Below are 126,990 nucleotides of genomic sequence, written 5' to 3'. Positions count from 1 at the left end.
ATGCAGCATCCCAGATTCTCCAAAGGGGGGTGCCTGGGGTCCCCTGCAGGGGGGGATGGGAACGGGGCCCAGACCCTGAGGAGCAGCACAGAGAAAAGGCGCCAGGTGAGCCCCGGTTCATGATGTAGAGTCCCAGCTATGGGACTGAAGCAGCAGTAGCTGCGTGAGGTCCCTGCTTTGGCCATCATGGGTTCCAGTTACAGAGCCATCCCAAAGGCAAGGACAGCCCCAAGTGTGGGCTCCTGGCACAGGCCAGCTGGCAGAGGTAGTGTAAACACATCTGAAGGTGGGAAGTGCCTGATGACCAAGCCAGGCGCTCTCCAGGAACAACAGGGGTGAGTGGGTAGAGAGGAACCGGTCAGAGGGGAGCAGGGCTCTAGGATACTGGCTGGGCCCAGGAAAAAGGTTCCACAGAAATGGAGGAACTGTAGAGAAAGGCAGGGAGAAACTGCTGGGCAGAGAGAAAGAGGCCACTGGGGACAGAGAGGAGACTAGAGGAGACTGAGAGAGAGGGAGAGACAGGGAGAGAAAGGGGAAGCTGAAGGGCAGAGAGGAGACAGAGGCTTAGTTTTTCCCCTTCTCTTCTCCTACCAGCTCTGTGAACTCTGGGGCAAGTTCTCCTAGCTGGGGAGGAGGACGGGACTCTCCTTTACCAGGCTCCTCCCCCCTTTGAAATTGGGGCCTGGGAACAAGACCGAGTTGAGGGTATGAAAGGACCTGCTCAGCCCTGTTCACACCATTTACCCCACCTATTCCCCAGACTGGGTTTGGGCCCCATCCATCTTGCTTCTCCACCCACTCTGGTGGGTGTCTTCCCTCAGCCTGCCCACACCCTCTCAGGTCCCAACATGACAGCAGGTGGACATCATCTTGCACTCAGGTTGACTCTTCCCTGAGATTGACCTGAATCACAGGCCATTAACTACCCCGGCGCCGCCCGCATGGGCAGAAAGGGAAGGAGAGGGAAGGCGTGGGGTGGGGAGGGAGAGAAGAGGCAGGGGAGTAAGAGCTACACCCACACAGTCAGCTCCAGCCCCAGCAATTCAGAGTCTGCCCTCAATCTCTGGGCCCTAACCACAGAGCAAATCTGAAGAGAGATATTTAAGAATCTATGTAATTTAAGAAATATTTTTATGTGTGTGCATCGGGGTTTAAAAAAAATCTTTAATTCATCATCTCCAAACTCAGTTAAAAACGTTTTTTAAATTGCACTAAATTACTCACGATAGCAGCACCACCTTAGGTAACCAGAACCTACAAATGCTGGATTTTCGATTTCTAATACGTTCTCTCTCTACCTTTAGGGAGGGGAAGATCACTAAACTGGTGGTTTTCATGAGTCAGGCAACACAACCTGCAGGAGCATCTGTCATCCTAACATCAGCTACTCCAGGAGACCTGAGCTCAAATGCCTACAGGCACCAGAGAGGTACACAAAGGAAGTTCAGAAAATCTTGGTGTCTAGGACTCTGGGAGGTGGAGACAGCGAGAACTGAAGAGCGAGGCCCTGGAGAAAGGGGACAGTCACTCTTTAGTGCCAGTGGAAACTCAGCAGTTGCCCCTGTGCGGGGTTTTTGATTTCAAGAGAAGAGGGAAATTTGGTATACATTTTTAAGACGTGGTATCTCTTGATTTTTAAATGTTACCTCAAAACAAAAAACAAAACACCCCATAGGCCAAACAAAACAAGTCTTATGGCTGGTTTCTCATCTGGCTTTTATGAAATCTTAGAGATTCTAAGATTTTAGGGATCCTAGGATTATTTAGTTCCATGATTCAGAAACTTTAATGTGCATGTAAATACTTGAGGGAACTTGTTAAAATGCAGATTGTGATTCAGTAGGTCTGGGCCTGGATTCTGCATTTCCAACAAGCTCCCCGGTGATGTCACTGCTGCTGGTCCACCAACTACATCTTGTGTAGTGAGGATTTAGTTCATCCTTCTACCTAAGAATTCCCTCTGATTGTACATGCCTGGTCAATGATGTCTCCAGTTCTGCTTGCACACCTCCAGGGACTGGATGCTCACTACCTATGGTCGCAGCCTGAGTGGCTGCAGCTTCTGCTAACTTCGGCCAGGCTCTGCAGCAATGGTGAAGGACACCCAGAGTCAAACATGCCCAGGCCTGGGATCTGGAACATCAGAGTTCCACAGAAGAAACTTCAGTTGGGGACCTATCAGGAAGGGAGTGGACACTGTTGCCAAGAAGAGTCTCTGTCCAGTTGCTTCCTCAGCAGCGCTCAGTTACACAGGAGATACTACTAGTCCCGGGTGTTCTGGTTAATAAAGGTTTGGTGCAATCTGTTTACCTTCCTTTCCCCAAAGTCTTGAAACAACTTTTCTCTGCGCTTGGGCAAGCTATCTGGTTATGCCCACAGGAGAAGGAGCCAGGTTCTGACTTGTGAGGGATGGAGAAGGGAAGGAGGCTTGAGGCTAAACAGAAGCACCTGCCTCCTCAGGCCACAAGACAACCCACGCTCTCCTGGATCAGGTCTCTACCTCCTCTGGAGTTGGGGCATCCAATCCCAGATCCTCCTTCCAGGGTCCTTGAGAGGCCCTGGAGAGGGGACAATCCCCCATCCCAGCATCCCCCGATGGGCTCGGGATCACTGGGGCTGGAGGTCACATGCCCAGTGCTCCATATCCCAAGGCCAATCATCCTGAAGTCCAGCTGTCAGAGCTGGGGGGTGTGGAAACCACCTAGGCCACTCCTCATTTCGCCTTGGAGGGGAACCCAAGCCCAGAGAGTGCATGAGACTTTCCCACGGTCACACAGCTGGTTTGCAACCAGCTCCTGTAAAGGCCCAGAATCCTTTGAGGCAGAGCTGGACAGAAGCCACTGGTATTAGCCAGACTTTCAGTCACCTGTAGCAGCAACTTTCAGGAAAAGGACCTTCTGGAATCATCCTGAGGAAAAGAGGAGTGTCTCAGAGGGAAATCATGGGGAGGGGTCATGGGATTCACCTAGGAAGGGGAGGGTCATGGATCCGAGTTTCTTGAAAGAGGGTAGCAGGCAGGGCTTCTGCTCTAACAGACCTCCAGGGGCAGCAGTTACCTTGTCCTTTAGTGAATGTTGCCCCCTAGGGTTCTGTCTCTTGTGCAGTGCACAGCCTGTGAGGCCTGGGGGGAGCCCTGGTTAATGCCGTGGGGGTCAGAGGAGAGGTCACAGAAGGTCATGATTACAGAGGTTCCCATGTCTGCATTCCTGGACCACTCCAGAAATACTAAACCAGAATCCCTGCGGCTGGCGCTGCCCTCCCAGGGGAGATCCCTGGGTTTAGGATCCAGCCTGGGCTCACTGAATCAGAGAGGAATAGGGACACTGGGCTGGGATGGGAAGTTTGCAGGCAGCACTAGGCCTCAGGCTGCGGAAGAGGCTCCTGTCTGCCAGGGAGCATCTCCCGGGCCGTGTATGCAGCCCCCCAGTCTGAGGGGATATTGGCAGCTGGGCGGGAGCTGAGAGGGCAGCACCTGTAGGGACCGGGCTTCACTTTCCGGAGAACTGGCCCGGCCTCGCCTTCTCCAGCTTTTGGCGCCGCTCCGGGGGAATCTCCTGCAGGCTGATGCCGTGGTTGCTGGCCCTGAGGGGAAGGAGGCGGCAGCCTCAGAAAGGGGGAATTGCGGCCGGGAGGGCAGGGCCCAGGTCATCTCTACTTTACGCCGGCGACGTCGAATACAGGGTGGGAGGCAGGGAGAAGGGGTCCACCCGGGCTGTGCCCCGTAACACGCCCTGCCCGCCCATGCCGGCTCCTCACCCCGGTTGCAGGTCAGGCGGTTTGGGGATAGGCTTGTTGAAGCCGCGTCTACCCACTAGCCAGTACGTGTCCTCGACGCCCTTGCCCTGGGGAGGCAGGGGGACGGAGGACTTAGCGGGACTGGGGTGAAGAAGGTGGATCTGCAGGTCGCAGCGAAACCTGGAGATTTGGCGTGCCCCTCGCCAGAGCTGTCGCCCAGCAGGGGGCGGGGCCCGGCCTCACCTTCAGCTCCGTGCGGCCTCGCACCTCCACCTGGAAGCCCTCATCCAGAGCGCGAAGAATCCGCACAGTGCTCATGTTCACGTGGATGCGGTAAGCTGGGACAACGGGGAACGCCGTGAGCTCGGGACTCCCCTCCCGCAGACCCCCTCCCAGGCCGTTACCCCATCGGGCTGCGCGACGTCGCCCTACCCCTCCCGCCTCGGTCACACTCACGCAGACCGGTGGACTCCATGCGCGAGGCAGTGTTCACCGTGTCCCCAAACAGGCAGTACCGCGGCATGGTGAGGCCCACCACGCCCGCCACGCACGGGCCTGCGGAGATGCGCGGGGTCGGCGGGCGGGGCTGGGCTGAAGCTGGCCGTGCCTGGCGTCTGGGCGGCACCTAGGGCCTTGGGGGACTTCAGCACCCCATACTCTCCACCAGCTCCCCAAAGAAACACTCTCAAGTGTACCCTCTTATATTACGATGGGGTGTCTGCTACGCAAAGGAGGCTTCAAGACAAGTCCCCTCTCCCACCCACCCCACGAGTTTGCCTCCTGTGTAGGAAATATGGAGCCGGCCCCAAAGAGGGAGATGGGGTGGTGCCCCGAAGGGCCGGGGCTTACCCGAGTGCAGGCCGATACGGATGCGCACGGGCACCTCGGGCATGTGGCGCATGCGAAAGGACCCCACAGCACTGAGGATGTCCAACGCCATATTTGCGATCTCTGCCGCGTGCCGCTGCCCATTGCGCTGGGGCAGCCCCGAGGCCACCATATAGGCGTCCCCAATTGTCTCCACCTGGGGGAAGGGTTGTGTAAATTCACTACTAAACACCTCTGTCGCCCAAAGTGATTGTCCCTTGTCAGGAGGCCTAAACTGGGGTTAATACAGAGATTCTGGGGAGCCCTCCAGCTGTGGAACTGAGCTGGGGACTGGCAGAAGAGATAAGGTATAAGAGGACTGGAAAAGGGGCTTGGGCTGGCGGCCTGGGGCAGGTGGCTGAGCAGAAAGGGCTGAGCTGGAGGCTGGTGAAGCTGAAGGAGGGCTTGCCTCCCACACACCCCACCTTGTAGACATCGTGGGAGCCAATGATGGCATCAAACAGCGTGTAGAGGTCATTGAGCAGGTCTACCACTTCGATGGGCTCACTCATGGCTGAGATGGTGGTGAAACCCACGATGTCACTAAAGTACAGTGTCACCTCCTCAAAGTACTCGGGCTCCACAGGTGTCCCCATCTTCAGGGCTTCAGCCACAGACCTAGGGATGGCGGGCCATGAGATCACCTGGAGTCTGGCTGGATTCCAGCTGCCCTCCTCACCCGCTTCCCCCTGGCACCCACGGAGGCAGCATCTGCGTCAGCAGGCGGTCTGTCTTCTGCTTTTCCAGCTCCAGTTCCTCTGTGCGCTCCCGGATCAGGTCCTCCAGGTTACTAGAGTACTGTTCCAGCATCCGCAGCATTGAGTCGATGATGTTCGTCTTCCGGCCCTTGTTGATGCTCTTGAACTGGGAGGAGGAGGAAGCTGGTGGGACTGCTGAGGACCTGGGCTGTCATGCCCCTCTCATGGGGTGTACTATGCCTGATCCTTTCCCCTCCATCCATCTTCTACTCATTAAGCCCTGCTGGGGTGCTGGGCACTGTGTTTGCAGACATTATCAGGAGGCATATGGGAAATGGGGGTTCCAAGAGGTTAGCTGTTTTCAGCTGGTAATTGATAGGACACTGGAACCAGTCCAGCTTTGGGCCCCCAGAGCAAGGGTCTTTCTGCCACAATAGGCTGAGCATATACTTGATTCTCAATAAATGTTGTTTGAATTGAATAGAATATTTCTCTTACCCAGAGCTCTGTCTCTTGCTCCAAAGGCCTTCACAGCTCCCATTCTAACTCCACCCCCACCAAACCCCCAGTCCTCAGGCTACCCCTTGGGAAGTAGACGGGAAGATCAGAGGTCCTGCCAGCCTGCCTTCCTGCAGCCTCCGCAGGTTGCTGACAAGTGGCCAGCGGAGCCTTTGCCCAATCCCAGCCCCTGACCAGGTCAAAGGTGCGGTCCATGGAAGGCCGAAGGTCCGGCTGCTCTGCCCAGCACTGTTTCATCAGCTGGATGCACTCCATGGGTGCCTGGTCCATGGACACCGAGGGCCGACACAGCGGTGGGGGGGTCTGCAACCTCTGCACCACTTCTGGAGGCATGAGGAGACCATCAGAGGGGGTGCTCCAGAGCAGAAGCCACCTCTGACTCTGGCCTGATTGTTGAAGCCCAAGATGAGGGGACCGGAAGGGGGCCCTTTGATCAGAGCTTCAATAAGTAGGGGAGTGTAGTGTGGAGGGGGGTTGCTGCGAGTAACAAGAGGATCCTGTACCGTGTGGGACGGGGGACAGTAAGACATGACAGGCAAAGAGATGAATATTTATTGAATATAAGAAAAGTGAGAGGGTGATCAAGTAGCTTGCCGAGTCCTATAGATGATAAGTATATATGGATTTGCACCAGATGCGACTGCTGTCTTTCCCCTCCCCACCTTACCCTGCTGCTTCCCTGGAGCCCCTAAGAACCAGAGATGAGCCTGCTCTGTCAGCTGGGGGGGGGCAGGTTTGGTCCAGGATCAGGACAGAGGAAACCTCTGAGGTCTGGGCACAGAAGCCCACCCCCTCCCATCCTGATGCTTGGCTCTCCACTGCCCTGCTGCTTCAGACCCCAGCTTTAAGGGAGGCCCACATAATTAAACTCATCATCCCGCGTTAGGGAAAAGAGGGAGGCTGGCTCTGGCATGGCTCTGCCTAACATCTGGGTGCCTTTCTGGTCCTAACGTTATGCGAGGGGCGTCCCTACCCTCGGGAGTCAGCTCCAGCATGGCGTAGGGGGTGCTGCGGCACACGACCTCCTGAATGATGATGCCCAGGCTGAAGACATCGCCGGCCAGCGTTCCCTGGCGCTCCAGGGCTGGGTCCCGAAGCAGCTCTGGGGCTGTCCATAGCTGGTCTGGGGATGGGAAAGGGGGCGTGCGCACTTCTGCCTTGGGGGAGCTGGGGACAGACCCCCACTCTCCCCAGAAAACCCAGGCTCGCACCCGCTCACCAAGCCCCCAGTCTGAGTCTGGCCCTGCATCCTGCAGCTATCACCAAGAGAAACTACCAGAAACCCAAAGCCTGTCTCCGAGAAAGCCAGGCCCTCACAAATAGGCCCTGCCCTTCAGACAAAGCGGCACCCAGGGAAGACTCCGTCCCTCGGGCACAAGCCCCGCCCTTAGGCAAAGCCCCACTTAGAGCCGACTCGAGAGCAAGGACGGGGCTCCGCCCCTCAGGCGCAATTCCTGCCCCCTAAGAAGACCCCGCTACCCACCCCGCCCTCCCCCCTCCCACACACACACAGAGGTCACAAGACCTTTTCCATAGCAGGAGTGGCGTCCTGTGGATGTGGGATGGCAAGAGTGTGAGGGCGGAGGGAGGGAGGGGCTCTTGAACTGATGGGGATCCCGGGGGTATGCTCGTCCGCGCGGGAGGCAACCGGGAAATCCTACCCTCCGCGCTGGGAGGCTCCGGTAACACCTTCTGCGCTTCCAGCAGTCGCCCGTGGCCGTGGTCGGTGACTTTAAGCACGAACCTCCCGTCCACCACGCAGTTCCGTGACTTCAGCCGCCCGTGAGCCACGCCTCGATGGTGCAAATACCTCATTCCCTGGCAGGGGTCGGGTAAGAGGCAGCCTGACCCCGCGCCGTTCCCTTGCCCTCTCCTCCCTCCCACCCCTCCCACCCCTCCTTCCACCCCACACACCTTGATGAGGTCCAGTAGGAGGGAGGACTTGAACATCCAGTCCAGCTTTATGTCTCTCTGGGCGAGGAGGTCGTGGAGGGAGCCCCGGGCACAGTGCTCTGAGACCACAGCCAGCATGCCTTCCCTGGGAGCCGCGGCGCCGCTGCTTCCCCCCGCCAGGAAAAGCCCCAGGTAGAGAGCCACGTTCTCGTGCCGGAGCTCCCGGAGCTGAGAGGGGCAAAGTTAACAGGCGTGTTCTGTCCTGGGGGCCACGTGGGGAGGGCGCTGTTATTCAGGTCTGGTTTCAAGTATCCAAATTCGGAAGATGGGATAAAAAAGGTAAATGGAAATGACTTCTCTCTCTGGGAAAGACAACATGATCAAAGGCCACTGTTCTCATGCTGAGTATGGTTTAGCTGCATGTTAGGGATGAAGAGACAACCTTGCACTGGTAGTCAGGACCCAGGCAGGTTCTGATTTAGTAACCGTAAGACTTGGAACTGCCCAGGGTCTTCAGGGAAAACACGTTGTGAAGGAGAAGCACCACCCCTCTTCCCTTCTGATGTAACAGCCTTTGCGGGGAGAGCCAAGGAGAAGCTGCATTGCTTTCAAGAAACACCAGAAACGGCTTGTGTCAGTGTCTCAGCAGGCCCTCTGGCGGCTTCGCTTGGTTACAGCATTGAGTCAGACATGTCTGAGGCTCCCATCCTTCCCAGCTTCTGAAGGAGGGACTGAGCAGCCAAGCTGTGGTCCCAGAGGAGCCATCAACAAAGTCACACCCACTCCACAGGACTGAGCACCCTCACAATCCGGGCATGCTGGGAAAAAGGGAGCTAGCAGGTGACCGGCCGCCTTTTCTAGCTTTTCTTTTGTCCACATGCCCGGTAAGGGGCTCCTTTCCATTTTAAACACTTGCTGTTAAATGGTGATTTAGTCCATTGACCCATACAGGTAGTCTATTTAAGTCATTCTGCAGCTGTGGTCAAGAGCTCCTGTGGAGATGTCAGGGAAGGAAGGAGCCCTTCCTTCCTGTTGGGGGGAATAAGGCATTAAGGTTGGAAGGACCAAAGTAAGCCAGTTTATGGCCTCCTTGCCAACTTTCCACTTCACTCAGTATGTATCAACTAGGCCATTCTGTGCACAGAACTGGAAACCCACTTTTTATCTTCTATCATTCACTCAACAAACATTCATTGAGTCTCTCTAGTGTTCCAGACACTGTGCTGGGTGCCGGAAATACAATGGAGGGGGCAAGGGGAAGCCCTAACTCAGCTTACAGACAAGCGAGGAAGGCAGATAAGAAATAAGCACAGAGATGAACATACAATTACAAAAATTATGATAAGAACATCAAAGGATAGAACTAGCGTTATGAGCAAGCATAATGGGAAACCTACTTTAGAGAGGAGGGGACACTTTACTGAGACCTTCTTGTTCTCTCCCACATTGGAGCCTAGCTCTGTGCCCAGTTGCAAAGAGAAGGCAAGGAGGGAGGAGATGATGGCCACCCCACACCACACATCACAAGCCCAGCTCTCACCTTGGAGAAGGCTGTCTTGGTTGCTGGGCGGATAGCGATGTGCTGATCCCCTGGGAATTTCTTCAGCCAAACCCAGTCTCCCTGGAGCAGAGAGATGGGAGTAGGGAATTCAATTCCTTCGAACCCCATGATGCAAGGAGCCCAAGAGCCCCCACATTTTCATTGGCCCACTGCCCCAGGACACATCTTCCTATGAAAGAGAGCATCAAGAGCAAGGGCTTTGGTGTCTTCCAGTGCACTGCCAGCTGAGTGAGAGCCAGCCCTAGGTGAGAGAGATGCAGAAGGCCTGTATGGCTGTCCTCACCACCCCAGATGTGCTCACCAACGGTTCTATTAAGCAAGCTGTTACCACCACAAATGTCATTGAAATCACAACTCATCACCATCTGTTGCCATGCGAGAGCACTGTGCTAGGAGTCAGGAGTCTGGGTAGATCAGTCTTTATTATAGACTAACTGTGAAGTGTAGGCAGCTCCCCTCCGGGCTGTGGGTCTCGCTGTCCTCAGCTGTTGGCAAGGCCAGTTCATGGGCATGCCACCTGTGCGGTCAAACAGGGCCCCATGCTCACAAGAGCCTGAGCTTGGCTCAATGATCCACTGTTGTCATCTTGAAAGAACAAGGGGCTCTTCATTTTTATTTTGTCCGAGACCTTGAAATTATGTGGCTGCCCTTGTCATTTGATAAAGTATCTGGACTAGAAGGCAATTTAGGGGGTTTGGTACTGACTCCTAAAGAGCATTTGGAAATAAACGTGGAGGCATTTTTAATTGTCAAAAGAACTGAGGGCTGTGTTTAGTGCACAGAGGCAGAGACAAAAGACACTAAACATCCTTCAAGTCACAGGGTAGTCCCATACAATGAAGAACAACCTGCCCAAAATGACAACAGTGCCCCTCTGAGAAATGGCCGTGATGGCCTCTAGCGGACGTCCCAGGAGCCTCTGCATTCTCGCAGTGACCTAACATTCAGGAGCTCTAAACCTCCACTCCTGAGCTCACTCTCAGTGCTGCCTGACTCTGTTCTCACTGTCTCCACCCATCCCACCACATTCAGATTTGCTGACCCCATAGTTAGTGTCCTAATGCCCTTTTGTGACTTTCTTCTTCCCCTCTAAGGTTTGTTCCTGAGTCTGATCTGAGTTGGGTGGAAATGCTGGGTGGGGCCAAGACTTGGGCCTGGCTGGAGTTGGGGAGAGCCCCGTCTGGAAACTCCCCTTCCTGAACAATCCATGTTCTGGAAATGTCCTTTTTGTGACCATGAGACCACATCCCAGATGCCCCTCTGCCCCGGTGTTTCCAGGGAGGCCTGTGCCCTTCAGTAACCTGAAGGCTTGGATCATTGAGGGGGCAGGGCTAGGGATTCCCAACAGGGCCAGAGATGGCCTCAGTGGCCAACATGCTCCCTACTAGCTCAAGCCTTCGGCCTCTGAGCCACTGTGATTGGCCTTAGAGGAGCCCTCACCTGGATGACAGCTAAGGGAAAATCCTGGGGCTGGGTGGATTCCCAGATGCTCCCCTAAGGAATCCATCACCTCTCCCTAGATTCTGTTCTGGGCTCCCATCCCCATTTCCTGGAGCCTGCAGGATATGACATTACTGCTACCTCCCTAGAGAGGTTGCCTCCTCTGTGCCCCCAACCTGAGCGTCCCTTCTCTCCCTGCCCCTCCAGGAAGAGAGCTCAGCCTGGGTGGGGTCAGGCTCACCTCATAGAGGCCAATGTTGGAGCTATCCATGGGCTGGCTGGGGACGCTGCGAATGTCTGACACGCTGCGGGCAGCCAGACTCGATCGACTCCCCTGGATCACCTAGGAGGGTAGAGGTCAGTGCAAGGGCTCAAAATATACTGTGGGCTCAGAGTCCTGGGTTGAGGTCAGGCTGGGTTCTGGGGATTAAAGAGGGGAGGGGAAGGAATCTTAATTAGGGAAGGTGATAATGACATCACTTCCCAAGTGCACAGCACTTTACAGCTTATAAGACAAACATAGTCATTTTCTTGTTGGAGTTTCAACTGCCCCAGGAAAGCAGTCAGCACAGGGCTCTTATCCTCATTGTGCACACGAGGGTGCTGATCCCCAGAGCTCAGACCTAGGACAGAACCAGGACAGAGACCAGGCCTTCCCAGGTAGGGGCTGGAGTGAGGCTGGCCCAGGAAGGGGACCAGATATACAGGGGAGGATCTACAGGGGAGCTATACAGCTGAATCCTCATTCCCTGCCTCCCCCACCTTTCGAGAGCTGCCCCCCTGAGGGTGGAGGAAGGTGATGTCGTCCAGAGTCAGGATGATCTTGTTGGGGCCGGAGGCCATTTGGATGTGAAGGAGCCGGTGCCTGGTAGGGGAAGGAGGTCATCTCCCCAAAGGAGACCAAGTCCATGAGAAGAAGCCAGCAGGGGATGATTTTGGCTCAGGGGAGGGCTGCTATCCCCAAACCGGACATCCCCTGGGACTCTGCCAGCCCTCCAGGATCCATCCCCTTTTCCCCCTCCAAAAAATCCTGCCTTCTTCTACTCTTGAGTGAGCCCAGCCTGCTGTCTTTGCTGCACAGTTGCATTTCTGGCAGGTAAAGAACCAAGCTCACCTCCTACCTACCTCACTCCCCTACTCACCTCACATAATGGGCCAGGAAGACCCCTGCCAGCCCCATCCCAACGGCCAGGAGGAAGCCGATAAAGACGAGGCGGGGCTCCACTCCTAGAGAGGCAGTGAGAGGAGGGACGCTGAGGACTGTAGCCGAGGGGAGGCGCCCTCTCTCGAGAGGCAAGCAATCTCGTCAAAGTGGGATGGGAGCCCGGAACAGGATCTAGGGAAAGGCCACGCGTTCAGCAAAGGGAGTGTCTGGGAATGCTGGAAAGGTTCCCAGAGAGCTTTTGGGGTTCCACAAGAGAGGAGTCCTGCACAAGCCAGAGATCTGAGGAGGACCTGGAAGGGCCTCTAAGAGGAGTTACAGGTCGAGAGTTCACTCTCAGCACTATGGGAGGGTCCACGGCGACTGTCCCAGTCGGGGCTGGGGTGCTCGCCCTCACCTCCGTTGCAGATGTCGTCTGGGTCAAACCAGCACCAGGGGTCCGGCCCAGGCCCCCGTCCCCCTCTAGGAAAATGCACCGGGGTCCCAGCCGACCAGAGGGAGCCTCGGGTGGGGTCCAGCATGTATGTGGCGAACAGCCGGTCCCCCGCCGCATCCGTGTCCAGCAGCACAAACTGGGGCTCCTCGGCTCCTCCCAGGGCCCCGCAGAAGCCGGGGACCTGAGCATCCCGGACGTGGTGGGCCACGGCTGCTCCGGACACCCAGCTGCCACCTGCAGCTGCCCGCGCCCGCGCCACGCCCCCCGCCAACAAGTAGACCGCGTCGTAGATGGTGCCGAAGAGTGGGGATACCTGGGGAAGGAGAGTAGGGGGCTCAGGGTTTGGGGTCACTACCCATAAACAGACCGGGACTCCCTGGCCCCGCCTATCCGTTCACTGAGCGCTTTGGGCCCTTCAAGCCCTTCAAGGCCGGCGTGTGTTCACTGTGCCCACCTCCTAGTTAGAGGTTCCCCAAGCCCCTCCCCCGTAGCTATCTCTTCCTGTCTCTCCATTGGCTGTCCCACTCCTTTTCCCCACTGACTTCTCTTCTTTTTAGGATCATTAAGCTTCTCTCGGCTTTGGCTAATTCTAACTCTCCATCACCTACAGCCCCTCTCTTCCCTTTCCTGCTGGTTTCTCTGCATATATTTTTTAAAAACTTTTTAAAAATTGAGCAATAATTGACATATAACATTATATTAGTTTCAGGTGTACAATATAATGACTTGATATTTGTATATATCGCAAAATGATCAATATGATCCTTACATATATTTTTACTACTCTCATTATCTACTATTCACCTAAAAGTCTCTTTCCCATCTTTTCGTTGGCTTCTATTTTCTATTTCCCCTTCTTTTCATTTCCCACCTGATCTAACGGAGCCTCTCTGTCATTCCCAGTTCCCATCTCTCACAGCGAAGCACTAGGGAGATATCAGTGTACAAGATGGAGTCCCTGTCCCGGGGCCTCTTTCGTCTAGTGGAGGAGATAGGCAGGGATGCTAAAGCAGTGCACTGAATGGGGGTGGGGAGCGGTAACTGGAGGAGCTTCAGAGACAGGAAACAGGACTCCAACCCAGGCTAGCAGAAGAGGAGAGGCTTCCGGAAGTGACCATCCCTCGGGGGATGAGTCAGAATTATCTGGGGGAGGGTAGGGACAGTACACCCAGCAACACAGATATAAAAGAGGAGGACATATTTAGGAAACCCAAAGTAGCTCACTCTGGCTGAAGTTCAAAGAAGAAGGAAGAGAGGAAGACAGGAGACCTGGTGAAGCCATGTGAAGAGACCTGCATCTATGCAGGGTGAGGAGGTGGCTTTGAACAGGGGTGTGACATTGTCAGATTTGTCAGATTTCTGAAGTTCTGATTGTTGATCTGATTGTTGGGTGGAGAAAGGCCTGGGGCAGCTGAGAGTTGAAGCAGAGACCACCTGAGAGATTTTGTTTGGAGATGTGGGCCAGAGGTGCTATGGCCTGAACTAGGGCAGTGACAAGGAGAATGGAGGAAGTGGATGGATGCTAATGACCTTTAGGAAGTAAAAGTGACAGGACTTGATGTCTGGATGTAGGGGCAAAAGGTTAGAGGAATCAAGGGTGACTCCCAGGGGTCTCACTTGGGCAGCTGAGTGGAAGGCTGTGCTACTTACTGAGAACTGAAAAGTTTCTTTCTCCACTTTCTCCATCTTCCCTCATCCCATCTCACCATGGTTCCTAACTCTTGTTCTTCTATTTTCCCATCCGTTCTCCCCATTGGCTACCCCAAATCCTCTTGAGGGAGACTAGGGGCACTTATGGGGAATATTTCAACCCCCCTTGGTTCACAGTCCTCTCTCATGTGCTCCCCTTTGAGAAGGGCCTTTGTGGTGGTTAGTTTACTGCCCACTGGCATCTAAATTCCCTTCTATCTTAGTGGTTCCTATCTTCCCTTTTGTGAATGAGGTGGAGCTAGATGGTCTGAACTGAGACTCTGGGTTCTCAGGGAATCCTGGGGACTAACTGGATGCTGGGAATAAGCTGTGGATCTAAATGATTACAGAAGCCCCTGGCTCCACCTAGGGACTTCTCACACCTAGGGACTTCTACTTCTCACAAGCTGGCAAGGCCCTCCAAAAGAGAAGACCCCTAGATGAAACCCCAGAGCAAACACCTCTGAACTGAATGAAGCTTGGGTCTGCATCCTCCCTCCTTCCTGCTCTCTTAGGAATACCAGCTGTGTACTACAGACTGTATGTTTTGGTGGTGCTGGAAGCAGGTGTACTTTTAAGTTGGCTGCAAAAGATGTTTCAGTGTAAAGTTCATTTGAGTTTACTCCTTGGTGTTGGGCTCGAGGGGTCTCATGCCTACTCTCTAGAAGCAATCCTAACACACTAAGATTCCCCAAGCAAGACCACAGCCTCTACATTACCCAGGAAACTCCGGAACAGCTAGAGCTAGTTATTCTGTCCCTGTTGGCATCCTCCTCCTCTCTCCCGTCTCTCCATTCTCCTCTCGTTCCATTGGCTCTATCCACTTCTCCTCTCATTGCCTCCTCCCTCCTCTCCCCTTTGGCTATCCCAGCTCTCCTCCTCTTTTCCCTCCTCCCTGGTCCCTCTACCTGCTGCAGATTGAGGTCAGAGGGCAGCTCCTGGTGCTCTTGGGCCCTGCGCAGGCTGTCCAGCACGCTGCCTCCCGGGGGACAGTGGCGCGTGAGGGTGAGCACCGCATCATGGGCCCTGCGAAGCTGGGAGTTGTTGGCAAGTACCGCCAAGGCCTCCGGGCCTGGGGACAAGGCGTAGTGGAGCGTGTCAAAGGGCAGGAAGACCAGGGAGCCATCAGCCAGGCCCAGCTCCTCTGCAGCCTCCAGTAGGCAGCGCTGCTCCTCGCCGCCCAGCAGCACGGAGTGCATCACCATGATCACTGCTGCGGACGCAGAGACTCGGCTCACCGCCCGGTCCCACTACCCTCGGCACCGCTGACCTCCCCGCACCCTACAGGGGAGCCTACCTCTGACTCTGGGCCCGTCCCGGACCCTCCTCAGGGCCTCCCGGGCCCCAGATAGGTCCGAGGGCTCCATGGAAGTCACTAGGGCAACGGGCAGCCCCCGGGCCCTGAGTGCGGTGGACAGTGCGCGTCCCGCCTCCACCCACAGGTCCTGGGGGGCGGTGACCAAGGCCACATGCGCCCAGCGGAACTCGCGAAGGAGGGCGTAGAGGGCGTCCGCCGCAGGTGTCACGGCCGGAGCCGTGGTGCCCGCCGCTCGCGTCCCAGGGCAGCCCCAGGGCACCAGCGTGACCCCCGCCTCTTGGGCTAGTAGCTCGGCCGGCCGGCAGGCTGCAGGGTTCACGGGACCCACGAGGCCGGAGACGCGGGCCAGCGCGGAGGACACCGCCCCCAGCGAGCCTGGCGTCCGGCACGGCTCGGGCAGCAGCGCCACCTCGAAGCGGGGCCCGCCTTCCAGGGCAGGGTCGTGGTTCAGGCGGGCGGCGGCCAGGCGGGCGGCCAGCTCCGGGCGGGCGCGGGCAAAGATGGGGTCGCAGGCCCAGGGCCCCAGCACCCCGACTCTGAATACGGCGGAGAGGACGGAGGGCGGCAGGAGAAGCAGCAGCAGCAGGAGCCGGAGCCGAGGCCAGGGCCGGGGCAGGGTCCGGAGAAGGCCGGGCGGAGACCGAGGCCACCGCGCGGGGGCGCAGAGCCGGGGGTCGGGAAGTCCACCGGCAAGGAGAGCGCAGGCGGTCATTGCCGGCTTCTGGGAGCATAAACAGAACAGGATGAGCGGAGGAGACCCCCTAGAACTCTCTCTGCAACCCCTAGTTTCTCAGAGCCCGTTAACCCGTGGTGTGTCTCCACTTCCACATCCCCCTCTCCAGGCTTGGACAACTATATGGAGTCAGGGGTATAGCCTGGAAGAACCCCCTGCTTTGCTATGCTTCCAGCTTCCCCCTTATCTGCCCTTCCCCCCCGCATCAGAGCCGTCGGGGGTCAGTGAGGACACGCCCCACGCCCTTCCGTGGTCTCTCCCGGGCAAAAGGCACCTGGAATCCGCGAGGAGGGACCTTTGTCACTCACCGGAAAGTCCGGAGCTCGGGCCCAGGGCTGGGGTGAGGGGTCACAGGGCCGCTCCTGCTTCTGACGCCCTCCCACAGGTCTCCTTTGCCAGGGCCCAGGGCGAGGGGTGTGGGAACAGCAGGCCAGAGGGCTTAATCTCTCCAAGCTGATTAGGGTCTCTTAATCAGGCAGGGAGGGGCTGGTGGAGGATGGGGCTCCCTGGGGTGGGATCCATCCTGGCTTCCAGGCAGCCAGCCAGCCAGATTCTTTCCCCTCCATGCAGCACCCCCGCCCACACTCCCGGCCCCCAACTCCCAGCATAAAAGCAGCTGCAGGTCCCCCTTTCAGGCTGCTGCCACACTACCCTGCTCAGCCTAGAAAGCAAAAAGATGTGCCCATGGACGCTTCTGGGTGATCAGTCTTAGGGTAAGAGTTCTCTTGGTCCCATTCCCTCCAATCTTGTTTCTAGTTCTTTCAGCCAAGTCCAAACCCTATCCCTTGGCTGGCAAAGTCTACACCCCAGAGATGACACCCAAACCTGTCTGACACCTGCCTTTCTTTTCTCACCTGTCCACACTTGATTCTCTAACCTCCACTTTTCCATGCCCAGAAAACCATGCCTTTGGCCTTGGGAAAGGCAGAAGCCCAGGAAATAATGGAAAGAGCTCTGACCTTGGGCAGACCTGGGTTCAAATTTCTCCTTACTAGCTTCGTGACCTTGGGAAAGTTGCTTAATCTTTCTGAAGGTTGTTGTGAAAATTACCTGCGACGACGAATATAATGGCCTGGATGACAAAAATGAATAAGACAATTTTAAAGAAGAATATGATGGGATACTTATCCTACCACATATCAAAATTTATTGCAAAGCTATAATAATTAAGACAGTGTAGTATTGGTGCAGGGATAAACAGACCAATGGGGCAGAATAGAGAGCACTGAAACAAACCCAGCAAAAACGGAAATTGGACCTCTGAAGAAGTGGACATTTCTTATCAGCCGGGTAAGAATGAGCTATTCCACAAATGGAGCTGACTAGCTAATCATATGGGAGTGGGAGGGAGGACATAGCATGAGAACCCTCTCTCACGCTATACAAAACCAACTCCAGGTTAAAGACATACATACGAACAAAACAAAAACTTTTAAATGAATCCTTTTTCAAGCATCATGGCGAAGACTGGACCAGGCAAGAATCATCAGCGGATGCTAAAGCTAGGGAGAAGTTTTGATGAGGAGCAGGATATTTGCATGTCTTAAGGTGTCTCCCTACAGATTGCTTAGGAGTTGGAAAGGAGCAAAAAAATAAAAAGCAGTGATTATTCAGTGGAGAAATCGGGTGACATTTTGACCAGGTGATCAAAATAAACCAGTGAGGGGCAGATAGACATCTGTGCTTCCTGATGTGGTACCCTGAGAAAAACACAATACTACACGTATGTAATACTGCATAGATGCAATACCACACAATATTCTTCTATGTAGGCTTCCAGCCCAGAGTGCATTTCATCAATCTAATCTTGAGGAAACAGTAGGTTAACACAAAATAAGGAGCGTTCTACTAAAAAACGAGGAGGGGCTTATATTCTTCAAAAATGTCAATATCATAAAAGACAAATAAAGGTTGAAGAACTGTTCCAGATTAAAGGAAGCTAAAAAGTCGTAACAATTAAATGCAATACCTGTCCCTAGTTTGGAGCCTGTACCAAAGAGCTTTAAAAACTGCTACAAGCTTAAAGGACTGATATATAAATGCTATAAAGAAAATCAACATCAAATTTGTCAGCTGACAAAATATGAATATGAATATTTTCATATGGGATATGAATGGGAGATTTTTTTTTTAAGATTTTATTTTTCCTTTTTCTCCCAAAGCCCCCGGGTACACAGTTATGTATTTTTAGTTGTGGGTCCTTCCAGCTGTGGCATGTGGGACGCTGCCTCAGCATGGCTTGATGAGTGGTGCCATGTCCGTGCCCAGGATCCGAACCAGCAAAACTCTGGGCCGCCGATGCAGAGCACGCGAACTTAACTACTCGGCCACGGGGCCGGCCCCTGAATGGGAGATTTCATAAAAGTGTTTTATCAATGTAACTTTTTAACAGTACTGTAGTTATGGTAGCGACTATCCCTATTTGTAGGAAATACACATTGAAGTATTTAGCTATAAAGCACCATAATGTATGTAACTTACCCTCAAACAGTTCAGAAAAGAAATATGTATATATTATATATCATATATATTACATATGGTATGTTATATATTGTACAAATCAAATGATAAACAAATAGGGTAAAATGTTAACACTTGGTGAATCTGGGTAAAGGTTATGTGAGTGTTCTTCGTACTATTTTTATTTTTGCAACATTTTGTAAGTTTGAAATTATTTCCAAATAAGATCTAGTAAAAAACTTTTGTATAAAAAAGAGAATGTCTTTATCAATTCAGGGTAGGGAAGGATTTCTTGAATAAAACGTACAAAGTATAAACCATAAAGGAAAAGACTGATAAATCTGAAAACATTAAAATTAAAATTTCTGGTCAGAAAAGCGTATCACAGATAGAACACATAAGTTACCAACAACAAGAAGATATTTGTAAAACAGTAACAAAGTATCAAAAATATATATGATACGAAAAAGATAACATAGTAGAAAAGTGGGCAGAGGATACGAAGAGGCAAGCCATAAGAAAAGCCTAAGGAAAAATGCTCAACCTCACCAATAATCAAGGAAATGCAAAATAAAACAATGAAATACCACTAAACAGCCATCAGATTGGCAAAAAATAAAAAGTGTAACAATACCAACTACTGATGTAGATATGAGGAAAAACACAAACCCTGTGTATCAGGGACGACAGTGTAAATTGGTGGGCTGTTTAGCAATTAACTTAGAGTTGAAGCAATTCCACTTGCAGGAACTACCCTAGAGAAACTAACATTTATTTGTGTATGGAGAGACTTTGTATAAGGAGTCATTTCTTCATTCAAAAAGCACTCATTGAATTTCTACGATGTGCTAGGTCCTGTTCTAAGCGGCTCTGGGGATACACCAGTGAATAAAGAGTAAAGATCTCATGGCAGTTGACACTTAATCACTATATTTAGGGATTTTCTGTACGTTTGAAATATTTTATAACTTAAATTTTTTAAAAATTTGAAAAACTTTTAAATAAAAAATGTTAATGTCTGACCTATCGTAGAGTCTCAAAATCTAGTAGGTGTCAATGTCCATTCATAGTCTTGCACTTCTTACTTTCCATAGGCTTATTTTCCTCAGACCTCTCCTCTTCTGACACAGTGTCTACTTGGAATCACGGACTCTCCACCCAGCTCCTGATTTCACAGATGATGAGACTCAGGCCCAGAGACTGATTTGGCTTAGTCCGTAAACTCCTGATACTCTTCTAGGGCCCGTGCAATGACAGGTAAAGTAGATATGGATGAGGAGCAGAATTTTTCTGACTTTTTTTATTGTGGTAAAATGTGCATAACATAAAATTTATCATTTTAGCCATTTTTAAGTATACAACTCAATGGCATTAAATGTATTCACGTTGTTGTGCACCATCACCACTATCCATCTCTGAAACTTTTCCATCATACCAAACTGAAACCCCGTACCCAATAAATAAGAATTCCCCATTTCCCCCTCCCCCTAGTCCCTGATAACCACCATCTACATTCTGTCCAGGAACTTGACTACTCTAGGGGCCTAATATAAGTGGACTCATGCAGTATTTGTCCTTTTGGCTTATTTCAGTTGGCATAATATCCTCAAAGTTCATCCACGTTGTAGCATGTGTCAAAATTTCCTTCCTCTTTAAGGATAATATTCCATTATATGTATATATCACATTTTGTTTATCCATTCATATGTCCGTGGACACTTGGCTGACTTCCACCTTTTGGCTATTGTGAATAATGCTGCCACGAACATGGCGTATAAACATTTGTTCGAGTCTCTCCTTTCAATTCTTTTGGGTATATACCCAGCAGTGGAGTTGCTGGATCATATGATAATTCTGTGTTTAATGTTTGAGGAATTGCCACACTGTTTTCCACAGAGCCTGCACCATTTTGTACTGGAGGCGCAGAATATTTTAAATCTGTCCTGGTCCTCACACCAAGGTTACATAGCCAGACTCCAGCCACCACCCTGTGCCTTCCTTCCGGTGACCCAGATCAGAGCTTGTTTATGTTTCTTGTCTATTGCCTGCTAATTTGTCTTCAATCTGTGAGGTACTAGAGAGAAACAGCCCTCTTACATCAAGGGTGGGGCAGCTCTTAAAGCAGCAGTTCTGCTGGAGTTACCAGAGGGCAGAATTATATTTAAATCCAACTCCTATAAATAACCTCAGCCGCAGGTGGAGCTCCTCTGGAAGACCTTGCTTCCTCTCCTCCTTAAGAGGGAAAGGGAAAATGTCTTTCTTCTGGGATTTTTTTAGTCCCTCCTCCACCTAAAGTCATGAAATTTGGAGTTGACAGAAGGAATGAGAAGTTTCTGTTTGTGGAATCGCTGCAGCAGTAGACAAAGAAAAAAAATGATTCCTTCAGTTTAAATGAGGCAGAGGATTTTTGAAACCAATCTGGCCTGAATCTCAGAATAGCAAGCAAGTTCTGGGGGCGTCTGATTCTTAAAAAATAATTTAAGTTGAGTTAGAAGAGAACACTGAATCTAAAACATAGAAGGCGAAAGCCAGGATTCCATTAAACTGCAGTTTGTAACAGTTAAAGAATATTAACTAGGTATTGGCATCTATTTCTGGGCTTTTTCTTCTCTTCCTTCCGTTGGTCAGTCTATCTAATATGAACCAGCGCCATACTGTTTTCATTACTGAAGTATTATACTATTTTAAAATAGATTTAAAATCCCATCTCATTTCTCTTCTTTTCTAGAGTATTCCTGGCTATTCTTAGGCATTAATTTTTTATATGGGCTTTCTAATCAATTTGTCTAGGAGGAGAGAACATAGAAATATGTCATTTTTCCCTATTAAATTAGAAAATACATTTAAAATCACCACTTTTGTTCTTTCTGATTGCAGAAACAATGGTCATTTTTTTTTCTTTTGGAGGAAGATTCATCCTGAGCTAACATCTGCTGCCAATCCTCCTCTTTTTGCTGAGGAAGACTGGCCCTGAGCTAACATCCATGCCCATCTTCCTCAACTTTATATGTGGAACCCCTACCACAGCATGGCGTGCCAAGCTGTGCCATGTCTGCACCCGGGATCCGAACCAGTGAAACCTGGGCTGCCTAGAAGGGGAATGTGCGCACTTAACCGCTGTGCCACCGGGCAGCCCAGTGCTCATTTCTTAAACAAATTAAAGCATAAAAGCCCAGCAGTGATAACCAGTGTAAATGGCTTTTTAAAATGCATATATGAGAAAATAAATCATTTTTTGTACTGCTTTGCAGTTTGCTTCCATCCTTAAAAATATTTTATTTTATAAAAAGGTAATAAGTTTAGGGGCTGACCCCGTGGCCGAGTGGTTAAGTTCGTGCTCTCCACTGCAGGCGGCCCAGTGTTTCGTCGGTTCAAATCCTGGGCGCGGACATGGCACTGCTCGTCAAACCACGGTGAGGCAGCGTCCCACATGCCACAACTAGAAGGACCCGCAACGAAGAATATACAACTATGTACTGGGGGGCTTTGGGGAGAAAAAAGGAAAAAAATAAAATCTTAAAAAAAAAAGGTAATAAGTTTACATGGTTGAAAAATAACATAAGTAAAAAAAGATTACAGTGAAAAGTCTCCCTCGCACCTGTGTCCCCTGCCATCTCAGTTCCCCCAAAAAAGCAACCCCTGTTAGACTGTCATCTACCCTGTGGGGAGCCTTCTGCTTACAAGAGCAAATAAAAACATATTTTTTTGCAGCTCTCTTTTTTTACGTAAGAAGTAACACTGTATCTTGCTATTTTATTTTAACTTGGAAGTCTTTCCATTTCTTGTTTCATAGAGAACAGATTAAAGCTGTATAGTATTCCATTGAATGGAGGCACCCTAACCTGGTTAATCGGTTAATCTTCTGCTGTTACTAGTACCTCTCCAATAAATAACCTTGTACAGATCTCATTTTGCGTGTGTGCAGGCACACCTGTAGGGTGAATTGCCAAGTCAAAGGGCATGTGCGCTGTAAATTGGACAGGTGTTGCCAAATTGTCCCCGATAGGGATTAGACCAATTTATACACCCGCTAGCAATAACTAGAGTGTCTCTTTGCCCATAGCCTGGATACAGAGTGTGTTTTTAAATTTTCCAATCTGATATTTGAAAAAAAAAAATGGCATAAAAAAATCTCAGTGCAGTTTAAATTTGTATTTCTCTTCTAAGTGAGGCTGAATATATTTTCACATTTATAAGCCATTTGTATATCATCTGTGAATTGATAGTTTATATCCTTTGCTCACTTTTCTATTGGATTATTGGTCTTTTTCTTATAATTTTTTAGAGCTATTTAAATGTTAAGAGAGGGACTGGCTCTGTGGCCCAGGGGTCAAGTTTGCGAGCTCTGCTTCAGCGGCCCAGGGTTTCACTTTCACCGGTTGGGATCCTGGGCGCGGACATGGCACGGCTCATCAGGCCACGCTGAGGCGGCATCCCTCATAGCACAACCAGGGGCGCACAAAACTAGAATATACAACTATGCCCTGGGGGGCTTTGGGGAGAAGAAGGAAAAAAAAGATTGGCAACAGATGTTAGCGAAGGTGCCAATCTTTAAAAAATAAATAAATAAATAAATAAATGTTGAGAGAATTATACGTTTGTGATATGATTTGCAAAAAAAATATTTTTCCCAGTTTATATATTTATCAGTTGCTTATAATGTGAGTGTGTTTTTACCAAGCATATTTTTAAATGTGTCTTTAAAAAATTTTTAAGTGCTTTTCCAACTTTAAGTCATTATTAGAAAGACCTTTGCCACGCCAAGGTTTTAAACAAATTCTCCAATGTTTTCTTCAGGGACTTATAGTTTCACTATTGATATTTAAATCTTTGACCAATTTGGAATTTATCCTGATGCAAAGCATTGGTTATGGATCCGACTTTCTTTTCTTCTGGCTGGCTCCCACTGTCCTATTACTATTCATCCAATAATTCATCTCTCCCCATATTCTGCATAAAGGACATTCCTGAATGTGTCTGCATCTACCTCTGAGCTTTCTCTTCTCTTCCATTGGTCAGTCTAATACGAACCAGTCCCATACTGTTTTCGTTACTGAAATATTATCATATTTTTAAATACTAAGAGAGCTACTCCCATCCCCTGTCTCATTGCTCTTCTTTTCCAGAATTCTCCTAGCTATTCTTATGCAGTAATTTTTTATATGGCATTTATAAACAATTTGTCTAGGTTTAAAAAAAAAGTATTAGTACTTTCATTGTTATTGTGCTAAATTTATAAATTCATTTATGGAAAATTCATATTTTATGATGTTGAATCTCTCTACGCAAGAATATGGCACATATGTTGATTTGTTCCAGTGTATTTTTATGTCCGTCTGTAGTATTTTAAGGTTTTCTTTAAATAGCTTTGATCTCTTTCTCGTCCAGTTTATCAGAAGGTATTCTGTCTTTTAATTGCTCTTGCAGGGGCTTCTATTTTATCTTCTAACTGGTTTTTGCTTGTTATTTTCTGTTTTTCTCTTTACAGCATACCTTGGGCATTTTCCCATGTTCTTAGATATACATTTACCTCATTTCACCATGTTCTTGGGTATAAATCTACCTCATTTCCTTAAATAATGTTCCTCTGTTTGAATGTATATAAAGGTAAGGATCTTGAGATGGGGAGATTATCCTGGATTGTCTGGGTAGGCCCTAAATGCCATCGTAAATGTCCTTATTAAAGGGAGGCCGAGGGAGATTTGAGAAGGAAGAAGGCAATGTGAGGACTGGAGAAAGATGCTACGCTGCTGACTCTGAAGACGGAGGAAGGAGCCGTGAGCCAAGGAACACAAGGAATTCAGTTCCAGAAGCTGGGAAAGGCCAGGAAATGGATTCTCCAGAGGCTCCAGGAAGAGTGTGGCTCTGCCAACACCTTGATTTGGCCCAGTGAAACTGCTTTTGGACTTCTGACTTCCAGAACTGTAAGAGAATAAGTGTGTGTTACTTTAAGCCACCAATTCCTTGGTGATTTGCTATAGTAGCTATAGGAAACTAATATATAGGCCTTTCTCTACTTGTGTATATGCTGTGTGGCATACCTGAAAATGTAGGCTCAGGTCTACTGTGGCACAGTTGGACCTACGGGCTATAAGGAAGGTTCTCTTCCCAAACAGCATAAGTATATTATCAAATATATTTGATAGCAAGTCCCCAATAATACATTGCATTTTAGACTCAATCTCCAATAACGAATTTCTAGAATTTTGTGTATTTTGTTCCTTTTTTCAACAAGCGAATGCACAGTCCACCAGTTCCCCCAAGCTTAAATCCAGTGAACTGCCTCTTATGGGTAAAGATTTTCATCTTTGCCTCAACTGTATGACATTTATGAAAGTTATGCTCTCAGTGTTCCCATTTCCCATAAGATAAATATTCAAAAACTGGTAAAAATGAGGATGTAGCCAAAATGGAAAATAAGATTGAATGGTAGGGCCACCTTGTGATCCCTTCAAATATTTATGAACTGGTATTTAAAAATCTAAATTCAGGGGGCCAGCCCTGTGGCCAGGTGGTTAAGTTCGCGTACTCCGCTTCAGCGGCCCAGGGTTTCACCAGTTTGAATCCTGGGCACGGACATGGCACCACTCATCAGGTCACACTGAGGTGGCATCCCGCATGCCACAACTGGAAGGACCCACAACTAAAAATACACAACTATGTACTGGGAGGCTTTGGGAGAAAAAGGAAAAATAAAATCTTTAAAAAAAAAATCTAAATTCAGTATGGAATACAGCTATGAGGCCTGAAAGTTGAATGTACTTAAAGCTAAGGAACCTGAAGGAGTTTACCACCATTGGGAATGACATCTAAATAGTGGTACCAACTCATTTAGTGGCAGCCACGGAGGAAAAGGCTAGACACAAGCTAGTGTTGGCAGATTCTGGGTCTTTTTCATTCACTCAGGTTTTCCATAGCTTAACACAGTTCCTGGCATGTAGAAGGTGTTCAGGAAGGGCTGGCAGAACGTTACGATGCCAGACTCCCACCCTACAGAACTGGCGTGATCTCGTTTCTAATTCAGGTCAGGCACCCTGAGAGCTGTAGAAAATGGGTGAACCGTACCTATGGAGCCTCATCTGCATGTGGACCTGGTTTGGATGATGAAATCTTAAGAGTCTGAGTTGATGACACAGTGGAATGAGATTTGAGGGACTTGTGGGAGGGAGGGAGTGTATTTTCAGGTGGGAGGAATGTGAATTGCTGTGGCATTTTCTAAAGCTGGCCACGACAATATCCCACATGTCACACATTTGACACTCCTCCCATTGAGAAGTAACATCTATGTCCCTCCCTTTGAATCTAGGTGGGCTTGTAATTATGGCAGAAGTGATGCCATGTGCCTTCTCAGGCTAGATCATAAAAGCCACCACACCAGCAGTCTGATTGCCGTGAGGTCGCCATGCCATGAGGAAGCTCAAATTAGCCAGCGCATGAGGAGAGACCACAGAGAGAGACCTGAGTCTACATTAACAGAGAGGGAGGGGAGGACTTTGTGTTTTTCCTTTTTAGATCAAAATTATTGAGGTACAATTCAGAAACAAGAAATGTATACTAAATGTAAAGTTTGATGGGGTTATGACAAATATATACAGCCCTGTAACCACTACGCCAATCAAGATAAAGAATGTTCCCATCACTTCAAAACATTCTCTTGTGGCCATTTGCAGTCAGCCTTCTCCCACCCCCAGCCCTGGGCAAACACTCGTTTCTCTCCCCATAGGTTAGTTTGGTTTGGCTTACTTTAAAAAAACAAATTGTGGGGCCAGCCCCGTGGCGCAGCGGTTAAGTGTGCACGTTCCACTTCTGTCGGCCCAGGGTTGCTGGTTCGGATCCCAGGTGTGGACATGGCACTGCTTGGCAGACCATGCTGTGGCAGGCGTCCCACATGAAAAGTAGAGGAAGATGGGCACGGATGTTAGCTCAGGGCCCGCCTTCCTCTGCAAAAAGAGGAGGATTGGCAGCAGTTAGCTCAGGGCTGATCTTCCTCAAAAAAAAAATTGAGATGTAACTGACATATAACACTGTATTAGTTTTAGCTGTACAACATAATGATTTGATATATGTATATAGTGAAATGATTACCACAATAAGGTTTTTTTTTTTTTTTGAGGAAGATTAGCCCTGAGCTAACTACTGCCAATCCTCCTCTTTTTCTGAGGAAGACTGGCCCTGAGCTAACATCCGTGCCCATCTTCCTCTACTTTATATGTGGGACGCCTACCACAGCATGGCTTTTTGCCAAGCAGTGCCATGTCCATACCCGGGATCCGAACCAGCAAACCCCGGGCCGCCGAGAAGCACAACGTGCGAACTTAACTGCTGCCACCAGGCCAGCCCCAACTACAATAAGTTTAGTCAACATCCATCACCTCACATAGCTGCAAATTTTTTTTTCTTATGATGAGAACTTTTAAGAGCTATTCTCTTAGCAACTTTCAAATATACAATACAGCATTGTTAACTCTGGTCATCATGCTGGACATTACGTCCTGGATTTATTTATCTTATAACTGGAAGTTCGTACCTTTTGACCACCTTCACCTCTTTCACCCACCCCCCACCCCCTACCCCCCGACTCTGGCAACCATCAATCTGTTCTCTGTTCTGTAAATTTGAGTTTTTTTAGATTCCACATATAAGTGAGATCATACAGTATTTATCTTTCTCTGTCTGACATATTTCACTTAGCATAATGCCCTCAAGGTCCATTCATGTCGTCGCAAATGGCAGGATTTTCTTCTTTTTTATTGCTGAATAATATTCTATTGTGTACATATATCACATTTTCTTCATCCATTCATCCATCGATGGACACTTAGGTTATTTCCATGTCCGGCTATTGTAAATAACGCTGAAGTGAACATGGGGTGCAGATATCATTTTCAGATAGTGATTTTATTTCCTTCAGATAAATGCCCAGAAGTGGAATGGCTAGATCATATGGTAGTTCTATTTTTAATTTCTTGAGGAACCTCCATACCGTTTTCCATAGTGGCTGCACTAATTTACATTTCCCCCCAACAGTGTGTGAGTGCTCCTTTTTCTCGGTATCCTCATCGACACTTGTTATCTCTTGTCTTTTTGATAATCGCCATCCTAACAGGGGTGGGGTGAGACCTCACCGTGGTTTTTGGCTTGACTTGCTTTTGAAACTTCTCTTCTTCCTCTCCACTCACCTTACCCCCAGTCGGAAAGGTGAAAAGAATATAGATTCTAGAATTTTAGTTCCAGATTTCAACAAATTTTGTTTTATTTTTTAATATTATGAATTTTCTATTTTTATGATTCTTTCTAATTAGTTGCATTAAGTTTCTCACATATTTAGGAACAGCAATTAAGACTTAACCACATGTTTTGCTGGTTTCCTTTCTCACCATTGTTTCTTGTTTATTGTGTTTTACCATTTGTTGTGTTCTTAATTCTACTTCATGTTTATGTGGCAGGGCTGTAAATTTACACACACGCTCAGATGTGCATATGATAGAGATGCTTTATGTCTGCGACTGATCTTTTCTTCCCTCCTTTCTCATCCTGGCAGCAGGAGAAAATACATTAACTTGATGGTTAATGGAATCTCTGTCTCCTCCAGATTAGTTGCTCTCTTTGGAGGAAATATACAGTCATTTCCAGGTCTCAACAGGGCTGACCTTCCCTTCTCGTTCCTTTCCCACAGTGACAATCTGGGCGTGGTTGGAGAGGGGTGGCTGTCCCTGTACTGTCCTCGGCTGGCTCCTGACCTAGGGTGGCTGGTCTTTTCTGGTCTCTGGATTGGTGTTTGCTGGGAGCAACAGGTCCTACCTGGCCTTGGGCATGTCATGACATCCACTGCTGCCTGCTGACTCTCCATGCCCATGGCCATCAGTGACTCCTCTCTTCAACCCCCTCTCAGCAGACTGGCGTCCCCTCACTGTGTCCAGCTGGGAGCCCTGGATCCCCTGCATCGCATTGTATCATGAGGCTCTCCTCTCTCCCTTCCTCTCTCTGCCTCTTCTGGGCTCTTGTCCAAATTCCTGCTCGATGCAGCTACCTAAGGGGCTTCTCCTGGTTTGAAGCATCCCCCATTCTATGTCCACAAGCTCCCCCATGCCCATCTGGATGATTCCACCGTGCCAGAGCTCCCCAACTCCAAGCCAAGAAGGCGAAACAAGAACAGTGTGCTTGACTCCTTCGACACACCTCTTTCTTTTCCCCCTTTCCGTATCCTCCAGGGCCTGAAGAGTCAGGATTTACTTCCTTAAGAGGAAAAGTTAAGCTCTCTCTCTTATTTGGGGTTGCCCGTATGCCTCCCATTTCTCCTCTTAGGGACCCTAAACCTTGCCACTCAGTCTCGAGGTGAGGTGCAAGTGATGTTTTCTTTACACTGTGGAATAAACTCTATGCTTTTGCATTGATAGGCCTGATTTTTTATATTAAAACTATACACATTTGGAAGTAAGACTTACTAAGGATGGAAATCATTATAAATCCAAAGAGAATCCCGAAATTTTTTTTAAGACCGTTCCTTGGCTGACCTTTTAAATCACAATGTTTTAAAGCGATGTCCATTCCATTGTTCTCTGCTTCTATGCTTTCATTGAGTTTTTCATTTTGGCCATTATATTCTGAATTTCTAAGAACTCTCTCTTTTTCTCTGTTCCTCTTCCCGTAACAGATTGGTTTGGGGCAGGTATTTTTTATTGTAGTGAAATATACATAACACAACATTTACTATTTTAACCCTGTAAGGGTACCGTTCAGTGGCGTGAAGTACATTCACAATTTTGTGTAACCGTCACCGCTATTGATACCCGAAACTTTTTTTATCATCCGCAATAAAAACTCTGTGCTCATTAAACACGAACTTCCCCTTCTCCCTTCCCTCTACTGAACCTCCATTCTACCTTCTGTCTCTATAAACTTGCCTATTTCTAGGTACCTCATATAGGTAGAATCATACAATATTTGTCCTTCTCTGTCTGGCTTATTTCAGTTAGCATAATGTTTTCAGGGCCCATCCATGTGACAGCATATATCAAAATTTGTTTCCTTCCTATGGCTGAATAATATCCCATTATACGTACATACCACGTTTTGTATACCAAGTTGTTTTTTATGAATGCTATATTCTGTCATAAATATTATTGAGGATGCTAATTTGAGTATTTTAAGTACATTTGTATTTCTTCCATTCCACAGAGGGGGCCATTCTTTTCCACATTGCCTTTCTTGATCCATCTTTTTCAGGATCCTGTTGGTCCTGACTTGTGAGGTGATTCTCCATTATCTGTTCACACTCAGGCGTGGTGGTGGAGGCCCCCCGGGTATTTGCACAGATCATCTTTTGCTTCTTCCAGGGGCCCACTCCCCTCCCCAGTACCACCTCAGCACAGAGGAGGGCTGGCACCTGGACTGTCAGCCCTCTGGATGCTATGTGAGTGGAGACAAGGCAATAGGCACATTTTCTTGCAGGCACTGGACCAGCTACCATGCCCCAAGAACAAGGCGAGGGGCTACTGAGGCTGGAGCAACACACACTCAAGGGCACCTGGGGCTACTCTGCCCACGGCTCTGTGGAGCCAAGTTGGGGCAGGGCCACTCTCTCCGTAGCCTCCCCTCCTCTGGCCTCAGCAGTGGACCTCAGAGGTGTCTGCATGCAGATGAGGCCCAGCAACTGGCCAGCAGCTGGACTAGGGTAGGGCTGGAATTTGCCAAGGGGCTGTACCCCTTGCCTCTCTGGCTTCTCCACGCACTTCTGCACCAGCTTCAGCAAGTCCTCCTGGGCTTCCAGAGGGAAGAAGGATGGTGCAACGGGCCACAGGGCACAGCACAGCTCAAAAATCCTCCTGCCTGGGCAGGTAGACCCCACTCTGAGGCCCTGTGCTCAGAGCTGGGGGTTTGCTGTGCTCGGTGGGGAGATGTTTCCTCTTTCTTCCGGAGAGCCCTCCTTTGCGGGGAGCACTCAGGACCACTTGACCTCTCTCTCAACAGAAACAGCACATTTCCTCAAATCACTCAAGCACTCAGTTCTGCCGATGGCACTCTCTCCAGGTTTTTGGTTTGCTGGAACAGATTTTTTTTTCTTGTATTTCTCTTTGATCATTTCCATAAGATGTGGAGAGAAAAGAGAGGGGAGTGTGTGGGACAGTCCTTGAAACCAGAAGCCAACGAAGTTATATTTGACTGGGTATTAAAATGTTACCACGTTATAGTTTTCTGTTTCCCCTCTCCTGCCTTCCTTCTTATTCTTCTCTTTTTGATAGTTACAAAAATTTGTTCCTAATGGTCTAGCACATCCTAAATTCACTGCATGATTTGGGGACATGTTTCATTTGGCATTATAGCTCTAAGCTACAAAGTATTATGGGGAAGGGCTGTGATCAGGGTTATAAATAGTGGCAATTATATATTTTTTGAACTAAGAAAGATGTTCTAAACTAACCTAGATATATACAGACTATTGGGACGCATGATGGCTTGAAATTAAGACCTATTATCAAGACTCTGAAAAACAATATTTTCCACCAGGGGGCGCTGCAGGCTATGTCTGAAGTTTTGTGGGTTTTTTTTTTTTTTTTTTTTTTTGAGAAATGTTTCTTTGTGTCTTTCTTGAGCCACTTTTAAATATGATTCTCCTGATAGATTCACTGAAGGCCACTCCAAACAGGCTAAGACAGAAAGGCTTAATGGGTTCCTGTAACTAAAACTTGAGGGATAGGCTTACTTCAGGTACAGCTGCATTCAGGCGTTTCAGTTAGGCTTTGCTCTCCTCTGTGACTAGCTTTATTGCCCAAAAGGCCCTCTCACAGGGCAAGGTAACCTCAGCAGTTCAAGTCTCCCATTCTCCCAGGCTTAAATCTGACAAGTAAAGACCCCTCTTACCCAAAGACTACAACCAAAGTCCAAGAATTGGGTCTCCTGACTTTGGTGGAGTGTCCAGTCCACCTGGTGGAGTCTATCTCAGTCACCTGGCAGCTCGATGGATTAGCAAGGCCTGGGTCACACGGGGCTGAGGGCAGAGCGCGCCTAATCCAGATGACGTCGACAGACAATGAGGGCCGAGGGGTCTAGAGACAAAATCAAGCTCTGCTACTGGAAGCTGGGTGAATGGGTGCTGGCCAGTCCTCAGAAAACATGATCAGGACACAAGGGAGACAGAGTGAGATCATGCGGAGGAGGGGGGCAAGGAGCACAGAGCACAGCTTGCAGGATCAGCTTCAGACAGGAGGAGAGACCCCTCCATCGGCCGCTGTGATGAGCAGGCAATGCTGAACTAGTGACTTCAGAGGTTGGGCGGTCCAGAGAGATGACATAGTTGGGGTTTGGTCCTGTGAGGGCAGCTAAAGGAGGTGTCCTCCATGTGACACGGAGGTCAGGGAACTAAGAGGCCAGAGTGATGGACGGATTGATCATGGGGATGTTGAAAACACCAGAATGAGAAGCTAGAGAGCTGATGAAGAAGAAGGTGTGCTCTCTGGTCAGTAGATGGCAGCGTTCACCAGGGATGGGGTGGATGAACGGTGAACTCACAGAAGCACTGGGGAGTGAGGAGGACACTGACCCCAAACCTCCAACTCTGGGGTATATGGAGTCTGGGAGAAGCCCCTGAGTAGAGGGGCTCTTGAGTAAAAAAGGGGGTGGAGGGGAAATTCTGTGCATATGGGAAGAATGCAGGTGAAACTTGGAATTAAACAGGACAGGTAAACATCTATTTTATCTCCTCTCCCTCCCAAAACCCCACTAAAATTACAATAAAGCAATAAAAAAGGCATGAACCCAAAAGGACAAGAAGAACGTGGGAGGAAATGAGCAGACAAGGGGAGTCAGCATTCCGGAAACTGAGGAGAGGGCGGATGTGCTGTGATTGACTTGGCAGTGAAGAGAGCTCAAACCCAAGCGCTGGTGGGGACAGACATCAAAAGAGCAAAATCCTGGAAGCCTTGGGGATTGGAAATATCAGGTGTTGTATCTATTGATTGCTGGGTAATAAAATATCCCAATATTTAGTGGCTTGAAGCAACAACCATTTATAATTTCATGATACAGATACAGGACTAGTGGGCTGTCTCAACCACGAGGCAATATGGCTGTTTTCGTGGTTAACCCCAATTCTGCCAGGTAAGATGAAGACACAATCCACTCCGCCAGGCCCTTAGAATTCTGACATAAAGGTTTAAAGGTATATTTACAGTTTCTTGCTATAGAATCACCCCTGTTTCTGGTACGCACAGTTGCAGCTGTGGTCCTGGGACCACTGCATCAGGCAGGAAAAAAGAAAGTAAGGTGATGTGGGAAAGAACCATGTAATTGTGCCAGCGTCCCCTCTCCCCCTTTCCTCAGATCCTCCAGAAAGATGGAGGAATCTATCTAGTGGCGGCTCTCCCTTGGCCCCCCTCATGCTGAATGTGAGCACATGCTCATGAAAGTGTGTGACCCAGTTCTTCATGCCTTTATCTCCCCGTTTTAGACAATAAATGTTTCCATTGTCCATTCCAATTCCTATCAAACCATTACTCTGAGGTTGAAAATGTGTTCCTGGGTCTGAAGAAACGTGACTCAGCAGTCCAAATTGGTGCAGTGTTTGCTGTTTTTATCCTTTTATAGTATTTTGAGCATTTGTATCTACCAGCGGGTATGCAAAGCCCAGTCCAGGGTAAGCGTCTATTCCTTTCAGGGCCCATTTGTAGCCTCCCAGGGCGACTGGCATCAGTCCAGCTTGCCAGCTAAATGCTGGGCCTTCCCCATGGGGATCTTCCCCTTAGCTGTCTGCAGTCTCTGTCTCTCTGGTTGGCAGACAGAACAGTTCTTGTCGGCATTTTATGTCTCAGAGGGTGCAAGAGGAATACGTCTAGATTCAGAGCATCTCTGCTTTGCTGCAGCGCATCCGTGTCCACTCATTTTATGGATCCAAATGGCCATCTCAAGCAAGCACACCAGGATATGTACTTGCAGATTTTAATCACCTTCTAATCTTGGAAGAGACTTCTTCTAGCAGGCATTGACATGCCCTACTTTAATGCACTCCTTACATTTCCATAGTGATTTTCATGGAGCCATGCTTCCTGTGAGCATCCCTTTAATAGTCCAGTTTTCCATTGCTCTTCTGCATGACTTTACGGTCAGGCCATTAGCCACCACCCGTGAGTTGGCAAAAACTCAAACACAGGGTCAAACAGCATGGAGTTCAGCCTACTGAGATGATTTGGTTTTACCTTTTTCACTCAGAGTGGCAGTCTTCCAAATAGGATGCTGTATGTTCACCTTGGAACTGCCATCCATGAACCAAGAAGCTCTTTGTTGGTCAATAGAAAGCTGTTCACAGGGCACTGCCCAAGTGGCCTAAGTGGCCACAGGATCTAGCAGCTCTTTGGGTGGTTCCAAAGTTGGCACTAGGGAAAGACACTACCTGCTCCTAAGTACCTCCCTGCATTCGCCAGATAGCATATTCCTGTAAAAACCATTTCCATTTTGTCATGGAACTCTTCTGTGCATTGCCTCTCACCATTAGAGTGTTTCTCCAACATCACCCAAGACATTATTGGTATTTCAGGTTCAAGATTATTTTATATCCTTCAGTCAGAGGAGCAGTTTCAATTAATGTCCAATATCAAGCTAGTAGTTATCTCTAATATAGAAATTTTCTGGTCCAAAATCCCAATGGTCATTACTGTGGCACTTTTGCCATAGACAAATTGTGTAGTGCACACAGGGTCCTTGTACAGACAATCTGTGCACACCAGGACTCTATCTTCCTACAGGGCATTAATGAAAGTGGTGATCTCCTTTTGTTCACTAGATATTCTATACTGTTTGAAATTAATAATGTGTGTAAGCTCAGGCAATTTTATTGGTTCCCATTTAGCATGACCAATCAATATTGGCTGAAGAGCAGATTTACATGCTTTCTGGTTTACAATACTAGAAAAGAGAAGCATTCTCCAGTCAGACACGGTATCTATCCTCATAATACATTGAAGTGAAGGAGACGAAACTGCGTCACATATATTCTGTTCATACAAACAATTTTCCTGCAAACTTTCACTTTAATCCCATCAACTGTCGTCTTCCCCTATCCTCCCAATCTAACTGTAGCCCCCATAAGGACTCACCAACGGGTTTTGGAACCATGGTGCATGGGGCTTCAAAGTCAAGAAGTCCCAGAAATGTCTCTTTTCTATCCCCAATCATTTTAACCACACATGTGCATATGGCCTTGAGTCCTTTGCCAGGGTTAGAGCCAAGGGACTCAGGCTCTTTCTAAAGTCCTCATGTTGATTAGATTGTGGGACCATGGTCTCAGGCAATTGGAAGTCAGGTTTCTCATTGTCATCTTTGCCTTCTGGGTTTTTTTAATTCCTCAAACTAAGGTGAATAAAGCAGATTTGTTTAGGGTGCCTTGATGTTGGTGGCTCCCATTGGTCCACTCAAGCTCCAAGAGTACTGCACTAAGACCTTTGTTTTTATCTCACCAATGTCTGCTTTATTCATCCCATTTCTTAATTACCATTTAAAGATTTCCACCCTTCTGGGGTGAGTCCTTTAACTTTCCTCTTTCTCTTTCTCCATTCTCTTACAAATCAGTCTAACTCTCTTTCTTTCTTTCTTTTTTTAAAGATTAGCATCTGAGCTAACATCTGTTGCCAATCTTCTTTTTCTTCTTCTTCTTCTCCCCAAAGCCCCCCAGTACATAGTTGTATATTCTAGTTGTACGTCCTTCTGGTTGTGCTATGTGGGATACCACCTCAGCATGGCCTGATGAGTGGTGCCACATCCACACCCAGGATCCAAACCAGTGAAACCCTGGGCCACTTAACTGGAGCGCATGAACTTAACCACTCGGCCACAGGCCGGCCCGTCAGTCTAAGTTTCTTTACTATCTGTTGTTCCAACATAATTTTTACCATTGGTAGTGGTCCTGAGGCCAGCAGCTCTAACTCAGGCTGGCTGGAATCAAGCTTGGCCCAGTAAGATCAGCCTTGACATGCTCCTTTACTTTCATTTTAGGTATTATGAATAAAAATAACCAAGAGATTATATATTTAGCTTGTTTCTTGTTCCTTTGCTTTTCCTTATGCATCAGGTGAGCCAACTACTCAGGAGTTAGATCCATCATTTCTGAATTCCATTGATAACTTTTACCTCCAGTAACCGATCACAGTGCAGCTGCACTTTCATATTACGAGTGACTGGGTAGCCATCCAGGAATCAAAAGTTCATCAACTTTTCCTTTGTTTTTCCAAACTATATGTTTAAGTGACAGGGTCATTCTAGAGCATTCCACTTCTGATGCCAACTGCAGGAGTTTAGGCCAACTGTATAACAGAGGGAAGAGTCCACACACGGGACCGCCCTTACTACTGACATTAATTGCAAGCTTGGGGGAGTCCCAAAACCACCCTTAGATTCACTAGGACTCACAGAACTCACTGAAAGCAGCTATACTCGTGGCTATGGTTTACCACAGGGAAAGGATACAGATTAAAATCAGCCAAGGGAAGAGACGCATAGGGCAGAGTCCAAGAGAGGTTGAAATGTGGAGCTGCCATTGTTCTCTCCCTGTAGAGTCATGGATGATGTTAACTCCTCCCAGCCATGATACATGATGATACACATGGAGTATTGCCAACCAGAGAAGCTCACCTAAGCCTTGGTACCCAGAGTTTTTACTGGGACTCAATCACATATTACCCACATGGCAGACCTTTAGTCTCCAGCCCTTCTGGAGATCAGGCTGATACCTTTAGTCTCCAGCCCCTCCAGAGGCAGAACTGATACCACTACTTTTACCAAAAGGCCCCATCACAAATCACACTGTTAGACTGTCCTTTTGCTACACAGGTAAGGAAAATTTCCTCAAATAGAACAACAACAACAAAAACCATGACCCATAAACACAACCGGTAAAATGTACTTTATCAAAATAAAAAACTTCTGCTCTTCAAAAGACACCATTAAGAAAATGAAAAGACAAGCCAGAGACAGGGAGGAAATATTTTGAACAAATATCTGACAAAAGACTTGTATCTGGAATATGTAAAGAACTCTTACAACTCAATAATATGAAGACGAACAACCCAAATAAACAGTGGGCAAAAAATTTGAACAGACTTTTCACAAAAGAAGATATGAATGCCCAAGAAGCACACAGAAAACATGTTCAACATCACTAATTATTAGGGGAATGCAAATTAAAACCACCCTGAGATACAACGACACCCATTAGAATGGCTAAAATTTAAAAGTCTGACAAAACCAAGAGTTAGAGAGGATATGGAGCAATTGGAACTCTTATACGTTGCTTGCAGGAAAATAAAACAGTCCAATCACTTTGGAAAACAGTTTGCCAGTTTCTTTAAAAGTTAAAACATACACTTCACTTCATAGCCATTTCACTCCTAGATATTAACTCAAGAGAAGAGAAAAGATATGTCCATACAAAGACTTGAAAGGACATAGCAACTGTACTTGTATGAAAAATGTTCATAGCAGTTGTATTTGTAAGAGCCAAAATTAGAAACAATCCAATATTCATCAACACATGAATGGATAAACAAACTGTGATATATCCATGGAATTATACTTCAATATAGTTGATTTTTAAAAATGACCTCCAGGGGCCGGCCCAGTGGTGCAGCAGTTAAGTTCGCGCATTCTGCTTTGGCGGCCTGGGGCTCACCAGCTTGGATCTCGGGCGCAGACATACACACTGCATATCAACTCATGCTGTGGCAGGCGTCCCACGTATGAAACAGAGGAAGATGGGCATAGATGTTAGCTCAGGGCCAATCTTCCTCAGCAAAAAGAGGAGGATTGGTGGCCAATGTTACCTCAAGGCTAATCTTCCTCAACATATCATAAAATAAAATGATCTCCAACGATTCTTTCCCAGGTAGCTAGTGGAAGATGTGCTACCAAAACAAGGGATTAAACCCTTGTTTGAGCAAGAGCAAGATGTGGAATTTAAGAAGCAGGTGATTCAGTCCAGAGAGAGGCTAAGAGAAATTCTGCAATGATGGTGAAAGGAAGTCCTAAAATAATGCATGCACAGTAGACCTAAAAAATAAAAAAATTCAGACTGGTACAGATGACAGGCGACTCCAGGGAGCTTTTCAGAGAACAATATATTATCTGCTGTGTTTTATCATCTGGAAAAATTGAGAGGTTGTAGGCAGATGTGGGAAAGAATTAATGATAGGTACATAGAAAACTAAGCAAAAGAAAATACAAGGCAACTCTTAACTCTAACTCCTGGAAAATCAAAATGACAAAAAACAAAGGAAACAACCATAGAACACTTAAATACTAAATAATATATTAGATACTGAATATATATATACACACACACGTGCGCACAATCATACACACAATAATGGGAATAGTGAATATTGACTTATCCAAAAAATTAGATAAAAGTAAACTGAGAGGAAGAGGAGAGGGAAATCAATGTGTGTGTGTGTGTGTGTGAATGTGTAAGAGAAGTAACTTATCGTGTGCCATATTAGGAAGTCAGCAGATAATTTCTAAAATTGAAAAATCAAAAATCAGCACTACCTGCATATTTTTTAAAACTAAGAAAGCAAATGCAAAAAGCAGCAGCTAGAAGAGACCTCCCTCTGGGCAATGGGCCTGGGGAGTAGGAAGGGGTGTGACAGAGCACTGCCATTTTCACCAAGAACCTTTTAACACATTTAATCACTTTAATTATGTGTATGCATTACTTGGCACATATAGAATTAATTTTTAAAATCTTTGCAGAGAAGTTTGTTTACCTTGGGCAGGATTCCAGAGACCACAGCATAAAGGTTTAGGGGAGAGGGCAGCAGTGGAAGGCTGGGTCGGGAGCAAGGAGTAAAGAACAGTATGGGGAGGAGAGTAGGAGAGGCGAACGGTGACAGAGCAGAGCTTACATTTGCCCTGAGTAAGCCGTGATGGCAGCTAAGCAGGGAGCCTGGAGTCCTGATCAAGGAGAATGGAGAGGATTTGTGGAGGCTGGGGCTCAGAAGGACCCTGAAAGAAGGACAGGTTTTGCACAGAGGAGGGTTTTTCTCACCCAAATTCTCGGTGATTATAAGGAAGGGGGCTGACAGGAGGGAGCAGGGGGCGGGGCCCCCTGTGACTCAGTCGTTGCCAGCCCAGGTGGATGGCAGCTGAAATGAAGGACAGATGGGCTATAAAAAGCAAGATATGAGAAGGAAGAGCAGCGTGTTAGCATAGGGTGAGAGAGCTCACCTTCATGCTGCAGGAGTCTCTGGGGATCGCCCTGTGTCACAATCCAGGGTAATTCATTTATAACGACAGCCCTGCCTCATTGGGAAAGTAAATTATGTTCAGTGGGCTCTGAGTTTTAAGGAAAGGATTTTAGAAATCTTTCCATACAAAGTGGTTTAAGTTATTTAAAATGTGTAACCCCCAGTTGCCTGGAAATTCCACTTCTTTCCCTCCTTCCCTGAGGAGTGGTCGCAGCCTGTGAGAACCCTGTGAGTGGGCAAACTGTCCCCTCCAGCTGAGCTAGGTAGGCCTCCTCAGTGCTTTCCAGGACTGGAAGGATCAGTCCCCTGCCTGTCACCTCGGGGGCATGGCCATTCAGTACTGGCCATCCTCTGGCCCTGTCCGTCCTAAGTGACAAGATGCTGGATCTAAAGCCCATGCAGAATCTGTAACCCGGGCGGCTATGAGGGGACCAGTTGTCTGGAGAGTAGGGGGCTTCTGGAGGCCAGAATCATTAAAGCGACCCATTTTCCTCCCCCGTATTTGTGCTGCCTCTTCTTCAGCGAGAGGACTTACTGCTGAAGAGTTACTTTCCTCAGAAATGGCGTGGTCTGAGCTCCAGAGCTTACTTTCGCACTATTCACTGTGAATCCTTAGGCAAGAGAATTCCCCAACTTCAGGCCTCAGGCTCCCTCACTGTGGGCTTCTAGAGAGAGACTCTTTCCTCAGGCGTTGTCTGCAGTCCCACATCATGACTTTTGCTCTCCCCACGGATCCCGCTTCTTGCAGACCCTGCCTCTGACCCTGGCCTGGCCACATGCGGCTCAGCTGGAGACACACGTGCTGGAGGCTCCTTACCAGGCCTGGCGGTCCCACCCACAAGCCCCTCTGCCCCATAAGTCTCCACAGTCAGGTCAGTGACTGGGTAGGCAAGATGGTGGAGGTGCCATTTCCAGTGCCCCGTTTGTCCTGTGTCCGCTTGGCTTGGGGCAAATCTTTCAGTGATTGCTTCTCCAATTCCACAAGCCTCTTCCTCTCTGCAGCTCTCCTACCTCCTCTCCTCACTACAGACTGAGGGGCCTCGAAGTCAAACTCATCCCCAGGCTCCTATCGATCACCTGTCATTTCTGCTGCTTAAACCGCAATTACTGGGCTTCCTACACTTGACCTGTAATTGAATTTCCTTGGGAACTCAATGACAAGATTGATTCAGTCTAATTGAGTCAAAGACCGACTCTTCATGCCATTCATCTAGTCCCTGTCTCTGCCTGGGGCTTTCTGAGCTGAAACTGTAAGACTTCCACAGTTTTTGTTTAAAAAGTCAAGAATCAGCTGACACCTTTCAAGCACCATTGCTTCAAATGATCCTATGGAACGTTGCTTTTCTTTCCTTCCTGTCTTGGCCAGCCAGAGGAAACTTCTGTTTTTAAACTTGCTTGTATTCTTTTCACATGAATGTTGAAATGCAATTCTAAGGGGAAAAAGTCTGGTCTTATTCAAAAGCAGGTTTGGAAATGAGTAAGAAGTCAGCACGCGGGCAGTTCAGGAAATTAGCAGTTTGCTCTTTGTAAATTTTCAGGATATGACTCAATAATAAAAAGACAAATAACCCAATTTTTAAATGGGCAAAAGATCTGAATAGACATTTCTCCAAAGAAGACATACAGGTGGTCAATAAGCACATGAAAAGATGCTCAACTTATTAGCCGTCAGGGAAATGCAAATCAAAACCACAACGAGATACCACTTCACATCCACTAGGTTGGCTATAATCAAACAGACAGGTTATAATCACTGTTGGTGAGGTTGTTGAGAAGTTGGAACCTTCATACACTGCTAGTGGGAATGTAAAATGGTACATTTGCTTTCGAAACAGTCTGGCAATTCCTCAAAAGGTTAAACATAGAGTTACTGTATGACCCAGCAATTTCAATTCTAGGTATGTGAAAACACATGTTCACACAAAAGTTATATGTAAATATCCATAGCAGTATTATTCATAATAGCCAAAAGGTGGAAACAAGCCAAATGTCCATTACTGATGAGTAGATAAATAAATTGTGGTATACCCATACAATGGAATATTATTCAGCCATAAAAAATTGAAGTACTTGTAAAAGCTCCAACAAGGATGAACCTTGAAAGCGTTATGTTAAGTAAAAGAAGCCAGCCACAAAAGACCACATACTGTACGATTCCATTTGTATGAAGTGTCCAGAACAGGCAAATATAGAGAGACAAAAAGTAGACTAGTGATTTTTTATAGTAGAGAGGGATGGAGAGGTTGTGGGGGATGATGGCTAAAGGGTGCAGCGTTGCTTTTTGGGGTGAAGAAAATGTCTTAAAATCGATTGCAGTTGTGCAACTCTGAGAAAAGACTAAAAACTATTAATTACACACTTTAAATGGGTAAATTATATGGCATAAGAATTATATCTCAATAAGGCTGTTAGAAGAAAAACTCCAGGAGGGAACCTTCCTGAGGCAGAGCCTAAAAAAAATGTGAATATGAATGTGGCTTTCTTATTTGGAAACAAAAAAATCTGGTTGGGGGGAAAAACACACAGGGAGGCTGGAAGGTTTTTTTTCTGTCTTTTTCTAACAAACTTTCATGAAAAATAAAGGGGAAGGGGAGGCAGAATGACTAGAAAGTTCTGAAAGAGAAATCTAGAAATGCTCAAGCATTTACCTAATGTCTTCTGACCAGTAAGATGCAACTAGGTAAAATGTTTCTGGAAAAGCAAAAGAAAACACTAATAATGACACATTACCAAACTGTTCTGAAATAGCTTCTTTTCTTTTCTCTTTTTTGTTTTTTGAGGAAGATTAGCCCTGTGCTAACATTTGCCACCAATCCTCCTCTTTTTGCTGAGTAAGACTGGCCCTGAGCTAACATCCGTGCCCATCTTCCTCTACTTTATACGTGGGACGCCTGCCACAGCGTGGCTTGCCAAGCGGTGCCACGTCCGCATCCAGGATTCGAACCGGCGAACCCTGGGCCATGGAAGCGGAACGTGCGAACTTAACTGCTCTGCCACCGGGCTGGCCCCTGAAATAGTTTCTTAACTTGATAAAAAGTATCCGTCAGAAATCAGAAGGTAACATCATAATTCAAAAATTAAGATCACACCATTAGAAGTAGTTCCATTAAACTCAGGAATCAAACAGGAATGCCAATTATCACCACTTTTATTTCATATTATCTGGAAGGTTCTAACCATCAAAGAAAGACAAGAAAAACATTAAAAAGCTATAATATTGATGAGAAAAAGCAATGATAAAACTCTCTACCTAGAAAATCCAAGAGAATCAACTGAAAAACTGGTCAGATACAAGAAAATATTTAAAAGGAGGTAAGAGCCAAGATAAATTTACAAAAAGCAATAGTTTTTCTGGGAACTTGGAACAACCAGTTAGAAAATGGGCTTTGCTGGGCACCAGTCTGTAAGGGACACTAAAATCTCACTAGACTAAACGGAAATCGTATGTAACCGTTCAGGGCAAATGGTCTTGTTGCTGCTCAAGTAGATGCTCATTACTCAAAGTGTGATCTGCAGACAGGCAGGGTGGGCACCACCTGGGAGTGTGTTAGAAATGCAGAATCTCAGGCCCCTCCCAGACCTACTGAATCAGAATCTGTATTTGAACAAGGTCCACAGGCAATCTGTATTCACATTGAAGTTTGAGAAGCACTGGACTAGACAACAGTCTAAAATGGAAATAAAAAACTACCCCTCACCAGCCTGGTTCTGTCTCAAGTATTTTTGCAACTTGTACGAGTGCAGGAGATCATCTCAAAAGAAGGCTGCCCTCAGTGCCTTCCCTCCCTATACCTATAAGCTGCCCTTCACATCAGGAGGTGGAACCAGTTCTCCTCCCCTTTGACCTGGGTTGGTCTTACCGACTTGCTGGACCAATACAGTTTGGCAGAAGCAATGCTCTGGGACTCCTAAGACTAGGTCATGAGACACCTTGCAGCTTTTGTATGAGCCTCTTGGACTTGCTCACTCTTGGCATGCTCCCTCTCAGAACCTAGCCACTGTGAGAAGTCCAAGCCCAGCTGAACTCCCAGCCAACAGCTAGCATCAGCTGCCAGCCACGTAAGTGTCCAGTCTAGTTGAGGAGTTAGATTTGCCACCATTTGCCTGCAAATCCTGGGCGAGAACCACTTAGGTAATTCTGGTCAACCCACAGCACTGTGAGCGAGCACCATAATACATTTTTGCTAAAACCGCTAAGTTTTGGGGTGTTTGTTATATAGTGATATATAACCAGAACAATGTACTACCCTTAGCCTGACCGGTCACCTGACAATTGCCTGAAATCAGAGGTCATGGTTAGCAAAAATTCTGTAACCAAATCATAATTGATCTAGTGCTGTATACCAGGGACCAGCGATTGGTTTTATTACCTAAATTTAATTCCTTAATACGCCTCCCAGGCAGTTAGCTGATTCAAAATATCACAAAAAGAAATGAGGAGAAGAAATGAACAACAGAAAAATGCAAACAGCTTAACAACCTGAAAGCCAGAAAAATAAACTTCCAAACTTTCTTAAACAAGACTATAACACTATATAGTGATGGGAATAATTGATGCTCAGTTTAAGTGACACAGAAACAGAAATGAAAGCCAATTCCAAATAAGTTAAAATGGTATGTTATAATCAGTGCATATAATAAATACCTTATTTAAAATATTTAAGAATAAGAAAGTAAATGTAATGACAAAAAAAGATCCCATTCATAATAGCAATAAAAACCTACATACCTGTGAAAAAACTGATTAGAAATGTGCAGGACCTATAGGAATAAAATTATAATTAAAAAAGAAATGGATAAATAGAAAGAAATAACGAAGATGAGAGATACACTATTGTAAAGACGAGAATTCTCCTAAATTGATTTGTGTTATATCTTCTTTCTTTGACGCCTTCACTTATTATCTCTAGTAATTTTGAGGTGCTCTTCACTTCATTTACAAAACATGGCAGCTTTATTTCTTCCCCCTCTTTATGTATATCTTTCTCTTCTCAAATAGCTTTGTCAGAATTTTTAGAGCTAAGTTAAATAGCGCTGATGATGTGTCCTTGTCTTGCTCCTGTTTCAGATAGGAATAATTCATGTTTCTCCATTAAGTGTAATTTTGACTTTTGGTTTTCAATAAAGCCTTTTTGTCATGTTAAAGAGGCAACCCTTTATTGCTTTTAGAAAGAGTTTCAATGAAGAATTCCCTTTCGGCATTTATGAACATAATTACATATGAAGTTTTACAATTTTTTCCAATAATATTGGTTATGCTTGATGACTTGAGCTTTAATAGAAAAAAACCAGAAATCGTTAAAGTATATTCTCCTTTTAAAGTTATAGTATATTTTGATTGCTAAAATCTTATCTAGAATTTTTGCACATCTGTTAATTCATGAGATTACCATATAAACTTCTTTTTTTAAAGATTTTATTTTTTTTCTTTTTCTCCCAAAGACCCCCGGTACACAGTTATGTATTTTTTAGTTGTGGGTCCTTCTAGTTGTGGCATGTGGGATGCCGCCTCAGCATGGCCTAATGAGCGGCGCCATGTCCGTACCCGGGATCCAAACCAGCGAAACCCAGGGCCGCCAAAGCAGAGCACGCAAACTTAACCATTCGGCCACGGGGCTGGCCCCTAAACTTCTTTTTTGATGTTATTCTTCTTAGACGTGATCAAAAATCTGTTTCATCAAAGGAATGAAACAATTTACAAAAAAGGTAACATAAATAGCAACCAAATTTTTTTTTAAAGTCTAACTTCACTAGGAAAAAAAGAAATCCTAAATAAAACCATAATGAGACAGTAAAGTAACAAATTGACAATTTAAAAAATAATCCCAGTTCAGAAAAAAGGAGTAGTGTTCATGCATTGTTGGTGGGAGTACAAATCAGTACAACCTTAAAATCATGTGTACATATCCCAAAGCTAATAAAATCGAAGGGAGAGGGAAGAGGAAGGTAGGATATCAATGATTTTTTGTTTCTTCCTTCTTGTAGTTTCCAAATTCTCTCGTATACACAAATATATTACTTTCATAATATAAATGTGCATATCCAAATTAAAACCACAATAAGTTACCACTACATGCTCACCAGAATGGCTAAAATTGTTGCTGAACAAAAGTGAAGTTCACTTGCCCGATGTGCATAAAGAAGCAGATTAATTACGGCATCAGCCTGCGTGCGGAAAAAGAGATCAGCTTTATTCTGCAAGATTGATCTGCAAGGAGACAGGGGGTGTGTGCCCTCAGATCTGTCTCCCCAATTCAGGATTTGGGGCAAAATTTAAGAGGTTAGGGAGAACAGGATGGCACGCAGAAACACTGGTGGGACAGATTTTGATTGGTGGGCTTCAAGCATTTATGATGAAGTTTTTACGACAGGATTCTAAACATTTACGATAAGGTTCTAAACTTTTATGACAGAGTTCTAAACATTTTTCTGTTAGATTTTTAAAAAACATTTTTCCTTTTTCTCCCAAAGCTCCCCGGTACATAGTTGCATGTTTTTAGTTGTGGGTCTTTCTAGTTGTGGCATGTGGGATGCCGCCTCAGCATGGCTTGATGAGCAGTGCCATGTGCATCCCCAGGATCGGAACCAGCAAAACCCTGGCTCGCCGAGCAGAGTGTGCGAGCTTAACCACTCAGCCACAGGACTGGCCCCTAAACATTTCTGATGAGGCAGGGAAGGAATTTTAACATTGGATCCTCCTGAATGAGGGACCCCTCACTTCTGATAAGACTCCGACTTTCAAGTTCCAGTTGTGTCCCAGTCCCTGGGTTCCACGGGATGGAGGAGCTTTGGTTCCGTGATCATTTAAGGTCAAGATTTCTTCTTTTGTGCATTCCCTGGCTAGATGACTTTGCAGATTTCTGAACGGTAATTCTTAGTCACTCTGTCAATAAGAGATGGGGTCAGCTGAACTGGTCCTGGAGGGCCTTGAGTTACAAAATGAAAAAGATTAACAGTATCAAATGTTGTAAGGATGGGGAGTAGCTGGGATTCTCATACATTACTAGTAGGTGTATAAACTGGTTCAACCACTTTGGAAAACCATTTGACAGTTAACTACGAGATCCAAACAGACCCACCAGCAATTCCATTCCTAGGTATACACTCAACAGAAATAGGTGCACACGTTTACCAAAAAACATACGAGAATGTTTGCCACAGCTTTATTTGTAACATCCTCAAACTGGAAATAACCCAAATGTCTGTTAAAGGAGAATGGATAGATTTGGTATATTCAAACAAAAGAGCACTATACTGTAGCGAAAAAAGAACAAATTACTGATGTGTGCAATATGGATGAATCTTGCAGACATTCTGATGAGACAAAGAAGTCAAACATTAAAAAGTGCATATTGATGATTCTATTTATATGAAGTTCAAGAACAGGCAACAATGTTCGTTGGTGATGGTGACTAGCGATCGCTGGGGAGCGGGTGAGCATTGACTAGGAGGGGGCACAGGGGGGCTTTCCAGCTGATGGAAATGGAAACGATCTATTCCGGTCTGGACAGCATCTGCTTTGGTGTTTACATATGTAAATTTTAATCAAGCTTGAGATTTATGCGTTTTAAGTTACACCTCAATAAAAAGGAAAGTAAAAGAGGTGCATACCCTTTAACCTACTTTAATTCTACTTCTAGAAAACTACCTTCAGGAAATAATCTTGCATCCCAGTGCAAAGATTTCTGTACAGAGATGTTCAGTGCAACAATAACGTATCATGGCAAAACCTATAGAGAGTTCTCACTTCAGCAGCATAGACACTAAAATGGGAACAACGCGGAGAAGATTAGCACGGCCCTTGAGCAACGAGGACACGCAAATTTGTGAAGCGTTCCATATTTTTAATTAGGCACATGTGTGTGGTGATGGATTGTAATTAGTCTTTGGGTGGTGAACATGATGTAATCTACACAGGAATTGAAATATAATGATGTACACCGGAAAAAAAATCTTTAGAGAAAACCTCACTGTCCAAAACTAGGGGACTGATTACAGACAATTATGGTACATCCATGTGATGTATTCTGCGGCCGTCAGAACTTAGGATGTATGAGAATGCTTAGTGGCCTGAAAAAATGTTCATATTCACAATAGAAACATATTTAACTAGTAAATAAGTTAAAGGTGCAGAACAGTGTGCACAAGTGGGAGTCCAATTATGTAGGAAACAAAAGTGGGTGAGCACAGGAAAAAACTGGAAAAAACTGACATAACACTGCATTGTCTTTGGCCCTGGAAATATGGGGCATGCATGCAAACGTTTCCCACTAGCATCCCCTTTTTCTAGGATTAGAATTGAGACCTGGGCTGAACTGGCCTCAGTGCTTCCTGATCCCCCGGGCCTCCTTTGTGACTTTTCTTCCTCAGCTTCTAGCAAACAAGCTCGCATTGTGAAATTATTAGGAGGATTGATAGAATCTGCTCTACTGCAGTGGGTTGTCTAAGACTAGAATCCCTCTGTGGGAGCTGGAGTCCCTAAATTCTACTTAAAACTTGAAGAACACTCTAAAATTATTGCTTGTGTTGAGGAGGTAAAACTTTTCCTCTATCCTCTTAGGTTCAGTGTCGGGGGGCTGTGAATTAAACTGACAAAAGACAGATTAGCAAGAAAAAAGACAAACTTTATTCATGTATGACTGTGGGAGCTCACAAAGAAAGTAGCTTGGCTCAATAATTAAAGACAGGGGTTTATATACCTAACCTGATAGGGGAAAGGAAGAGGTGGGAAAAAGGCTTCTACTAGAAGAACAAATGGGTTTCTTTAGGAAAGACAAATGGGCTTTTATGGGAAATAAGACGGTTCGTGATCATGTTTACGTATGTGCAGTTGTCTTCTTCGTCTTCTTCAAGGTCATGAAACTCCCCCAGAAGGGGATCTATGGTAGTTTCTCTCTTGGTCTCCTTCCTGGGAATGAAGTTGCCCAGAATGGATGTATGGCAGTCACTCCCAGAAGTTTCTGCTTTTAGTCAGATAAGGGAGGGTTCTGCATCCGTTGATTTCTCAAATGTCTTCAGCTCAAAATAATTTTTATGCCACTGTAGCATAATTTGGATCCCTTCACTTGCATAGAAAAATAATATTTTGAAATATTATCCACCTTTTCCCTGTTAAACCATAACCCTTTCCTCGTTCACTCTTCCAAGTATTCTGCATTCACTGCCTCAGAGAAAGAATGGCGCTATCTGAAGGCATAAGAAAAAGAAAGTCTTTTGCTGGCTTTTAAAGTCCCAAAGTTGAGGCCTTGTGGGAACAGGAAGGATTCTGGCAAATGGGATGTAGCTAGACTCTTCACTCCCAGGACGGGAGAAGACTGAGGGAAGAGAAGGGAGTGTATGCTGAATGTGCTCCACACTCACCCCAACACCAGGCTGAACCCCAAGGTGGGGGAAAGAATCAGGAATTTTGGAGAAGTTTGAGGATGCTTGGGCTGGAGCCCAAGGTTGGGAAAGACCCCAGAGCAGAAATGACGGAATGGTGTGCTCAGCCCCAGGAACCTGGGGCAGAGGCCTCTTGGGAGTCCCCGTGGTCCAGGTTGTGACAGAGTAACAGAGGTCTTGGGAGCCCCCCAGTTTCCCTCAGCCCAGAGGGCCAGGAGCAGCTGACTGAACTCCCTGGCCCAGAGAAGGACACGGAGATTCCAAGGAGAATCATCAGCTTCAAAGAGGCCTCTGGGATGTGCATAAAAAACTGGAAGAAAATGTGATTCTCTGGGTGATAGAATTTCAGATGACTTGTTTTCTTATTTATAATTTTGTTTGTTTTCCAAACCTTCTACAACGAGCAAGCTTGATAAGTGAAAATAAATTTTTTTAAACTCCAGTCAACAAATATCAATTGAGCAAATACTCTCTGCCAGGCTGTGTGCTAGAGTCTGAAACTGGTGGCCAGATAGCCACTGATGATTATTCCTAAAAGTCATGTAGATAAGCAATATATCATCAGACTCCCACAAGGTTCCTTACAGACAACATCTCCGATGTTTGGGTCACCAGGGTAGTGGTTGCTTAAGTTGTTTCAGGAGCTGAGAGTCAACTCCTTGTCCAGTTCAAGCTGGTTGAGACCACCAGCCCATCAACTGGGCCTGTGCAAGAGTCCAATAGGTGATCCTTTGACGTCAGGGGAGCCAAAAATTCCACCCTCAGATCATGCTAATGCCACCATTTTGTGAACATGCGTCCTGTGAAGAGCCATGAAGCTTGACCATGCTTGTGTAGATCGCTGATTACCTCACTTTTCCTCACCTGGATCATCTATGTTCACACTTCAGACCACCCTGCCCCTTTAGCCCATGAATCTCTCTGATCCCCATTTTCGGAGAGGCGGATTTCAGACTTGTTCTCTCGTCTCCTTGCTTGGCTGCCTTGTGAATAAACCCTTTTTCTGCTGTAAAATTTGTCACCACAGTGATCAGCATACTGTGTGGTGGGCAAAATGGGCCTGGTTCGGTAACAAGTCCTGTTCGGTAACAAGAAGATTAAGCTAAAGAACACAGGCCTTGTTCTCAAGCTGCTTAGGATCTATGGGAGCAGCAGATGTAAAAATGAGCATTAAATCCTGAGTGTAAGTGCCCAGAAACACACATCTTAAGCTTAAGTCCAAAGGAAGCCCATTTACAGCTGCAGGTTTTCTCATTGCACCCACAAATGTTCTCCATATTTGTCTCAATTGTTTTCTCGATAAAATTGGCAGTTGCACTTTTCTGTTTTCTACTCTTTTTTTAATAAACAGTGATAAATTATTCAAACATATACACAACCTAACACTTCTCTATGACTGCCATAAGACAACTGGAAATGTTGGTTAATTTGCTGATGTACAAAAGCCCAAATCCAGGCTAAAAAGGCAGTTTTGGGGTATTGGTGTATAAATTACAAATGGTGTTCTATAAGATACACATTAAAAAGTCAGGGATGACTTATAATGTGGACTGAACCTGAATCTGGCATGCTGCCACTCCCTAAGTCACTGGCTTATGGGTGATTTTCTATGATCAACTGATCAAGAATTAAAAGCATCTTTTGGTCCATAAATCTATATTTTGGTTAATTTTATGTATCAACATGTCTAGGCCATGGTACCTAGATATTTGGTCAAACATTATTCTAGATGTTGCTGTGAAGGTTTTTTTTTCGGGGGGGAAGCCCTGAGCTAACATCCGCTGCCAATCCTCCTCTTTTTTGCTAAGGAAGATTGGCCCTGAGCTAAGATCCATGCCCATCTTCCTCTACTTTATATGTGGGACGCCTACCACAGCATGGCATGCCAAGCAGTGCCATGTCCGCACCTGGGATCCGAACTGGTGAATCCTGGGCCGCCAAAGCAGAAACGTGCAAACTTAACTGCTGCACCACTGGGCGGCCCCCGCTGTGAGGGTATTTTTAAGATGAGATTAACATTTACAGTAAAGCAGATGGCTCCTCATAATGTAGGTGGGCTCATCCAATCAGTTGAAGGCCTGAATAGAAAGACTGCCCCAAGCAAGAAGGAATTCTGCCAGCAGGTAGCCTTTGGACTCAAATTGCAACTCTTCCCTGAGTCTCCAGCCTGCTGGCCTACCTTGCAGATTTTGGACTAACCAAGCCTCCACAACGGCATGAGCCAATTCCTTAAAATAAGTCTCTCTCTCTCTCTATATATATTTATATATACACACGCATCCTGTCGGTTCTGTTTCTCTGGAGAACCCTAATACAACCTGCAAATATTCATGTTCCATATTTTCCCTCACTAAAGACCCCCAGTGCAAAAGAAGCCTTACTCTCATGCCGCACACCAACACTCAATTTGTGGCTGTTGGTGGTTCTTCCACAGTCAACCAAGAAGGCAGAGGTGGTAAATTATCATCAACATCAGCAGCACTGACTTCCTGCTCTGATGAGGCACAACTCCAACCACCAGTGCCGAGGCCAAGCCATGTGGTTGGAAATCCTGGCTTGAGAGCCCAGAGCCAGCCTTAAATCATTTCAGCACAGATACAACGAGACGTTTTGCTCACCAATTTTTGACTATTAGGTATTATTTTTACATTAGAATTTTAAAAGAAAATCCATGTACATGGTAAAAATAAAATTCAAACAGTAAAAAGTGGCACCAAGTGAAAAATGAATTTTCCTAGTAAGAGCAGCTCAGAAGACAAGGGGGGCCCAGGCCACTTCCTTCTTCTTCTTTTTTTTTTTTTTTTTTTTGGTGACTTCTGATATAGCAAAGGAAAAAATGCCAAAGAGAATTACTGTGAGATAATAGAAAAATATATATTGGTCTCTGCCCCCAGTTCCTCACACAGGGCTCTTGAAACCCTTATAATTTCCTGGATGATAAGAGCACTAGGAGCATCTCTTGTTCTAATATTTGGTCTCTGCCCCTGGTTCCTGACACAGGACTTCTGAAACCCTTGTAATTTCCTGGGTGACAGGAGTGTCTTTGTTCTAAGGAAGTGACTCTGGTCACTCCTGGTCACTCCTGGAGGAGGGCTGGCCACGGGAAAGACCCAGCCATGATCAGGAGTTTGGAATTATCAGCCTCTCACCCCCATTCTCTTGAGAGGAGACAAGGGCTAAAAATGGAGTTAATGACCAATCATATCTACATAATGAAGCCCCCATAAACATCCCAATAGTATGGGGTTCAGAGAGCTTCCAGGTTGGTGAACGCGTCCACAGTGGGAGGGTGATGCACTCCAGCTCCACAGGGACGGAAGCTGCTGTGCTCAGGACCCTCCCAGATCTCGCTCTCTGTATCTCTTCATCTGACAGAAGACTGTCTCCTTTATCATATCGTTTCATAAACTGGTAGACGTAACTGTTTTCCCTGAGTTCTGCTCTAGCAAATTAATCAAACCTGAGGAGGAAGTCACGGGAACCCCTGATTTGTAGCCAAACAGGACAGAAGTGGTAGGTAACCTGGGGACCTGTAACTTGCGATTGGCATTTGAAGTGGGGTGGGGACAGTCTTATGGGACTGAGCCCTTAACCCATGGGATCTGACGCTATCTCCAGGTATATTGTGTCAGAATTTAGTTAAATTGGAGGACAGCCAGCTGGTGTTGCAGAAAATTACTTGATGCGGGGAACCCTCTCCCCGCCACACTGGTGATGAGAAATGTTTTTTTTGTGTGAGTAGTAAAGGAAACTCACAGGGAAGAAACACAGTAGGAAAGAACTGGGTTTTTCCCTACACAGGAAGGAAAAACCTGAGTTTTTCCTTTTTAATTACAAAAATTGCAGTACATTTCAAACATTTACATTTTAAATGTAATGCTTTTTTTGGTGTCCAAATAAAAAGAACCATGTACTTTAAGATGCTACTAGTGAGATAATTTGAAGATTTATAGAGCACATGAATTATAGAGCATTACAGGTATTTTCCAACTGTCCGACACCTTGATCTTTCTTTATTCCAAAGCCTGCCCTCTCTTATTTAGATGTCAAAATTTCTCTAGGCTCTATCGGAGCCTTTCCTGTCATTTCAAGGTACAAATTTCCGCTGAGCTGCATACTTTTTTCCTTACTGTTTTCCCTTGTCAGCAACTCAATAAACTTCGACGTGTGCTCAACATAAATTTGTCTAAGGCATTTTGTTTTTGTTAGTGGGTATCTTTCTGGTCCTTTCTCTATGCATTTTATAAACACATATATACACACATACATCTACATATAGTTATATATACACAGTTTATTTTTCTAATAGAAATGCAATAATAATGTGTATTTTTCTTCCTTACTATGAAATATTTGACATACAAGAAAAAATATATGAAATATATGTGTATAAACTATAAAGCACAATAACAAGCACCTTTGTGACCACCAGCCAGTTGAGGAAATGGAATATCGCCTACATCCGGAAGCTCTGGGGTCTCCTCCCCATCCCATCGCCTCCTCCTCCATCCCAGGAGTTACCTCTGTCTGAATTTGGCGTATCTTGTCTTCCTTGCTTTTCTTTTTAGCTTTACCACATCACATAGGTATTTCTAAATAGTATAAGGTTTATTTTTGCCTCAGTGTTTTCCTTTTTAGAAGTTTTGCTTATCTTTTATTATAGTTCTCCCTAGGTATTTGATGCTATATAAATGGCATTTAAAAAATTTATTTTGTTGGGTATAAACACAGGTTTTAAAAAAATAATTTCAAGCTTTACAGAAAAGTTGCAAGTACTGTACAAATAACTTTTTTTCCCCTGAACAATTTGAGAGCAAGTTGCCAACAGGAAGCCTCATTGCGTCCAAATGTTTTATTGTGTTGTTTCCTGCAAACAAGGAGATTCTTGTACATAACCACAATACAAACATCAAAGTCAGGAAATTCACTATGATCCATCGCTACCATCCAATACTCAAATTCTTTTCAAGTTTCACCAGTTGTTCCAATAAAGCTGTCTATAGCAAACGGTTCAGTTCAGAATCACATGCATTTAGTTTTCACGTCTTGGTAGTCAACTTTGGTCTGGAATATTTCCTGTCTTTTGACTTTCAAGATTTTGACAATTTTGAAAATTACAGGCCAATAATTTTGAAGCGTATCTTCCTCAGTTTGAGTTTGTCTGACGTCTCTTCATGGTTGAACGCAGGCCATGGATCTTTGGCAGGAATCTCGCAGACGCTGTATTCTCCTTGCATCCTTTCAGGTGGCACAGGATTTAGATTTGACCCATTACTGATGATGTCCACTTTGATCACTTGATAAGGTGGTTCAGCCAGAATTCACCACTGTAAAGTTAAATGTTTCCCTATTGTAATCAGTATTTTGTGGGAGATACTTTCACATTATGTAAATATCTTGTACCTCATCAAGCTTTCAATTTATTAGTTTATTTATATTCATATGGACTCATGATTTCTTGTTTTATTCAATGGGTTATAATCCCTTACTATCATTATTTATTTTGAGACTCAAATTGTAGGGCCAGTAGAGGCCTCAAGCCAGCTTCTGCATTCCTTTGCCATGTCCTCACTGTCTCTCAGCACATCCTTACTTTTTACCTCAAGATTTTTTGGGTTTACTTTGTACTTTCCCTGATCCAGACCTGGAATCAGCCATTTCTCCAAGGAGCCCTGGTTCCTTTTTAATAGAGAATGGTATTTAGAAGACAAGAGCTGGATGCCAGGTGTGTTCATTGGTAACGGGGTTATTATGGCTTGAACTGTGTCCCCCCAGAAAATATGTTGAAATCCTAACCCCCAGTACCTCTGAATATGACCTTATTTAGAAATAGGGTCTTTGCAGATGTAATCAGTTAAGATGAGGTCATACTGGATTAGGGTGGGCCCAAATCCAATGAAGACACAGGGGGGCAGAGAGATCACCCTATGTGACAATGGAGGCAGAGGTTGGAGTGATGTATCTATAAACCAAGGAATGTCAAGGATCACTGATAGCCACCAGTGGAAGCTAGGAGGAGGCAAAGAAGTATCCTCCCCTAGAGCCTTCAGAGAGCACGGTCCTGCCAACACCTCGATTTCAGACTTCTAGCCTCCAGAACTGCGAGAATAAATTTCTGCTGTGTAATGCCACCCAGTTTGTGGTAATTTGTTAGAGCAGTCCTAGGAAACTAATACAGGGGTGTTGTAGGATTCTGTGAATGTACATAATACCCCAATTTACACCTATATGTAATTCTATATCTTGACCTGCATATATGTATAAGGCCAGTAGTCTACACTGATACATTCAATTCTAATCCAACATCACAGAATTCATTCTAGTTTTCTCCCTTTCCAAATTTGTAAATCCTTTCTCCAATAGTGAGAAACCTAGCTCCCATTTCTCATAATAAATTTACATGTTTGATCAATCTCCGATATGTAACAATCTCCCACCTCTTCCTCCCTCACACAGAGGCCCTGTCTCACCCTGTCCATCCTGCTAAATGGACTCACTCCTCACCTCTAACACAGCCAGGCCACCCCCTGTGAGGGCCCATCCTCACCCTGCTCAGGTTCCAGCACCCCACACTGGACTGGACCGCCCTGTGCTTGTTTCCAAACTTTACATAAATAGTATACTGTATATTTTCTTCTGCAACCTGTTTTTTCCACTCAACATTATGTCTGTGAAATTCATCCACATTGATGCACGTAACTTTGGCTCATTCATTTGTACTGCTGTGTGGTATTTCACTACATGAATCTACTACTGTTGATGGACATTTGATTGTTTTCAGGGTTTTGCTATGACATTCCTGTACTTGCCTCCTGGTGCACGTAAGAGCAGTAATTTTTCTAGGGCACATCTTTGGGAATGGAGTCACTGTGTCAGAGTGTGGGCATCATCACACTTACTAGATAATGTCAAAACGTTTCCCAAAGCGGTCTTCTCACCCTGACCTGGTCTCCCACCAGCAGAGCATAAGTAGTTTCTATTGCTCCATGTCCTCAGCGTCACTTGATACACTTGGACTAATTTACATGTCTAGTGAGTTTTTTCATTATCTGCACAGTTAGTCAATACTGATTACTGGCATGGGTTGTCTCAGCAATTTATTAGTTTTCAATTTCTCTAATGGAGGTCCCACTCTCTGTAAGCAGACTGCTAGTTGTCCACCAAAATCCATTCTCTCCTTCGTCCTTAGTTCTTGTGTAGTAAGAGTTGCAGCTGCATACATGGCAGCCAGCTAGGCTACATTTCTGAGTCTCTCTTGCAGTCAGATGTGGCCATGTGATCAAGGTCTTGCCAATGAAACACAAGCAAAATCGATGTGTGGCATTTCAAAGTATGGGTCTTAAGATACTCGCTTAAGATACATGGCTCTTGCCCTTTCTTGCCAGCTAGGAGTCCCACATGACAATGATCTTGCTTCAACCACACAAATAACGACACTGATCTAAGGGGGAGCAGAGTAACAAGATGGAAGGAACCTGAGACTGTAGGTGACCATGTGGAGCGGGATGAGCCTACTGCTCTGGACTATTACCAGGGAAATAAACTTTGCCCCAAAGCCACTGTCCCACTGGGTTTCTCTGTTATAGCACTTAGCCTTCACTCTCATATATTCCATCAGCAGAACCTCCCCCACCCCTAACCCCAAGTGGCTGTGGGAGTTCTCAGGAGACAAAATCCCACCAAGCAAAATCTGAGCTTAACGGTTGCACCCGCCTCCTCTGCATGTGGGCTTTCATAGAGCTCCCAAAACCTTTCATTTTTTTCCCCCCTCACAATATTCCCAAGATGATTATGAGGGAAAAAGTGGGGGGCTGCTTGATTGTGGCTTTCCTCCTCCTTCCCAGCCTCCCTGGTGGTCTTCAGTGAAGAAACAGATTTTTAACATGAGTACAATATATTTTTTTAAAAACCAAAGTTGTCTTACTATAATTAGCTCACAAAATGGTTAAGTCAGCACTGTGCCCTTTTCTGATTTTATTCTAGAGAGTTGGGAAATATTCTCCAGAATGTCCTTCATGTCAAGAAAAATGTAGGGCATGTTGACTGATGGTGGCAGGTTGGAACCCAAGAGATAACAAGATAAGACTGGGTGTTCATTTTACTAGCTTTTAAAAATAGCATAAAATGATCTGCTATCAATGACGACAGTGTGACATAAATCATAGAGTTTGGTCAAATCAATTTTATTCACTTGAGGTAAAAGATAGAAAGGCAAACATTTCCATGGTGGGTAAAGAGACAGGGCTTGCAAAGCCCCCTGAGCCTGGTGACTTCTGCACGAGTCTGCCTTCTGTTTCCTGGCCAGAGACAGCAGTCCTGAGTGAGACTGATGACCAGCTGTCCTGGCCAGAGTTGGGACGGGAGAACACGCATGCCTCCTGGTCATGGGTGTTTGCTTTTATTCCTTTTTCCCTCCCCTGGGGGCTAGAAAGTTACTTTTAGGTGGAAGGAAATAAGACCTAAACATTTATTAATATGAAACACTGTGTGAGTCTATATCCTATTGCGTCTATTCTGGAGCTAATCAAATAATTCAGGGGCAAATAGAAGGGCCTAGCCCTCCTCAAAGAATCTAGTAAACTCCGTCCCCCTCAAACACCCACCTAGGACCAGGCCCTTCAGAACAACCCTGCACTGTGCTCCAGAGCTGGAGAGCTGTGTGTGGGTCTTAGAGCATTGTCCTTCTATTCAATCTAAATTGTACTGTTTTTCAGCGTTTGTACTATGAAGTTGGGGCCTTTCTTAGTTTCATGTAGATGTCACTTTTTTCTCGAATATTGTTTTTCTTTGCTCATTTTGGTAAGTATTAAGATGGAAGTTTTTATAGTCATGGCTGTTTTTCCTTGCCAGCACTCTAGTCTTTTTCTTTTTATAAAGATTGGCACCTGAGCTAACAATTGTTGCCAATCTTCTTTTTTTTTTCCCTGCTTTTTCTCCCCAAATCCCCTCAGTGCATAGTTGTATATCCTAGTTGTGAGTGCCTGTGCTATATGGGATGCCGCCTCAGCGTGGCCTGATGAGTGGTGCCATGTCTGTGCCCAGGATCCGAACCAGCAAAACCATGGGCCACCGAAGTGGAGCATGCAAACTTAACCACCCCGCCCTGGGGCCAGCCCCATCTAGTCTTTCATACATGGTTTAAAGCCATAAGAGTGGAGATTACAGCCAAGATGTGTCTGCTGGCTGGAGCAGAATCTGTCATTGGGAATCCTACTAATGCAACCTGAAAGAATTATTTGCTCTTAGGGGCCGGCCGGTGGTGCAGAGGTTAAGTGTGCATGTTCTGCTTCTCGGCTGCCCCGGGTTCGCTGGTTCAGATCCCAGGTGCAGACATGGCACCGCTTGGCACGCCATGTTGTGGTAGGCGTCCCACATATAAAGTAAAGGAAGATGGGCACGGATGTTAGCTCAGGGCCAGGCTTCCTCAGCAAAAAGAGGAGGATTGGCAGTAGTTAGCTCAGGGCTGATCTTCCTTTAAAAAAAAAGAATTATTTGCTCTTAAAAGAGAAAACGGTCTTCCCAATAACCAAATTTTTACTCCAGCTCTTTATATCACAGCTTACTCTTTTATTAAAAGTTTGTTTTCTGATTATTCATGGTTGTTTTAGAAAATTTGGGAAATATAGAAACATATGAGGAAGAAAATACGAAATCATCCATAATTCCACAACCAACCAGAACTAACCACTCTGTAGGTTTTACTCATGAACACTGCACCTTAGCTCACTAGAACCTCTCAAACCTAGCCAGAGTCTTCTTTCAGAGTATTTATGTCTTTTTATACAAAATATAAAATAGAAACATATATAAAAAACATACACAAACAGAAAAAAATGAGTTTTCTTTACAAAGTAGTTTCCTAGCAAACTTCCATTTGAGTCAGATACTCTAATATAGACTATTGAGCATTTATTAAAATACTAATAAGACGAGAACCAAGAAGAGGAGAAAGGGTAAGTTGCTTATCTCCAGATTCCCCCTCGACTCCTCATGCTACTAGGGGCAGGGTGCCCACTTTTCTTGCGTGCTGGAGGTCTTTCAGTCTTAGGGGCTGTAGCAAGGCGGCGAGGGAGAGCCTGGGAGGGAATCTGAGAGTTGTGGGACAAGAGAAGAGAAAGTCAGTGTCATATACTCTCAATCCCCTACCCTACTGAGGAAAGGCGTCGTGCACGGAGAGGGCCAGAATCATTCGGCAAAGGGGAACGACCATGCCACAGAAAATGGGAACAGGAATCGGACGGGTCAGGCAGGAGAGAATGGAGCCAGCCAGGGAGTGTGCAGGGATGGAGGAAAGAGTCAGTGAGAGCCCTTCCACCCTCATCATCCCTGGCCTCCTTTCCCTCACCTCTTTCCGGGGGATCTCACCCAAGCGGGAGTCTGTGTTCCTTCTGGGGACATTATCCCCTTGGCTGTCAGTCCTGCCATACAAATTGAGGGATGAGGATGGGGCACTGTTTGCCTCACTTCCCAACAGTGGGTGGAAGTACTCCCCCCTCAATTCTGTCTCTTAAGAATAAGAACAAACAAGATAGACCTGGGGCTCAAATAGGAGGAGACACTAGAGGAATCAAAAAGTGAGTTATACTAGGCAGTCACAATCCTAGGATTCTGAGTTCTGAACCGCATGGTAAAGAGGAAAAAACTAAGGTAAAAAGACATGAAGACGGGATTTCTTTTAGAAGCAAAGGAAAAAACCAGAAAGTAGAAAGGAAAAGACAGAAGAAAGGTGGGGAGCAGTGAGAGATGGAGGAAGAGAAGGAGACTTGTTGATCTACATCTCGCCCTCACACTCCTCCCCAGAAAAGGACAAAAGATGCGACTCAGTGGACAACACGCACACCCCTCTCTCCCCTGCCTGATCTATTTCCCTGCCCACAATCCAGATTCCATCCACTTAACCCTTCCTTCATTCCCTCCCAGGCTGGTACCTGCCGGGCTCCAGCCTCTTCAGGTAGAGCAGCAGGTCCTCAGGGGGCAGTGCCCCCCAGCCCCGAGCTTGGTATAGTCGTAACAGCTGAGACACCTCCATCAGCTGCCTTGAGGATGCGAGCCCATCTCCACCTGAGATATACCAGTGATGGTCGTCAGCCTAGGGTCCCTCTCCTCAGCCCTCAGCCCATCTCCCGGGGAATCCAGAAGGGCCTTCAGTTCCACGTACTGGCTCCACACCCAAAACTTTCCCTCCTTATCTTCCAGTAAACCATGACCTGCTTACCTCTCTCTGACGAACCACCACTGGGACCACTGCCCTGTGAATGAGTTGAGGGAAGCTCATGGACCCGGAAAAGACTAGATGCCATGGCTAAGGGCACTTTAGTTTTATGGACAGGGGGTGGCAGGCGTGGCACTTGAGGGGCTTCCTCCCAAGACGGTACAGTCAGAGGACCTAGCAAAAGGAACGAGATCCAAGAATCAGGAAATGGGGCAAAGAGCCAAGGAAGTCCTACCACCTAGCCTTCATTAGGCTCTATCACCTTTGCCAACTCCTAAAAATCCATCCCAGATAACCAACTCCCACCTTTTCCAGGCCCAGCCCCAAGCTTCTTCAGAGTTGGCACTCACCAGACTTAGGGGGCAACAGGTCAACAGACGGGTTTTCATTGTTCTGGGGTACTGTCTCTAGCAGCTGGGGGGAGACAGCAAGGTTCAAGGTAGCAAGACACTACAAGACGGTCAGGTTCCCTGGGGACTGTTAAAGAAGGGGACCTAGATATCTGAGGGAAGCAGAAGCTGGGGAAGTAAGAGTTAGGGTTGGTTACCTAAGTTCCAGAAGGGACTTATGAGATAGGAATGAGACAGACTGGGAGAGGAAGATGCTGGGACAAAGCATGAGTCTTAGAAGGGGGATGAAGCCAGAGTCCTGGACTCCTCGAGCAGGAAGAGAAAATGAGGAAGGGAAGAAGACAATAAGGTGGGATGGGTTGGTCCTCTCTTACTTGGTGCAAAAGATGCTTGAGGCCCTCCAGCTGAGAAACGGGTGGCAGCCCTTGCTTTAGGAAGCCATCCCCATCAGATCCAGGATCTTCCTCAGGGAATGGCCGTTCCGCCCTGTGATCGGGATGGAAGGCCCCAGCTGTAAAGTGAAACAGGGGTGTGCGTTGTGTGCTGTCGGGGGAGGAGGTTCCTTCACAAATCAACTTGCCACATGCCCAGAAGAAAGGGGCCTATTGAATATAAGAGGGACATCATAGCTAGAAGATAATGAAAGTTTAAAACAGCTGGAGAGGGAAGGGTTGAAGGCGACTGAGAGATGGCACAGCTGAATTCTAAGACAGAATTGTAGACAGAAGGGGAAAGCTGTGGTTCTCAGACTCTAAATAAATAAGTACCACCACAAACTCCTTAAAGACAGAAACCAATATCCAGAATGGTTTAGGATTAATAGACACATTCTAGACCCTTAACCAGAACATGCCCTCATTCTTTTTTTAAATTTAAAATTGTGACATAATTCACCCCTCATTCTTTTTTTAAAGATTGGCACCTGAGCTAACATCGGTTGCCAATCTCCTTTTTTCTAAATTTCTTCTCCCCAAAGCCCTCCAGTACATAGTTGTATATTCTACTTGTAGGTCCTTCTAGCTGTGCTATGTGGGACGCCGCCTGAGCATGGCTTGATGAGCAGTGTTAGGTCCCTGCCCAGGACCTGAACTGGCGAAACCCTGGATGGCTGAAGCAGAGTGTGCGAACTTAACCACTTGGCCAGGGGGCCAGCCCCATTTACCCTTCATTCTTAATTCAAACTGGATTGTCACGTTTGCACCACGCAGAGCACCCCATCCACCCAAGTCACAGCTGACTAAACCAAGCGTGGCCACCACACTCAAGGTCAGCCAATCCAAGGGATGGTTGCCAACCAATCAGATAACCTCTCTTTAAACTGGACCTAAGAAACAGAGATAGCATTGTCTCTGTAAGGTTGTCTAGAGTCTGGCTGGAGTCAGCGTCATGGCTGGTCAAACTCATGTACAAGCCAAAGTTATGAGAGCAAGAACCTGAGTCACAGAGAGTGCTGGTCAATCAAGAGAAAGCAGCAGATATTCGGGGAGAGGCAGAGTCAAGAGCCCAGGCAGGCCCAAACACAGGAGGAACAGCTGCCTCAGTTCCTGAGAGCACCCCTGGATCCCAACTCCAGGTCTCATTAAGTCCAACTGCAAGACATTTCCATGAGATCTCACTGCCTTTATTTGAACCAACTTGAGCAGATTTCTGCTCCTTGCAGCTTATGGTCACTAAGGAACCTAAGAAACTAAATACACACTCAAGTCCCAGATAGAAAGGAAGCTAGGTAAGAGGGAGCAACTTAGTACATGGGAACCCCAGTGATTTCTGTCCCCAGTTACCTGAGGAGGAAGTGAGATCTGGCTTTGGCTCTAGGGGCTGGAAGGAATGTTGGCTTTGGAAAGCGGGGCCCAGCAGGAGGCTAAGATCTGGGGAGGAGCTGCAGAGATCAGGCGGCACTCCAGGCAGCGTGTCCCTTGCTTCCCGGCTCTGCTGCAACACAGGCTTCAGGGCCACAGCCACGGGAGGCACAGTCCAGATCCTCCTCTCCCCCTTCTCTGGTTCCCGAGGCCCAGGGCTGGAGGGGCTGGCGGTAGGAACCTGGGCATAAGAGAGAAGCAGAAAGAAGGATCAAAGCTCAGTGCATTTAAAAAGACAAGATATGGCACAGACACTTTAATAAGATTACAAATTAGTACAGCTTCCTTAAAAGGAGATTTGATAATATCTATTAAATTTTAAAATGCTTGTTTTTGATCTTACAATTCCATTTCTAGAAATTTTATAGAGACACTTGCACAAAGACATATATTAATATTTATTGCAGCACTGTTTATAGAAGTAAAATATAGGAAAGAACTTTAATGTCCACCAATAAGCACTTGGTTAAACAAAAAGTTATCCAACAGCGTACAGAAGGCTACCGTTTGGGGTGGAGGGGAGGGACACTCAAGACACCAGTAACAGTGGCTGCTTCTGGGAAGAGGAGCCGGGAGAGCAAGGAGCAGGGAGAGGATGGAGATTACTTTTCACTGTCTACCTTTTCGAAGAGTTTGGATTTTTTTTTTTACCATGTGCATAGTATTTATTCCAAGATATAGTTTAGCTAATAATGAAGATTTCATAATTAAAAGAAGGAAGTAGGAGACACCAACATAAAAAGGGCTGGTGAGACTCCCAACTCTACTCTAGGGCAGGACTTGGCAACAATTTTTGGCACTTACCATCATAATTAATTCAGTTGCCATTTGAGAAAATTTGCACCATGGTGTATTCCCTACCAGCTCTTGGGCTGGGAGAAGTCAGGCGCAACGCAGTGGGGCCCGTCTGGGTGAACTATGGCCGTGGAGAAAAAGACTGCTTTCGATGAGACAGTTATTCTTTGGGAAAGTCCACAGATTTTTTTGTTCCTAACACAGGTCCTAGGACCTGAACTTAGGACTTCCCTTGGGAGGGAGCTAGATTTCCAAAGAAGGGACCTAAACACAACCACTCAGAGCAGCTTAGCTCAAGGGGCAACACCTACTGGGGGGTTAGGAGGTGGGGTGGTGGTGCTGAGCAGCTGGTTTGCCTCCTCCCAGTGGGCTTGCAGCATGGCTTGGAGTCGCTCGACCAGCTCCAGCCGCTGTTCCTCCAGCTGCTGGCTCCGGTTCTGCAGCTCCCGCCCTCGCGCCTGCTCCCGGGCCAGTCTGAAGAAGAGACAGGAGAGCTTATGTGGGGCCTTTGAGGGAGCAGAGACTTGGAGAATAAGAAGAGATAGAATGGCTTGTCAGACATCTGAAATTCTGAAAGGAGCTAGGGCCAATGTAAAAGAGGACAGATCTATGGAGCGAGCAACTCCTCACCGTTTCCAGTTTGGGCTCTAAGCACAGGAAAGGGGCTGTGGCCTAAAAGGGATGCTCCAGGGACCGATACCTGAGCTCATAGTCCTGAGCCACCTGCTGCTGCCTTTCCTCTCGTTCTGCCATTTCCACCTTGAACTGAGCCAACTGAGTGGACAATTCCTGCTGGTGCTGTTCATTTAGATCCTGAAGCTGCTTCCTAAGAGGACACAGGTGAGAAAAGAGGACTGAATCTCGAGACAGAAGGAGTCAAATGAGACAAAATCAAATGAGACATCACAGGATGTGTGTATGTGTGAGTGAGACAGACAGCCGCCAGCCTGGCCATGGCACAGGTGGGTTCAGGAAAGCAGCAAGGACAAAGCTGATGTCTTAGGATGGGTTCCCCAGAAGCAGAGATTGAGATGAGGATTTACGGGGAAGTAATTCATTTAAGAAGCATTTCCAGAAAAAACTAGTAGGTGAGTGGGGTGAGGAAATGTGAGACAGGGATGGGAAGGAGGCTCAATCCCATAGGGTGGCTCTGGAGATGGTATAGGGCACAGCTCAGCATTATCCCCATCAGCGGCAAGGGAGCTGGAAAATTTATACTCCTGCACCCCTCAGTTATTGGTTAATGGCTACTTCCTAGGGGACGAAAATTCCCAAGCACTCCCGGCTCTTCATGTGTACCTGCAGGCAGCTCTCCCGCAGAGAGACAGACCCGGGCAGGCCACTAACACTGCCTGCCTGGCTGGGGAGAGGCAGCATCCAGTAAGTCCCCTGTACCTGTGATGTTCCCTCAGAGAGGCAGCTTGCCGCAGGCTGCTCTCCTGAGCCTGTGCCAGACGCTCTGTCACCTGCTGCTCCAGCTGCACAGCCAGCTCAGATTCTATCTGGAGTCGCTGGCTTTCATAGCGGGCCTGGGAGTGAAGGAAAGTGGGGTAAAGTCAGCTAAATTCTGTTTGGGCTTAGAAGAGGATGGAGGATATAATGTAGACAAAAAAAAATCCATGTATCAACACTCCCCCTCGTGAGCCTAAGGGATAAAAAACAAGAATTTTGTCACAAGCAGTGAAAGACGTTCCCTTTCCTTATTAAACCATGAAGTACTCACATCTTATATGTACACAAAAGTGAAAATAACTTTAGATAAAAGAAATATATATATATATATATATATTTTTTTTTTTTGGTGAGGAAGATTTGCTCTGAGCTAACATCTGTTGCCAATCTTCCTCTTTTTTTTTTTTCTGCTTAAGGAATATTAGCCCCGAGCTAACATCTGTGACAATCTTCCTCTATTTTGTATGTGGCTCACTGTCACAGCATGGCTTGACAGCGGTGAAGGTCCACATCCAGGATCCAAACCTGTGAACCCGGGCCGCCGAAGCAGAGTGCACTGGACTTAACCACTACGACATGGGGCCAGCCCTGTGAAATATATATTTTTTAACCAAAAGAAATGTTAGGTAAAACAATCAAATCTGTTATATGTGCCTGAGATAATACACGTAGTATTCCTACTGCAGCATCTGAAACCCAGCAGGCATTCACTAAATGTCAGTGTCCCTCCCTCCTAAAGCAGAATCAGTCTGTATCACAGTCCCCACTTTCTTATCTCATATTCCTTCTTCAACTCACTGAAATCTGATTTCCATTTATAGTACTTCACATCAAAGAACTTAATGTCTAAATCCAATCGTGGTGATTTCCCAGCCTTTATCTTACGTGATCTCACTGTAACATCCGCCACTATGTCAATCCTTCCTTCTAAAACCATTTCCCCCTTGGCTCCCATGATACCACCAGCCCCGCATTCTCATTCCTCGTGACTGCTCCTCAGTCCCAGCTGATTGTTCTTCCTCCAAATGCCCGGAAAGGCTGAACATTTCCTTGAGCTGTCCTCAGGCCTCTTTTTGACCATTTACTAACATTCTGGTTGCTGATGCTTTTAAATGTGTATAATAAACGCTTGGCATTTAGACCATGTTTTTGGCTACTGTTTATACCTTCAAATACTTTCCAGATCTCCCTCTTTAGCCTAGACTTCTTCCAGGCTTTAAGCCCATAGACCCAGTAACCTACTGAATAGCTCAGTTTGGATACATCTGAAATAGAACACATCCAAAATGGAGCACATTTGTTTTTCTACCCTCAACCCTTCTGTTCCTATTTTATTTCTTGCCTTAGCTAATGACACCACTCTCCACCAAAACACCCAAGCTACTTAAAACCTGGAGTTATCCTTGACTCCTACTTCTTTACCCCTTCCAACTGGTCATTCCATCCTAATTCTTTAACATCTCCCTAATTTACCCCTGCACTCACTTCTACTTTCATTCAACATTACTTCAAGTCCAGTTGATCTCCCTGCTTCTATTCTGCCCTCCACCCTCTGTCATTTTGGCCCCAAAAGATCCGCCACTTCATGTCTGAGTAAATAGTCTAAAATACAAATATGTTCAATTTATTCCCTCGTTTGAAACCCTTCTTTTTTTTTTCAAGATTGGCACCTGAGATAACGGCTGTTGCCAATCTTCTTCTTCTTCTTCTTCTTTTCCCCTTTTTCTCCCCAAAGCCCTCCAGCACATAGTTGCATATTCTAGTTGTGAGTGCCTCTGGCTGTGCTTTGTGGGATGCCACCTCAGCATGGCCTGACGAGTGTTGCCATGTCCACGCCCAGGATTTGAACCAGTGAAACCCTGGGCCGCCGAAGTGGAGCGCATGAACTTAACCACCCGGCCATGGGGCTGGCCTGTTTGAAACCCTTCTAATGCCCCCATTGTCTAAAGTTTTTGCTGCTTAAAATGGCTTACAAGGCCCTTTATGATCTCCCACCACCAATCTACCTTCTCTCTCCCATCCTAAACTCCTTGCAGTTACATAAATTCTTTTTTTTAATTTTTAAAACTGTGGTAAAAAAGCACATAATATAAAATTTACCCTCTTAACCATTTTTAAGTGTAGTTGAATAGTATTAACTATATTCACATTGTTGTGGAGATCTCTAGAATGTCTTCATCTTGCAAAACTGAAACTCTATATACCCATTCAACAACTCCCCATTTCCCCCTCCCCTCAGCCCCTGACCAGGACTGTTCTACTTTCTGTTTCCATGATTTTGACCACTCTAGATATCTCATTACCTAAATTCTTTTAATGAAAAATTTTAATACATACTCCCTTTGAGCAAGCAATTCCACTTTAAGGAATTTATCCTACAGAAGGATGCCAAAAACTTATGTACAGTGATGTTCACTGCAGCACTATTTTTAATAGTGAAAAATTGGTATCGGTGTAAATTTCTCATCAAAAGGAAAATGCTTAAGTAAACTATGATTCATCCATTCATTGCAGTATTATATAATCCTAAAAAATAATGATGCACATCTATATGTATTGACATGGAAAGATGTCTCTGATATACTATGAGGCAAAACAAGTTGCAGTGAATGCACAGCGTGTTCCTTTTTTAAGCACCAACCCATAAACTCATATATGAAAAGGTTCTGACAGGACACACATAAAGTGGTGTGATTAGATAAGGCAACCTATATATATATTTTGCCCCTCTGAGGAAGATTAGCCCTGAGCTAACATCTGCCGCCAATCCTCCTCTTTTTGCTGAGGAAGACTGGCCCTGAGCGAACATCTGTGCCCATCTTCCTCTACTTTATATGTGGGACGCCTACCACAGCATGGCTTGCCACACGGTGCCATGTCCGTACCCAGGATCCAAACCGGTGAACCCTGGGCCACCGAAGGAGAATGTGTGCACTTAACTGCTGCACCACTGGGCTGGCCCCTAAAAATATTTTTAAGATATAAAAGTTCTCTCTAATATAAGTTCAGATAATACAGAAATAAAAAGTATTGATTGCAGGGCCGGCCCCATGGCCGAGTTGTTAAGTTCATGCACTCTGCTTCGGCGGCCCAGGGTTTCACCGGTTCAAATTCTGGGGAGCTCGGATGTGGCACCACTCATCGGGCCATGCTGAGGCGGCGTCCTACATAGGACAACCAGAGGCACTCACAACCAGAATACACAACTATGTACTGGGGGGCTTTGGGGAGAAAAAGCAGAAAAAAAAAAAAGATTGCCAACAGTTGTTAGCTCGGGTGCCAATCTCTAAAAAACAAAAAAACTTTTTTTTAAAGTTCTTTGGGAAGTCTACCTGATCCATCTGTGTAGAATTGATGGCTCCTTTCTTTGTCTTTGATATTTACGTCTGATAAGTTAACTTTGATAATTTAAGTATGCATGTTATAATTCTAAAGTAACCCAAAACCAAACAAACAGAAATTGAATTTATGACTTTAAAACTAGATGAAGAAAAAAATAAAAGAAAAGAAAGAATCTAAAAGATGGCAAGAAAGGAAAGGAAAATAAACACTGAATAGACAAGACAAAATAAGATATTTTAAAGTTAAGATGGAGATCCAACTATGAATAAATAAATGAAATGTAAATGAATTTAATGCTCCAGCTAAAAAGCAAATAAATATATAAAAGTTGAAAGTAAAATGGTTAGAAAAATATTTGTCAGGCAAATTCTATTTGACAAAATGAAAGGCTGGTACAGCTCTTTTAACATCAGGCAAAAATATACCCTAAGGCAAAAAGCCTTATAAGAGATAAAGAGAGTCAACTCAAAAGGACAAAACATTCAATTTACTAGGAAAGATATAGCAATTTCAAAATTTATATGCATCTAATAACATAGCCTCAAAAGGTATAAAACAAAAATTGACAGACTACAGGAGAAACAGACAAATCCACCCTCAGTGAGATTTTAACAGAAAAAACATCAGTAAGGATATAATTATTTAAACAGCACAATTAACAAATTAGACACATATACAAAATTGCACCCAACAACTATAAAATACATATTTTCAAGCACTACATGAAACATTTAGAGAAAGCGACCACATATTAAGACATAAAACAAGTCTCAAAAAATTTCAAGTGGGGCCAGCTTGGTGGTGCAGCGGTTAAGTTTGCACGGTCGGCTTCAGCAGCCTGGGGTTTGCCAGTTTGGATCCCAGGTGCAGACCTATGCACTGCTTATCAAGCCATGGTGTGGCAGGCGTCCCATGTATAAAATAGGGGAAGATGGGTACAAATGTTAGCTCAGGGTCAATCTTCCTCAGCAAAGAGAGGAGGATAGGCAGTAGATGTTAGCTCAGGGCAAATCTTTCTCAAAAAAAAAAAATTCAAGGAATTTAAGTAATAAAAATAGCATATTCTCTCACGATGTCCACAAGAAACTCTCACATGATGAGGGGTGGGGGAAGGGAGAGAGAGAGGAAGTGAGGGGAGATGGAGAGAAGAGTGAGAGGGAGGGAGGTGCAGACAAATGTAGCAAAATGTCAACTGGTGAATCTAAGTGTATTCATTATACTATTTATGCAATATTTCTCTAAGATTGAAATATTTCAAAACAAAGCCTAGGTGGAATATACATAAATAAGTAATTTTTTAAAAAACCATGCTATCTAATCACAAACAGTTAAGCTATAAATCAATAATAAAATGTAATTAGAAAAATCCTGTATGTTTGGAAATAACCCAGGAGATCAAAAAGTAATCAAATAAAAAACTGAATATTATTCAGAACCAAGCAATAAGGAAAATACCACATAGGATAAGTTGTAGGATGCACTTAACATGATACTTATGGAGAAATTCAGAAAAGAAGGCTGAAAATTAATAAGCAAGCATCCATCTTAAGATTTTAAAAGGAACAACAGAATAAAACCAAAGAAAATATAAAGAATGAAATAAAGTACAGACATTAATAAAATAGAAAAGAAATCAACATAGTTAAAAGCTAATTCTCTGAAAATATATTCAATTAAACTACAAGTAAGATGGTTTTAAAAAGAGAGGATGAGACAAATGAGATTAGGAGAGAATATGCTATTTACACATATAAAGAGAGAAAGAGTGAGTGCACCAAAAATAATTCAAGAAGAAATGGAAAGTCTAAATATTTCCATAAACATTAAAGAAGCAAAACCAGTAGTGAAATATCAAATATTCAAGAAACACATATTCATTCCAACCTTACAAACCATTTCATAGTATAAGAAGAGAGGGAGCAGATCGTCATGTTTCTAGCACTGGCAGATTAAGTTATTCAGATTAACACCACTACTGGTGGTCAATGCCATGTTCCGTTGCAAAGGCTTGCTTTGTCTGGCCCTAGAGCCCTTCTCACCTCTCCTTCTCTTGTAACCACCAGCACGAAACAGGCACTTTTGTGAAGCCAGGGACATCAGCTCTGCTAGGGACAGCCCATATGCCTGCCCATGCTCCAGGGATTAAAAAAACACAAAGAAACAATACAGAGAAAATTTTTAAAGCAAGAGTGGTCACCTGACAGCTGACTTCTCAGCAGCAACAACGGAAGCCAGCATAATATTTTTAATACGTTAAAATAGCTACCAACGTAGAATTCTACACCCAGGAGCTCCTTCAAAAATGAATGTGAAATAAAAAAATGAAATTTTCAAATGAAAATAAATAAACAAACAAAAGAGATTTTGCTGCCAAGAAAAAGATCCCAGATGGAAGATCTGAGTTCAAAGAAGGGAAGAAGAGCAAAGAAAGCAGTAAATTATGTGGATACTTCTAAGTGAATATTGACTTTATAAAAACAATATTAATAATGTTTTATGAAACTTTCGTACTTAAAAAAATAGAATTAAGAAAACATAGAGTGATGTTACAGAAAATGGCAGGATAAGAAACTCCAGGGGTTGGTTCTTCTGCCAAAATAACCATTAAGCTGGGGAAAAAATATCAAAATCAACTATTTGGGAACACTGGAACCTGATCAGCAACCAAGAGAGTGCATGATGAAAGGAGAGGCTGCTGAACTTTGATAAGAGAGCCTGAAGCGTGAAGCAGCTACCATCCCCCGCCCCTGAGCAATGGCAATGGCAGCCTGTGATGCTAGAATGGCTGGCTGAAGCAAAGGTGGGCAGTAAGTACCTTGTCCTCCAAAAACATTGGATTGTGTGTTTTGGTCAGTGTAGCAGTTCCCTGAGGAACCACAGCTGACAACTGCCTTTGGTTTTGGGCCCCTTAGGCAATAGCAGCTTCCTTGGCAACATCTATCAGAAGATTTAAAGAGATATATATATATATACTTTTTTTGGGCGAGATCCAGACATTTAAGAAAAGCTCTGTCAGATCACAGGTTAATCATGGAGATAGGATAGAAATGTCAGTTACTACACACAACAAAAAGGACAGACTTTGCAAAAATAGTTTAGAGTCACTATACAAACAGATGGCTGTAGTCACCAAAAGAAATCCCTAAGGAGGAAGAGAATATGATTTCCAGAGGTACCACACTGTAATACTCTAAACGTCCAGTTCTCAACAAAAAAATTACAAACATACAAAGAAATAAGAAAATAAGACTCATTCAAAGGAAAAAGAGAATTTGATAGGAACTCTTCCTCTGGAAGCCAAGACATTGGGATTACTAGTCAAAGAGATTAAATCAGAAGTCTTACATATGGCTCAATGAGCCAAAAGAAAATCATGAACAAACTAGATGAAATCAAAACAATGTATGGACAGGGAATGTCACTAAAGAGACAGAAATCATAAAAAGGAACCAAATAGGAATTCTAGAGCTAAAAAGTACAATTAGTGACATGGAAAATTCACTAGATACCACTACGCACCTATTAGAATGGCCAAAATCCAGAACACTGACCACATCAGATATTAGAGAGGATATGGAGCAAGAGGAACTCTCCTTCATTGCTTGTGGGAATGCAAAATGGTACAGCCACTTTGGAAGACACTGTGGTGGTTTCTTACAAAACTACACATACTCTTACCAGATGATCCAGCAATCACACTCCTTGGTATTTACCAAGAGGAGCTGAAAACTTACATCCACACAAAAACCTGTACACGGATGTTTATAGCAGCTTTAGTCATAACTGTCAAAACTTAGAAGTTTTCTAAGATGTCCTTCAGTGGACAGAACACATAAATACTGTGGTACATCCAGATGATGGAATATTACTTAGCGCTAAAAAGAAATGAGCTATCAAGCCATGAAAAGTCATGGAGGAAACTTAAACGTATGTTACTAAGTGAAAGAAGCCAATATGAAAAGGCTACATACTGCATGATTCCAACTATATGACATTCTGGAAAAGGCAGATTTAACCTGTGGTTAAAGGGAGGATGGGATGAATAGGTAGTGCACAGAGGAATTTTAGGGCAGTGAAACTAAGTATGATACTATAAAGGTGGATACATGTCATTAAAAATGTGTCCAAACCCATACAATGTACAACACCAAGAGTGAACTCGAATGTAAACTATAGACTCTGGGTGATAATGATGTACAAATGTAGGTTTTGTCAATTGTAACAAATAGACTAGTGGAGGATATTGATAAGGGGGGAAGCTATGTATATGTAGGAGTAGGGGGTATATGGGAAATCTCTATACCCTCTGCTCAATTTTGTTATAAACTTAAAACTGCTCTAAAAAATAGAGGACCTGAACAACACTATAAGCCAGGCACCATTCTGGGATTCAACAACAAACAGACAAAAATCTGTGCCCTCATGGACCTTAGAGAAATTAAACAAGATTTTTAAAGTTACCCTGTGTAGGATATTAGCAGAAAAATTAAACAGAGAAGGGGAACGGGGATTATCAGAGGGTTGCAGATTTTACTCAGTGTGGTTGGGACACTGAGTAAAGATGACATCTGAGTAAAGAGTAGTTCTTACCCTCAATTATCCTGTTTATCATAATACTTCAAAATGTGTGTACTAGACAAACTCCCATCTAGCTGGTGAAATCCTTGTTGGCCAGGACTATTCTCAACTCCTAGCGCAGAGCTTACATAGAGGGGCTGTTTAACACGCCTCCTGAATTGAAATGAGAGAATAATCACCTGTGTTCCAGCAGCCTGCAAAGTGCTACTGACTTGTTTACTAACATCTTTACCCTTGGCCTTCCGTAATAACTTAGCTTCCACGTGGTCAGTCCTTCAAGTCAATGGGCTAGGTGAAAAATAAAAGGCGTGTGTTTTCTCAAACACTGACTCACTATCCAGAAACTGGATATCTCCTTAAGTCAACTATTAATAAGGAAAAAAGTCTCTTAGATTGACTTGCTCTCAGGAACTCATTAACTTGCTCTTAACACACACTTTAGACATAAAAACAGAGGCCTATAAAGGTAAAAATTCTAGTTAGAAATGGGAGTGTTTGCTGGGGCTCCTGAAACATCACTCTGCCTTAGACCTACTTCTCCTAACCAGGAAAAATCTTCCAGAACCCTCTGCCTCCTGACCTGCACCAAGCTCATTTCCAGCTGCAGGGCATCTCTCTCTCTCCGAGCCGTATCCAGCTCTCCTTCCAACCGCCGCACCTCCGACTGCACCAATGCCAACTGCTGCTGGGCCTCCCGGGCTGCCTGGGCCTCCCTCTGGGTGTTCCCCTGAGAAAGGGAAATCAGACTTAAGTACATACCTCATTTCCTGAATTCCCCAATTCATTCTCCCATACCCTAAAACCCAAGCTTCCCCTCTCTCCACATTTGATCTATTTCCTCATCTCTGTTTAAAGCTACTCTTTGGCCTTCCATGTATTTGATGCCCCCAGCCCTTCCTGCTGGCCCTATACTCTCAGTCCTGTCTCTCACACATAGTTCTGCTCTCTCCATCTCAGTCCCCTATGCCCCATATTCCGACATCCCATCTCATTCAATTATTTTGCCCTTCATCTCTTCCCCATTCATTCCCTGATTGCCGCTTTTACCTTCTCCCTTTCCAACTGAGCCTGGCCCTCCTCCTGCAGTGCCTGGTAGCGTTCCTTAAGCTGGTGCTCTTGCTGGGCCCGGGTCTGCCGTTCTTCTTCTAGGGCAACCTGAAGTGTCTCCAACTGGCGATGCTCACTGAGTTGCCCAGCCCGAGCCTCATCTCGTTCTTCCTGCAGGGCCCGGCACCGCTGCTGTTCTAGCTCCAAGCTCAGGGTTAGAGCTTGCCTTTCCTCTTCCTATAGCCCCAGGAGAAAACCAAGATCCTTAGCATGCCCTCAAGAGACCAGCAATCTGCCCCTCACCCCCATGTAATATGCCCACTGAGAATTACGCCTATTAAACAGACAATAGTTGACAAGCCCACAGGATTACAATATAGTAGGTAAGAGCTTCTGTTTCAGAATTAGGTAGATTTGGGTTCAAATCTCAGCTCTGTCATTTAACCAAGCGTTCTTAGGCATACACCCTTATCTGTAAAACGGAAATAATATTAGGGTCTAACTTGTGAGGACTAAAGTAAAAAGTGTATGTAAAGCATTTAGCACAGTGTCTGGCACATAGTAAGTACTCAGTATACAATAGCTATCACCATCATCATCAAAAGACATTCCACAAAGGCTAGAAAATCCAGCCTACAGTCACCTAGCCAAGCAGCAACCATCATCAGCACTGTTGGATGTAGCCTGTTGAGACTACAAGCATGCGTCATGCATGCAACAAGTTCCAAACCTGGCTACTAATTCATATGGGTAATCATCTTATCATTTCAGTAATAAGAAACTTGAGTGAGTCTCGTGCCATACCTTTTTTAGCTATGCCCTGGACCATAGTTCCCAAATGTGGCTGAGCAAAATCACCTAGGAAATTTCTGAAAATACTTAGGTTCCCCAACTTCACCATATCTCTACTGAATCAAAATCTCTGGGGATGGGTCCCAGCAATCTATATTTTTAAATAATTCCTGAGGTGATTCTAATGAGGATACAATTTTCAGACTCTCACAAACTTACTTGGTGGCAGAGCCCCTTTGTTGTAGAGTATTTAGCAGAACTAGTGTTCTAAGGAACAAACTCCGGGAAACACTGCCCTGGTGCAAGTCAAAATATGAACTCCCACAATCCACCCATAGCTCTCTAGAAGTAATTAACAGCCTCTATTGGAATTAACTCAGCCCAGTAGTCTCACCAGTGTCTCTCTTTCGCGTTGCTGCAGTCTGGCACCTTCCTGTTCACGATTCAGGGCCTCCACGGCCTCAGAAAGGCTTTGTTCCAGGCGGGTTACTGTCTTTCAGGGAGAGGGGAACAGGGCAGAGGAACTGAGGGGAATCCTTGTATGTTATACTTCAAAAAGTATTAACAACAAAAACTTTAAATGTAAGATTTAACTAAATGACTTAGGGGCCAAAAAGAAGACTACACGGTGTGAGAAAAGCTGGGAATACATCAACAATGCAAGTGTGACAGCAGGAACGGTGAAGGGAAAGGAAATAGGGGAGGAGGACTATCAGGATAGCTAGCGCAAGACTGAGGTCAATCTGTTGGGAACCCTAAGTTCAGAGGGTTGATCCTGGTTGCCCACCTCTTGCTGTTTACTTCTAGTGAGTTCAGCTGCCTGGCGCTCCTCCTGGAGTCCCCGAAGTACCTCTGTCCGCTCAGCTTCATGCCGGTTCCAGCCCTCCACCACCCGGGCCAGGGTCTCAGGAGACGAAAGGCAGATGGAATTTCAAACTAACTTTTTTGTCCTCTTTCTGTCCACAGGGGCAGGGTCAATAGCCACCTTCTCCCAGTAGTCAGTAAACCCACCCCGTACCCCAGCTCCTAATGTGAACAAAGGAACACTGGTTGGCCACCCCCATTTACTATAGGCTTAGTGCCCTCCACGAAGAGACCCACCCACATTCTGCTACCCTGGTACCTTGTCCAGTTGTTCGATCATGATATCTTTCTTGCGGTCGGCAGTCACAGCCACAGCTAACTGTTGCTGTAGCTCTAGCACTCGGGTCTGCAGGCTCTGAATATGGCGCTCACAATGCTGGGAAGAAGGGTGAAGAGTCTGGGTATTGCCATGTTTAATCTGACCAAAGCACCAAACTTTCCAGCTCCTCTAGGGGAAATGGGCTGGAGAGATGGACCCAGGGTCCCAAGAACAGAATAGTTTTGGGGAGGGAAAATCAAGAATACTGGAAGAGGAATCTTGAGGCCTGAGACATACAACACCTTCCTCTACTTTATCAGGAAATAGGAGCTTAGTTTCCAGGCTCTTACCTTTCCTGGAACTCCTAAGAAAAATTTCCATGAGCCTTTTGGCAGGGTGCAGCAGCCCACACTGCAAAGAGCAGGAAGTTACTCCTGCCTTAAGAAGCTCACTGGACACAACAATTAAACATAGCATAAAGGGGATAGGATAAAGGGAATAGATCAAGCATAGGATAAAGGGGAAGCCTTTTCTTCATTTTAAAATAGAGAAAGAGAGCATTCCAAAAATGACAATACAACAAATGATCTTGACTTTTCCTCTGCCTGTCTCTCTCTCTGCCCCCTTCAGACAGGCTGAGGCTTGCAGAGATAAAGCTCATTATATCACCAATAGCTATAAAGCCCTTGCAGAAGCCAGCAAAGTTCACTGTTCATTCACCAAACGTTTACGGAGTGTTTCTACGTGCTAGGTATATTCCACACCTTAGGGAGACAGTGCTGAACAAGACATGGTATGACCCTCACAGATCCCAGATTTTAGAGGGGAGAAACAAACAAGATATATCAGACTGTGTAAACACGCAGGAAACAATAAGGTGATCTGAAGGAATACCTGGAGGAGAAGTGTGCCATCTCACATAGGATGGTCAAAGAAGGCTTCCCTGAAGAGCCATTTGAGCAAAATCCAGAGAGCAGACCCTTAACCCTCAGCCCTTTTCAGCACTCAGCCCCATTTCTAATCTTTGCTGCTTTCAAAGGGAAGCCTTTGTATCTCACCTTGCGACGAGTATGCTCTGAATCCAGTGCATCTCTCAGGCCCTGAAAATCCGGAGGATTGAGTGGGGGCCCCGGCCGAAGGCTGGCGTAGCGAGGAAACAACTCCTCCAGGGCTTGGGCTGAGCTAGACAGAGACAAGTCTTGCAGGGGCCGGGTGCTGAGTGAATTAAGTAAAGAATGTTAGAGTTGGGAAAGGTTCCGAGATTCACTAGTCCAACTGTGATATTTTACCAATGAGGAAACTGAAACTCAGAAATGGCAAGGGACTTGCCCAAAGTCATAACGCTAGGCAGGGACAGAGCCACAGACAGCACAGAGGTTCTGTGATTCACTCTGTAGTGCTCCTTGCTCTAAGCCACACTCCCTGTAGCAAAAGTCTCAGCAGAAACAAGCTACTTCTTCTGGGGGTAGAAGGACTCGAGGTTGGGAAAAAGCCAGGTACCAGGCAGCCGATGCTTATGCTCCTGAAGGAGTAAAGAGGTAGAAGATAGGAGAGAAAGGATGAAAGCTAAAAGCTAAGTGAGAATCATCTTAGGTCCTTAAGAACTACAAAAGCAGTAAAGGAAGTATCAAGGAATATAACACTTGGCTTTCCAAGAAAGCAAGCAAGCTAGGAGAACCAAAGGAGAACTCACTTAAGCAAGGTGGCTGTGCTGTCACTGTCAAAGGAGTCCTCTTCCCGCCTCTCTGAGCCAGCACCTGTAGTGAGGGGATCCCCTGCAGGCAGCCAGAGGGACCCCACAGCCAGGGTCAGGTAAGGATAGGAACAGGCACCACTTGTAGGAGAAGAGAGAAGAGGGCTTTCCTTTCTACCTCACTCACTCCTCCGAACCCTCTCCCAAAGAAGTGGAGCCTTTCCTCCTGAAATCTCTTGCCTCAGAGACTAGTTTCCCCCAACCTCTGCTCCCTCCCACCCCTTAAATACAGATTCTCCTTTACAGGTAAGAGGTTTACTCACGATAGGCTGTATCACGTGAGGTTTGGAGCATGCTCTGGAGCTGACCCCTAACACTTTCCATCTCAAAGATATGCTTGGAACCATCCTAGAAAAAAGCAACAGAGAAATCAGATGCAACCTGTATAATCTATATTCTACCTACTGTCAGGGCAGATGGCATCCAGCACCTCCTAAAATCCAAGAATTTTTACTCCAGCACCTGGTAAAGCAAGAAAAACAAAACTGACCCAATAAGGGTCAGAAACTCGAATGTCTACACAAGCCATATAGGTAATGTAAATGAATTAATTGGGCAGGCTAAGACAAGAGTGGTGAGGCTTCTTGCCAACTAGGCAGCAAATACCCATCTAAAGACTGTAGCCCATGGCTATCAGTTTTTCAAACTCTGCAAAACCTAACCAGTTTGCAAATTGGTTATGACACCTTTTATATCCAAAACTAACAGTTATCTTCTCTGCAACATGTGTAACTAAACCATGTTTTAATGATTTACATGCCAAATTTTGAACCAGACAATCAAAATAGTTTTGAGCTGAAAGGACCTTAGCATACTCTTGCTATCCTTAAGTCCCTAGTTCCCTCCTGGGATGAGGAAACCTCATCCTCACAGTGCCCAAGTCCCAGTCAAAGCACAGCACCTCATCCCACAGTGCAGCTGTCTCTGACCAAAAAACGCTAAGTTTCACAATTTTCCAAATTATGGTGTCCTGGGTCACTCTCTCCCTCATAAACATTTGTTCCCAGGAACAAGCATGACTGACTCTGTAGCTAAAAGGAATTTAAAACCCAACAGTAGGAGTTCCAATCTCAGTAAAGCCATTTCTTTTTGCCACCCCCAATCCCAAGATCCTAGAGGTCCCCAACACACACTTTCCTCACCTTTTTCTTCAAGTTGTTCTCCAAGCCAAGTGACAAGCTGTGACTCAGCTCTTGGGCCAAGCCATCTAGAGGTGGAGAGGTGGAGGGTAAATACAGCTGGGCTCGGGCTGTGGCCTCTGCCTGACGACTAAGGTGCAAAGAAGTATAGAGCTGGGAGGTCACTTCAGAGGACACCTGGTTCAGCCCAGGGGCTTCTGATGAATCACTCAGGAGATCCTCAGCCCCCAGAGGTGAACCAGGGTTGGTAGGTGATGTTGCCATGAGTACACTGAAGAGACAACTGGAAACAGCAGAGCTGGGAATTCCTGGTTCTGTTTTAGGAGAGCCCAGGAGGAAAAGTACACAGGGAAGGAAGATTTCAGAGGAGGGAGGAAGACTCCAAGCCAAGGATCCTTGGTGAATAACGGTATGGAGGCCTTCTGGTTAGAGAAAAGGTTTCCACTGGTTCCAGAGGCCATGGGAGAGGGCAAAAGCATTTCTTTCCACAGCTCCTGGGAACGGTGGGAAAGAGGGTGCGGCAAGGAGGGGCTGGGGACAGAAGACCAACTGCCCAGCAACAGCACCACTGCAGCTCCTCTGGAGTGCTGAAAGCTGCAGATCACCTTCTAGCACAGGCTGTCACTGGTCAGCTGAGCTCTTAAATTCTCACATTCAGAACGTGCTAACTGAAACGGACCCAAATCCAACAGGGGCCTAATCTCCATCCAGCTGCTTTATGTGCCCCTCTACTCGCTCCAGTCTCAGAGAGGCAGGAAGCTCACGTTCCCCACCTCCCCACACCCCTCCGCCGACTCTCCTCTCCTATCTAGGGTCAACTCTCTGGTATATCCCCCCCGACCCCTCCTGGAAGAACGCCATAGCAAAGCTCCCTAGAATTCGTCCCTTCCTACCACCCCCAAAGAAACCTCATGAACACTCAGTCACGCACTCAGACGTTCCTAAAAAGCTCGCCGCCCCCAAGCCCAGCCTGAGATCCTCTACCCCGACCACCCGTTCCGACTACTCTCCACATTTGCAGTCCTCAGTGCCCCAATCTGCCAAGGTGGGGACAAGGTATTGCCTCCCTCCTCTGAGACCCTGTCCCAGAAGACCAAGACCCCGGCTCTCGCGCCCTTCTCTACACTCAAAACCGTTGGTAACCTCCCGCCCACCGGCGTCAGCCCCGCCTCGCTCGCCCCGATGACGTCATCAGCCCAGGAGCTCTCAGTCGCTGCGGCTCATACAGCCTCTGGAACCTGGGAGCCTGACGCGCGTGCGCGCTTTGGCGACCATGGATTGGCTGAGAGAGGTTTGGGGGCGGAGTCACTGCTCCGCCGCAGCAGCGTGAGGACCCGGTGGGGTGGGGCTCCGCGGAAACCGGAAGTACCCGGTGACGGGCGCTCGGAGCAGTTCCGGTGAGTCCGGGGGAGGGGTCCCCGGCTGGTTGGAGGGATCCGGGATAGAGAACTGCAGCTCACTGAGTGTGGGCGGTCCCGGAGCGAGGCTCCCACTTTCTGCTCCGCAGATGACCGTCCACAACCTATACCTGTTTGATCGGAATGGAGTATGTCTGCATTACAGCGAGTGGCACCGCAAGAAACAAGCGGGGATCCCCAAGGAGGAGGTGACGAGAGGGCCCCGCGCAATCCGGTGACCCCGCAACTCCAAACGTATTTAGTCCCAATCCAGCCCCTCCTCTCCAGACCCCAGCTAGTTCCCACCCCTACCCTGTCTCCTTCAAAAACCATGACCTAACTCTGCCCCTCTCCCGCCAGGAGTACAAGCTGATGTACGGGATGCTCTTCTCTATCCGCTCGTTTGTCAGCAAGATGTCACCGCTAGACATGTACGCGGAGTCAGAGGGGATGTTGATGGAAGGAGGGCTAGCTTTGGGAATTCTGGAGTGGGAGAAACTTTCTGGATTGGGAGGGGCATGGCCCCCAGAGACAGGAAGGAGACAGAGAGAGAGGGAGTCCGGAGCTAGAGTGCTGGAACTGGCTGTGGCGGCGGTGGGGAAGATCTGAATGTGGAGAGGTTGAGTGCAGGGGATAAACTGAGGAGTGAATATGGGAGGTGTCTTTACTCAACCAGGCTCCTACAAATGATATGTTTAGAGAAGAGGGAGTCTACCTACAGGGGATCAGAAGTATCTCTTTGGGAGAGAGTCCGCTCCTATTCCTTAACATCTTCCTCATCTCTGCAGGAAGGACGGCTTCCTGGCCTTCCAAACCAGCCGCTACAAACTCCATTACTACGAGACGCCCACTGGAATCAAGGTTGTCATGAATACTGACTTGGGCGTGGGACCCATCCGAGATGTGCTGCACCACATCTACAGTGCGGTCAGTGCCAGCCCCTGGGACCCTTCCCCCGAAGCTCCTCAACAGCCATGGCCACTTAGAGCCCCAAGACTTCTTCAGATTCCCTGCCTTAATCCTACTCTATTGTAGCTCTATTGAAGTCAGAGTTTCCTCAGGACCCTTTAGGTCCTTAAACACTCCCACCACCAGTTTCTCCTGAGGGGGGACTTGCCTCTCGGCCCTTGATCCTTGTGCATTCACACACCCCTGAGGTTCTACTAGGTTTGGGGTTGAAAACAAGAGGTGTGCAAAGCCTGGCTTTAACACCCTCCCCCTCCATAGCTGTATGTGGAGCTGGTGGTGAAGAATCCCCTGTGCCCGCTGGGCCAAACTGTGCAGAGTGAGCTCTTCCGCTCCCGACTAGACTCCTACGTCCGCTCTCTGCCCTTCTTCTCCGCCCGGGCTGGCTGAAGGAAGCACCCTACCTCACCCCTCAGGAGAATCCGGTCTGCCTGGGGCCTTCCTAACCTGTTTCACCTGAGGGTCCCCACTGCCAGCCTCTCCACCCCCCTCAAGCCTCCCAGCAGCCCTCCTAGGGCAACAGCCAAAAGCTTGCCCTGGTGCCCTCCGAATCCCAGGAAGGAATCCTCCAGGAGTCCCTGCACCTCCAAACCAGGCACACTCTCCAGTTTTATCCCCTACCTGACACTGTGAGAAGTACAGAATAAACTTTTTTTTATCCTCTGCGGCCTGAGTGTGTCCGTTTGAGTGGTTGTCGGGAGCCTGCCCCACTCATGAAGGGGTGAACCAGGGTGGCCACATCCCCTGAGCCTGCAAAGAGGCTTTGTTAGTGGATTTCTCAACTGCGGCACTCCTGGCATTTGAGGATGGATAATTCCTTGTTGTGGAGGGGCTGTCCTGTTCTTTGTCCTGGTCGCCGCTCACTAGATTCCCGAAGCACATCTTCTCCCTTCCCCAGTCGTGACAGTCAAGAATGTCTCCAGACCTTGCCAAATGACGCCTAGGGGACAGAATCGTCCCCGATTGAAAAGCACTGAGCTGGAGGAAGGCCGACTTGCCTCGAGTCCCAGAGGGTAGGACAGCCCTCCCGGGTCCTGCTCTCTGGCTCCTCTGAGCACACACAGTACTCTAGCTGCCGAGCTTCGGAAGGCGGGGCTTATGCAGATGAGCGGCAGATTTGGCTGGGAGGTGGCCGGCTTTATGCAGATAATGGGGTGGTGCTTGCATGTTGATTAGCTGGGACGGCTGCGGACGCGGCTGGGCGCCTAGCGGGTCCCGCTGCGGTTCTGGCTGAGGTGGCATCTCTCCTCCGCCCTCATCGTCCCTAGGTCCCTACTCGCTGAGAGTCGCCCTCGACCTTTACCCTCATCCATTTCCACTTCTTCCTCCCGGCGCCAGTGCCCCCGTACCCGAATATCTCCACTGGTGGCGCCCCCCGCGTTTCTCCCCTCCCGCGGCAAACCCCGCGACCTCCAGCAGTCCGCCCCAGCGGCCCAGATCGGCCTGGAGGCTCCCGCCGCAGCCGCCTCAGCCTTCCAGCTTTCCCAGGGCTCGCGCCACTACACCCCCGGGGGTCCGCCCTCGGGCTTCCCTGTGCCCTCCTCCTGCCCCCTCGGAGCCCCCTCCCCCGCCCTGGCCAGCGGACATGCAGGTGTCTATCGCGTGTACCGAGCAGAACCTTCGCAGCCGGAGCAGTGAGGACCGTCTGTGTGGACCCCGGCCGGGCCCCGGGGGCGGTAATGGCGGGCCGGTCGGCGGGGGGCATGGGAATCCTCCCGGGGGCGGAGGATCAGGCCCCAAGGCCCGGGCGGCACTGGTACCCCGACCTCCAGCACCTGCTGGGGCCCTCCGAGAGAGCACCGGCAGAGGCACTGGCATGAAATACAGGTATGGGGGTGGCTGGGCAGCCCGCCCCATCTGCTCCCCTTTCCTGACCCCTGAAGCTTCCTGGGATCCGCCAGGACGCCCTCAAACTTCACTAAAAAGGTCCTGGCTCATTCCATCTCTTCTTCTCATAATGGCACTCCCATACTTGGTCCCTCTCTTGGTCTCCGTCGATATCCCCGAGAAGGAGAAAATCAAGTTTACCAAGCTTGACAGGGTCCTGTCAGACCCAGGGGATACTCATGAGCTTCCCTCCTTACCCCCAGGAAGGCCAGAGATGCATCTGTCTCCAGGCTGCGCACTCCCCCCCAACCCCCTCGGATAGAGTGTCCTTGGCTCCGTGTCCTAGGAAGAAGCAGGGAAGGAAACAGCTTCTCACTCTGGCCTGCTCAGGGTGCTGACCCAGATACCACCCCCACCTGCCCCAAGGGCCCCTGTCTCCTTCCACCTTTCTTGGTGGGGTCCTGGGAATGATGGACTACATCTCTCGACCCCGTGCTGAGAGACAGGGGCCGGATGGGGAAGGTGGACTGAAATGTAACCGACTTTGTCTCAGAGAACCACTGGGCTCTCAGAACTCACAGTAGGAGAGAGGGGAGGTGCTCCTGTTTGGGAGTGAGCAGAGGTCACTAATCTGACCTGGCTTTGTCACTTGAGGAATTTGATCCCCTCCATGTGGCAGCCCTGATTAGGAAGCTGAGCTCACTACCTGGGTGGGGGGCCTTGGGAGGAGGGGGCTCTCTAGTTCACAGACAGACTTCACAAGCCAACAGGAGCAGAGGGAGTGGAGAGGGGAAGAGGGAAAATAGTTTTACTCCCCACCCAGGTGTCCTACCTGCCTTTGTTGGTGGCCCATCTGCCTAGCCTATCTAAGGACCCTTGCCTGCCTGAGTGCCCGAACTTGACTTGGTTTACCCCTTCCACCCCAGTGTCTGCCCTTTAGCATAGCACTCTCTGTCTGAGGGTCTGTTTTCACAAACTCATCACAATGAGCCAGTCACGTTCCTCCCAGCCCCCAACTCCACATATCCCAGAGATGACTCAAACACAGACAAGACCCACCAGAAGAAACACAAACCAGGCAGCATATCTTCAATGTGACAGGAGGGAACAGAGGCATTGGACAGTGGCTCCAGAGGAACAGGCATTTATTTGTTCACTTATGCTATGGGCATAGTACTGCCCAATTTGGTAGGCCCACTGGGTCTAGTTTCTTTGGACGGAGACACCCTGAGGGCTTCTCAGTCTGGAGGGAGAGGAGCTGGGGGCTGATAATCTACGTCCCTAAAGGAGGCCACACCCCTTCCTGCTGCTTCTGTATCCTGCAGGAACCTAGGAAAGTCTGGGCTTCGGGTGTCCTGTCTTGGCCTAGGTGAGTTAGAAAGAAGAAGAATTAAGGGAAGAGCCATTCTTTCACGCTTGCCTCCCACAGTTCTCACAGGCCTGGCTTCTCTCTTGCAGGTACCTGGGTCACATTTGGTTCTCAGATCTCGGATGAGGTATAAGTGATGGGACCTAGAAGCAGGGTGAGGGGATGTCAGGGAACCAGAAAAGGGGGACATGGACTTGGATAGGGGTTTGGATAACAAGCTTGGAGCATGGTGGACCTGAGGCTGGAGGATGGGGAAAGGGGAGAGAATGTGGAAACCAGGGCTGAGGTGTGATGGGCTAGAGTGCAGTGAGGGAGGTAATTGAGGGGCCAGTGCTTGATCTTTAACTCTTTCTCTCACCTCCCTAGACAGCAGAGGATGTGCTGACAGTAGCCTATGAGCATGGTGTAAACCTGTTTGACACTGCCGAAGTGTACGCAGCGGGAAAGTAAGGACCGGGGTGAAAGAGCTAAGTTACACTTGGAAGGCTGAGAGAACATCAGGGCTTCTTGTTTTCCCTCTAAAGAACTTTGGGAATTCTGCGAACACTAAGTTTCCACCTTTCAGCCAATAGGCCCCTGAAGCATTATGGGAATTGTAGTCCTAACATCAGTCTCTCTCCAGCTTAAGGGCAATGGGCATACTGTGCAGTCAAAATAAAACAAATATATCCTGAGCATCAGTTATGTGCAACTACATGAGGATTACAAAGCTGAGTTTTCAAACACACCACACACCACACCACACACCCATGGCTTCACAGTAGGAGTAGCCAAAACAAAACAAAGAATGACCTACCCCTGCCTCTTTTCCATTTGGCAAACTCTTCTGCTTATCTTCAAGACTTGGCCCAAATGTCAGCTCCTCCAAGAAGCCTTTGCCCTACTCCCCGAAGTTGGTCACTACCCCCCTCAGCTCCAAAAGCACTTTATACTGCCCTCTGAGACACAGGTCATCAATTACTGGTTGACGGGGCCATATTCACTGCTCAGTTGGGAGGCTCCTTCCATGGAATTGGTATTACTCTCCCCCATGTCACCCAGGTACCTACACAGAGCCTGGCACAGAGCAGGCAATGCTAGTGGGATGACATCAACATGCCCTCAAAAAGCTCACAGTCTAAGTGGTTAAACAAACAAACCAAAAAGACAGGGAGTTATGAAAGATTAAATAACAGTAAAACACTTCAGCAACAGTTCACCATAACACCTTATGACTTGTCACACATTAGCTCATAATTAAGTGCCAAAGAATTGTGTAGCCAATAAGAGCTATGGAAGCTGACAAGAAGGACTGACCATAGACTATGGCCATCAGAGAACATTTTCCATAAGATGAGGCCGAATCTGAGCTAAGCTTTGGAGGATGGGTGGGACTTTGCAGAGATTCAAAGAAGGGGGAGGGCAATATAGATGGTTGGAACCAGACAAGACAGTGTCCTCCCCGGCTCCACTACAATCTCTCCCTCTCCCCTCATCCTATTCTATCCCTTCAGCATCCAGAACGGAGCCTGTACATAGTTGATGCACAAGTGATATTTGTTGAATGAATGAATGAAAAAGATATGACTACACCCCTGGTTCTGGGAGCCCCTCTTATTTAGATGGGAGTGACAGCTCAGTGGGCTTCTGGTTTATGCTCCACTTTACGAGAGAGGAAATTAGTTGAAGGCAAAGGTGGAGAGGAGGGGAAGGAACTGATCTACTTTGGAGGGGTGAGTGCTTCTGCACTGTCTTTCTTCCAGGGCTGAAAGAACCCTAGGCAACATCCTCAAGAGCAAAGGTTGGAGGTGAGACTGTGTTTTGGGGGGTTGCTGGGGATGTGATCATCCAAAAGTCCTTTTCTTGCTGGTTCTCCCATTTCTCTTTTTCCAGGAGATCAAGCTATGTCATCACCACCAAGATTTTTTTGGGGGGACAGTAAGTGGCTGCCTTGCTATAATTGGGGAGAAGATCTACAGAGAATGTGTGAAGGTGCATGGGATGGGGGTGGGGACAGCTGTCCCTGCACCTGCTACCCCAGGTCTGCACCTGCCTGTGAGGACTCATGCAATCCCAGTTCCTCATGGCACCAGGCCAGCCCTGGTCCCTTATCTTTGACACACTTCTTCTTTGACTTACCTTTTCGTACAGGGCAGAAACTGAGCGAGGCTTGAGCCGCAAACACATCATTGAGGGTGAGAGTTAGGGGCTGGGAACCTGAAGTGGCTGGGTATGGAAGCCAGAGGAGTTGGGAACATTCTTTGAAGCTTTGAATCAGAGGTTTTGAATAGGGAAGCTGGGATTTAGGTGGTCATGGCAAAGGGGTAAGGCCTTTTCAGGAAACAAGCTGAAGTGTTTCCTTCCTCTCCCTATCCCTACCCCAGGCTTGCGAGGATCCCTGGAACGCCTCCAGCTGGGATATGTAGACATCGTCTTTGCCAATCGTTCAGACCCCAACAGTCCCATGGAGGGTAAAAGCAGCACCCCAACCCTGACAGTCCTTCAAAACTGCTCCCTCCCTGCTCAGGAGGCCTCCTAAGTTCCACAGGGAGGCTCAGACCCCAGCACTTAGACAAGGAGGGAGGCAAAGAGCAGATACCAACCTCTCTGACTCCACAGAGATGCCTGGGGTCCTGGTGGGGCAGGCAGAGGTCTACAGATCTGGAGCCCTGGATGCCAGGGGTCTGACGGTGAGGCTCTCCCTCTCCCATGTGCCTAGAGATTGTGCGAGCCATGACCTACGTCATCAACCAGGGCCTGGCCCTTTACTGGGGGACATCCCGATGGGGGGCTGCAGAAATCATGGTGAGTGTGCCACCCCACTTCCCACTGTCCCACATCTGGTTCCCACTCCAAACCCGACTCTACTGGAGGAGGGGGAGTGGAAGAAAATGGAAGGAATGCTCTGACCCCCATCTCTTCCCCACCCCAACCCAGGAGGCCTACTCAATGGCCAGACAGTTCAATCTGATTCCTCCAGTGTGTGAACAAGCTGAGCACCATCTGTTTCAGAGAGAGAAGGTGGAGATGCAGCTGCCAGAGCTCTACCACAAGATTGGTTTGCAGCCCCTTCATCCCTACCTTTCTCTCAGCCTCACCATCACCTAGATCCCTTTCCTCACATTTAATCCTCTTCCTCTTAGGTGTTGGCTCAGTCACCTTGTCCCCTCTGGCCTGTGGCCTCATCACTAGCAAATATGATGGACGCATCCCAGATACCTGCAGGGCCACCATCAAAGTGAGATCTGGAGGCTCAGGAGGGCAGGGACTAGGCTATCTGGGGTGCTGGAGATAGGGGCGTGGCATGTGGTCTTTCGCTGATTCTCCTTGGCCTCCAGGGATATCAGTGGCTCAAAGACAAAGTGCAGAGTGAGGATGGCAAGAAGCAACAAGCCAAAGTCATGGACCTTCTCCCCATCGCTCACCAGCTCGGCTGCACTGTGGCACAGCTTGCTATTGGTGAGATACTGCCAGCCCCGGACCCTGCAGGGGTCATGTCTTCTCCTGAGATGCTACCAAACCCCAGACTGGCTTGTCCCTAAGGAGGACCCTCTTCCTCAGAGGCACTTCTTAAGTCTGTGTGCTCACTGTTCCGCATCAGTTCTCTTTTCTTCCTCCTCTGGCCCCAGCGTGGTGTCTCCGCAGTGAGGGTGTCAGCTCCGTCTTGCTTGGGGTGTCGAGCGCAGAGCAGCTGGTAGAACACCTGGGCGCCCTACAGGTGAGCTGGGGACTCAGAGCCAGAGCCCATCTCTATCATTTCCTTCCCCAGCAGTCAAGGCCTCGCTGTCCAACCCAGAATGGGCCCGTGAGGTCACCTACAAGGTCCTCGGTTTGCACATGAGAGGTTCCAGGGCGACAAGACGAGGCAGGGGCACAGCTGCGACTCTTTCCCTGCCACCTGGCCCCGCTGTGCAGCTCCCTAGGTCCTTCAACCTCGTGCCCTTCTTCAGTGACCCAGCATGTACTGCCCTCTCCACCACCCCGCTCTCCTCCAGGTGCTGAGCCAGCTGACCCCGCAGACAGTGATGGAGATAGACGGGCTCCTGGGCAACAAACTGCATTCCAAGAAGTAGCCCGTCGGGAGCGCAGCCGAAGGGAAGGGCGCAGCCTACTTCCCCACAGCCACCGCCGCCGCCCTCCCGGTCCGACCCCTCCTCGCAGCGGCCAGAGTCAGGGCGGCCCCGCCCGCTAACGAGTCCCGGCTTCGAGTAGCGATACGCATGAACAAAGCCATATTCTCCCGCAGTGGGGCTTGAGAGGAAAAGTAGTCCGCCGGCCCCTGCTGCGTTCTCCTCGGCCTTCTTGCTAATCCCGGGCATGAGCTACTGGGTCGTTCCTTCTCTGCCACTTGGTCTCGCTCCCTTCTCTCCTCTCCTAATCGCCGAGGCCCAGGAGGAAAAAAAACCAAAACAGGGCGGATATAAGAAACATGCAGAGTACCTCAAAAGCGGCCCTTGAAATGTCATCAAGGGGTAATAACCTAGTAAGAAGTGAGTTGTGATGTCATCTGTGACAAAGGAAATGGGGCTCTTATGTTATTCGACACAAGGGAAGCCAGGCTGGTCCTGGCAGGAAGTAAATGCGAATCTTTGGGAAACCAGGACTCTGCCTCACAGCCAGGTGGTGGAGGAGGGCTTAAAACTAAACTAGTGTTAATACTTTGTTCTTGCCAAGAGGGGCAGGGTGGGAGTGTAGCGACACAGCCTGATAAAGTAGAGAGAGATTTGATGGCAGATGTATAGTGTGGTCTGGGTGGCCCTTGGAAAACACAGTTGGGCTGTGCTTTGCAGGAAATAGTGACGGCCTTTAGGTCATGGCGGAGTCATTGGGCTGACCTAAAGAGCTCTGGAGATAGACTTCTGAGCCTTGAGCGGGACTTCCTACCTGGCAGGAGAGGACTGCAGTCTTCCTCCTGGCAATAATCTTAAAGCAATAATGATGGCCCCTCTTCTGTAAGACTTCCCAGGGACCTGTAAATAAAATCTCAGCTTGATCCTCACTCACCTTGTCTGAAATTGCAGGGTGGGGGGAGGTTGGGAGGTTAAGATAGTCTCCCGTATCTGACTCTCCTCTGCCATCGGAAAGCTCCAGTACTCGCTTTCTCTCCATTGCTCATTTATTCCAGTGACCAGCGCATCCTGCTGCTAGGCACTGCTCTCCTCAAGAACTCAGACACCAGACACCCCAGGCCCCAGTTTTCTTCCTTCTTTCGGTCACCACGTTCATTAGGACCCAGATGTCTGGCTTCATAGTTTTTTTGCTCCTCCCTCTGACACCCTTGCCCTTGTTTTGTTTTGCAAGTTATATTAGCCACACTTCTTGTCTGCACTTCTCATTTCCTTCTTGCCTGATACCCACACATATACCAAGGAACTATCTGGGTGGTTTTCTTCTGGCTGAGTGGGAAGGGCCATTCTGAGGTTGAGGCTTTGGGATTTGGTGAAGAAGAGGGAAAAGGAAAACCAGTCTATGACTGAGATGATACAGAGAGAGGGAAAGGAGTTATCCTTATAAAGAAAAAAAGAAAACAAGTGAAAGATCATGTGTAGGGGTAGCAGAAAAGCAGAATCAAATGGGATTATTTCAGATATTGCCCCTTATTCTTCCCCAAAGAACTCTGATTTCCCTGGGAGAGAAAGTGGGTGGAAAGTTACCACTTTAAAGATGATAAGGCAGGGGAGGATGAGCTCTGCTTTCCTTAAAATACAATCTCACCATCTCCCTTCTTGGTATCCTCAACCTTCTTTGATCCTGAAGCTGGCAGAGCACAGTAAACCAATTTCCAAAAGAGCAGCATGCCATTTACTGGATTAGCAACCAACCGGATCAACTAATGAATACTTACACCCACTCATATCATCTCCCACTCATTTGAGAAGACTGTAGAGGAAACATAGGGGTAAAATGTATGACTAAACTGTGATTAGTTATTCTGTAACAAACATACAAGAATTTATAAGTTCAAAATTGTGCTCTCCTTAAATAGTTACCTTGCAGGGCTATGTACTTATTTTAACGAAGCCTCCTCTATTGCTCAAAACATTTAAAAAACTCCTCTTAGAATTACCTTCACAGGCAGTTTAGAAACCCCTCATAGGAAACCTTCCTTTATTGTCACACCTCAATTGCCATATTTATCGCTCACCTCATTCATTAACACGTATTTATTTCTGGACTCCTACTATGGTGCGTCACAGGGATACAGTGGTGAACAAAATCAGGCTCAGAACAACCTTCGTGGAGTTTTCAGATGGGAGAGACAAACAAATAACCCCCAAACAAACACAAACTTTGGTTGTCCAAAGTCCAGAGGAAAGTATGTGGTGTGATCAGAGTCTTCAATGGGTACTTGACATGGTGAGGCTGCACTGCGAGCAGAAGGATGAGTAGGTGTTACTAAGGTGAAAGCAAGAGGCTTAGGGGAACAGCATACAAGAAAGCCTTGTAGCAGAAAGGAACATACAAGCCAAAGGTCTCCTAAACCAGAGTGTCTAAAGAGGGAATGGAAGCAGAATGTGAGACACGAGTGGGTTCAGAACATACTGGGCCTTAAAAGGCACGTTAGAGTAGTATTTTTATCATAAGGACAATAGGAAATCCTCTGTGTCAGTTATCTGTTAATAGAACAAAGCACTCCCAGAATTTAGTGGCTTGAAACAACTTTTAAAAACTTAATTTTTCTGCATGATTCTGTGGGGTGGCTGGGAGTTTCCTGTGCTGTTTTCACCTGGGCTCACTCATGTGGCTGCATTCCGCTGGCAGGGCAGCTGAGCAGGAAAATCTGATGGCCTCACTGGTACATCAGGCTGTTACTGCTGGCTATTGCCGGGGTTCCTCAGTTCTCGTCCATGTGCTCTAATCTGCCAGTAAACTTCCCTCATGGTGGTCTCAGGGCAGTGTTCCAAAGGGACAAAAGCATAAGCTGCAAGGCCTCTGATGTACTAGGTTCCAGAACTCACACAACGTCACTCCTGCCACATTCTATTAGTCCAGGCAAGTCACGAGGTGAGCCCTGATTCAAGGGATAGGGAAATAGACCTCAATTTTGATGGGAGAAGCAACATTGCAGAGGAATTTGGGGCTATTAAACTACCACTGCATTAAAAGGTTTTAAACAGGAATGGAAGGGATGTGTGGTAGGACACGATTGGGCTTGAGATTTGGAAAGATCACTGTAAGCAGTATGGAGAAGCCTGCAGAAGGCCAGAATGGCTGTGGACAGACTGGTTAAGAAGCTTCTACCAGAGCCGGCCTGGTGGTGCAGCGGTTAAGTGTGCACATTCTGCTTCGGTGGCCCGGGGTTTGCCAGTTCAGATCCTGGGTGTGGACATGGCACCACTTGGCAAGCCATGCTGTGGTAGGCGTCCCACATATAAAGTAGAGGAGGATGGGCATGGATGTTAGCTCAGGGCTGGTCTTCCTCAACAAAAAAAAAAAAAAAAAGAGGAGGATTGGCAGCAGATGTTAGCTCAGGGCTAATCTTCCTAAAAAAAATAAAGAAGAAGCTTCTACCAAGGTCTAAGCAAGAGATGATAGCAGCATGGACTAGGGTGGTGTACTGGAGGTGGAGAAAAGTAGGTGGATTAGAGAGAGATTTAGGAGGCAAAATGTACTGTGTTTAGTGATAGTAAAGGAAGGTGAAAGCAAGGAAAGGATCAAGGATGACATCTAGGTTTCTGGAGTTGGGTAAAGAAAGAGGTAGGAAACACTGGAAGAGATGCTGAATTGGACAGGAAGATCATCAGTTTGGGTTCTTGAAGATAAACAAGAAAGATAGTTGAGCAGGTGACTGGATATCCAGGTCTGGAGCTTAGAGGGACTTTGGCTGTCAAACACTTTGGGAGCACTTATGTAATCAAATCAACCCTAAAAGATTAAGATTTAATCACCAACTGGAGATATCAAAAGATGTGAAGAGATCTCCAAACACCATTTCAAAGGGGAGTTCCAAAAATGTTTTGAATTATGACAGCATCATTGGCATAAATAGATAGCTTCCCCCAAGTGACCATGAAGACAACTGGGAAGTTCTGAAATGATATAAAATAATTAAAAATAATGATATACCTCCTCACAAAAGATTAACCTCTGAAGTTTTAACAATCTAGTTAAAAAACAAAACTAGCTGTATATTGGCTGTTATAGCCAGTAAATGCCATTGGTGTGGAGAAGCCCATCCTGCACTGACCAAGAGAGATGGATATTGAAAATGTTGAGTACTGAGAAGTTAAAGTGAACACAATATGGACTGGAGGCACAGGATAATAATAGCTAATACATGGTGTTTACTGTGTGCCAGGCACCATTCTAAGCACTTTATATGTATATAAGCTCATTCAAACCTATTATCCATATTTTATAGCTAAGGAAACCCAGGCCCAGAGAAGTTAAGTAACTTGTTCAAAGTGTCACGACTAGTAAGCGGTAGAGGCTAGGATTTGAACTCAAGCCAGCTAGCTCTAGAGTCTGTGCTATGACCCTCCATAACAGAACCTGGAGAGGAGGGTGAGGAGGCAGCTGTGGGTGGGTGTGGCACCATGAGGGAATGTGAGCTGTGAGTACTATGTCCTGTTTACCTGTGGCGGAAGTCAGACCCCTGAGTCAGAACTCATGCTGGGCTGCTTTGCTGGAGCCATCATGGTGTGTGGGTGTCCAGGCATGGCTATTCTGGAAGGAAAGGATTCCCAGCATTCCTAAGGCCATGGTCCTGGAATCTAGGTCCCTCTGTAGGCTGAGATGTCAGCTGGGAGTTGAGTAGTTTGGGGAGAATAAAATTTGGGAAACCTGCCTTACAACAACACAGAGAGGTTGTAGATAATAAGGAAAATTGAGGGCACAAGGAGAGTTACTGCCAGGCAGCATCTGTTCAAACCTCCAGGAGCCCACTAAAGATTGGACAGGATGAGCAGTGTCACTGGCTTAGGAAGTTTGGGTGGGGTTGTGAAAGAGTGTGAGCAACTGAACGAACAGGCCCAGAGGGCTGTAGAGACGTGTGCAAGTGGCTGAGGGCTAGGGCACAGGAAGGGAACTGGGGATTGGCACAAAGCAGAATTAAGAAACGCTGGCTCTGTGTTGGAGGAGGAAGGCAGGCTTGGAGGGAATAGAGGGTGGTGCTCCTGTCACTGCCCCGGTCCTGGCAGCTCTTGGGTCACCTCTCCCGCTTCGCCATCGCTCACATTCCCGGCCTCGCACCTCCACCGCCCCTACGCGTGCCGCCGCAGGGAGCGGCCTGACCACAGCGTGACGCCTCGGGGGGCGGGGTCTCACTCTTAAAAGGGGCAAAGAGGCCGCGGCGCGGGCCCCAGGACCCGACCCGGATCGCGGGAAGAGCCATCTCGTTTTATCCACGGAGCCGGCCGCGTTCGCGACGCCCTCGAGTCCACGGCGAGCACCATGCAGCTCCTGGTGAGGGTGCCGTCTCTTCCTGAGCGAGGCGAGCTGGACTGCAACGTCTGCTACCGGCCCTTCAACCTAGGGGGCCGCGCGCCCCGCCGCCTGCCCGGCACGGCGCGCGCCCGCTGCGGCCACACGCTCTGCACCGCCTGCCTGCGGGAGCTGGCAGCGCGCGGCGACGGCAGCGGGGCGGCCGCGCGTGTGGCGCGCCTGCGCCGCGTCGTCACGTGCCCCTTCTGCCGCGCGTCCACCCCGCTCCCTCGCGGCGGCGTCACGGAAGTCGCTGTCGACCGGGACTTGTGGTTGCAGTTGGAGGAGAGAGCCCGGGCCAAGTGCGGGCCAGATAAGACAGGTGGCTCGGTCAGGGAAGGCGGCAACGCCGACAGAGAGGCCGACGACGAGGAAGAAGAAAGCGAGAAGGAGACGGGGCCGAGGAGCAGGGGATGGCGCGTGCTCCGGCGGCTCTGGGACACGGTGCTGGCGCCGGCGCGCCGCTGGCGGCGCCCGCTGCCTAGCAACGGTGAGGGGCCGCCCAGGGAGGCTGCGGGGGGAGAGCGTCCAGGAACGCCGGGGTTCGGCAGCATCTTCCCGCTGCCACTAACCCTTCTTCTTGCCCCCAGTGCTGTACTGTCCGGAGATCAAGGACTTCGCCCACATGACCCGCTGCACGCTGTAGCCACGGAACCCGGAAGCTCCGGCATTAGGAAGGTGGGAGCTGCATTCTCGGGCTGTGCTGTAGTAAAGCGGGTTGATGCCAAGGCTACCCCCTCTCCCATCCAGGGATTGGCACTGATGAAAGAGTTGGGCCGAGGGCAGGAGGGAGCGCCCTGGGAGGTGTAGATGCTGAGCTGGGGAGGCTCCTAGACGAATCGCCCGCAACTACTGACTGTGCCAGTCTTATGTATTCAGGATGGAGTGGCCCAGGGATGACAGAAACAAAGTCTACGTTCCTGTGGGAAGACAGACTGTTTCCTTAGCTGTGACTTTGGCTTTTGTCCAGGGCAGCTATGGTGTGTGGGAGCAACAGGTCCCATTTTAGCAATTCTGTGTCAGTGGTTTGAAATTTTCAAAGAGATGGAACGGGAGAGAAGAGGCTAATTTTCGTTTCATGTTAATCTCACTCCTCTAGCACGTGAGAGAGCTCAGAAAAATAAACCGGTTTGTTCCCCCTCAGTGCTGATATGCCTACTGTCTCCACACTGTCAGTAGTGTGTTCCTAAAATTACTGAGATGCCTCCTTGTCTCTGAGGAACCTTGCTTCATTTCAGAATCTCCCTTCAACCTGTTAGGGCAAGTATGAGGAGGTCCAAATGGCACCTAATTAGGGCATACCAAGGATAGACGGGAGAGCCATTTGGTAAAGGTATCCAATTTTCAACTTTTGATAGTATCTTTGTCATCTTTACAGTCAGAGGGAAACACTCACTACTGAAAAAGATGCTCATCATACAGTTTTAAACCTATGTCCCATAATTAGACATTACCTGTGTATGCCATGGATTCTATTTTAAAATGCTGTGAATATCTTATGATAGTACGGTGATAGTCAAGGACCAGCAGCATCAGCATCACTGGGAGCTTGTTGGAAGTGCAAAATCTCAGGATTCCACTTCAGACTAACTGAATCAGAATCTGCATTTTAACAAGAATCCCAGGTGATCTGTCACATAAAAATTTAAGCATTGGTCCAGGTCCTAGACTCTCAGATATCACCATCTATGGGTGGAATGTTTAAAACACAGTTGGTATAAATGGCAAACTTTTTTATTAAAGGTTTTAAAGTGACATTCTGTTGCTGAAGAAATCTAATTTCTTTGTGTGCATAGCTTATTGTGTTGCATTTTTGTCTGAGTTAAAAATGTGAACTTATTAAGTATAAACCTCAATTTTTATAACCATATTTTGACTTTTTCCTGTCGTTAAGTCTCGGCTTAAATGTTCCCTCTTTTGGGAAGCTTTTCTCAGCATTCAGCCTGGTGTGGCCCCTTCCCTCACCCTCTGGAGCATAATGCCTTGTTTTCTTTTCTGATAGTGTGTGTTTTGTTGGTTTCCCCTACTAGAGTGTACGCTCCATGACAGCAATGACTGACTTGTGACTGTTGTATCTCCGGGGCCAAGAGCAGCGTTACTGTATATAGTATGTACTCAATAAATGTTTGTTGGGTTTCTTTTATTTTTTAATCTAAGAGCCTCAAAAGTGTCTGGTCTCTCAACCTATGAGAAGCTCTGGTAGTGAACAGTACATGTCAAGGAAGTGTCTAGCAATTTAAACCTTTGGCAAGTTGCAGGGCTGAGCCCCCAACTCCTTAAGAAAAAAAAAGTATGTACTTCTGCACACTTGGAACTGAACCTGTGGAGCTGTAGTGACCTCTACTGACTCTTGGGAGAACTAAACAACTGGAAGGTGAAAAGAATGATCAAATGGAGGCATGGGAGGCAGTTCTGAATCTCTGCCGGCACCTCTCCCGGTGAGCCCGGCTAGCTCTCTGATCTCAGCCCGAGGCCTGTGCAGGTATCCTGCTGCTCACCCTCCATCTCTACACTGAACCCATCACACTGGCGTTGGGGCTTGAAAAAGAGCCTTGGAGTTTTCGCTGATGATCCAAGAAATAAAAATGAGAAAAAGGCAAAGTCACAAGATTTTAAAGAAGAGAAAGAAAAAGATGGATAATATGAAATGGCAGCAACACCCTTTCCTTGTCCCTCCCCCCAACCAAAGAAGTCCCCCACTCAAAAATAACAGCACACAGAAAGGAAAGTATAATTTATATGTACAACCAATAAACCTGATACAGAAGAGGGGATTGGGACAGACCAGGAGTGAGTGTGAAGAGACTGGGAAAGGGGCATCAAGAAAGTGAAGGGGCAGCGAAGAGGAAGTGGGGGGTTCGCCATGCAAACTGCCACTCTCCCCGGCCCCTCCTGGGGAAGAGGATGTGCCCGTGTCTCTCCAGCCTGCCCTCCACTATTTTGCTCTGGTCCCAAAGGCAAGGCAGTCCCCTGACTAGGCCCCCTGCCTGACCCACTCAAATTTAGTCTGTATCCAGGCCTTCAGGAGGGAAGGGAGAAGCCCTCCAAGAACCTGAGCCCCAGAGCTGGGGACTTCCCCCATGTCTGGCCTGTTGTGTTCACTCCCACCCTTTCTAGGTTATCTGGGTCACTAGGACAGATTGAGAAGCTCCTCTTTGGCTTGAGGGCGTACTGCCCAACCATTACTCTCTTTGTAGGAGTGGTCCTTGGTCCCTAGGGAGGGGAGAAGATTCCCAACACAAGATGCCGGTACACAGGAGGTAACTGAGCCAGTGAACGGCGCCTTTATTCTGAGGCTGAACAGCAATTGACTCCCTCCCTTGTAACTGCTCCACCCTCCATTTGGGGAGAGGAAGGGGAATGAAACATGCAGCCACCCCTCCTCTCCCGTTCCTCCCTCCCAGGGTTCACTGTCATCCCTCTCTAAAGTCCCCCTCTTCTCTTCAAAGCTCTTTTCCCCACCAAAGTTCCTAAAGGCCAGGCAAGGCTAATCCCCCACTTTTGCAGGAGATGGAGCTTATATTGCAGGAATAAAGACTGGGGAGGCTCCACCTCTTTCCTCCCCACAACCAGTAACTGGGAAGCTGTGTATGTTTGGCGATGGGACATAAAGGTATTTGGAAGACCCTGCTAACCACCTCCCACCCAGACCTCTTCTCACCAGTGTGGTCTTCAAAGCATGGTGGGAAAGGTGCATAGGAGCGGAGAAAACAAAGGGCCCTTGCTGAAGAGTGTTGTTGTAGAGAGGGGCAAAGGGGCTCCTAGCCCAGTGGTGGCCCCAGGGTTGGGGAAGGTGGAGGGTTGGCAGCAGGCCCCAGAGCCTGAGCTGTGGGTCGGCCTCGGGCACGGGGCCTAGGTGAAGGGCAGGCCTGGGATCCGGTCAGTCGTCTATACAGATCACCTCCCCGGCTCGGGGCTCCTTCCGATCCAGCCCGTCTGACACCAATGCCGCCACCATTTCCTTCTCCTTCTTCACCAGCACTGGAGGGCCGTTGGTGGCGGCTGTTTGGGAAGGGGGTGAGGAAGGGTCAATCCCTACTTCACTCCCAAACCACTTCCTGACAATTATATGTTCTTACTTCTAGGTCACCTCATGCCACTTCTAATTTTCCAGGGCAGGAGTGGAAAGACCAGGGTGGACCCCTCTCCCTGAGATCTTCCTCTGTGCTGCGTGATGGAACACATGTTCTGACCCTCACTATACCCCACTTCCAATTTCATATTCTCTTTCCCTGAAGTAACCCAGATGGAGGCGGCTCAGGCAAGGGATACTAAGCCACAGAACCACTGAAACCTGGATGAAGTTTTTGACAATTGGAATGGAAGAGAAGAAAGTGATGGGAAGAACAAAGCCCAGAACAGCTCCATTCTGTAAAACACTGGACTGAAATGAGATGGGCTGGAGCAGTAAAAGGGTAGCTGAGCAGGGATGAAGCTTGGAAAAGGAGGAATGGGAGAAGTAGGGAGCAGGAAGTCGCCAGCTGACCTGTGATGAAGGACCCTGCAGGCATCTGGCTGTAATTGGCGCCTGCGGCGGCCAGGGCCCCTACGGGTGCGGCGCTGAAGGCTGCCCCGTACCCCGGAGGTGTAGCGTAGGGACCCGGGGGGAAGGCCTGGAATAGAGAACAAGCTGAAGTTAGAAGGTCCATAACCTTGAGAGGAAAAAAGCTGTAGGGGAAACCTACATGGGCCAAGCTCCAGAACTACTGAGGGGTGTAACACAGTAGGGAGACTCAAGACTGATGACTGTGTTCAAGCAAATTGTTTTTCCATATTATAAAAGATTCTGATGGAAGTGTTTATACGTGTGCAGGAAGAGTACCAACAGGGAAAACTGGAGTTATGGGGAAAGAGGGTTACCGGTGTGGGGTGAGGCTCTGTGCCCTTGCTGGCCAGCCGGCTGAGGATGCTGCGCTCGGACATCTGAAGGCGGGCTGCGATGGGGGGTATTCGGGACAGCGTGGCTGGCAGGCGGGTCACGTCCGCCTTCATGTCGCTCAGCAACTCCTCCAGCTGGTTCAGAACTGGGGCCCGGGCCACGGAGAAAGAAGGGCAAGAAAAAGACAGGGAAAGGGAGAGATGGAGCCAGGAAAAAAGATGAGGAGTCAGATGGACAGATATAGTTAGAAAAAGAGAGAGAGGAGGATACAGATGTCAAAGAACCAGAGACCAAGAAAATGTAGTAGACAGAAAAGAAAGTGACTCAGGGAAAAGGAAAAAGTGTCAGGTAAAGAGGCAAAGAGACCAGATCACCACAGAGGACAGATGGAGAGAAAGAAGAGAGGAAAAGGGAATATGGAGGAAAGGGAGATGGGGAGGACATTGGAAGACATGGGGCGGGGAGTTGTCAGAACATCCCATACTGGAGGAGTGAGGTTTTAGGGTTGGGGATGATGGGGAGGAAGTAGTCAGGAGGCATGGGAGGTGGTAAGTGGTGTCAAAGATTTAGGAATCAAGGTTTTAATATGTAAGGGGGGAGGGAGGTTAGAGGGTCAGCATTACAGATTCAAGGAATTAGAACAGGAATCAAAGGGGCCAGGAGTCAGTCACTACATCAGATAGGATTAGATGGTTAGAGGGCTTTGGAATTTAAATCTATTAATATCAAGGTAAGAGGGTTTGGGAGGAAGGGTCGAAGGTCAAAGGGAAGTTTCATGGGGTAGGGTCAGAGGGTAAGGGGTGGTTTCTGCCTCGTGGGGTGAATGAGATATGAGGAATGTGATTTATGGGACTGGGGTAAGGATTTTTGTGGACTATACACAGGCCAAGGCCCCGGAGAGGGTGCTATTAGCAGTACGGCAGGAGTGTGGGTCAGCGAAGAAGTTCCACCCTGTGGAGGGGACGTGGCACAGTCTTACGGAGTTTGGGGGGGAAGGTCCCTCTGTTAGGCACTGATGTGAATGCTGTTAGGCATGGATGAGGGTTGGCTGTACAAATTCTAGAGGCTAAAAACCAAGGGAGTGCCAGGTGGGTTGGGGTGGGGTTAGAGGTCAGAGGGGGGTGGTTCACAGGGTAAAGGGGTCACAGGGGTGGGAAGATTTTGAGGGGTGCGGGGTGAAGACTTACGCAGCGTTGTGGGCCCTCCCCCGCGCGGGGCCGCCGCGGCCCTTACCCTTGTGCAGGACGGCGTTGGCCGGCTTGTTCCCCGCCAGCGACTCCTTGGAGAGGTGCTGGTGGCTCTCGGCCAGGCACTCGGCCTCGGCGAAGCGGGCGTGGAGGGCCATGGCGGGGTGCGCCGGCTCCTGCGACAGGTTCAGGTAGGCCGCCCGCCGAAGCTGCTCCTCGATCACCAGCGCCTGCTCCAGGAGCTGAGGGCATGGAGAAGGGGGCGGTGAGTGCAGGGATCTGCAAGCAGTGAGCAAATAGATGGGGGCACAGACACGGTGCTGGAGATCCACACTGCCCTCACCGCTGGTCTGGAGTGCCCCCAGATCCACACCAATACTGACTGTGAGCCCAGCATCGACCCCAATCCAGACCACAGTCCCAAACACAAGGTTCACTCTGGTCTTGGCCTCAAGTGTTGCCACCACTCAAGGTGTTACCCTCCCTGCATTCCAACCAGATCTGGTCCCACCTCTAACCCGAGACCCACTTCAACACTATTCCTTTCCTCCCTGAACCCCACCTTGAATCTCCGGGCCAGGAACTTATTTTTCATCTCCAGAAAGTTCCCCTTATTGGCTTCAGTTTTAAATGGCTCATTGATAATGGCAAACTGAGCATCATTCTGGATGTCCTGCCACCGTGCATAGCCATGGCTGCCGAGGAAGGAAGGGGACCATCAAGGAATTTAACAGGGATGAGCCGGGCTGTGAATCCTTCTTCCTTTTGGCCTTATCTCCCCAAAGTGTGGCATGATCCCCTCTTCCCTGGGTGTGGTCTTCTCTGTAGTTTCCCTCCCTCGAGGCTGAGACCTTTTTTTTCTTGCATTTGTATCAAAGGATACAGGACAATCCCAGCCAGAAGCCAATAGTCATGTCTTCGGTGCCAGATCTCATTGAGTTTCCCCGAGGAGATAGCTGCCCGTTCCTCATTCTGCCACAGTGTGTGAAGCTCTTAAAAGAGAATGGAAGATGAATGAGGCATCAGAAGTTTGGGAACCATATCCAGCCCAAAAGACAGGTACAGATGAGGGAACTGAAGAGGGGGCAAGGACTATGAGCCCTTTAAGAGGAACAGATAAAGATTAGTTTAGGGGTTAGGAGTAAAAGTAGCTGCCAACAAGGTTCAAGTTAGGATTCAGAATAAAGGTGGAATTAAAGACAGCTATGGAATTAGGAGTACACTTGAGGAGGACTGAGGGCAAGGATCAGAAACAGCATGCACCATTTCACTGGCAGTTACTTGGAATTAAAGTAGCAGGAGGCCTCAGGCAAAACAAGAAACCCCATGAGCATGAGCAAGTCCCAGTGAGGAGCAGGTGGAGGTGAGAATCCCCCCCACCTGTGAAGCCACCGTCTGCAATATTGAACATGAACCGCGGCTTCTCTGTCTTCTCCTCACGTCGACCGTTGGACCGTGGCTCGTCTCGAGGAGGCCCAGGTCGAAGCTCCCGGTCCCCTTTTACATCTTCTGCTATGGCAGATGGAGCAGAGCTCACACCTCAGGACAGTCTCCTCCCAGGTCCCAACACTACTCCCTGTACTGTACTGGTCTTTGAAACAGCTACCCACCCAAGACCCAGGCATTTGGTCCCCCAGACTCCACCTCCCCTGATTCCCTCAAGGACCCAGGTGTCCAGTCCTTCCACCCATTACCTCTCTTGCCCAAATCCCCTGTCTCCCCCTCCGGCCTCTCCCTGTGTTCCTGTCCGTCCAACGGCTTCTCCTCCCCCCTCTCTCCTGGCGTCGACTCGGTGGCTGTGGGAAGCGGGTAGGGGACAGGAAGGGAGGATGTCACCCTCATCCCCTGATGCCAAAAGAGGGAACCCCCAAGTTCTAAGCCCTCCATCACCCCGAAGGCCAAGCACCCACCTGACTTCTCTCTGTCCCCCCGGTACCCAGGTTCGGGCTCCATCTCTCCAGGTATCCCTGGGATCTCATCCTCTAAAGGAATCTTTCTTGGCTCCAGCCGGTCCCCGAGTGATGGGGCTGGGCTGGGGGCATCAGCCTGGAAGAGAACAATGGAGTCAGGATGAAGCAGAGGGCTCCCAGATACCTGACCTCCAAGACCCCTCTACTCCCTCCCCTCCAGGGGAGCCAGGTAGTCACACACCTCTGTCTCCATCTTCTCCCCAATTTTGCTACTCTTCTCTGGCTTCTCCTCCTGGTTTTCCACTTCATCCTTCTCAAGAGGTGTTCTTATGCCATCTCCTTTCTCACTCGGAGCCGGAGTAGCTGCAGGGAGAAAGCAGAGTGAAGAAGGCAGAAACCCCGACCCTGACACCAATGCTTCTGCATCTGCCAGACACCAGCCCTATGTCTATCTGTCCTGCCATCCCAAACCCCAATTACCAGGTTTAGAGGTGCAAGGACTGTTTGTAGCAGAAGCCTCAGGGGTGGTGGGAGTTGTTTTGGTAGGAGAGGAGGCTCTGGAAGAGCGCTTAGAATCAGCACTGGGGTCGGGCATCAGCTCAGGCATCGACCAGCGCCCATTGATATGCTCAAACTCCTGTACCTAAGGAGGGCAGGGGAGTTTTAGGGACATGGATCAGCTCCAGGCACTGGACACGTAGGGAGCTCCAGTGCCCTCTGTCTCATCTCGCACCAGCCTGAGTCCAGAACTCAGGGATGTAAGGCAGAGAAAGGACAGGGCCTAGGTGGCCAGCTTGACTCTGGGTGAGGGGAAGACTGATACCTTCTTCTTGACGAGAGACATAACTCCGATGCGGGTCAACACTTGCTGGCGACTCAGGCCCTCCCGAGGGACCCCATCAGCAAAAGTTTCAGAACCATCTGCCCCGGGCTCACAGAGATGGCGCATGAACAAAGACACATAAGCCCTAGGGAGCATGGGGGTGGTAGGCCAGTTAGGAGAGCCTTAGGAGGGACACAGGATAGTGAGGGGGGCATAGGGATTATTGACCCCCAAATCCACTCCCCGGGTGCCTCCAAAGGGTCCTCCTCTGGGCCTCTCAATCTCACCATTACCAGCCCTCCAAAGCCTAACTCCCCCATCTGGCCCTCCCTTGTATTTCCACTGTCTTCTTGGTCTTGGTACTTCGTTCCTAGGCCCCATCAGTCTGCTCTTCATCTTTTCCACCAGCTCCCCTGCCAGGTTATAATGGCCAAGTAAATGTGAGGCAAGGACAGCCCAGGCGAGGCTCCTGTCTTAACCGCCTCTCCTGTTGGGGAGGAAGCCCAGCCTCTCTGCTCTGGGCTCGTCTGAGGGGAGGTGGGGTAGGCTGAGCCCACCCCCCAGGAAATCGAGCCGGAAAATGTTGAATGGCAGGGAGCGTGATGATCAGTTGAGTAAGGTCACATCATGTGGTGGCCAAGAGAAAGAAACACCCAAGCTCTTACCCTTTCTTCCAACTCAGCCCCATTTCACCCACACTCACTTGAACTCTTTCTCAGTCTTGCCTCTGAGGTCCCGCACCAGCCACTGAGTGGTGAAGGCATCCTGTGGCGGCATTCCCCAGCGCATCACAGCATTGAGGAAAGCCTTCCGCTGACGGGTGTTGAATCCCAGCACCTGGGGATGGGCACAAGGAGGCAGTGGGTAATGAATGTCCAGGGATCTCATTTCTTGGTCCTTTCTACCCTCGGAGAGACAGCCTCAATTTCCAACGCCCCAGCCTTCATTCTCTCCTTAGGGAAGTCTTGGGGGCCTGGGCCCAGCTCTCACCTCAATGTTGCCCCCAACTCGAGCCAGCAGTGGAGGCAGTGGCTTATCCTTTTCATTCCGGAGCTGCCTCTTTGACTGTCGACGCCCTGGGGGTGCAGGTGACTCCACTTAGTAGGTCCACCACCTCCTCCACCCCTCAGCCTTTCTCGGCAACCCATTCCCACAAGATACAGAATACAGGGAAGGCCTATGTCATGCCCGAGGCGCTTCTAATTTCCTTCCAAGCACTTTCAGAACTACTAACACAGGAGGTCAAAAGAATCAAGTCATATTAAAAATGAGTAGCAAATATTTGATGCTAGCAAGATTACTGGTGGGAACGTAAAATGATGTAACCTTTCTTGATCTAGCATGAAGGCATCTAAGCCTGCTTGGTTATATACTCATAGTTGTGTGCTTTTAACAGTGGACAGATCATGAATATTTCTTACTTTTTCTTATCTGCAATCTTTAGTTTTTCTAGAAAAAAGCATTTATTTGTATTTTTTAAAAAGTGGGCTTAAAGAACACTGGGAAGTGAAATAGGAAGAGCTGCAGCAGTAGGTTAGGAAAACATGCCACCTTCAGGACGCTCATCAAAGTCTTCATCTTCCTCCTCTGATCCCACTGAGTATTCTGACTGGTTATCTGTGAGGGGAAAGGTCTCAGCGGTCAGTGATCGCTCCCTGGATAAGCCCGTTGGGGCCCTTTCTACCTAGATGCCTCCCCTCAGAGACTTCTGCACCTTCATTCTGGCCTTGGGCCTCCTGGGGATGCTGGATGACTGCCCACTCTGACTTTTAGGCCACATATCCTGAACCAGGTCCACTTACCACCCACCTTGTCTCCGGGTGCCTCCTGATTCCTGCATATCCCACTCTAAGCAAGGATGCCTGGGTGTCCACATCAGTCCTCTTCAACCACCAGATAGCTTAGATTGCCCGCAAACCCACCTGGCCTCTGGGTAGCTCCTACTGACCCTTCCTAATCTCTCTCCCCTGAGCAGGGAAGGCTCTGAACTCTAGGCCTCTGTCTTTCCATCTAAATGCCCCCAGCCTCCTAGCCCCTCCTCCGCACTCTTCCCTTCTTGGTTCCTGCACCTTGATCCTCCTGAGCAGCATCATTGTAGTTAACTTGCTTGCGAACCCTCTTGCCCTTGCCAAGATTCCGGGCTAGGTCTTCCTGCTGCTGTTCATAGTGATGCCTCAGCAGCTTCTCCCAGTAGTCGGGATCCACATTCTCCTCCTGCTTGATGATCTCTCGTTCGATCTCCTCAATCTGAAGAGCAGCAGAATGAATGCTGGCGTCCTTTCTCTTCACCCAGTGCTGCTACTGCAACAAAATCGCTATTCTCTTGCTTCCTAGATCTCCTCAACTCTGTGTAAGTTTTCCGGACATTGTACATTTTCCTATCTCTTACCTGCAATATGCTTCTCCTTGTTATTTCCCTCTTTCCTAAAGCTCTCCTCTAGTGTCCTCTGTGGTGTTCTCACTCTGACTCTGAAGGTACCCTTCCATGTTTATTGGTACTTTCTGTGCCTAACTTTTCTCCAAAGTCTGGTCTCACCCATTAGACCAAGAAATTGTTTGAGGTCCACTATTGCCTTTTCTTTACTGGGCACTATGGTAAGAGATCAGATAAACAAACAAGAGCAAAGGCGGGTCCTTCTACTTCAAGGTCCAGTAAAGGACACTGCCCTTCACAGATGGCCAGGGATAGACAGTATCTGACCCCAAGCCTCTCACCTTGTCTTCCTCCCGCACCACGTACTGTGCCACCTTGAAGGAGCTCAGATACTCGTTCATGTTCTGCACGTCAGTGTCCTCAGTTGCATCCTGGTTCCGGTCCAAAAGCCGAGCGATGGCCTCATTGTCATAGTGAATCACGCTGCTGTCCTCTTCTTTGTTCTCCCCTGGTGGAGATGGGGAACAAGAGGGACTCTCCAACCAGAACCTCGAGCAAAACTTTAGAAAGGTCAGAGGAAAACCTTCTACTCTGCTTCCTTTTCACAGCAGCTCTGGAGGAGAAGGCCCTTTCCCTGGGGATCTATGTAGAGATTTGTTGTTTTCAACCCTATAGGTAGGGAAAGAGGCCAGCCTTCCACCACAGACTGCAAAGAAGAGATTTTCTTCAGAGATTTCAGAAGAGTAGTGCTCATGGGAGAGCAGCTTTCAGCAGGGGGGCCTGCTTTCAGGGAGCTGCAGAAAAGACTCTCACCCTCATTTTCATCCTTGAACAGCTCCTCGGTGCCAAATTTGAGGATGTCATCCAGCTCCTGCTTGGACATGGAGCCCGCCTTGGAGCCCAGCCCAGGCCGCACCACCAGATGTGTCAGCATCATCTTTCTCTTGGCCACTTGTGTGATTCGCTCTTCCACTGACGCACGAGTCACAAACCGGTAAATCATCACTTTGTTGGCCTGGCCGATCCGATGAGCGCGGCTGAAAGCCTGCAGGGGCAGGAGGTGGGGATGGGCCAGGGAGGTGCCGGCCACATGCTCGGGAAAGGAGGCTGGCAAGGAAGGGTCTTCTACTATCCAAGACGTTTATTTGTGACCCCAGAACATGACACCCTCCACCATGACCCATGTCTCCTTGTGAAATGGTACAGGGGCTCCAGGAGGCAAGTTCCCACCTGGATGTCATTATGGGGGTTCCAGTCAGAATCAAAGATGATGACAGTGTCGGCAGTGGCCAGATTGATGCCCAGGCCCCCAGCTCGGGTAGACAGGAGGAAGCAGAATTGTTGGGCCCCAGGAGCTAGGAAGTAAGAATTGGGAGATCAGGCTTTTCTTGTACCCAGCAGTTCTCTCCACCTGCTCCTAGATGTTCCCTGACTACAAATAACTGTGCCCCCAACTCAAAAGCCCAGGTAGCTAATATCCTCCTAGGCCAGCCACCTCCCATCCCAGGGACCAAGGCACAGGTTTCTTGGGCCTCCATGCCCACCAGGCACCAAGGCATCTCCCCCCACCCCCGCACCATTGAACCGATCGATGGCTTCCTGCCTCAGGGCACCGGTGATGCCACCATCAATGCGCTCATACTTGTAGCCTTCGTAGTCTAAGAAGTCTTCTAGCAAGTCTAACATTTTGGTCATCTAGAGCAAGAGAAAAGGAAAGAGTCCAGAATGATGAAGCAGTCGGATGCACCCTGTCTGCTCTATGATCTTTTTCTACCTCAACCCCAATCCTCACACTTGTACCCCTGCCATGTCATATGCTCTCCTCATGCTGCTTCCCTGACACCCAGCTCTTCCTCATCCCACATTAGTGTCATACTCTCTTGATTTAAGATCTTTTCTCCTAAGGCAGAAGTTCTCTGAGACCCATGAAAAGATTTCAGGGAACTCTTATGAACCCCGTGAAAATGTGTACAAAATTATATAATCGTATGTGCAGTTTTCTGGAGTGTGGATCCATAGATTTCATCAGATTTCCAACAACTCTGTGCTCTCTTCCTTCCCCAATAAGGTTAAGAAATAGTACCAAGACCAGAGACCTCCCTGAGAAGGCAGATGGCTCATTCTCCCTTCTCCCCATTCAGCTTAAAAGCAGCTGACCCACAACTTGCAAAAGCCTTAATTAAGAACAGGGATCAGAAGCCAAGATGAACTTGGCTATAACAGAAACTCCTAAGGGTGTAATCTCCTAAACTCTCATACTATGGCAGCCACAGGAACAAGGTAAGGGATTAATCTGATGATGAGAAAGAGCTACAGGGATGGGTCACCTGCGAGAAGATGAGCACTCTATGTCCTTGCTCCTTCAGCTTCCGCAGCATCTTCTGTAGCAGCATGAGCTTCCCAGATGCCTTAATAAGTGCCCCACCCTCATAAGCTCCACTGGGGAGTTTTGGGGACTCCTGAAAAGAAGGGATGAGAAGGGATGATGACGGGGTCAGGAAACGTGCCTCCATATTCTGACTGTGCCTAGAAAGGTAGAAGCCCAGATCTAGCCTCCAGACCTTTTCAATTCCTACTCTTCTCAGAAATCCAGTCCCTAGTCTCCCAGCCCAGCTCAAGCCCTGTACTCAACTCCCTCCACTCTCGGACAAGCCAGGCACTGAATCAGTTCCCAGGTCTTGTACCTACCATAGCAGCCACAGGAAAGAGGTATGGATGGTTGCAGCACTTCTTAAGATCCATCATGATGTTAAGCAGCGACACTTGGTTCCCACCGCCTCGTGAATTCAAGGCCTCAAAATTTCGAGTCAGGATGTACTTGTAGTACTTCCTAAAGAAACAGAAGAGACATAATAAGAGGCAATTATGATGTTGCACTTGGTCACCAACTTTTGGAAAGCTGCCACCAAATCCCCAACCCCTAGTCCAGGTAGCCTGCCGTGCATCTCACTTCTGCATGGGGCTCAGCTCCACTCGAACAATGAGCTCTGTCTTGGCTGGCATGTTCTTAAAGACATCAGCCTTGAGCCTCCGCAGCATATGTGGCCCCAGCAAATCATGCAGTTTCTTAATCTGGTCTTCTTTGGATATGTCAGCAAACTCCTCCAGGAAGCCCTCCAGGTTACTAGTAGCCAGAAGGAGAAAAGGAAACGAACGGGCTGTCAGGTTCTTTGCCCCGACCTCAGGCTCTACTCTTCACTTCAGATGAACCCTCTGCTCACTCATCTTCTCAGCCTCTCCACCTCTCATTTCTGCAGACTACCCTAATGAGCCACTTACTTAAACCTCTCTGGGGTGAGGAAGTTCAGCAGGTGGAAGAGCTCCTCCAGATTATTCTGCAATGGAGTCCCTGTCAGCAGCAACTTATGATCTATCTTGTAGCCATTGAGGACCCTGAAAAACTAGAAAATGGAGCAAGGAAAGGCGGGAAAAAGGGCCCATCAGTGGCAAGTGGTTGGCCCACAGTATCAACTTTTTCCTGCCTCCAGCTCCCATTTCCTTCAGGATCAGAGGCCCCAAATCCCTAGTCCTCTCCCTCTTCCAGCCTGGACTTCTCCCCAGAGGAGACTGCCTCCCGGGCTACACAAAGTCCCCAGAACTTTAGCGTTTAGGACTAGGGCAAGTAGGAGTCCACAGCCTCAAGCTTCTGAGGTCTGGGTATCTCACTCACCTTGGACTGATTGTTCTTGAGCCGATGGGCCTCATCTACCACGAGGCAGGCCCAGCGGATGGAGCCAAGTGCTGCCTGATCAATGGTGATCAGCTCATACGATGTCAGGAGAACGTGGAACTTCACTTGTGCCTCCCTCTGCCAAGACAACCATTGTCCATTCAGCTGCCACCTGACACCCAAGCATCTAGATCTCCACCCCCATTCTTCACCCAGACACCCATCCTGACAGGGATTCCCAAAGAGAGCCAGTTATCCTGTCCTCTAACTTTGACTCCATGCAGGGATTATTCAACACAGCCCCTAAACTTCCACCACGTGTCCAGTACGGACAGGTCCATGTTCGCCCCTTGGAGTACCTGCTACATCTCCAGGTCTGGAGTGCAGAGGTGTGAGGGGAGGTAGAGGAAAGGAGGGAGAAAGCTGAGTGGGGAATAAAGGAACTGAAATCCTGGTTGGGGCAAAGAAGTGACAGATTTGAGGGTCTTAGAAGATATGAGGTAGACGGGCTTACCTTCATCTTAAAAGCTTTCTTGCCACCTTTGATAGCGTTGTCTTCAAACGAAAACTCATTCTCACGAATGATGGCCCGGCTGTCCTTGTCACCGGTGTATGTCACCACGTAGAACTTGGGGGCCCACATCTGGAACTCCCGCTCCCAGTTAATGATGGTAGAGAGTGGGGCGCTCACCAGGAAGGGACCCTTTGTGTGGCCCTGGGAGTCAAGGGTAGGGGGGACCATTAGTCTAGGCTCTTGGTGGTTTACCCCAGTCCTCTGCCTGCCACGCCCTTTCCCCCAATCCTCTGCCCTCATCCTCCACTCCCACTTTCCCCAGTCCAGGCTAGGCTTCAGCCTGGCTGTCTCCCTCAGGGGCCCTAGAATCCAGCACCTCCTTATAGAGTGAGTAGAGGAAGACGATGGTTTGTATGGTCTTGCCCAGCCCCATCTCATCAGCCAGAATGGTGTCAGTGCCCTGGGCCCATGAGAAGCGTAGCCAATTCAACCCTTCCAGCTGATACATGTGCAGTGTGCCTCCAGTGGCTGTGATAAACCGTGGCTGAGTCTCATATTTCACTGTAGGCTGTGGAGTCAAGAAGTCAGAAAGCTCAAAGAAACTATCAGCTGCTCCTTTGGTCTTGGCTCCTCCTCCCCCATCCCTGGCACTGATATCAAGTTGGACTACAATTCCCTCTACTGTAGCCTGAGCTTATGAAAGTTCTAGTTCTCATTCCCTCCCCCTCATTCCTTAAAAAAAATACCCAGCAGTACCACGGGGAAGGAAACTGGTGCAAGAGCCCAGTGTGCTGCTATCTCTAGTGGCTTTCTCGCTCTGATGCCAAAATTCCTGGCCATTCTTGGGGCAAGGCTGAATATTGAAGGAAGAGCTACTGTTCAAAGAGGCTGTTGAAACTCTGGGAAGTTCTGTCAGTAGCCCCCAGGAAATCTTCAATCACCATGGTTCCAGAAATGGGAGAGAGGCCAAGTGAGAGGACTTACATCATTAGTAGGAGAATTGGGAGGCCCATCGCCCTGCAGCTCCTTTTTCTTCTTCTTATACTTGCGGGGCTGGGCAGGATCCTCCCCCATAATCAGTTCTCTGGGAAAACAGTGGGTCTGAGTGAGGCCTGGTCCTTGGGATTCCCCCCACTCCCACTCTTCTGAACCCATTCCAGACCTCCCTCCCACTTCCCATAACCTAGATTTTCTCACATTTCCTTTCTCCCAGGCTTTTTACTCTCACCCCTTGGATTTTACCTCTAGAGCCAACCCTCACCACTCCTGAACATTCGATTCCCCACTACTCAGGCCAGATCTTATTTCTGTTCCTCACACTGCTTCTTTACCAACCCCACTCCAAACAACTCAGCCCAGGCTGCTACTGCCCTAAATTCTCCATCAGGTCTGTCCCTACTGTACCTTCTTTTGTGCTGGAGGTTTAGCTTTCATAATGCCCTCATCCTCAGACTCCCTCTAACCTATGACTTGGCTCCCTCACCGGTGTCTCCAGTAGCTTTGCTTATGGTCTTCATATTCAGGGATGTTCATTTCATCTTCCTCCCATGTAGACTGGTCATATGGCAAGTCCCTCCATTTCACTAGATAGTGGTAATTCCCCTTTTTATCCACACTGTGGGGTAGGAGGCCAAGAAGAGGAGCAGGAGGAAAAAAATAATATGGATCACAAATAGAAAGAAGTCATATAAACACAATTATCAGCAAACATGCAGAATTTGTCACCTAATCTTCAGTGGTGGGCCAGTGGAAGGGAGTTTACAGTGGGTGAAGTACTACTCTAAGTTTTTCAGGATAGCTTCCTAAAAATCAACTATCACAAACCATCCCTGGGCTTCAACATCATTTGATCATCCAATCAGTATTTACTAAACATCTACTACATGCCAGGCACTGTTCCAAGAACTGGTGATTGAGCAGTCAACAAAACAGATAAGTGACCCTTTTCTCACAGAGCTCACATTCTATTGGGGAAGGCAGCAATGAAACAGAAAAACAAATATATTTGTAACATTAGGCAGCAATAAGTACAATGAAGAAAGAATATTAGAAACACTGGTTTGGATGAATCACATTTTCCATGTTTTGCTTTCATGCCCCGATCCCCAGACTTGTGTGTCATTTCTTAGGCTAACAGAGATGAGAAGAAACAAAGACAGAAAGTCAGTGCTGGGCCGGACTTTCCTCCTGGTTTCTCTCATCCCCAAAGAGGAAACAAGGCCCGAAAGGCTGGGGGTACAGCAGGCATTATCCAGTTAGATCAATTATTTGATTAATCAACAAATACTAACATGGGGCCATAACCACGACCAGAACAGCGGCATACCCCAGGAAGGCCTTCCTGTGGACCAAGATTCACCTGTGGTTGATGATACGGTGGACAGTCATCCACTCTGGCTTGATGCCAAAACGATAGTACTTCTCCTCCATCTCAGCATAGTGTGGATCTTTCACCTTGCGCTTGTCACTCTTCCCATCATCCTCACCAGAGCCATAGTCCAGGGGTGGGGGCTCATCCATGTCATTTTTCCGTTGGTAGTTTCGGTACATTACCAAGTGGAAGATTTCCAGCTGATGGGGCACAGAGGGAAGGGAAAGAGATAGTCCCCAAATCCAGAGAGGATAAAAGGGGACAGGGGAGAGGCCAGCAGGGGGAATGGCATGGGAAAGGAGCTATGAAAGAGGTGGGATGAGAGACATATACTAAGTTAAAGCAAAAGCAGGAGAATGAATACAGTGAAGACAGAACAGAGTCAGGGCCTGGTGGGGGTGAAATAAGCAAAAGGAGGCAGGGAATAAGGTTATTAGGACTGAGGATATTGGTAAAACATGGTTAAAGACAGATAAGAAAGAGATGGAGTTAAGGAAGGCTCTATCTAAGGGAAGAAAGCTAATGGACATGAGAGAAAAAGGACTGGAGACCAAGAGAACCACATATGGAAAATAAGTGGGTAGGGCATGAGGCTGGAGACCTGAAATGAGGGAAAGCAAAGGATAGAGAAGAAGAAAGAATAGAGGAGTGAGACACAGTGAGAGAGGCAGTGAATGGGGTCACAGGAGAGGGGGAAAGGAGAGGCCCTTGTACCTGAAGCTCCTTGGCCCAGGAGCAGTGCCAGTAGGACAGTCCTACCCACTTGACAAAGAACTCTCGCTCTGATCGGCCTTGAAGAGGACGGGGGGCTGGGGCATCTGGATTCCCGTCTGCTTGCTGGGGGGCTGGCACGGCCACAGGCGGCTCCCCCCACCGCCAATGAAGGATCTTCTGCACACGGCCTTTCAGCACAGGACACTTCGGGATGGACACACACGAGGAGGAGGAAAGAAGGAGGCAGAAAGAGCCCATCATTAGAGTAGGAGGATAGGAGTCCCACAGGAGAATTAAAGACTAAGTGTGGGGGAGAGTAGAGAAAGAAAGAGCTGGACATTTGGGCCCAAGAGATAGGGAAGGAGTTGGGGCTGACAGTAAACACGAAGAGATGGGTACACTCACTGTGCATCGGGGACACAGCCATTCCCCATTGGGGATGTCAGGCAGGGGTGGGTTGAGACAATGAATGTGGTAGGAGGAGATGCAAGCATCACAGCACAGGAGCTCCCCACCATCCTTGCACACGCGGCAGTACTCCATGTGATCGTCTTCTTCCTCCTTCTCCCCTTCTTCCTCTCCGTCCTCTTCGTATTCTTCCTCTTCCTCCTTGGCCTCCCACTGTACCCCCTCCTTCTCCTAGGAGACCAAAGACAGACACAGAGACAGGTAGAAGAAAGGAGATATGGAGTGAGACTGGAACAAAGAGGCAAAGACAGGATTCCTAAACCCTAGAAGTACAGAGAAGATTGCTGGGAATGATGGAACAGAACACCTCAGTTTCCTGTTGATTTGGGGGGGAAAAGGATGGGGGAGGGGAACAAACTAGGATCCTGGACACTTAAACATCTGTTACTGAGAAGCCCAGGCATCTGGGATAGGAAGAGGACAACTGGAACCAAGGAGAAAATAGATGGATGGGTCCCTGAGGGCTGCAAGATTTTGGCACCAGGTACTCACACAGTGGGGGCAGCTCCATTTGCCCTCAGGAGCCCGGTCAAGCTCAGGATCAAGGCAGACGAGGTGGTAGGCACGAGGGCAGGTGTCGCACAGAATAATTTCCCCACCCTGCTGGCACACCTCACAGTAATCCTGGTGATCCGTCTCGTAGCCATCAACCTCCTCCTCCCCGGCCACTGCAGGACAGCCCAGGACTGTCATATACCCCAGTGGAGGAAAAGGGAACAGAGAGAGAAAGAAAGAGAGAGGGATGGGGGAAGGGAGAGAGAGAGAGAGAAGGGTTGAATAAAGAAGTCAAAATTGAAAATAAGAAAGACAACGTAGGAATGAGAGGAAGGCAGGCTGATAGGATCATATACACAATACCCCTTACCCTTCTTCTTCTTCCTTCCTGGCCGGCCTCTCTTTAGTTTCTTGGTACGGACAGGGCCGTCAGGCCGGCCTGAGGCACTGTGGACACTGCCACTGTCCAGGTCTGACTCCTCAGCCTCTGGTTCGGGGCCCTCGTCACTCTGCAAAACATACTGCCCATAGCCCCGTGGCTGTCAGGGAGGCTGATTTGATTCCACTCCCCTCCCTAGGCCTCTGGCTCCCGCTCCAGCTTCCCTCATGGACCTCTGTGTTTGGACCCCAGAGCCCTTGACCCCTCGGGTGTTAGCAGACAGGGAGGGGCCACTCACTGAGCCTCCCTTCTTCCTTTTGCCACCCAGCAGCCCTAATTTAATTTTGAGTGGTGCCATCTTCTTTCCCCGAAGCTTCTTGCGTCCGTCAGGCACTCGGGGGCTCTTACTCCGCCTCTTATGGCCTGGACCTGAAAGAGGAGTGAGGGTCAGGAAGAAAAAGCAGAGATCATGACATCCTGGAAAAATGGAGGTCACAGTGGCCTCTGGACTCCTCTCTGTGGGCTATGGTTTCACTGAGACCCCTTCCTGGAAAGCTTTTCTCCTACAACAATCAGGGCTGAGAAGATAAAAGACGTCTAGACTATAATTTGAGAACATGTGGTTTGGAGGGTGGGGTGACAGTTGTTTGAAAAAGAGGGTTTCTTACCTTTGCCCTCTTTGGTTTTGGCTCTTCGGATGGGTGGGGGCTGGATATCAGCAGCAGGGGGTGGTGGAAGGGCGGGGGGTCCGGAAGGTGCTATGGGGGTGGCCGACGAGACAGCAGCTGACACCTGCTCAGCTACAGCTGCGGCCGCTGCGGCCGCTGCGGCCGCAACAGCAGCTGCTGACCCCTTGAAGGGGTTGTTGGCGCTGAACTCTCTCCACTTGGCCCCAAGGATGGTCATCATCTTAGACATTGGGATCTTAGGATTCTTCTTAGCAATTAGGGGCCTGTAAATACAGAAACAGAAGATTCGGACCCTTCACAGATGACCTGGGAATACTGCCATTTCCCCTCATCAATTAAGTCCAGGATTCCTGGGTGGTAAAAATATGTCCTATTAAGAATAACATCAATTTAAAAATAAACAAATAAAAAGTTTAAGGAAGGAAAAAAAGGTCAGAAAAACTATAAAAAAGAAAATAAAAAAGCAAAATAAAATTTAAAGTGCAGAAGATAAAGAAGGATAAAACAAAATGAACGATGAATAAAAATGCTTTACTTTTGAATACGACTTTACAGTTCATAAAACACTTTCATATGTATGATGTCTTATTTTGTCCTTACAAGAATAATGTGAGTTGCTATGATTTCCTCTGTTTTCCTAATAAGTTCCATGGGTCCTGATAAAGGGTCTCATCAGCTGGAGTCTGATGGACCGTGCTGGTTCTGCTCTGTGGTGGGGCGCTAAGCTCTTGTGAGGACATAGGTGACCATGGTGCTGACAAGAGCACTATCTTTAGCAGTGAGGTAGGTGAGACCACAGTGCTAATAACAGCTACCAGGTACTGAACATTCCCTAGGGGCCAGGCACTGACTATACTGGGCTTTCCATTCATTATCCGATCAAATCCCTGTAAGACCCCTATGAGGTACATACTATGATTATGCCTATTTTACAGATGTGGAAACCAAAAACCAAAGAAGTTAGTTGCCCAAGAAGATACCAGGACCTGAACCTTAGCAGGCTGCCTCCAGAGGGTTGAACGGCTATGTTAAAGTGCCTGCTCCCCAGAATGCATCTCTGCTATTCTCTATTCTATTTGGGGAGCCATTGAAACTCACGTCCTGCTGCTGGTAATGCATCCTCCATTATTACTGGGGCCTAAAGAAGGGGGGAGGACTTGATAACTGAGCACAGGAAACTGAGGAACACTGATGTTATCTCTCAGCTCCAGTCTAGAGAGCAGTCATACAGGAACACGCAGTGCCATCAGTCCTCACCATCTTCTGTCACTAGAGAGTTCTCTAACCTAGCACTGGAATTATGACCCCCCGGTGAAGGGTTTCTGACTAGAGCCATTGGATCCTTAGGAGTCCAGGAATTCCCTGAAATTATGCGTCAAATTTTGTGTATGTACTGTGAATTTCTCTGGAGAGCAGTTCCTTAGCTTTTATCAGATTCCAAAGGGTCCAGGGCCTCCTCAAAATTAAAAGTGTCTGTTCACAAGGATTCCCCAGTGCTACCGCACCTCATGAACTGGCTAAAGGCTTTGTAGTTGGTGAGCGTGTGGTAATCCTCCTCAGAGAACACATGTTCCACATCCTCCAGGCCCCAGGTCAGAAGCAGAGTTGCTGATGACTTCTGTTCTACCTGCTGGGAGAGACCAGGCTTCAGGGAGGCGGGTGTTGCTCTAGCCCATATCCTGGGCCCCCCACATGCCTCTACCTACCCACCAACTTCCCTGGGCTTTCTGCTTCCTGCTCCATTCTCAGACCAATCCCAGCTCCTCACAAACTAACCTCTCCACTTAGCACTGCCACCCCACGGGCTCTCCCTCCCTCCTCACACCTGTCTTTAGTACTGATTGCTCCCCGTCACTCCCTAATTCTGCTCACCTTTTGCCCCCCATCTCCCTCCCCTTTTTTCCGCCGCTTTGTCTTCTTCTCCTTTTTTTCTCGGTGCTTCCGTCTCCTTTTCCGACCTGGTCCGGTTCCATATTCACTGCCTCCACTCTCTGACTTCTCCCGGTACTCATCTCGCTCAGAGCCAAATTCCTCCTCACTGTCCTAAAGGAGAGAAATAAAAATAACATTTCTTCAGCCCTACCATGAGCCAGAAACTGTTCTTAGCACATAACATATACTCTTTTAATCTTCACAACAATCTTATGAGATAGTAACTAATCTATTTTTATCTAGTGTTTTGCAGATGAGGAAACTGAGGCACAGAGAGCTAAATAAATTGCCCAAGAAGACAGAGGACTGCTGGGCTCTGAATTCATGCAATCTACCCCCAGAGCCTGTGCTTTCAACTGCTTCTCTCTCTTGCTAACGCTTGCTAACGCAAGTCCAAGTCCCGTCAACGACTGGACTCTTTCCTAGGTTGTAGTGAGTGAGGTTAGGGTCCCAGATCCATGAGATACAGGCCAGCAACAGGAAGGAGTGGGAGTCAGGCCTCTCTAACTTCAGGATCTCCCCACGGGAATCAGGACCAGAGAAAATGTAGGTCTCTGAGAATGGGTCTCCTGCGCCTTGCTGTAGAGACAGGAGTCCTTAACACTTACAAGCTTTTTGCGTTTTCGGGGTTTTCCCGGCTTGTTCTCCTTCTGCTTCTTGGGTCCTCGTTTTCTCTTCTTCACACCCAGTGCCGAGGGCAGCAGCCGAATGTCATCCTTGTCTTTGGAGCAGAGAGCACCAAAACACCTAAGCCTCTAGGTTCCCAGTCTCTGTGGCCCCTCAACCTTACCCTTCCTCATCTCCTCAGTTCCCACTCTCTAGGAACTCCGGCATTAACTCCTCCAAACCTTGCCTCCCTTCACTGGATGCAAACAGAGAGTGTTTCGAGTACTCTGCGACGCTTGGGTTCTGAATGGGAGGTCAGGGGTCAGAAGGGAAGAGCAGCCAAACCACTCCCTTCTGTCCCCTCCTACTAACAAGGGCCCAGGCTCTAGGCCACGGGCTCTGACTGTGGCAGGTCCTTTCAGTCGCCGCCAGGGCTCCTTTTGCCTTCCCCCTCACTTAGCCAGCTGGCATTCTGCCCAGGAACCGGGGAAGCCATGCCCAGCTGCTGGCCTGGCCTGACCCCAGCACTTGGAGTAGGGAGACACAAGCTGGCAGCTCCCTAAGCCAGATGCTGAGAAGGGAGAGCCAAAGGTGGACACCTGGGTTCTCACACTAACATTCTGGGGCCCTGACATCCTTTTTGTGAAGTGGGAGGCTTCTATTTATATTTCCTCAGATAATCAAGTCTCCTGTCACCCCAACACAGCCCTAGAGGAAAAGAAATCCTCAGCCCATCATTTTCACGTCTTGCCCATAGGATCATAGTGTCTGGCTCCTTCATCACACCCTAACCCTACAGGAGAAAGTCTCCACAATTACCTAAACGTTCCTCCTCCTCCCAAGTAGCCTGGAATCCGCCTTCAAATCTATTCCCATATCCCTGCTCCCTTTGAGAACTCAGGGACCCTACCTTTTGTCCCCTAGTCTCAACCCTGTGTCTCCAGATTTAGTCCCAGACATCCTGACCCACACAAATATAAACAGCATAGGATACCCAAGGATACAGGCACAGACACACCCCGCATTATACATTCTCAGCTACACAGGCATACACAGAGACTCATGAGCACAAATCCAGAGGACAGCCTGTACCTGCTTTTAGCAGGGCTAGGTCCCTGGCTTTCTCCCCAGATGTCTCTGTCAGAGAGGCCAAGGCAGGTTCTTCCCTGATGTCCCCCTACCCCATTCACCATGACCCCGTCAGTCTGTGAAGGCTTAGGGGACAGAGAGTTACTCTGCGTAGAGGAAGACACTGATGCCACACAGACATGGGGCCCTGGTTGGCCTCCCTCCCCCAGCAAGCACTAGACTAACCAGCCAGACCTGTCTTGCCCAGGCAGAGGCAGTTGTGCAGGAGGGGAAAGCCTGGGCTTAGCCCAGCCCCTTGCTCTAGGACACACAATCCTTCCTCCCACAACAGCCAAGGGAGAATTAGCCCCAATTAACACCGGAGGCCTCAGTTTCCATTGCCTCAGAATACCAGCACCTCCTTCCTTCAATGCTGCTTCTCATAACTCCAGCATCCTGTGTCCTCTTGTGCAGGAAGACACTCTACGATTGGGGGCAGCGGGCAGGGAGGGAGGCAGGGAGTTCAGAAAGCCCCGGGTGTGAAAACAGAATGGGGACTGTAATAGGAAGTCAGTAAGACGCCATGCCCCCAGCAGCCAGCTCTCCCTAACCCCAGGGACTTCGGTTAATAGGAACATGGAAACGGAGGCTGCCGGGGCAGTGGCAAGGGCAGGCCAACTGGCTAAGGTTCAGGGAAACAGCCTCGTTCACTACCAGCTGGGGGTAGGGCACAAGCCCTGGCCACTCCACTCCAGACCCTAGCAGGAGGTTCCCGAACTGGGGAAGCCGGCGTGTTGGGGAGAGGCAAAGCAGAATAGTGAGGAAGGGAAAGGGAGGGCAATAAAGCAAATCTAAGTCCCAACCTCTGTCTCACCAGCCACTCAAAGCTGGCCTGGAGCCCAGACTCTCCCACATCCCTGGCTCAGATCTCGGGAAGACGGCGAGGGAGGAGGGCGGGCGAGGAGCGGAGGGCGGGGCCTGGCAAGCCAGAGAAAGCGGGAGGAGTCCCGCAGAAAGCCTCGCCTCCCGCCCGCCCCTCTCTTCTTCTAATCTCACCATCAATCTCTCACACATATATTTATTTTTTCTCAAATTCCCCTCCCTCCCCCACAACGAACCACCATAATAGGTCTACTGCACATGCGTACTGCACGCAGGGGGTGGGTTTGTATTTTCAGACCTTTTGCAAAGAAACTACCAGAATTTTCCGCACCACCCACAATCATTCCCCACCCCCACTCCCAAGGAATCACATCTATATATTATGTTATATTATTTCTCTAGACTTGCCAGAAGGGGGAGGGAGAAGAAATGAGTTTTGGGCTTCCTGCTCCCTTCCCCCATCAACACGAGTGCTATTATTTTAAACGTTTAACAATGTAAGGAGACTGGAGGGGGGGAAGGGATAAAATTGGTCTTGGGTAAGAATGTAAAACAAAATGGTGAGAATCAAAGCAGTCAAAAGGAAAAACAATAGAAACCTCTAATATGGTCAAATTCATGTTCTAGAGGAGGATGAGGGAGGGCAGTCCGGGAAAATTTCCTTAGAGAACGGTTATTTTGCCCACACTTAGGTAGACAAAAATAATGAGCAGACTAAAAATATTTTCCCAAAGTTTTACCTCAGAAAGTCATCTGAGGGGGTGTCTCTGGGTCACTCATTTGACTTGGAGGGCTGAAAGGGAGAGAAAATTGCCCCGGGAGAGAGAGGAGGTGGTTTTTCATTTCAAACAGAAAATTTTAAAAACATTTGACGTTTCTCCTCCTCTGCTCAGAAAGCCAAGAGGGGCAAGGGGAGGGAGGACTGACACAAAGACCCATCTCGACCTCAGCTTCTTTCATGCTTCTCTCTCCCTCACATACCCAAATCCGGGATCAAAAACACCCAAACACCACATTCCAAGTCCGGAATACAAATAGATGAGGGCTGCCAAACCCCTAACATAACCTGACATCCCTTCTTTCCCCCTTTCTAGCACCCCTGCTGTGTTCCAGGCAATCCCCTCCCCACAATTCTCTATTCTTTTTCCCTCGTGCAAGTCTGTGGGCTCTCTGATAACTTTCTAAAAACTTTTTCCTTTTTCAGACAAGCTTGGTGGGGGGAGGGGGGGTTCTTCTGTTTCCACCAGACACACGTCCTCCTGCCCCCAATAAGGAAACACCCCACACTCCCTCAAAGGTTGTCTCAACTAGACAGGAACATTTGCCACATAAGCCACACTGATCAATATGACAGTTTTACAAAGAGCATGTTAGATGTTTTGAAGTTTGGTGCATTTGTGCTGCATGGCACCCAGAGGTCTGGGGGTGCGGATGTGAACACCCTAAAGATGCTCACCTATCCTAAAGAAGACTAGAAATAACTCCACTTAGGAGGGTGGTCTGAGCGAGGCCATTGCTGGGTCGGTCCCCTCTGCCACTGGTGGAACAGTTGCCCAGAGAGTGCCGGTGACTTATCCCCTGGGAGGGGTGCTGAGTGATGGTCAAACTGCAGAACAGCTGGGTGGGAAGTTCACGCCCCCCAAAGTGGTCAGGGTGTGGGTGGTTTCAGCGAGAGAGTGAGTGACAGTGAATGGCAGCCACGTGAGAGTCACAGCTGGGCAGCTCGGCCACCCCAGACTGACGGGGTCATGGGGGGAGGGGGGGCGCACTTGACACAAAGGAGCCCAGAGCAGGAGAAAGGGGGTGGAGTTGGGGGCATCTGGTTTCCCAGACACTCTCTTCCCGCTCCCCAATCTTAAGTGACTGCTCTCCTTACAACGAACTGGGGGGAGAGGGAGTAGAATCAAGTCCTATTCCAGGAAGTGGTCTGCGTGGAGTGTGGCCACCACCTGCCCCTAGTCATCAGCCGCCCACAAACATTCACACGACCCCTCCCCCACGTGCCACCGCACACCCCTGAGTTGGCGGGCACCAAAGTCCCCGCAGGTGGGGGGCTCCGATGGACACCGACTCCCTCCCCCCGCCTTCCCAACTCCTGAGGGTTAGGGCCGCGGTCGGCTCCACACGTAAAAACCCCACTTCACCCCGCTCCAACTCCACCGGGGCCGAAGCCCGCGGGGCGCCCGCGCGGCCGCCCCTCCCCCACGCGCCCCTCCCCCACGCCGCCGTCCGGCCGCCAGGGTCTCCGCGGTCCCTCGCTCGGCCAGGGAGGGGGCCCTGGCTTCGCCTCGGCCGTTTCCTGCCTACCCCCTCCCCGCCGAGGGTAAAAAAATCTCCTCCTCCTCCTCCCCCGAAAGCCGCGACCGAGTGGCCCGGTCCGCGCGCGCAGCTCGCGCCCAGCGCTCTCCAGCCGGGGCGGCGGCGGCGGCGGCAGCGGGGGAGGGGTGCGGCGGGGGAGGGGAGGAGGCCTGGCCCCGCGGCCGCCGCCGCCGCCGCCCGGCCCGCCCGGCCCGCCCGGCCCGCCGGCCCGAGACGGCGCCCGCGCCCCGGATTCGCCTCGGCTCGGCCGCGCGGTGGGTGCCTCGGCCCGCGCGCCCGCCGCTCCCACTCGGGCTGGGGGAGTCGGGGCGGCCGCTTACCTGGCGGCGGGGGCGGCGGCGGCGGGGGCAGCAGTGGCGGCGGCGGCGGCGGCGGCGGGAAGAGGTGGCAGCCGGGGGGGCTGTGGCGGTCGCGGCCCCGGTCGTGGCCCGGCCCGCGCCCGAGTACTCCGTCGTCGTCGTCCTCGTAGTCCTCGTCGGCCGCCTCCACCTCCTCCTCCTCCTCGTCGCCCTCTTCTTCCTCCTCTTCTTCCTCCTCCGACACCACCATCTCCTCCTCCTCCTCCTCCTCGTCCCTCAGAGGGGAAGCCATCCTGTGGCTCTGGCCCCCCCACCACCCCCCCACCCACCGCCCGCCCGCCTCCCCCACCGCTACCACCACCACCTCCTCCTCCTCCTCCTCCTCCTCCTCCTCCTCCTCCTCCTCCTCGGCGGCGGCGTCCTCCTCCTCCTCACCGCCTCCCCCAGCCCCCCAAACCCCCGGGCCACCCCCCTCCAAAACCCCCACCCTCGGGGCCGCCGTCTGAGGAGGGGGGCCAAACCACCCCCAGAAATTTTCTTGGAAAAAATTGAAGAGGGACGTTTTTTTCCCCCTCTCTCCTTCCTCCCAGGAGAACAAGAAAGGGGGATTAAAAAATATATATATATATATAAAAGTTTTCGACTTCTCTCTACCCCCCTCTCTGTTGCTTTAAATATATTTAAATTCTGAGGGGGGCGCTCAGAAATATTTCTCAGAGCTGAGGCACTAAGATGGCCGCCTTGAAATTATTTTTAAAACAACCCCCCCTCCAGCACCGCCACCCCCTCCATGAAGAAAGGGAGAGGGGGAAAAAATCCCCTTTTAAAACAAAATGGCTGGCTTAATATTTTCATTTTTCACCCCCCCATTCTCCTCCCTGTTACACCCCCATCTCAAAGCCTCTACCCAGAAACCCACAAATTTCTCCCTTTTTTCATAACTGATTAGTGCACAGATTAATAGAGATATTTTCCTTGTGTACTGAGTGAGTGTGTGTGTGTGTGTGTGTGTGTGTCTATGCGCGTTGGGGGGGGCATGAAGGATTTCTGCATAAAACAAAAATGGCTGCTGTGACTAACTCCCCCCTTATAAAAAAATATTTGAGGGGGGGCATTAATCAGTACTCATGCTCAGTCTGACATCAGCATAAATTGTTAAAGGTTAACTAGTTAGATACTAGTCCAACTAGATTCAAATTTTTTTCTTTTCTTTACTAGTCTCTTCCTCCCCACCTCCTTTCTCTTAAAGAAAAGCTTTTTTTTTTTTTTTCTGAATACTTCAGAAGGGAGTGGTTTGATGTGAAGGGTTTTTTTCCCCTTCAGGCATTGAAAAGGAAAAAGATGAAATATATGTTTATGTATAACTCTGTTTCTACATACCTCGTTGAAGTCAAAACGCGTTTAATTGTGTGCGTATCTTTTAAGTGAGAACCGGTACTGGATTTTTTTTTCTTTCTTTAAAAAAGTGGTAGAAATCCTAGTGACTTTTGGGGGAGAGATATGAATAGATACGATGATTGAGTTTTTTTCAAAGGAGTCCATGTTTGATTCTCCCCTTTGCCCAGCCTTTTCAGTGATTTATAATTGTTGTAAATTTTATCTTCACTCTTTTCTCCTTTACCTCTCTCTCCTGTCCCCCAATTGCTTGAATATAAAATTCATCTGATTTGGGAAATTAGGGGTAAATAGAACAGATTTTTAGAATAAAGGGGGAAAGAGTCAAGTCTGAAGATTGTCAAGTTGTTTTCTCTTTTCTCCCGTTTCAGTATATTTCCCTTCCTTCATGATCTCCAACACTGATAAAGTGGAAGAAGCTGAGGTACCATGAAAGAGAAAAGTAACCACGACTGAGAAAAAGAAAGAGGTAGGGGGTTACACTTGCATTTTCATCTAACTTTCTGACCCACGATTTCCCACTATACTCCAGTGTTTATCTTAAAAGCGCTACCAGGAATCAGATGGAAGGTTGAAAAGGAGTCCAAAAGTAGCTTTCTGGTCAGATTTGATCAGAGAAGTCATAAAATAAAACTTGCCAGTTGAGCAATGCTAGCAAAAGAAGGAGGGTGAATAGCTCAGGTCTACCCTTTTTCATTCTTGTCACCCTTTTCTTTCTCTAGTTTCCTCCTATTCTTTTGATCTCACTTTGCCCCTTCCCTTGCTTCCCATCCCATGCCTGTGGAGTTGTTTCTCTCCTGGGTTATTTCACTGCCTCTTAAATAGAGCTGCCAGCCGCCCAGCAGCCCCTGCAGTGTTCAGGAGCACCTTAAGAGGCAGGGGTAGGTATGCAGTGACCAGAAAGTATTAGTGACAGAGAATACTATGCAAAGTTTTGCTTAGGAAGCTAAAATGTTCTTTATTGATGTGCCACCACCCCACACACACTAATGCACTGGATCGAGCATTGATTTCCATCTTTTTCTTAACCTGGCCTTTGGAATTCTCTTGCCTCTGTTCCTGTATCATTCCTGTACTGATTTTGTTCTGTCCTCTTTCTCAGTCTCTCTGTACTAGTCCATTTGGGTATCCTCCTTTCTGTGTATAGGCTTCTCTGTGTGCGTCTTTATTTTTTCACAGAGACTGTCTTTCTCATCCCTTTGACTCTGAGGCTCTGTCACCTCTAAGTGACTTTTTATGTCTGTCTTCTTTCTGTTTACTTCTGTATTCCGGGCCCTGACTGCATGTGCCTCTTCCTCATGTGTGCCTGACTCCCCCTCTTTCTAACCCCTCTGTGTGTGTCTGGGAAGAGTGTCCCCACATGTATGTGGGCAACCCTGCGCATCAGGTGCACCGCAGCCTCTCTGCCTCTGTGCCCTCTCCCTCTGTGCTGAGTGCCTCTGCCTGCCTGCCACATGTGCCATGAGCTGCAGGTGTGGGTGGCTAAAGGTGGCTGTGTGCATCCCTGTACAAACATTCGTCATTCTCTTGAGTGTGCTTTGCATATGAATCTGTTAATTTGCCTGATTCTCCTCTTGTCCATCTCCTCGTCTGCCTGCGTCTCCTCTTCTCTTTTTCTCCCTACTGACCTCTTGATTTTCCTTCTATCCTTGTTTCTACCTGCCCCTCTACCTGCTTGCTCCTGTTATGGTGTCTGTCTGCCTGCCTGCCTGCCTGTCTGTCTGCTTCTCCCTGACTGGCTGGCAGCCTCTTTCTCTCTCTGGTTGTCTGTCTGCTTCTCTGGCTGTTTGCCCACCACTCTCTCTCTAGCCATCTGTCTCCCCGCCTGCCTGTCTCTATCACTTTTTTAGCCTTGGTTTGTCTACCTTCCAGGCCCTGCCGTAGTTCCCTATCTTGGTTTGCCTCTTATCTTGCCCTTCTACTTGTTCCTCCTCTTATTTATGCCTGTTAAGTTCATGATTTTTCCTTGCCTCCCTCTATGTCTGTCTTCTTGCCTGTCTACCCTGCTTGATTGCTGCTATCCCACTGTTTAATGCTTGTATCTTTTTAGTCTGTCTGCTTATCAGCTTTTCCTCCCTTGGCTTCCTCTATACCAACATCCTGTCAATGGTGGCGGTCTCTCTACCCCAAACCTCTCAGTGACCCGCTTGCCCTAAAGTCTTATCTGCCTCCTTCCCATGTCCCCTACCCTGTCTTCTCTCACTGCCTCCATTTCATTTGTCTCTTTTTCTTTTTGTCTTTTCCTCAGACAGTCTGCCTGCCTCAGTCTTTTTGCCGTTTTTTCCAGTCTCTCCTTGTCTTCCTGCCTTTGCTGTCTGCCTGCCTGGCTGGCTCTTGCTGTCCACGTCTCTCTTTGGTTTGCTTTTTTCTTCTTTTTTTTCAGTTAACTTTTAAATAGTACATACACGTGGTACAAAATTAAGTACTAAAAGTATCCTGTGAAGAGTAAGCCTCCCCCTCTCCTTCTCCCCCAGCCCCCTCGTTCCTCTCCTCAGGGGCAGTCACTTCCTGACAGTTTTTGGATATTGTTCGAGTCTGCACATAGGAAAGTCTACTTGCTTTTTGCTACCCTTCTTCCTGCTTCTCTCCCAGTTTGCTGGATACGTCTTCCTCTGTCAGTCTGTCAGTACTCCTTCCTCCTTCGCTGAGCTTGCCATCTCTTGCCTTGTGTCTTTTTGGTTCTGCTTTATGGCACTTATCTTTTTGATTGACCCGTTGCTGGTTGCATTCTTTTACTATCAGTACCTGAGCAGCGCTTAGGAAGGGCTTGCTCTCACCTAGTCTCCTATTCTACTTTGCCTAATAAGTTGTTTTGACAGCACACCCTTGCTGGTCTATTTGTCACTGAACTACGTATTAATTGAGAAAAGACATGAAAACACTGGTAGTACTGAAAAATAACACATAAATATAGGTACAATTAATAAGTGCAGATAGTTTGTAAGCTGAGCTTGCATGCACAGAGAGGAGCTAGAGGCCTACTCTGCTTTTCCCATAGTCTATACGAATTCTTTAAAGGCATATGAATCTAAATCCTTTCTGGGTCAGCAGCACCCTTAGGACGCTGACCTAGGCCTGTGCAAGAAGTTTATCTTCCTCCTCTTCTAAAAAGCTTTGCTTCTTACTAAAACTTTTCTCCCTTTTCATCCTTCCGACTCCTCTCACATGCCACCTTAGAGGAGATGTAACTCCCTGGGGGAAACAAAGACAGAGCCTCTAACCAGCTCTCTTCAAGATGATGATAAAACTTCTACACGCCGGCCAGCCGGCCTGGTGGCACAGTGGTTAAGTGTGCACGTTCCGCTTCTCTGCGGCCCGGGGTTCACCGGTTCAGATCCCAGGTGCGGACATGGCACTGCTTGGCACGCCATGCTGTGGTAGGCATCCCATGTATAAAGTAGAGGAAGATGGGCATGGATGTTAGCTCAGGGCCAGTCTTCCTCAGCAAAGAGAGGAGGATTGGCAGTAGTTAGCTCAGGGCTAATCTTCCTCAAAAAAAAAAAAAACAAAAAAAAACCCAACAAAACTTCTACATGCGATACGCTGTTCTTTCATTTCTGCATTTTTACTGCCTGTATTCCTGAATTTAACTCTTGCAGCCTCCATCTCTGTGTCTCTCCTCTCTTTTCCCCTCTCCCTCTCTCACTTCTCTTTTCTTGGTTCTGTCTTTCCTCTTAACTATCTGTCTTGGGCTCCATTCTAGCCTCTTTTTCTGATTGGCCACCTTCCCTCTCTTCTGTCTGATTGGCCTGTGTCCCTTCATCACCCCATCTGTCTGCTGGATTCTCCCTGTCTGCCTGCAATAATGTATGTGATAGCACTTTATAAATTATAAAGCACCGTGAAGTATAAAACACTATTATCACTTTGTCTTCTTTCTTTCCTTATTGTTTTCTTCCTTTCTCTGTCTGCCTTCTTTCTCTCTACCCCTTTCTGTTTGTCTGTCTGTGTCCATCTTGGTGATTTTGCCTGCCTCTCTGCCAGTCATTTTCCTTTCTCTCCTTGCCTGCCTGTCTTTTTTTCTGCCATCCTTCTTCTCTATCTGCTCAGTTCTTGTTTCTCTCCTTGTGTGTTTCCAGGTGCCTCTATATTTCTTTTACCTATCTATTCTATCTGTCCTTAGGCCTTTTATCTGTGCCTCTGTGTATCACTGTCTCTAGCTGCTTGTCTCCCTGCCTGTCAGTTTCAGTGTTGGCATCACTCTCTGCCTTTTTCTATCTTTTTGTACTTCAAAAAATAAAAATAGAATAAAAAATTAAAATGCCATATGGCTAAATTGGTAGAGGGGAATGTTTTCTGTTAATAAAGGAAAGACCATTAAAGTGAGAACAAGGAGCTCAGGCATGCAGCAGCCATGAATACAAACCAGAAATTAGGTGCCCCCTGCCACAAAAAAAGAACTAGAAAAAATTGCAAGGGACTCCCAAGCTAACAATAAGATTATTTATTTAAAACAAAACCAAGAAGCTTAATCCAAAGCTACGGTTTTCTAACCTTTTTTGGATCATAGAAAGTTATAAACCCATCCCCAGAAAAACAGTATATACACAAAATACCATATATATTTTCATGGTGTTATGAATACCCTGAAATCTATAGAACCCAGGTTAAAACCCTGATATAGGGAACCAGTGAGAATGATTGATGGAGTACAGACATGAACTCAGGCAACAAACAGGTCAGAGGACTGAGAAAGCACTTTGCAATCTATGATTTCTTACCCAAGGAGAAGTTAAAGAGACTTCTAGTTGTCTTTTGAAATATGTAGGTTAGTAATAATAAGGAAAGGCATGTCAATGCTGAGGATATTCTAGACTTAATCATGGAATTTTAGAGATAGAAGGTCATCTAAACCTAGTGATTACCAAATGGATAAATAAGATTGCCACCTGGCCTTTCCTAGGAAGGTCTGTCCTTTGTTCTGAGATTATGTATTTCTTCTATATATTTTTATATAGTATAATTATATCATATACTATGTTTATATGTAATATATATATGATGTGTGTGTGTATGTATATATACATGCTTATATTTAACAATATATTATATTAAAAACATCCTTTTTAAAAATGAGGTAGATCTGTATAGAAGGATCTCCATGATAGATTTTACAGAGAGAAAGAAAGAAAAAGAAAATGACTTTTTATACTTCTGTACAATTTGAAAAATTTTCAACATACATGTACTTCTTTTATAGTCACAAAACATTTTTAATATCTTTTTATTAAATGGGTATATAGGTTTGGATTTTGTTGTTGTTCTTAATGTCCTTAGTTAGCAAAATAAAAAGTGAGCAATTCCATGCTGATCACTAACTTTTTTTTTTTTTTTTTTTTACATTTTCCTGGCCATTGAAATCTAAAAATCTGGGATCTACTGCTCTAATCTAACCTCTTGATTTTATGAAGAAAGAAACTTTAGTCCTTCAAATATCATATTCTTGATTTACCACATTTACATACCACCTATACTATTATATGCATACTATTT

General features: G+C 47.7%; 6 protein-coding genes, 1 long non-coding RNA gene and 2 other non-coding genes across 51 annotated transcripts; 4 read left to right on the top strand and 5 right to left on the bottom strand.

The window, feature by feature from the left end:
* Window positions 1-1,144: 1,144 nt before the first annotated feature.
* GUCY2D (guanylate cyclase 2D, retinal) lies at window positions 1,145-16,296 on the bottom strand. Its single transcript, XM_008543045.2, has 19 exons — window positions 15,298-16,296; window positions 14,909-15,213; window positions 12,273-12,624; window positions 11,856-11,940; window positions 11,476-11,578; window positions 10,955-11,056; window positions 9,253-9,333; window positions 7,734-7,940; window positions 7,481-7,637; window positions 6,793-6,942; window positions 5,994-6,142; window positions 5,303-5,466; window positions 5,028-5,220; window positions 4,585-4,759; window positions 4,192-4,290; window positions 3,979-4,073; window positions 3,757-3,842; window positions 3,473-3,582; window positions 1,145-2,908 (listed from the first exon to the last, which is right to left on the bottom strand). Exons 1-18 carry the CDS (start codon window positions 16,028-16,030, stop codon window positions 3,489-3,491), a joined length of 3,330 nt encoding a protein of 1,109 aa, XP_008541267.2. The 5' UTR covers window positions 16,031-16,296; the 3' UTR covers window positions 1,145-2,908; window positions 3,473-3,488.
* A 30,182-nt stretch (window positions 16,297-46,478) lies between these two features.
* LOC139074246 (U6 spliceosomal RNA) lies at window positions 46,479-46,585 on the top strand. The gene has a single exon (XR_011523782.1). It is a non-coding gene; the product is annotated as a U6 spliceosomal RNA (small nuclear RNA).
* A 5,809-nt stretch (window positions 46,586-52,394) lies between these two features.
* CNTROB (centrobin, centriole duplication and spindle assembly protein) lies at window positions 52,395-78,831 on the bottom strand. Of its 4 annotated transcripts, none has more exons than XM_070563305.1 (19): window positions 77,566-78,831; window positions 76,683-76,771; window positions 76,364-76,445; window positions 75,729-75,885; window positions 74,671-74,787; window positions 74,335-74,451; window positions 73,942-74,040; window positions 72,756-72,992; window positions 72,289-72,435; window positions 63,732-63,865; window positions 63,037-63,162; window positions 62,648-62,810; window positions 61,464-61,722; window positions 60,057-60,193; window positions 59,683-59,746; window positions 59,336-59,506; window positions 59,049-59,181; window positions 58,466-58,538; window positions 57,667-58,208 (listed from the first exon to the last, which is right to left on the bottom strand). In XM_070563305.1, exons 2-19 carry the CDS (start codon window positions 76,768-76,770, stop codon window positions 58,083-58,085), a joined length of 2,430 nt encoding a protein of 809 aa, XP_070419406.1. In that variant the 5' UTR covers window position 76,771; window positions 77,566-78,831; the 3' UTR covers window positions 57,667-58,082. The 4 variants fall into 4 exon arrangements, with proteins under 4 accessions (XP_070419405.1, XP_070419406.1, XP_070419403.1 ...); XM_070563302.1 differs by having other exon boundaries at window positions 76,687-76,771; XM_070563303.1 differs by lacking the exon at window positions 59,049-59,181 and having other exon boundaries at window positions 76,687-76,771.
* Window positions 78,832-78,834: 3 nt separating this feature from the next.
* TRAPPC1 (trafficking protein particle complex subunit 1) lies at window positions 78,835-80,588 on the top strand. Its single transcript, XM_008543049.2, has 5 exons — window positions 78,835-78,959; window positions 79,070-79,168; window positions 79,320-79,390; window positions 79,748-79,886; window positions 80,187-80,588. Exons 2-5 carry the CDS (start codon window positions 79,070-79,072, stop codon window positions 80,313-80,315), a joined length of 438 nt encoding a protein of 145 aa, XP_008541271.1. The 5' UTR covers window positions 78,835-78,959; the 3' UTR covers window positions 80,316-80,588.
* Window positions 79,748-88,099, top strand: KCNAB3 (potassium voltage-gated channel subfamily A regulatory beta subunit 3). Its single transcript, XM_008543047.2, has 16 exons — window positions 79,748-79,886; window positions 80,824-80,938; window positions 81,194-81,752; window positions 83,078-83,121; window positions 83,211-83,248; window positions 83,488-83,567; window positions 84,864-84,908; window positions 84,994-85,038; window positions 85,252-85,295; window positions 85,485-85,571; window positions 85,820-85,905; window positions 86,038-86,158; window positions 86,244-86,338; window positions 86,439-86,559; window positions 86,730-86,818; window positions 87,096-88,099. The coding sequence occupies exons 3-16, from the start codon at window positions 81,511-81,513 to the stop codon at window positions 87,171-87,173; spliced, it is 1,215 nt and encodes a 404-aa protein (XP_008541269.2). The 5' UTR covers window positions 79,748-79,886; window positions 80,824-80,938; window positions 81,194-81,510; the 3' UTR covers window positions 87,174-88,099.
* LOC139074143 (uncharacterized) lies at window positions 87,142-92,673 on the bottom strand. The gene is made up of 3 exons (XR_011523656.1): window positions 92,368-92,673; window positions 87,985-88,070; window positions 87,142-87,474 (listed from the first exon to the last, which is right to left on the bottom strand). It is a non-coding gene; the product is annotated as an uncharacterized lncRNA (long non-coding RNA).
* RNF227 (ring finger protein 227) lies at window positions 92,181-94,674 on the top strand. 2 transcript variants are annotated; one of them, XM_070563356.1, is made up of 3 exons: window positions 92,402-93,013; window positions 93,114-93,201; window positions 94,554-94,674. In XM_070563356.1, exons 1-2 carry the CDS (start codon window positions 92,494-92,496, stop codon window positions 93,167-93,169), a joined length of 576 nt encoding a protein of 191 aa, XP_070419457.1. In that variant the 5' UTR covers window positions 92,402-92,493; the 3' UTR covers window positions 93,170-93,201; window positions 94,554-94,674. The 2 variants fall into 2 exon arrangements, with proteins under 2 accessions (XP_070419456.1, XP_070419457.1); XM_070563355.1 differs by having other exon boundaries at window positions 92,181-93,013; window positions 93,114-94,674.
* A 568-nt stretch (window positions 94,675-95,242) lies between these two features.
* On the bottom strand, window positions 95,243-120,488 carry CHD3 (chromodomain helicase DNA binding protein 3). 39 transcript variants are annotated; one of them, XR_011523635.1, is made up of 40 exons: window positions 120,124-120,488; window positions 115,537-115,649; window positions 114,869-115,039; window positions 114,502-114,626; window positions 112,976-113,259; window positions 112,606-112,736; window positions 112,299-112,449; window positions 111,926-112,119; window positions 111,371-111,604; window positions 110,966-111,169; window positions 110,240-110,451; window positions 109,364-109,495; window positions 108,865-108,964; window positions 108,257-108,448; window positions 107,881-108,081; window positions 107,367-107,504; window positions 106,976-107,097; window positions 106,647-106,820; window positions 106,385-106,526; window positions 106,024-106,155; window positions 105,274-105,391; window positions 104,927-105,051; window positions 104,510-104,741; window positions 104,038-104,204; window positions 103,392-103,569; window positions 102,874-102,939; window positions 102,313-102,398; window positions 102,026-102,159; window positions 101,323-101,467; window positions 100,980-101,142; window positions 100,741-100,862; window positions 100,500-100,635; window positions 100,284-100,385; window positions 99,970-100,101; window positions 99,473-99,581; window positions 99,152-99,284; window positions 98,590-98,831; window positions 97,384-97,885; window positions 97,010-97,136; window positions 95,243-96,525 (listed from the first exon to the last, which is right to left on the bottom strand). XR_011523635.1 is itself a non-coding variant. In XM_070563232.1 (40 exons), the coding sequence occupies exons 1-40, from the start codon at window positions 120,392-120,394 to the stop codon at window positions 96,285-96,287; spliced, it is 6,345 nt and encodes a 2,114-aa protein (XP_070419333.1). In that variant the 5' UTR covers window positions 120,395-120,488; the 3' UTR covers window positions 95,243-96,284. The 39 variants fall into 39 exon arrangements, 32 of the variants coding, with proteins under 32 accessions (XP_070419333.1, XP_070419350.1, XP_070419334.1 ...); XR_011523639.1 differs by having other exon boundaries at window positions 97,384-98,353; window positions 98,636-98,831; XR_011523637.1 differs by having other exon boundaries at window positions 98,636-98,831.
* LOC139074216 (small Cajal body-specific RNA 21) lies at window positions 101,759-101,898 on the bottom strand. Its single transcript, XR_011523754.1, has one exon. It is a non-coding gene; the product is annotated as a small Cajal body-specific RNA 21 (non-coding RNA).
* Window positions 120,489-126,990: the final 6,502 nt, after the last annotated feature.

Source organism: Equus przewalskii, chromosome 10, assembly GCF_037783145.1.
Source record: "Equus przewalskii isolate Varuska chromosome 10, EquPr2, whole genome shotgun sequence".
Taxonomy (NCBI): domain Eukaryota; kingdom Metazoa; phylum Chordata; class Mammalia; order Perissodactyla; family Equidae; genus Equus; species Equus przewalskii.
The sequence above is the reverse complement of the archived record's forward strand: the minus strand, read 5'-3'. Positions and strand labels throughout refer to the sequence as shown.

Bases quoted from the DNA above. Each gene is read 5' to 3' on its own strand.
- KCNAB3 (XM_008543047.2), top strand. From the start codon at position 81,511: ATGCAGGTGTCTATCGCGTGTACCGAGCAGAACCTTCGCAGCCGGAGC. The intron at 83,122-83,210 runs GTGAGTTAGAAA...TCTCTCTTGCAG, and splicing joins GGTGTCCTGTCTTGGCCTAG to GTACCTGGGTCACATTTGGT. The intron at 85,906-86,037 runs GTGAGTGTGCCA...ACCCCAACCCAG, and splicing joins GGGGGGCTGCAGAAATCATG to GAGGCCTACTCAATGGCCAG.
- CHD3 (XM_070563232.1), bottom strand. From the start codon at position 120,394: ATGGCTTCCCCTCTGAGGGACGAGGAGGAGGAGGAGGAGGAGATGGTG. The intron at 107,098-107,366 runs GTGAGTGAGATA...TCCATTTTCTAG, and splicing joins TCAAGAACAATCAGTCCAAG to TTTTTCAGGGTCCTCAATGG. The intron at 100,386-100,499 runs GTGGGTGCTTGG...CGCTTCCCACAG, and splicing joins GGGGGACAGAGAGAAGTCAG to CCACCGAGTCGACGCCAGGA.
- GUCY2D (XM_008543045.2), bottom strand. From the start codon at position 16,030: ATGACCGCCTGCGCTCTCCTTGCCGGTGGACTTCCCGACCCCCGGCTC. The intron at 7,941-9,252 runs GTGAGAGCTGGG...TGCCCCTCTCAG, and splicing joins CCAAGACAGCCTTCTCCAAG to CTCCGGGAGCTCCGGCACGA. The intron at 3,843-3,978 runs GTGAGGCCGGGC...CTGCCTCCCCAG, and splicing joins GAGGCCGCACGGAGCTGAAG to GGCAAGGGCGTCGAGGACAC.
- RNF227 (XM_070563355.1), top strand. From the start codon at position 92,494: ATGCAGCTCCTGGTGAGGGTGCCGTCTCTTCCTGAGCGAGGCGAGCTG. The intron at 93,014-93,113 runs GTGAGGGGCCGC...TCTTGCCCCCAG, and splicing joins GCGCCCGCTGCCTAGCAACG to TGCTGTACTGTCCGGAGATC.
- TRAPPC1 (XM_008543049.2), top strand. From the start codon at position 79,070: ATGACCGTCCACAACCTATACCTGTTTGATCGGAATGGAGTATGTCTG. The intron at 79,169-79,319 runs GTGACGAGAGGG...CTCTCCCGCCAG, and splicing joins CGGGGATCCCCAAGGAGGAG to GAGTACAAGCTGATGTACGG. The intron at 79,887-80,186 runs GTCAGTGCCAGC...CCCCCTCCATAG, and splicing joins TGCACCACATCTACAGTGCG to CTGTATGTGGAGCTGGTGGT.
- CNTROB (XM_070563302.1), bottom strand. From the start codon at position 77,826: ATGGCAACATCACCTACCAACCCTGGTTCACCTCTGGGGGCTGAGGAT. The intron at 59,507-59,682 runs GTGAGTGCCAAC...TCCTTTTGCTAG, and splicing joins CCTGTTGCCCCCTAAGTCTG to GTCCTCTGACTGTACCGTCT. The intron at 58,209-58,465 runs GTGAGGGAAAGG...CACAACTCTCAG, and splicing joins GTGAGATCCCCCGGAAAGAG to ATTCCCTCCCAGGCTCTCCC.